At 32.3% G+C, this 137469-nt stretch overlaps 5 protein-coding genes across 5 annotated transcripts; 2 read left to right on the top strand and 3 right to left on the bottom strand.

Moving 5' to 3' along the window:
• Nucleotides 1–7484: 7484 nt before the first annotated feature.
• LOC132747260 (vesicle transport protein SFT2B-like) lies at nt 7485–21320 on the bottom strand. Its single transcript, XM_060736587.1, has 7 exons — nt 21142–21320; nt 17111–17197; nt 16579–16664; nt 15989–16070; nt 14534–14569; nt 12831–12919; nt 7485–8077 (listed from the first exon to the last, which is right to left on the bottom strand). The coding sequence occupies exons 1-7, from the start codon at nt 21202–21204 to the stop codon at nt 8038–8040; spliced, it is 483 nt and encodes a 160-aa protein (XP_060592570.1). The 5' UTR covers nt 21205–21320; the 3' UTR covers nt 7485–8037.
• A 4203-nt stretch (nt 21321–25523) lies between these two features.
• On the top strand, nt 25524–72168 carry LOC132747261 (adenylate kinase 9-like). Its single transcript, XM_060736588.1, is given in 42 exon segments — nt 25524–25648; nt 27392–27607; nt 28002–28122; nt 28695–28844; nt 29657–29769; nt 30864–30971; nt 32701–32769; nt 33307–33435; nt 33958–34032; nt 34543–34784; nt 35223–35403; nt 36581–36743; nt 37154–37198; nt 38216–38323; nt 40065–40220; nt 44227–44449; nt 44820–45050; nt 46428–46537; nt 47464–47520; nt 48835–49020; nt 52859–52915; nt 53426–53472; nt 53793–53970; nt 54397–54518; nt 54879–55091; nt 55487–55680; nt 56275–56386; nt 56598–56725; nt 57190–57334; nt 57336–57410; nt 58772–58957; nt 60727–60843; nt 61542–61760; nt 62223–62436; nt 63177–63378; nt 63715–63861; nt 66725–66942; nt 67464–67622; nt 68214–68415; nt 69242–69340; nt 70015–70232; nt 70828–72168. Coding segments are annotated over 42 exon segments (6168 nt in total). The 5' UTR covers nt 25524–25627; the 3' UTR covers nt 71040–72168.
• A 2692-nt stretch (nt 72169–74860) lies between these two features.
• Nucleotides 74861–84333, top strand: LOC132747262 (copine-3-like). Its single transcript, XM_060736589.1, has 11 exons — nt 74861–74954; nt 75316–75345; nt 77541–77826; nt 79322–79401; nt 79645–79757; nt 80832–80956; nt 81642–81736; nt 82026–82109; nt 82406–82474; nt 83210–83314; nt 84204–84333. The coding sequence occupies exons 3-11, from the start codon at nt 77641–77643 to the stop codon at nt 84316–84318; spliced, it is 972 nt and encodes a 323-aa protein (XP_060592572.1). The 5' UTR covers nt 74861–74954; nt 75316–75345; nt 77541–77640; the 3' UTR covers nt 84319–84333.
• A 7701-nt stretch (nt 84334–92034) lies between these two features.
• Nucleotides 92035–93864, bottom strand: LOC132747248 (sodium-coupled monocarboxylate transporter 2-like). Its single transcript, XM_060736574.1, has one exon. The coding sequence runs from the start codon at nt 93862–93864 to the stop codon at nt 92035–92037; it is 1830 nt and encodes a 609-aa protein (XP_060592557.1).
• A 13085-nt stretch (nt 93865–106949) lies between these two features.
• Nucleotides 106950–108776, bottom strand: LOC132747249 (sodium-coupled monocarboxylate transporter 2-like). Its single transcript, XM_060736575.1, has one exon. It carries the CDS (start codon nt 108774–108776, stop codon nt 106950–106952), a length of 1827 nt encoding a protein of 608 aa, XP_060592558.1.
• Nucleotides 108777–137469: the final 28693 nt, after the last annotated feature.

Below are 137469 nucleotides of genomic sequence, written 5' to 3' on the forward strand. Positions count from 1 at the left end.
AGTAGTTATGGAGATACCAGCTTACATACAAAAACTTAACCAAGAATTTCTAAGTCGAAAAAGGGGCATAATTATGAAAAAAAGCAAACCAGAGTTATGGGACTTGTGCCAATCATCTTAGATAATCACAGAGAACAAGTGTGTGAAGTTTCAATCCATTCCCTTCAGTAGTTATGGAGATACCAGCTTACATACAAAAACTTAACCAAGTTTCTAAGTCGAAAAAGGGGCGTAATTATGAAAAAAAGCAAATCAGAGTTATGGGACTTGTGCCAATCACCTTAGATAATCACAGAGAACAAGTGTGTGAAGTTTCAATCCATTCCCTTCAGTAGTTATGGAGATACCAGCTTACATACAAAAACTTAACCAAGAATTTCTAAGTTGAAAAAGGGGCATAATTATGAAAAAAAGCAAACCAGAGTTATGGGAATTGTGCCAATCATCTTAGATAATCACAGAGAACAAGTGTGTGAAGTTTCAATCCATTCCCTTCAGTAGTTATGGAGATACCAGCTTACATACAAAAACTTAACCAAGAATTTCTAAGTCGAAAAAGGGGCATAATTATGAAAAAAAGCAAATCAGAGTTATGGGACTTGTGCCAATCATCTTAGATAATCACAGAGAACAAGTGTGTGAAGTTTCAATCCATTCCCTTCAGTAGTTATGGAGATACCAGCTTACATACAAAAACTTAACCAAGAATTTCTAAGTCGAAAAGGGGCATAATTATGAGAAAAAGCAAACCAGAGTTATGGGACTTGTGCCAATCATCTTAGATAATCACAGAGAACAAGTGTGTGAAGTTTCAATCCATTCCCTTAAGTAGTTATGGAGATACCAGCTTACATACAAAAACTTAACCAAGAATTTCTAAGTCGAAAAAGGGGCATAATTATGAAAAAAAGCAAATCAGAGTTATGGGACTTGTGCCAATCACCTTAGATAATCACAGAGAACAAGTGTGTGAAGTTTCAATCCATTCCCTTCAGTAGTTATTGAGATACCAGCTTACATACAAAAACTTAACCACAGGGACGCCGACGCCGACAAATGGGTGACTGCATTAGCTCGATTATTCTGCGAATAGTCGAGCTAAAAATCAATTAACTTTTAATATTGTAAAAGGCACTTGAACAAATATTTTGAAAAAAAGTCAAGATTTCATGACTGACATTTCAAGAATGTGTGCACTCAATGAAAAAAATTCTCAAAATGAAAAACACACTAGCCAAGCATAAATTTAACCCAAATTAGACTGTTTTTGTTTTTTGGTTGGGTTTTACATTGTACTAACACAGTATAGGTCTTATGGTGACTATCCTGCTTTACTGGTGGAGGAAGACCTCAGGTACCCCTTTGTGAACTATTTCAGGTACAAACGGGCACCTGAGTAGAACCACCCATGTTCCATAAGCTATATAGCTGTTGATTTGAAACATATTTAAAAGAATACCTAACAAAAATCAGTAACATAATTCATAATAAGAAATATCAACACAACTAACAAGACCTTACATACCATTTTCTATATACAAGTACATTTTTTATCACATGACAAATTGTATGTTTTGTCTACTTTTTTATTGATTACTGTAATCACTAAAATATTAAGTGTTTATTCTGGGACTAATAATCCCAGATTTCATATGAAAAATAGTACCGTAATTTTCTTAAAGGGGACAATATGGCCTCGTCATTTAAGAACGGCTGGTCAACCAAAGGATTGCTGGTTAAGGTTATTCTAGTGTCAATATCATATTTCAAACACAAATGTCTAAGTTTAGACTAAAAACCAGAAATCAGTTTTACTATTGGTCCATTTCAAATCTGTGTTCTTAATCTCAACCAATCAGGTGTTGCAATACAGAAATTATCCAGTGCATCAGGCCCAAATTTTTTTTATATAAAATAAAGCATTACATTAATTTTGCCAATGTAAAATAAGATTTTTGACATACCCCTGCTATATATATTTAAATTCGAACCCCAGTAACTGAATTTAAGGATCAGTAACAAATCAGTTTCATACATAATTGTTATAGTGTTTAAAATAATCAAATGAATATGTGGATTTTACATGAACGTGCATTTATTTTACAAGTAAATATAATGGATAATAATGGAGAGCACAGCATTGTGACACAGTTGTTCCCCCTGCTTTCTTCAACAAATAAAATAAAGGTACCGTACTTTGTATATACAAAGAACAATGGCTTTTTCAGGCAAAATTACATATATGTTTTTTATAATTTTGTACAGAAAACTTTGGCAAACAAAAACAATAACATTTACAGAAAAAAAAATGCTTCTTTCCAGTTTCCAAGATTATGATACATTGTATTTAGATATTTCTATCTATGTGTAATAGAAAACATTAGAAGTTGTGTATGTTCAAGGTATGTGCACATACATTTAACAACTGCAGTATGTTTCCTTTTCAAAACAATCATATATCAAACTTTTAGCACAAATATAGCTTATCTTATTTTTGAATTTTCCTTTTTTTTTATAATCATTTCAAAATTTTATTACATGTACATGCAATACAAAATACAAATGTACAATAAAAGTGAAAAGTGGTAAAAAGCAAATGACATAGTTTTACAACATCTGAATGAGTTACCATAACAACTGTGCATAAACACATCCTCTAAATTTGTGGACTAGACTTGTTTTAAATTTGGAGGCATCTACTGTTATGCTGAGAGCTTTTAATCAGACTAAGTTTGAATTGAACAACCCCCTGTATAAAATCTAGCCAGATTCCATACAGATTCCATAAAAACCACACAAAATTAATGCAATTCTATCATAACAATAGTATGCTATTAATATATAAGAAGGGTATACCAAAATCTGGAAAAAAGTGATCCAAATTGGAAGCATTAACAAGAGGGCCATGATGGCCCTGAGGTCGCTCACCTGTATATAGGCCCCCCGACCCCCAACATTGCAGGGCCAATTTTAACCCAAGGGCTTTTATTTGCACAAACTTGGTAGACACCCATAAGAAGACGTTTCATGCTAAACATCTAAGCTCTAGCTCATTGGGCTTTTTAAAAGAAGATTTTTTTTAAAGTTTTTACTATACACATATAGTTAAAAACAATGACACCCCTGGGGCCGGGCCAGTTTTGACCCCAGGGCTTTTATTTGAACAAACTTTGTATACACTCACTAAAAGATGTTTCATGCTTAATATCTTAACTTTAGCTATTTGGGTTTTTTTCAAAGAAGATTTTTTAAGTTTTTGCTATACACATATAAGGAAAATCAATGACCCCCGGGGCGGTGCAAATTTTGACCCCAGTGCTTTTATTTGAACAAACTAGGTAGACACCTATTAGAACATGTGTGATGCTAAATATCTTAGCCATAGCTCTTTGAGTTCTTTAAAAGAAGATTTTTTAAGTTTTTACTATATGCATATAGGGAAAATCAATGACCCCCCGGGGCAGGGCCAATTTTGACCCCAGGGCTTTTATTTGAACAAACTTGGTAGAAACTTATTAGAACATGTTTCATGCTAAATATCTTAGCTCTAACTCTTTGTGTTCTTTAAAAGAAGATTTTTTAAGTTTTTACTATATGCATATAGGGAAAATCAATGACCCCCTGGGGCGGGGCCAATTTTGACCCCAGGGCTTTTATTTGAACAAACTTGGTAGACACCTATTAGAACATGTTTGATGCTCAATATCTTAGCCATAGCTCTTTGAGTTCTTTAAAAGAAGATTTTCTAAGTTTTTACTATATGCATATAAGGAAAATCAATGACCCCCGGGGCGGGGCCAATTTTGACCCCAGGGCTTTTATTTGAACAAACTTGGTAGACACCCATTAGAACATGTTTCATGCTAAATATCTTAGCTCTAGCTCTTTGGGTTCTTTAAAAGAAGATTTTTTAAGTTTTTACAATATGCATATAGGAAAAATCAATGACCCCTGGGGCGGGGCCAATTTTGACGCCAGGGCTTTTATTTGAACAAACTTGGTAGACACTCACTAGAAGATGTTTCATGCCAAATATCTAAGCTCTAGCTCTTATGGATTTTTAAAAGAAGATATTTAAAGTTTTTTCTTTCGGTTGCCATGGCAACCAGAGTTCTGCATGGAATTAAATTCTTTGAACAATTTTTAAAGGTGACCACCAAAGGAACATTCCTGTGAAGTTTGGATGAAATTGGCTTAGTGGTTTATGAGGAGATGTCATTTAAAGTTTACCGACGGACGGACGGACGAACGCCGGACGAAAAGCGATCACAAAAGCTCACCCTGTCACTTTGTGACAGATGAGCTAAAAACAGCAAAATTACATCAAAATTGCAGTCTTGCCTTGATTGAGTCTGCACATAATTTAATAAACAACAATCTATTTTCATTGTTATTTTTTTATTTTTACAATATATTTGTATAATGAGAAAACTAAGATGACATGCTCTATGAAGAATATTGTATTATATAGAAGACAAACTGGGATAAAAATAGAATTTCTCTATGCAAAGGAATATGCTATAAAAATAGATTTTTTTTTCAGTACAATAAATTGCCAAAGCAAAATACACAATAGAGAGCACCTGTGAGAATATGAAAATTATAAGTCACAATATTATCACATACTTTATTCATGTTCATATTTTAAGGCCACTAAAAAGCTATATATTTTTCAATAACAAAAAGAAATGCACCAAAAATTGGCATAAACCCAATATTTTTTCTCTCAAACTTTTTTACATAAATATATTTTATTAGATTTCTAACTGAAAAAAACAGAACATGCTTTCTTAATCATTAACTGTTACCATTTGGAATCGCTATGTAATAAACAAATATATACTTTTAGGATGGCCTACTATAATATAATATCACATCAAATCTTAAATTAGCACAATTTGTAACCAACTGTCAATGGCAGAGGAAAAAAGATCATTACTGGAGATTTTCATCATAAAAAATGACCCCTAGCATTCTGACATAGACAGTTACCGTGATATTTGAAGACTTTTCAGAAAATTTGTATCATTATTGTGAAAGCAAATTAAAAAAATCTCTTATGTAACAACTATGTGGAGCACATATCAAGGTCATCTTTTACCTTTAGCCACGAAAACCAATCAAGATAGCCAAAAATTCTGATCAACCAGCTGATTAACATGTAAAAAACAGCTATTTGTCCTTTATTTTAAATGTAACACAGTCATTTGTTTCACCTTTTACATAAAATCAAATTAGAATGGATGACAAGATTGACCAACCGACCAATAAACTTACTATTAACAGCTATTTGTCTTTTTGCATAATGACCTTGACATTCGGTAATTGTACAATGTTACATAATTAAATCAAAACAGCAACTGAAATAACAACAGAAACAAAAGACATCACAAAGTATCAATACACAGCAAGAAATTAACAATATCAAAAACATGTATTACTAAATGGATTTTAACTCGTGAAAAGTATTGTAAAATAGTCTAATTTTTTTCAATTCAGATACATTTGGATACCGTAATAAAAATTATTAAGAATATTTCAATTTTCAATTTTGTTATAGTACCATTCAATACATAACATAGATCATAATAACATAATTATAAAAACAAGAATTATTTCAATCAAACACACCTGTATTTAATTAAAAAAAAATTTTTGCTGCTAATTGACACATCATGATACTTTGCTATACATGTCTCATTTATATTACTGAGTGTCTACAATCATGTAGAACTATTGAATCAATAAAAGCAAAATAATTTGTTCCCTGGCAGCGTTATATCAATATACAGCAGGAGCACACTGTTGTGTCATGTTTCATGTTCGTGGTACAGTTATTTCTTGTTGAATGATACAATAACTTATTTATTGGCATTATATAGATACAATAACTTATTTATTGGCATTATATAGATTCAATAACTTATTTATTGGCATTATATAGATACAATAACTTATTTATTGGCATTATATAGATACAATAACTTATTTATTGGCATTATATAGATTAATTTAGCCAATTTAACCAAGATAATTAGCCAATTTATTTTATTAAACAGCATGATAATATTGTCTGTAACTTATATTTAACTGATAAACTATGTAAATTGTAATATCTAATATGAAATATTTATGTTCTTATTTCATTAATCATTTCACAATTGTGTCATTAAAGGCCCATTATGCCCAAGAAATAATAGGTTTTTTTTATTTTTCAAAACCCATTTTATTTTTGGTGTTGTGTTAAAGTTTTAGAAACGTTTCTAATTGGCCAATTACCTGAACTATCTTTTGCACCTGTTGCTTCTCCACAATTTATACATTTATAATGATTTGGAATTTTGTATAGAAGTCAAAATACTACTTTGTTTACATTTTGCTTCTTTTATGACATTTTTAAAGGCACAATGACAAAAAGCAGAGTATCACTATAACTGTAAGTTTTTAGACTTTATTCCACACAATTTTGCTATGAATTATGCCACTTTTCCTTTACCAAACCTGTCTCATTTTAAAACTTGGTACAAGCACAAGTAAGCAACTTCGAGACATATCAGTGTGCTCCTACTGTATATTGTGACTGTTATTTTTACACTAACAATAAAATACAAGAGCACTTACAACAGTAGATATATATGGCAGACATTATAAAGCAAGTAAAAGGCAATATTTGTGTCAATGTTGAAACTATATTGTGACTTAGATAATGACACACAACTATGCACTACCTATAGTTACAATATTGGTAACTGAGATGTCCAAACTAACATATCAAATCATACCATTTTTTTTAATGAACTATTTCATTGTAACAAATTCTGACATATTATATTAATGTATTAATGCTTTTAAAATCAGTTAATGTTTAATACAAATACTTTTAGTATAAAATTCTATTCAAAGTGTTTCTTAAAATTTGAGAAAAAAGGTCATTTTCTAAGAAATGATCAAGTTATGTTAACAACAAACCCAAGAATTAAAATAAAAACACACTGATACCTTTTAAGTATATATAGTGCAAAAAAAAAAGATTAAATGTTCCTTGTGATTAAAATATGTCACAAATTCATAGTTAAAATTCTATAATATGCAGAGTTTATGTTGTTGATTTCAAAAAAAGTCACTTATAATAATTATAATGATGATGATGATAATATAAATAATAATATAAGCAATAAAATAATAAAGGAAATTTATTACATTATGAGTGATATAGCTGTTTTTAGTACCGGAAACAAGTAGATAAGCCTAAAATCTTAAAAATGATTTGGGTGACTGAAAATATTGATAAAATAATGAAAATTCTGCACAATTTGTATACACATATTACCAAAAATTTGATTTTCTGTATTGATATTGACATGGTCTGTAGCAGGAAGTTCATTTAAAATCATTTACACTATAAAATATGGTAATCTTAAATGGAGTGATAAAGAAATGAGAGATAAAGAAATGAGGTGAAACACATCCATGTACAAAAGTATACAACTTTTTTTTACTTTATTTTGAGGGGGAAAAAATATGAAAATAATTTTGATGAAACAAATATATTTAATAGAATATTTAAATTATAATTGTTCAAATAAGAGAAACATAACCTTCTGTACATATATATGATATAGTTTCTGCTATTTATTTCAAAGTAGTTTTATATACATATAAGGGAAAAATATCTGGAAATATGATCAAAACTTAAATAATAGATGTATTCGGAACTCAGAAAATGTGGGTTTTTTTCCAGCCCATCTGTAGGTACAAATTTTTACCGTTATAGCTTCACAGTGCAATACCTGTCACAATAGATTAGTCAACCTGTTGCGCTCATTTTCCAAGCTGTAACTGTAGAAGTTTGTTTGTACCTAAGGATTAGCTGGGAAAAAATCCAAATATTCTTAATTCCGGAGTTAGTCTATTAACAAAATATTAATGCTATATTTAACTTATAAATGAGGAACGTAATGTTCTGTACATATCATTATTTCTGCTATAAACTTATGCCATATAAATACTGCTGCCAAGCTGTGTTACCCGACATTCTCACGAGATACAACCCTCGAAACATTTCTTCACTGCATCTCTGTAATACAAAATATAACTTCTTTTAAAGTGTCATTATACTTGGGTTTTTTGCTGTCGAGTTGAGCTTTATTAGTAATATTTCAAAACATTGACTTTTGTAATGGTAATTGACCAATAATTGATAATTGAAAATGTTAAGGATAAATATAAAAACTACTTTAATTATAAAAAGACTTCCCCACATCTTTTTAAAAATTTGAACACCACCGGTACATTCCGAATGATATTTCTAGACACTTTGGTGGGTCATGTGGATTATTGATTATTTTTTGCATAGAAAAAATGGAATTGAACATTATGGCAAAATTTCAAGTTTTTTTTTACTTTCACCTGTGCACATAATGTCACTTTAACTGTTTCAATCATTTAACTTTTTCTTATTATAATCTAACTAAAACATAAAAACTGCCAATCGAGATACAACTGGCAAACTTAAGTAAGGTTAATCATTTAACGAGGAAATTTATCAAGAACATTGTGGTTAAAAAAAAAAAATTCTGCATAATTTTATCAACTGCCTTTAGAAATACAACTGGCAAAATTGACTAAGGAAATTAATCATAAATTACTATCTCATGCAAAAATTGACATTATTATGCACCTGTAAAGTTTGAAGGTAAAGTTGTTGAGATATTGATCGGAAACCAGTTTAATGTATAAGGTCAATGTGAATTTGACCTCTGACCCATTGACCCCAAAAATCTATTGAGGTCATTACCTGACCAAAAGCAATGCATTTGTGAAGTTTGAAGGTCAAGGGTCCATGGATTGTAGAGTTATTGATTGTACATTGTTTTGACATACAAAGTCAAATGTGACCATAACCTTTGAACCATTGACGCCAAAATCAATGAGGGTCATCTCCTTGCCAAGACCAATTCACCTATGCAGTTTCAGGGCCAAGGGCTCATGGGTTGTCAAGTTATTGATCAGAAACCATTTTTACCTACAAGGTCAATATGACCTTGACCTTTGACCCCTTCACCCAAAAACCAATAGTGGTCATATACTTGCCAAGGCCAATGCTCCCTTGAAGTTTGAAGGTCAAAGTACCATGAGTTGTTGAGATATTAATTGGAAACCATTTTGACATTCAAGGTCAATTTGGCCTTGTCCTTTGACTTGAAGACACCAAAAAACTATAGGGGTCATCTTCTAGTCATTAACTATTCCCATACCAAGTTAAAAGTTCCTTGGCCTAAGCATTCTTTAGTTTTTGATCGGAAACCATTCGTCTATGGACCGACGGACTGACTGACAGACAAATGCACAGAAATATGCCCCCACTACTTTAAATGGGGGGGGGGGATAATTAAAATAGGCATACATTATTTGACTGTTGGATTTTTGAAAATCTGGGAAATTCCATCCCACAGCATGACATCAGGAGATAATGCTGAAAATTGGGAGATTTTATCCCCAGCAAGGGATATGGCATGTATGCATAATCTAGCAGCCTTAAACTGACTTTATACATAATATTCCAGATGACTTGTATCTAAATATAGAAAAAACTGAAGTTATTGTAATAACAGTGTGTAATTTTATACACATACTGGATAAATATTTCATGTATTGGTTGCTGTTATAAATATTGTACTTATAATTTTACAGTGCAAAATGTACACTTTCAGTTAACAACTGATATGTGGTAAAAGGAAAACAAAAACTGTAGTTTTGTGTTATATTATACCTCATATTAATTTTAGCTTTTAAGTTGATATTACACAGATTATTCTGTTATACTGTATTATGATACTTTCAGTTCATTTTAAAACTTTTTTGGGAGTTTTCATACAGGCATATAGGCAAAATTAATTTCTTTAAGCTTTGCATGTTGATAGAATTACTTAAAAGTGAGAACGGTGAGACTCAATTTTATTTTCGCTTAAAATATTTTTGTCATCATATTCTAACAACATGCCAAGTTTAAAGAAATTCTATTGAACAGTTTTAAATCTGCCCATATGTCTATATGAAAATGTCCTTAAAAGTTGATTTGTACCACAACAAAACAGAAACTATAACATATAGTTATAGACCCAAGTAAAAAGGTAACCAAGGTTAATAAAAAAATTTCAAGTCTTGAAAGTGGCATAACTAAGCAAATATCAATTTTAGGATTATCAGCCCCTTTGAAATGGTGTAACAGTTTAACAGTGAGCATGTATACAAAGTTTAAAGTAAAAAGCTGTCATAGTTTCTAAGAAAAGGACTGTAACAAAAAGTTAACAATCAGTGAAACTATTGCCAATGAAAAGGTCATAACAATAGGTTCACCTTTTTATCTTCAAAGTGACAAGCTTAAAATCTTTCTTCAAAGTTTTTGAAGTAAAAATGTCAAGCTAAAAATCTTTTTCAAAAGTTTTGAAGGAAAAATGTGGAGCTAAACTCATTTAAGTTTAGCCTAATCTTGTGTATTACTTTTACAAATGTTGTTTGGTTTTTGGGGAGGGGTTTGTTGTTTAGTTTTTTTTTATTTATTTATGTTTTTTTTTTTTAACTTTTAAGAAAAACAAGATATGTTTGTAAAACATGTATGCCCCCTATCAGCAGCCAATTAGTCATGTGATAAGGTTATTATGCATGACTTCTGACCCAGTGATCAAACAATTAATAAGGGTTATCAAGTATCTACTGGTCATGACCTTAACCTTTGACCCCTTGACCCAAAACTCAATAGGGGTCATCTGCTGGTCACGACCAATCATCATACAAAGTTTGAAGTTCCTAGGCCTAAGCGTTTTTAGTTAATTGATCAGAAACCGTTTTTACCTACAAGGTCAATGTGACCTTGACCTTTGACCACTTGACCCCAAAATCAATAGGTCATCTGCTGGTCATGACCAATCACTATACCAAGTTTGAAGTTCCTAGGCCTAAGGGTTCTTTAGTTATTGATCGGAAACCATTTTAACATACATGGTCAATGTGACCTTGACCTTTGACCCTAAAATCAATAGGGGTCATCTGCTGCTCATGACCAATCACCATACCAAGTTTGAAGTTCCTAGGCCGAAGCGTTCTTTAATTATTGATCAGAAACCGTTTTTACTTACAATGTCAATGTGACCTTGACCTTTGACCCCTTGATCCCAAAATCAATAGGGGTAATCTGCTGGTCATGACAAATCACCATGCCAAGTTTGAAGTTCCTAGGCCTAAGTGTTCTTAAGTTATTGATCAGAAACCGTTTTTACTTACAAGGTCAATGTGACCTTGACCTTTGACCCCTTGACCCAAAACTCAATAGGGGTCATCTGCTGGTCACGAACAATCATCATACAAAGTTTGAAGTTCCTAGGCCTAAGAGTTTTTAGTTAATTGATCGGAAACCGTTTTTACCTACAAGGTCAATGTGACCTTGACCTTTGACCCCAAAATCAAAAGGTCATCTGCTGGTCATGACCAATCACCATACCAAGTTTGAAGTTCCTAGGCCTAAGGGTTCTTAAGTTATTGATTGGAAAGCATTTTTACCTATAAGGTCAATGTGACCTTGCCCTTTGACCCCTTAACCCCAATATCAATAGGGGTCATCTGCTGATCATGACCAATCACCATACCAAGTTTGAAGTTCCTAGGCCTAAGGGTTCTTTAGTTATTGATCGGAAACCGTTTTTACCTAAGAGGTCAATGTGACCTTGAACTTTGACCCCTTGACCCCAAAATCAATAGGGGTCATCTACTGATCATGACCTATCACCATATCAAGTTTGAAGTCCCTAGGCCTAAGGGTTCTTTTGTTATTGATCGGAAACCGTTTTTACCCAAGAGGTCAATGTGACCTTGACCTTTGACCCCTTAACCCCAAAATCAATAGGGGTCATCTGCTGGTCATAACCAATCACCATACCAACTTTGAAGTTCCTAGGCCTAAAAGTTTCTTTAGTTATTGATCGGAAACCGTTTTTGCTTACAAGGTCAATGTGACCTTGACCTTTGACCCCTTGACCCCAAAATCAATAGGGGTCATCTACTGATCATGACCAATCACCATACCAAGTTTGAAGTTCCTAGGCCTTAAAGTTCTTTAGTTATTGATCGGAAACCGTTTTTCCTTACAAGGTCAATGTGACCTTGACCTTTGACCCCTTGACCCCAAATCATTAGGGTCATCTACTGATCATGACCAATCACCATACCAAGTTTGAAGTTCCTAGGCCTAAAGGTTCTTTAGTTATTGATCGGAAACCGTTTTTGCTTACAAGGTCAATGTGACCTTGACCTTTGACCCCTTGACCCCAAAATCAATAGGGGTCATCTACTAATCATGACCAATCACCATACCAAGTTTGAAGTTCCTAGGCCTTAAGGTTCTTTAGTTATTGATCGGAAACCGTTTTTCCTTACAAGGTCAATGTGACCTTGACCTTTGACCCCTTGACCCCAAAATCAATAGGGGTCATCTACTGATAATGACCAATCACCATACCAAGTTTTAAGTTCCTAGGCCTTAAGGTTCTTTAGTTATTGATCGGAAACCGTTTTTGCTTACAAGGTCAATGTGACCTTGACCTTTGACCCCTTGACCCCAAAATCAATAGGGGTCATCTACTTGTCATGACCAATCACCATACCAAGTTTGAAGTTCCTAGGCCTAAGGGTTCTTTAGTTATCACTCGGAAACCATTTGGTCTACGGACCGACGGACCGACAAGTGCAAAGCAATATACCTCCTTTTCTTCGAAATGGGGGCATAATAAATAAATATATAGTGGAAGTTATAAACTGAGTACAATATGACTTACCTGGCAAAAGGTATGTATGAGAGAGAGTACCAGGTCAAAGCCAGGAACTGAACAATACAGCACATGAGGGTAAGTATTGGATTTTTCAGCTGAAAATAAATACAACGCTTATTACTACCTTGTCAGATTAAGCCAATCCATACAATAAATCAAGGGCATAGCGAAAAGGTGTTGTTATTAAAGCTGCATGCCTCCAGATGAACCAGTATCACAAGAAAATCAAATTTGAGAAAAAAGATTTAATGAAAGAAAAAAGATTCAAGATAAAAGTAATAATTTCCATGTATTTTGCGACTTATGACCTATTTTTAGTATTTTTCACTATATTCTATTGCGTTACTAATTCAGTAGGGCTATTTTTGCATATTTTGATCTCTTTCTGGTAATTAAAATGAGTTGTAAGCAGTGTTTGTTATGTGAAAATTAATTTTTTTATTAACTTTACAATACTTCACATTTTAAAACAATAACAAAATTTTCATGAAAATTAGCATGAATTTGGAGGCATGCTGCTTTAAATTTGAGTTACAACTGGCATCAAGTTCTAAAGATGATGAAGATCTTAGAGCCTCCTGAATACAGTTTTACCATTCCATGTATTTACAACATTCAAATGTTAGTCAACAGACCTTGCAAAGATGTACATGTACTACTGTAACAATGTTTGTAATGGACCTTTCCAGTGTTTAAAGTTTAATGTAAATTGGCTAACTTGTTATCCAATTGCTACACTGAGATAATACATAAGTCACTGCTTGACCTGGTTTGCACAAAAGAACACATGGTTATGTTTGTGATACTGTTTGTGAGCAGTTGACCTCGTATAAAGAATGGAAAAGGTGTGGCTAAATGTTCTGCTATGAAAAACGGGAAAGGTCCATTCTAAATGCCGCAAACTTTCATTTCAGATACAAGATATAAGTTCATTAACCAAAACCTCTCTGTTTTTGGAAGTGCCTTGTGGCTGTGCCCAGTATTTTTTTTTAAATTTTCATTTCTCAAATACTTCTTATTTTCAGCGACCTTTACTTTTTCCAAAACGTTACTCACTAGCCAAATTACCTGAACCACATTTTGCTTTTGTTTCTTTTTTGGCAATTAGTACAGTTGTAATGATTTAGAAATTTGCATGGAAATCAAAATACTACTTTGTTTACATTTTGCGACTTAAATGAAAAATAATTTCACATTAAGACCTATATTTTTCAGGGAAAAGTATCTAACATGTGCTTTAACCATTATTTAAATATTATAAAACTCATGTCTTCCCTTTTAAAGGACAAGTTTATTTGCTTCCGAGGCATAATGTGCCTTTTATCAGGCACAAAAGCAAAATTAACAACTTTATATAAGGAAGCTGAACAGCATTCTCTCATGAAGTAACTCACCTATCTATAATATCATTTTCTGTCAGTATTTGAACTCAATTCAATTTAAAATCAGAAGTGGAAACCAAAGGTATTAATTTATCTTAATTTCCTTGCAGAACATGTGATATTCACAACTTATTTCAATTAAGTTGTCTGCATATTGAAATGTAGTTACACTACATTCCTCAACTATGTTAAGTTCTAAACTTTCAAATCTTAACTTAAATTGATAAAATACATTATTAAATAGATGTATGGAATAATCAAGTAACTCATAATGAAACAATTGAAAATAATGCTAATTAAAATACAAAACAAACAAAATATACTTACCGCTATAGCGCAAACTAATGTTAAAACAAACATGACCTAAAAAAATAAATATAAAACATTAAACAACCACAACATATATAACAACCAAAACAAAAAAACATATATTATGTGTCATTCCTTCAGACATTTAAAACCCACTTTTTTGCCCTATTGGGAAAACAACAAGTAAATTTTTAATCTTTATAAAATTTTAAAATTTTCTAAAATTTAAATTTCCAAAGAAAGTAAAAATTTTGGGAAATTGGGAATATAAAATTTTTAATTTTTTAACCCCCGCTGCCTTTAAAATCGTAAACCCCGGGAAAAAAAATTTAAAATTTAAAATGTATACTTTGGGTTTTTTACTTTTAAAAATAAAAATTTGTTTATTTAAAAACAAAACGTTTAAGGGCCCGGACAGACTTTTATAATTTTTGTGAATCGGGACAACCTTTTAAAAAGGGGATAAAACCCAAAAGTCTCATACCATAACAAAAGGAAAAACTTTTGCCATTTGGGAAGGGTTTAACAAAGAAAAGGGGCCTTTTGAATACAAACCCAATTTGGGGGTAACATTTGATTCAAGAAATTAAAGCTGACAACAATTGTTTTCATTAAATATAACATTTATTAATCTACACGCATGATGCTTAAGTAAATCAAATGCCTATTTATTACATGCTTTTCGGTGATTTATAGAAATATATCAGTGATATAAAACTGGTAATTTCACTGTTTGAAACAGAAATTACCACTTTGATAATTTCAGTTTTGAATTTAAGCCCCTTACGTTGTTTCAGTGAAATACCAGCGTGCACAGTACTGGGTACCAACTTAATGACGTGACGTCGTAAATGACATCACGTTGTATTATTATTTGGCGCGCTTTTCATTCAATATTAGGTTAAATGTCTTTTTAAAACGTTTCTTTGCATATAATAAAAAGAAAATTTGTTTAGTTTAGTGTAAGATTGAAATATATTTCACCTTGTGAACACCAAAAGTTCATATTTCACTCGTGGCTGCGCCACTCGTGAAATATACCTTTTGGTGCTCACTCGGTGAAATATATTCCGATCTTACACTGAACTAAACAAATATCCTCTATATAATCTTAAATTCAACACACTATTGTTTCTGCCATGCCTTCTTGTTTTGAATTTGTATATAAAAGCATTCTTTGAGAAGCTTTATTACATTCTCAATTATTACTCTAAATCATTCTCATCTAAAATTTTATACTCTTATTTGCAAACCGTCTCTATAAATGTGTAAGTTTTTTGTGCATATAAAAACTAATATACATATATATAACAATCTTAAAACTTATTGAAAGGTCAAAAAGAATACTTAATGAAATACATTTATAAAAATATTTCAAATTCTAAATACAACTGAAATCATATGCACACTAAATAAATTAAGTTAATCATATATCAAAGAATTACATTAAAACAAAGAGAAAGTATTACATACAACTACAAGAATAGTTGCAAATATTCTAGTCTGTGCGAACATCTTTTTCAACTGTTTTACTGGACCCATCAGGAAACATGTGCTGAAAAAATAATGTTACATGTGCTAGGACCAAGTTACTAGTAATAATAAAATAAAATAAGTTAGTTGGCAGGTGCTTGAACCAAAATGAAAGCTAAATATGACAAAAAAAATCACAAGCTACACTAAAACAGATTTTGGAAAGAATCTAGAATTACATTCAACATCAAGCAAAGTTTATAGATAAACATATGACAGAGGCATTTCTATAACACATAGTTTTCAACTTTTTTTGCTATTTTTCAAGCCATGATGTGTTTTAACAGCATCTTGATTTATATAGAATTTATTTTAGTTTGATTGTGTAGGAAGCAATCAGTTTATAGACACACTTTCAAATCCATTCCTGGAACCAACCAGTACTGAGCAATGATTGTAAAGTTTCTTGCTCAAGGAAACAATGACTTGCCCCTGACCGGGTTTGAACCCATGCTGCTAGTGATCATTAGATTACTAGTCTGATGCATTATCCACTCAGCAAATCCGCCACAACATCTTAATAATCTTACCTTGCTAATGACATGATGTTTCCAACTGTGTAGAAGCAGGCAAATAGTATCAGCCCATTGTTTGGCACCCATAGTAGGCAAGAACCCTGTAATTGGTGTACAGAAAAGAGAAGTTAAAATAATATAATTACACAGCTTTCTTGCAACATAAAATTAAGGTAAAATAAATTAACTATATTACTCCTATCACATTATTGCTTTGATTTCTTCATATAGTGTAATTTTATTACAGTATAGGCAACCATTCAACATTAATTTGTTGATCCAAAATATAATGCATTTATATCTATAGAATAATGTACTTATCATGAACTGGGTCTCATTATTTAAAACAGCAATGTTGAGACAATAAGATTAATTCTGATTGTTAACTTAGATTCTTCAATTTAAGTATGTCATTAAAAATTTCCCATTCAAAGTATGACCAACATGTTGAGAGTCCCAACATTTTTCATATATTCAAGTCAAAATGGAAACAATCAAATTTATTTTTGAAAATATAAAAGTGCTTAAAAAATTCATGTGAACTTACCAATATTGACAAGGAAATACCAAGTATGAAGCAGATAGCAAATCCCTTAATTCTTGTTTCCCAACTTAATGTAGAAGCCTCATTAATCTGAAAATACAAAAAAATGGTGTAGAAATTCATATAAAATATAGTAATGTATAGTTCTGGCTTCCATAACTTTATATGTCGCTTTTATTTTGACGTTGCGACAGTAAAGGTCTAGCAGTACTATAAAACCTGTTCGATGAAGTATCTTTAGCTAAGTAATGTATTGAGAATGATGATTCTGCTTAGAAGTCATGTAGACCTATCCATCAAAATCAGTATCATGATATCATCTATTTAAAGACCTGATTAATACCAAAAGATTCTGACCTCTTTGTATTTGAAATAGATAATTATAATATTAAAACATTCATTGTGAAGAAAAAAGATACCATTATCTAATTTACCTTACATGATATCTAAAGCAAGTAATCTACCAAGAAATGTTGAATAAATTTTACTAAATTCAACATTATAAATAAATACATTAAAGTCCCAATTTAGATTGATATCCTGAACACGAAACTTGTTAGCACACACATAAATGACGTACATGATTGTACCCTAAGGAAAACAAAAGCCCTGCATGTGTTGTTAAGCTTGTTTGTTAAATATTTAAGTTAGAAAGGAACATAACTCCATAAATATTGCTGTCAAAATTATGCTCTTTGTCGAACAACTGCAACTTGAATTTCAAGTTTCATGTTGATAACTTTTACAATTTTTGAATAATGGGCTACATTATAAATTTTGCATCAAGATCATTAAAACAGACATATTATTGCAAGAGTCATGCTGAGGTTATGAAATCTAAAAATGGTCACTAAAATTAACATGAGCCACCGTTAAGTGGGGGCCATGCTCAAATCTTTCTTATTTCTTAAGTCAAACACATCAGAGGAAGAATATTTTAGTAAAGAATACTCCTAGAAAACATTATTTTCTTGTACAAAATATAACTCAAATTTCATATCTGACAATGACAGTCAAGATCATTCAAAGTTCAAGGTCACATTAAATTAATCACCATGTCATTTTTGTTAAAAGTGTTCTTTTTGTCCAAGAATGTCCATTTTGTCTTATGTGTTCTTTTGTTCATGTAAAAATCAAAGCTGTACTGTAAATAAGTAACAAAGTTTATTATGACAATTCAAGCAAATACCAATGATTTGACCATGATGGTCAAGGTCAATTAAAAGTCAAGGTCATATCAAAATAATTCAACTTTTTAGTTTTGTCATATTGTCTTCTTTTTTCCAAAGTATAAATCAAGTTAGTACATGTATTTGACCTTGATCATGGTCCAGGGCATTTATAATCAAGGTCATATCTGATTTACTTAGCATGTCAGTTTTATTGTAATTGTTCTTTAGTCCAAGTTTAAATCAATTCCACTAATAAATAACAAAGTTATGGCTAATGGTAGCAAATTTCACTAATCAGACCTTAAGTGCATGGTCAAATTGAGATCAAAGACATGTTAAGTTAAATCCTTTTAAATGTACTGTCCAAAGGATTGCTGTGTCCTAGTATGAAAACAATCCATTCATTACATACAAAGTTATAACCCCAATTATAGCAAAAAAACTTGTGAAATTACAATAATTTGGCCATAAAGGTCAAGATCATTTATAAGTCATGGTCAAATTATGTTTGATCTTTCTTCAGACTGTGTCCTTAAGGAACATGTAGTTGTATTAAAGTATGAAGACAATCCATGCATATAACAAAGTTTTAGCAAATTATAGCAAAATCAACAAAAATTCTTTCATTTGACCTTGAAGGTCAAGGTCATTGATGAATGAAGGTCATAGTCAATTTGGACAGCCTAAGGGTTGTTATTTTTAAGTATAACGCCAATCCATTCTTAATAACAAGTTATAGCCAATTATAGCAAAAACCTAGTGAAATTCAAACATTTGACTTTGAATGTCAAGGTCATTTGAGTCAAGGTCAAATTCAGTCTGGTCAACTTGAAGGTCTTATTTAAATGGTTGTTGTGTCCAAGTATGAAGACAATCCATTAGAAAATATAAAAAATAATGGACAATGTTAAATTTTCTGGACAGCAACAGAACAGCATGTAACCAGATTGTAGTAATATAGCTTGAAATTAGGCCTACTTTTGAAAAAGGACAAGCTGAAATGTTTTTTTTTTTCCCATTAAAATATCCTATAACTTTTAATACCAGTCATTTGCTAGTTCTGGCTTCCATAACTTTATATGTCGCTTTTATTTTGACGTTGTGCGACAGTAAAGTTATGGGTCAAGCCTATTTGCAAAGTCTACCAGAATTTTTGCAGTTCATGTGCCCTACTTAAAACCTATTAAAATCACCCTTATTAATCAAATTTGGGTCAAACAAAAATACCATTTAATAAACAAATCAATTTTGAATCAATTCATGTTTTCTTTTTAAATAAAACTTCAATGACATTGTATACCCAACTATTTTGTTAGGGAAATATGTAGAGAATGTTTACCAATATGGAGTCTGCTTTCAAATGAAATCTCGCGGACTTCAAGTTTTGGGAATTCTAGCATCTATTTTTAGTAACGGACCCTACACTATTTTTAGTAAGTGTACAATTTTAAATAAAAACAAACAAATAATTCATGAATCATCACTCAAAACAATATAAATCCAACATGTTTTTGGTACAATGTCTGTTATTGAATAAATACACCGTTATTCATAATTGCAAAAGCCATGTTTTCAATTAAAAATAGCATTTTGGTCACGTGTCACCAAATGCCATGCAAAGGTATCCGAACCTAAATTCTCGCTAGTCACGTGATAATTAGGGCAGCAATGGTGGCGAATTTTATGAAATGTGAACCCACTGATAAACTTTGAGGCATTATTTCATCAATTTAGCGTTCTGTGTTCAAAAATATAGACTGAAGTGTCCCAAATATATCTAGCTACCTGTGTTAATTAAAATAGCTTTTGTCCAGATCACGCAAATTATTGAATTACAGCATGACATAAATATGTCACGGTTCTGGTTGACTTTCGATACGGGATTGGCTTCAGCGAACAGTTCTAGCAGTACTATAAAACCTGTTCGTTGAAGTTTCTTTAGCTAGTCATTTGCATGATATATAACAAATTCTTTTAATCTGTAAATTTATTCATATTAACCTGCAGTTATGAAACTTCCAAAACTTTCATACTTTAAAATTGTGAACAAATGAAAAAAATCTTAAAATTCATGGATATGTTGTAACTTGTAGCTTAAATTACAGATGGTCTGTTTATGACCAAATGGCTATATCCTGGACTAGACCCTGGAGGATATGTCGCAGGCTCATTCCGTATATAGTATATTACTGTATAAAATATAAATGTCCTATGGTTACATAGAACAATGTGTATATTGACCCAGGAGCTACATCTATATACATATGTACATGTACATTCAAGTATCATAAGACACAACACCTTGTACTGTCTTGAGCCTGACAAGAACTCAAATGCTGCACCTTTTGAATACTGTTCCAAAGCTACAATATATAAACACTGATAACTTTGGCATCAGAGTGGCAAATTATTGTCACAGAGTGAGACTAAGGCTATTTGAGATCTATTCCAGTAGATCCCCAATACAGCAAATGAGCAAGACATTCTATAAACAAATAGCAAAAGAAATAACAAAAGCGATTGAATTGAGAATGTTTCTCCACAATTATCATTCTCAAAACTATTTTTTTAAGAATGACCTCATGTCATGTGACAATGATGCATGTTTAAAAGAACATAGTGACAGGAAAAAATCACAAACAATAAATTAAATTCCAATCTTGACATGGTTGAAATTTAAACAAATAAAATGATTTAAACAAGATATCAAATTTGAATATTAAATTTCACGAAAGTTAAAAAATAGAATGAATAGAATCTAACATGACATTAATAAAACCGTTCAATAAAAAATTTCCCCGTTATACGTAAAAGTTTTATCCGAAAATATAGCCACTTCATATTAATAACGCCAAATTTTACCTGTGTCACAATGCCTTGCTCTTCATCATCATCCCCACTGAGTGCTTTCTTTAACTTATCCATTGTCAAGTCTTATTTCTGTCCTAAAATGCTTATATACAAATATATTCCAAAAATATCAATGATTGGGAACTCCTTCCCTGCCGGATGTTGTCAATTTTATATAAGTTGAACGCCACTAAAACTTTCTTTCGTAATAAGAGTCGGTTCAGTTTCAATTTATTTCTATAGTCTGTCCCATTGAAAATGGAAATGAACTTTTGTCTGGAATGAATTAACCGGTAATTTAACAATAATTATAATCAACCAATAGAGTGATAAATTGCAGATACATTTGTAGCTAAATGTAATGGATTGAATAATTAAATGATTATACAGTATTCTTATATCCATTGCATGACAAATAAATATAATTTAGCGATTGTTAATTATTACTTTACAGTAATTATCTGTTATTGTTGATGACATGAGGGAATAAAATAAATGATTGGAATAGTGATGTAACCATGAATCTTTGGAATAGACAGCTCTGATATTATTATATAGTGAACATTCGGAGAAAAATTATATTCATCCTCAAATAACATAAATATTTCTAAGCAATATCTTAATCTCTATCTATTCAAATATGTCTACCTTTTCCTACCATAAGTTTATGACATGAACATCGAAAATTGGAAATAACTCTTCTATACTTATATGCTAAATCTAAACTTAAATATCGTTCAGCATTAAGTAAAAGTCAAAGTATTTGCTGGGATGTACTATAATATATATATATGTATCGTATGTTCCAGGTATTTGTAATGAAAGGCTTTTTGGTGAAAAATCAGCAACATTATGTTTTGTTAATAAAAATCAAATAACCATGCTTATATACATGTACATATTAATGAAATTTGAGTCATCACATAATGAGAGATCTATATGTCACGTGTCGATTTATTTGTTACCTTAAGTGTTCATTTTGCCGTGCACTGTTTGTCATTGGACACGAGAAAATTATGCTTAATGCCCGCGCATGCGTCGATTATCCTTTGTTTCCGTGGCGTCTGATATCGTATGCTATTGTGTTGTACATACTTTTATTAGCGGAAACTCACGGATACGTCCGAGACAATTCAACTATGTTCGAATCTCTTGCAATTTTGTGAACTGCTTTTTCTTTTGTATGTCCAATCGTACGTTGTATGAAAGGGATTTAAGAGAAAGTTTTACATTGGTTTTAACATTTCCTTTCTTCTAAATTCACGCGATCTTTCTCTATCAATATCACGTACTATGTCTTTATTCTCTCACGAGTATAGATATCCAAATGATTCTACTTAATATATGAAATTTATTTGTTTAATCAATATATTTTTTTTATAGGAAGTACATTATCATAAAGTGATTTCCATTCTTAATTGAGACGCTGCGGTATTTTTTTTTCATTTCATTCTTTTACTTGAAATAATTCTTATTTGCATCGCTCAATTGTCGAAATGTTGTATTTTATGTATTTTTTTTATTAACTTGTAATATAATTGTGTTTTTAGGCTTTTTCTTCATATAAATTTCATTAAATTCGACGAATCTACCTGATTATTATTCTACCCTGTGACACATACATGCACGTATCCAAAATAAAATTGAAAAAGTATATGCTGACAGCGTTTGTTTTTCCTCCAGATTCGTGTAGACGTTTTGACATTAAATAACAACAATTTGGGTACCTGTGACCTCCCGTTCGTATCAAGTTTAGTCTGTATTTAACACAATTTGTCATATAGATAGAACAGAGAGTAAAAATGATAACAGAGTTGACGATGGTGACGACGATGACAATGAAAGCAATAATTTTCGTGATGATGTTGTTGACGACAACGACTTTTATGATGATGATGATCATCATTACCATTTTTATCAATGTGGTGGTGATAGTTGTACGTGGCGATAGTGGTACATTTGTACATAACACTGTGATATATAACAATTTTTAATACCTATGATACTATATATAGTAACAAAATCTAGGGTATTTCAGGGCCATTATGGCAAGATCTAGGTCATTTTGCAATTTTGGCCGCCTTGCTACTCGGCATTATTTTTCCATAATGGGCGAGTGAATGAGCGCACGTGCAAAATGACGTAATCAACTCTCAGTGACGTTCAAGATGGCTGCTGACGTTGAATGAACTGCACTGTAGTCACTTTCACACAAAATATTTTTAAAGCTTTTAAAAATGACATAATGTTAATCGCAATCAGCACAGCTTAACATTGATCGAAGATTTATAAACTCAAGACAAATAATGACCAAATGATTTCAGATGGACGGTACTCTCGAAAGATCGGATTGGTGGCGTTTAGACCTAAACATCAGTCTAAGAAACCGTTTTTGAAACCGTTCATGAAAAACTGACACTAGATATAAATGTTATTCTCACAAAAATGTTAAGAGTACTGTATTAATCGATAAAAAACACCAATAAAACAACATTTTTTCATATTTATTTTCTGTTGTTTTGTTTCCTATGTTAATCGGAATGTTAAACTGTATACAAATGATGACAGATATTTGTATACAACTGTCCGTTCTTAGAAAATGCGACAATCAAGATAAGCGACGATGTCTAAACGCTGTATTTCGGACATAGGTATTAAAGACGTTAATAATTGGTTGCTGCTCGCCATTATGCGATAATGGCCCTCGAGTTCATAATGTCCTTCGGGCCTCCGACCCTCAGGCCATTATGCACATCTTCGGGCCATTATCGCATAATGGCGACCGTCAACCAATTATTAACCTCTAAATAATGATATGATGGATGTGGCTGTTGTGGTGACGATGATTATCATCATTATAATTATTCTGAAAATAATGACAAGAGCAAAGCTGAGGATTCTGATTCTGTTGCCGTTACTGTTGATGCTAGTGTTCACATTGTTGGACGTTGCTGTTTCTGCTTATTGTGATAATATTCGTGATTTCTCAGTTGATTTTTTTAAAATTAACCTTAGTTTTGGTCATTTCTCAGAAGTCGGTCCACTGAGATAACCAGTATGTTTATCAGTTTCTCAACAAGTGACTGACTAGTACTACTTATCCCACAGGATTTTTTTAATCAACAGTGAGGGACAATTGATAAGACACATGATGTCTGAGATCTATTTCTGATGATTATCGTCCTAATCATCGTTATTTTGGAATCACTAATCTAGATTACAATACAGTTCTTGTGAGTCGGGTCTCGTGGATTTTGCACTATTTAATTTCAAATATACTGTCGTTATTTTGTTTGTTCATGATTTTTTGTTCATGATTTTTTGTTTGTTTGTTTGTTTGATTGATTATCCCTACACCCCAATTATACTTCAGTGATGTAAGCTATACATGCAGTACATGCACTAAATAAAGGTGCATACTTTTAAACAATGCCCGGTCAATTATTTTTCATGGTTTCTGTGTAATAACTTAAAAAAAGCTTTTAATTCCCAAATATAAGTTATCTTTTTCAAGTTGAGGCAGTTGCAGAAGGTGGTTGCTGTAAATAAAGCAATTAAGTTCTGTTTTTATGGAGGTACTGATGTCTGCGAAATTCATGAACAATCATGTTAAACAACCATACAAAGTCATACAATATATGCATTTAGTTCTCATCTTTAAACTGTTGCACAGCTTTACTATATTAAGGTAACCATAAATCTAATGAGCTAAAACAATAATATTAACGGGATAAAGTCAAGTCAATATTTATTTATTGTCGGGCTGTATATATACAGCTGTTTATCATAAGCTATGAATAGCTTTTGACCGGAAAAATAAAACACATAATTTAAATATCACATTATAGATTTAAAATAGAATAATCCGATAGGATATATAAATAGAATAAATAGCATTTCATATTAACTTGAAAGATAAGGATTTAAAAGACACAAATAAAATAATAAACTCATTCCATATGATCATAAAAAATATCTATTATCGATTAATATATAGAGGATATTGAATGAGTGTAGCTTAATACTAAATTTATTGAACGAGTTGAATAAAATTATATTATGCGAGCCTCTGGCGAGCATAATATTGTTTTATTCCACGAGTTCAATAAATTAAGTATTGAATCTACACGAAATAATATTCTTTTTATCACATATATAAAATAGTAAACTGTTAAAATGAGTAATTTTTCAATGACGCGCCCATAGTGTAACGCTAACATTAGAGCACTTTAACGCTATGTTTCTATATAGCGCAAATGACGTCACGTCAAAGTGTTATTACACTAGTGTTTAAATCGTTTTTATTGAATGGCTTTATTACACTCCTGCGCCGCGGTTTATGTGAAAAAATAATTTATTTGAGGGTATTTTCATTTAGACATTTTCAACCACGGTATTGAAGTAATAGTTTAGCAACAGTATGGTACATGTTTATTGAATCTTCGGATCATATCGGAATTATACGTAAGTTACGAATTACCTTAGCTACCAAACAAATATGGCTGACACAGGCCAAACTGTGAGTGCATTTTTTATTTTTTATTTATTGTTTCATATATATAACTTATATCGCCATGCCATTGTGTAAATTTAATTGAATATTTTTTCTTCTATATGTTATGGTGGAATTTAGATTATTCATTTGCTCATTTCATACCGTTTCTAAGCTAAACTTTAGCTTTGCAATCTTGAAGTTGAAGCTGAAAAACTAGGTATTGAACAGTTTAATGTGTTTAAATTATATATGGCACAAAATCACAATTATTTTTCACCCCCACATGACAAGGGATATAGGGATACAAGGGTTACACAAGGTTACAGTGGGATACAGTGAATTTCCATCATGTTACAGGGGTGAAAAAGAATTGTGTTTTTAGGACATATCTAGTTTAAATGGTCATTAAATTTCTTAATTTTCATGTGTATTATATTCTTACTGTAACAATTGGTTAGTTTTCTAAAACAACAACAAAACAATGCAAAATTGCTCTAGATCCGTTGAATATTATGAAAGAGGTAGTCTAATTGAAAGGATCTATAATAATAAAGACTATATTGATGTCATACCATGGTGTAAAAATGTGCGAAACAGCTTACTTGATTAAATATTGGTTGTTCCCGGATATATAATGCTTAGTGTAATCGATTACGATTTGAAGCAGTATGATGTAGATGTAGATATATTGACTAGGTGTTTGAACTCCAGACTTCTGGATAAGTCAACAGACACTCGACCGTGTTGTTAATTGTTAAGGCTGTTGGAAATATCGCCTATACCTATATTAACCTTTTCGGAAACCTAGTTTAACACCGTTTTCCGGTACGTTATGGATTTAGCTCTTGAGAATTACACCAAATGAAGTACATAACAGTAGTACATGATATTCCTATTAAAAAATTCTATCATTATTTTGCAGTTTAAAGTGAAAAATCGTGATGTGTTTGAAAATTATCAATGTTCCTTTAATATCTATTGCAAATTTTTCAAAAAGATTAATTGTTTATAATGAAAATCAAAAAATTAAAACATTATCATAGTGGCATATTCCATAATAAACAAGAGATATTTTCTGCGTAAACTTGTGTATTTACTTTATTTTTTGTATGGAATTATTCATACAATGATATCTAATTATTTTCTTACAAAGTAATAACTGTTTTATTTCAATTTAGTTTAAAAAAGACCAAAAACATTGAGTTTGTTATTACACTCCATTAGTTGAATTTCTCAGAGCTATGTACAGAAAGTAATGGAAAACAGCATTTAGTTAGGATTTTGAATTCGTGAATAATCAGTGAGTTAATGCATTTTAGAGACTCAACCACTTCAAGACAAGTTTAACACAAAAGCATGGTTGTTGGCTATGGTGTTTTAAATAAATATCAAAAGCTACCTAAATAGAGATTTCCTCTTTCCATTTACTTATACTGTCTCTCAATTTATATTACCTTACAGATATTGTAAATTGCTCATTAAGTACAGATATTCTCTAAATTTAGCGTTTCTTTTTTGACTTACTATCTCTTTATCTTCCACTAATGTCAAAACCCTTGCAGGGACATAGACATAAGAAAAATAAGCAATTGATAAATAAATCTGTTCATTAGTTCTCTTATTTTTTACATTGAATTAAATCTGAAGTGATTGTATACAGTTAAATTAAATGGAAATCTTCTTGTTTTATGTTTCCCATCAATGAGGAAATGATACTGATGGAACATTATTTTGAATTATAGAAAATAACGCCCCATTTTCTTGCAGGACCAAGTTGGTCAAACAGGGGATGCTGACCCTGGTCAGGTAGTACAAAGTTCAGAGGTAACAGCACCTTTAGACCAGAGCCAAGATATGATCCCAGGTAATGTAGAAGGTGCGCCTAGCATGGAGGCAATTAGTGTAACAGACCCCTCACAACAATCTAAAGACATGGAGGCCTTACTGAAGAAAATTGATTATGATCCTTATAATGAAGATGAGGTAGTTATATTTACATAAAATTATGTTTTAAAATGTTAAGATTTTATTACTTTTTAGATGTATTATTTTGAAAAAGAAACAAAACATGATTATGTAATTACACATGTTGAATTTTCGGTAGGTTCTAATGGCTAACAAAAATGTAATGATATTATTTTCTAAATACATATTACTGACTTTTTTATGTATTAGACATCGAGTTTCAGTATTTAATTTCATGCATAATGCTTTTGTGCATATTAATCTAGTAAAGTATAAGAGAAAGAAAAAGTTTTCGTAAATGAATAACTGTCTTTACTGAATTCAATTGTGCAAAAATATTTGTTATTATTAAATCTTCAATTTGTATCATTTTTGAATGAATTTTCAATCTGTATTTTTTGTTGTTGTTTAGACTGAGCTGAGGTTTTTACATTCTAAACCAACATGCTTTGTTGTGATTGGCAAACCTGGAGCAGGAAAGACAACTTTAGCCAAGCGATTAGCCATGGAATGGAAATGTGAACTTATATCTCGTAAGTACAAAAAGTTATACATACAACTGAAGAAGTGTATAGTATATTGAGATTTAGTTTTATTTTAATTGCTTAGATTTGAATGAAAGCTAGGCTTATTGTCTTCATTTCATGAGAGCCTTTATTACTATTATTGTTGTTACACATGTCATACTCTGGTTTGAAGGCAGACACCTAAAACTCAATGCAATTGCCACTTGAAAGTTTGTTCTTCTTAATATTTAAACTAACTGACATTTATTTTTTTCTGTGAATTTTCTTATTATATCATTAACAAACAAACCACACAAACTGTAACATTCAGTAATTATTTATTGCATATGTTTTGGCTAGATGCCTTCATCAGTGCAAACCAAACATAATAAAATTACCTGAAATGGAACAGTCAGTCATATGGTGTTTAGCGGCAATAATATGTTAATATGTAGAAACAAATATTTATGTTATGAATAATGTTGGTACATTAGTAAAGATCAATAGTGATACAGATGTCTATTATATCATAAGAATACATAAAACATAAATTCATAGATATACAAATGTACCACAAGTTTGTTTAATCTATATTTTAGCCACTGATCTGCTACAGCAGAATGTTGATATGCAGACAGATTTGGGTTTCAAGTGTTTAGAAATTCTCCTGAAGGGTGAGGCAGTGACGGAGGAGATGATGATCAAGATGGTTGAAGATAAAATCAACTCGCCAGAGGTCGCTCACCATGGTAGGTTATATTGTTATCAAAAGACCAGTACACCCCTTTTCATGGAATGTCACTTTCATGTCACATTGAATGTTCCATGATAACCGTTGTATGAACACAATTGTGGATGTTTCTAAATTCAAAATTTCACCATTTTCATGTTTAAATGTTGAATTCTTCTTTAAACGGTGCTTATTGCGCTGTGGATGGTAACATGCACTTTCCAGTACCGTCCATGAACAGGCTCAATCAAACTGAGCCTGGAATATTTTCAATTATGTTGTTTTGTGCAATCTTTAGGGATTCTGTTTTTCTCTAATTTAGTGCAATAACTGGTTTACTCCTATTGAATTTAAAAGGACTTAACCCGTTAATGCACTAAGGTGACAAATTATGTACTTATTATTTTTTAAGATATGAAACAAATTATGTATCATGAGTATGACTGTCCACACTATATGAAATATGAGTTGAAATTAGATATATCAATATTTTATAAATGCATTCCCAAAAAGGTTTCAAAAATGTTTGTCAAATTTCAAAGGTTAAAATACATTTAGTGTTCAAATTACAACACAGACATACATGTAACTTATTATTCAAGTTTTTTTTAAAGTAATTAAGATATTGTGTAGTCTTGTTTTTTTACTTTTACTTTGTGATTATTTGAGAATGAATAAAAATCAATATAGTTCAAAGAAGTTTAAACTTGTCTAAATTTTAGTTAAGTCTAATAATTTGTAATAATTCATTAGTCTGAGCAACATTTTCATAGCTTTTTTTTTTTTGTAAAAATATAAACAATACACATTCTTACATTTTTTTTTCTACAGGGTATGTTTTGGATGATTTCCCAACTCTATCTGAGGCAACATTGACAGCAAAAGATCAGCTAGAATTGATCAGAAACTGGAAACTCAAACCTGACTTTATAATTAATGTGAAGGTAACAAATTGTCTACAGTGAATATTTGTTTTGACTGAAAGTGTTATGTATTCATGACAGTAGAATAATGACAGTTGTGATTCATTTATATAAGACATTGGTTTGTAATAAATTTGAGAGCTGTCATTGATGGAAAATTTTGTATCGATTTATCAAGAGACAAATATTGACGATTATATCAACTTTGACAGTAGATTCAATGAAAAACATTTAAATATGTGTTATAAATTGAGATCATGGTGTCATGCATGCTTGTATTAGATAAAGTGACTTCTCTTATTAAGCAAAATAGAGAGTTATATTCACTAATAGAAATAAATAAATAAATTTTAGCTTGTATCAATATTTTAAAGTGTGTATATTGTATCGGATGATGAATATTGATGATATATAGATATTGCGATATTCAATGACAGCCCTTGGAAACTTTGTATAATGTTAACAACAAAAAATGCAAAGATGAATACTTTAACTTGTTTTGTCACCTAAAACAAGTAATAGAGAGCATCTAAACACAAAACTATCTGATTTGTATGATTAGGATGTTGCCCCCAAGTATAAATCAGATTGCTGAGTATTTTCATGTTTTCTTTCTTTTTTGTATCATAGCCAAAATTAAAAACAGGTTCCCTGTCATCACAATATAAAACCCCAGAAAAAAAGTTACCAAAGTATGAGCATGTGAATATGACTTTTCTATTATTATCCCTTTCCCTATCATCCCAATAAGTAAACCCTAAGAAAATTGAGCCAATCAACAAGCATGCTAAACAACAGACAGTGTGGGAACTGGAGTACGGGTAACTAATACCTTTAGTCTAATTAACACACTGTGCATATATCGGTATAGGATTTAACTCTGAAGCATTTTCAATATTTAAGGTCTCCAAACTATGAAACAAGTAATTTTTTGTATACCCGGTATGTATGATAAATGCTCTAGTAAAAGTGAAGATAATACTTTTGGCACATAAACTGACAATTTCAAAAAGTTGTCTTTAATTCTTAGGCAAAATATGTATAAATGAAGATAACTGATAATTTACATAGGAAAAAAACTGTATTTATCATATTTGCACTGGACATATTTTCAGATGCCCGACAAGGATCTGGAAAGGAGAAGGACTGGACAGAAAGTAGATCCTGTTACTGGAGATATATACACAGAAGATATCTATAACCCTGACAGACCTGTTAAAGAGGTAAATATTTCTGTTTTGTTTCAGTTTTATGGACTTTTTAGTGTTTTAGACATACAGAATAAGAGTATTTTATTGTTGCACATATCAATATTGGAGATTTGCCAGAATCATTGCAGTTTATTTTCTCTTTTATTGCAAAGTTGAATTTGTAAATGGTTGATTGATTTTATCTTGTTTCACATTATTGGTTGAATCACAAGGTCAAAGGTCATCTGAAGACATGGCAATTTTTGCATATACATGTAAATTTGCATCATCAGGATTTCATTTTGCAAATGTGATTTCATGATTAAAAATACATGTAATTTTATTGCTGTATAATATATATACAAATGTATATATATACATGGAATGATTCCTTTACTCATGCATAGCTTATTAGAGAAGGTATAAAGAAGTTTGTGACTCTGAAAATTTTTTTTTACCAAAGTTTGTTGTACTCACACTATCTATTGCTGATTTTGAAATCATTAAATGATTATTTATTCATTCGGAGAAACTATTTATTGAACATTTGGAGAAACTATGAGCGCTAATACAGTCTATCTGTTGGTTTGAATCAATAACTTGTTCCTTGTACAGTGCATGTATATGCATATATATGTAAATGATTGTAATACCTTTCAAAATACATATTTAACTGTAATCTGTCAGATAAAAACTCCACAAGTCACATATATTTTTTGAAATGAGTTTGTACTTATTTGGTTGTCACATAGAAAAAAACTTCATCGGTAAGTCTAAATAGTGTGCTGTGTATATATTATATGTATACATATTTGAAAAATCATTATTATTTGTGTATATAAAATATAATTGATTGTAATTCTTATAATATTGAATTAAGCCTTGTTTTACTATATTTAATTTCTATGTTTGAGTTATACTTGGTCTTTGTGACTTTGACACACTACATGTATTTAATATTATCTCTTGACTATTAAAAATATTCTAAGACAACTTAATAAGAGTTGCCGTAATTCTTTCATAAGGTTTTTGTTGTGATTGTGTAAAACTATAACACCATCTTAAATGTTTCATTCATTTTTGACGTCACTTACTATTCTAGTTATTCTGTAATTATTGTGTGCACAAAATATATGTCAAATATTTATGAGTTAATATGTACGTTTCAACTGTTTAATATTTTTTTCATCAAATACTGCAGTATGTGAAGATAATACATTTTCTTATCATGGTCCAACATTGTTAAAGATAACAGGTTCTGAATTCTTATGCAGCATATCTTAACATACTGTAATAGAACCCCTTTTGAAATCATTTAATAGTGTGGGTTCTGATGTATGGTAATAACATATTTAATATCTAGACATTTAAATTTCCAATAAATCAAGATTAATTTTAATACTGTTGATACTGTTGTTATTAAATTGGGAAAACAGGCAAAATAATATACAAAATTAGCGGTAACTGCTAATTTTGTATTTTTTTAACCTGTTCATGTTATTATGACTATGATAGCCTTATGATTACTAGTCTTACATGTGGTGAGAATTTTGTCAAATATCCTCAATCGACCGTGCTAAAGTCTAAATACATGCCATTATAATTTGGCATAATGCATTATACATTGTATTAAACTTTGATAACCACATCCTATAGAAATTTTCATACCTTGTCACAACATCATCACTATACCACTACGGAGAGAAAAGTCATTCTCAGAGGTATAAATATGCAATAACCTTGACCTTTGACCTTTAAACAGGAGAAAGATGGAGAAGGTGAAGAAGAGGAAGAAGAAGAAGAGGCTGAAGAAGAAGAATCTCCAAATGAGGTCAGTGCTGAAAATATACATTTTACTTATTTGCTGTAGACCTTTTGAAGAAATCATTTTGACATATAGATTAATGCTTTACAAGCATTTCGCAGGCTTAGTGCAAAAGGGTTGTAACCTATATCATATAAAGATGGAGTTACAACCCTTTCACACCAAGCAGTTGATTTGTTAGAAAATAATATTGCCAAACAGATGATATTGTTGGAAGTAATTTTGAACAACAAAGAGTACAGTATTGTATAGTTACTTGATTAAGAACTGTTTAGGGAATGCAAATGCCAGATGTTAGATTTAAAATTACTGATTTTGTTTTTTTTTGTGCAGTTTATTATGTTTGTTAAGTAATGGTCGCTATGGATATCACATTTATCATTTTATGTATTGAATGGCAATCATCATCTGGAATTTTATTCAATGTTTTATATGTTGATCAAATGCAATAAGTAAAAATAAGAATGAAAATATAGTAAAATCAAACATAAGTCTGTGAATATTGCCACGATAAAGGAATATTTATCTTTATGTGTTTGTTAGGATGAGGACATGATCCCGGAACTGCCAGCAGAGGTTCTGGAGAGGCTTATTGTTCGCCCAGAGGATCTCCCAGAACAAGTGGAGAAAAATATACGCAAATATAAAGTCAATCTACTCAGAATGCTAGAGGTAAGAATGCTGTTAAAATTATACTTAACAAGTTATTTGACCATTCAGATAATACAACTCTAGGGTAATATATATTTTTGTCAATATATCCAGTTAATTTAATAGTGTATATTGTTGATTCCGACAATTTATGAATTATTATTAAAAATGTAATTAGACGAAGAAGTTTCACAGGGTTAAAAAGAGGATGTATTGCTATAAAATATAATACCTGTAAAATGATTTTATATTGCATAATTATCAACATTTTGAATGCTTCTAGTCATAATTACTTACCAAAATAAATGAAGTATATTTATTGACTGTTTAAATAATGCTCACCTATATGGTATTTTTTTATGGTTATTTAAAATACACACACACACAGTGAGTAAAATACATAAAGCAGTCATCAAATTTTCTTTTGTATCAAACATACAAAATATATATCTATGTGTAAAACTGCAGAATTTCAGTTATATGGTTACATAATATTTGAATATTTTTGTGGTTATATTATGTTAATATATTTATCATTAACAGGAGTATATGGCTGATCATGACCAACAGTATTTGATAGAGATGGACGGAAACCAGACTTCATCTACCCTGTTTAAAGTAAATATTTCAAGAATCATTATAAAAAAAATATATATTATATACATCAGTCGTAAAAATTTATATGTTCTTACGATGATAGTAATGTGATTTGAATTGATTTGGAGTTTTAAAAAAACAACACATCATATTATTGGATTGTAATGACTATTATTTATGTTAGGTTGTTGTGATTTTTGGTTAGAAATTGTATTTTAGGAATAATAGAAAACAAATTTTGTTAACTAAGTAATAAAGTGGCATGTATATATAATTAGATACAAGTACTTGTATATTGTTTATAAGGATAATCTTTATCAAATGTGTTACTTTGAAAGGCCTATAAGTGTTGAAAGTTAGGCCTATGAGTGTTGAAAGTTAGGTCTGGTCTATGAGTGTTGATACTTACATATCCTTATGTATGGTTGGATTTATTATAAAGGGGAAAAGGAAAAAAAACTAAAGTTTTGAATAAATTAAGTCACTTTGTGATGGATAAATAATAATTGCCGTAATCTGTTTTCCTTTCAGCAATTACAACAGCGTCTCAATTGTTTCGTGCTGAGACCAGCAGCAGTACCCATGCGTCTGCACGATCCAGAAGAGGAAGAAATCCCAGAGGAGATTGACACAGACGAGCTAATGAGAAGCTTGGCTCCGAAACAGATGGTTGCCCCAAGGTTCCGGTGGCGACGCAGTAGATGGTTGAGAAACTGTCCGGTTGCTCTGCATGAGGGAAACATCATTCCAGGAAAACCGGACCTTGCTGTCAGGTAAGTGACGTTATTTAGATCTGGCATGAAATTGTTATATTTGTTTAAGTTCAGGATTAAAAAGAAATGAACTCTTTTTGAGATGTCTATAGGGATTTATAAATTTATAAAAGATTAATTTCTACCGAGTAATCACATTCAATCAAGTACATCAGGCTTTTTGAAACATTTATCCATACAGATTTGCACTGCTTGATAATAAACTAAAATATATTCCATATGAACCCTGTTTTCCTTTCTGAGAAATCATTTTATCTTTTAGCCCAGGTCAACTTTGATAAAAATATTTGTTTGCATCGAATAAGCTTATTGTAAGGATGATGTGAGTTGGCATTAAAAAGAACAAAACTTTGAAATAAAAATAGCAGCATCAAAATATTAGCATTGTTTCAAATCATTTTTATTTAAACATTCTGATTTTGTTTTTCCATTTTACAGTTTCTTGGACAAGATGTATGTATTATCAAGTGGCGAGGCCATGGAAAAATTCCTGAAGAATCCACGGCCTTACCTTTTGCCAGACCAGCCACGACCTCCTTGTAAGATATCTGTGTTAGGTGCTCCTTTTGCTGGAAAAACAACTTTCTCGCATCTATTAGCACAGAAATATGGTGCGAGGGTAAGTAATCTTTGTAAAATTTAGCCTTACAGACAAAATTTTTTTATTTTTTTGTATTATATAGTATTATATTATGTTGTTCAAAATTGCCATAATTTATCTGCCAAATTCTGAGTGATTAATTACAAAGCATTTGAATGAAAAACGTGCATTATTATACAATAATGCACGAAGAATTAATATCTATTTCCATTCTAATACGTCAAGAAAAAATATAATTATTATTATAAAGTTGGACTTTATGTTTGGTGGTTAAATTTGTTTTCGCCTGAGAGTTTCCCATAGAAACGTTCTTTAAAGGCTGTTCCAGTGGATTGGAAAAAAACTGTCGTTAAGTCTACCGTGTGTAGGAACATTTTGAGAATAACGAATTTTGAAAACGTTGGTAAAACTTTGTTTATTTTATTTCACTCTAAAAATTTTCAAGCGAAATACAAATTATTAAAAGTGAAATAAATGTTAAACTTAACTCGTTTGCGACATTAAAATAGCGTACTTGATTTGATTGTTTTGCACGTGCTGTTTGGCGCTTCATTGTGACGTCACGTAAACAACACTTTAAACGTCTGTACAGCGTTAACGACTGAATTAAAGATATTGGTGTTCGGATTCATTTTCTTAGTTAGACCATTTTCTTTCATTCTAGACAGCTTTCACAACAAAATTCGACAAAAAATGTTTTTATTTATCAGATTTTTCAAACAAAATGTGAAAATACATAGGGATGTAATAAGAACGGCGAGTGCATTGTTGTAGAATAATGCACGCTTCGGACCTTCTTTGTTTATATAGAAAAATTTCCGATAGTGTTAGAATCATTTTTTTTGTATTATATAGTATTATATTATGTTGTTCAAAATTGCCATAATTTATCTGCCAAATTCTGAGGTATGTCAAAATAAAAATGGCAGGTTTTCAATGCCATGAATTGTTTTACACTTGCATAAAAGTAGGTTACAGTATTTGGTTCTGGTGGCATCGCTGTAGATGATTTAGGATTTGTCCATTTGCTCTGCATGTGCTTGCTCTGTATTAGAAAGTATTTGGCAAATGTAGATAAAAAATTTTAGTCAATTTTTTTAAACAACTGCATAATATAACAATTGTAAAGCCACTGTCATTTGCAATTTAAAAAAAAAAACCTGATATATAATTGAGTCTGTTTTTATGTCTACAGGTATTAGACATGGAGAAGTTGATTCAGCCAAGGATGGAGTTAGAGAAGAAAAAGACGATCGAGAATGTCAGAAAAGAAACCACGGAGACGGCCATTAATCAGGTACGCACCAAAATCAAGGAGCAGATGGAGGCAGAACAAGCTGCAAAAGAGGCTGCTGAAGGTGATTATTATGTTATTTTTGTCCTACGTTTTCTTGTTACATTGTGAAATGTTAAAATTGGGTTTTCAACCAGGTTATGCATGTCTTGTGACTTTCCGCATCTGCATTTAAAATAATAAATTTATATGCATGTATTATCTTACGGCACCCAATTTTAACAGTTTTGTTGTTATTAAATGTTCTCATATTTTCACTGTTTGTTTCTTTGTCTCTGTGTTTAACATCAGATGTAAAATGTACTATCTATGGCTTAAAAATTTGTCAGATTTTTTTTGTATGTTTGTCATAATACACAATATAATTTACATTAATGTATATAATTATGTACTTTTAACATTGATATATGGTACATAATCAGAATTAACTTGTGTATTTAGTATATTATATTAATATATAAATTCAACCAACAGCCGCTGAGAGAGAAAGACTGGAGAAAGAAGCTGAGGAAAGAGAAGGTAGTCAACATTTGTTTCACCCTGTAGATGCACACTCTAGAAACCTACACCATACCTTTCTTCCATTTCTTTTTTATTTTAAGATCAGACTGAATGTTATTTTCATTTATCTGAATTCCTGGTAATGTTTTGACAATGATTGAAATATGAACTGTAAATCTAGAAAAGTTGATGATTATAAGTTAGTTCCAATCCTATTTTTTTTAATGGGATGACACCCATTAATTTCTGTCTTATTTTGATTTTATGTTAAAGTTAAGTTACATTCTTGAGGAATCCACAATTTTTTTAGATAATGTACTGTTAATCTAGAAGAAATACTTATGATAGTAAATAGCTCTTTCCCAATAGTGTACACCAATCAGCCTTCTGAGGCTTAAGTTTTGGGATACTGAGCTTGCAAACTTTTTACAATAATTTACAATGTACATATTTTTCTAGATGTACAGTTCTTTTTCATACCAGTGTGATTTAAAAGGTTAAGCGATAGGGTAGATTGTGATTTAAATCAGAGATTTGAGATCAGTCTCAACAAGTAACTTATATATTGTTACCCATATTTTCTTCACTTAATTACTAGTGAATATAATTAATTGTACGGCCTTGATGTAAATTGAACTGATAATTCAAATAAATTGTTTAATTTATGAATAATTAAGATTTGAGACTGATCATCAAAGCAAGTGTAAATTTTATTGTCAGCTGCACTTCACACAGTTTTTAAAGTCACATTTCTATTGTCTTTGCTGTGTTTGAACTTTTGATTCCTGGAATCCTGGTTTAGTTTATCAAAGTAGTGGTACAATTTTTTTTTAATCTGGAAAGATTAAATATAGAAATTTTGAATAAAAATGCTTAAGTTCTTAATTGCACAGGTAATACTTTTCAGTTGTTGACTTAGATTTGAATTATCAATTAAAATTAAAACAGGTCTTGACATAATTTGAGAATAAGCCTGTTCATATTTGCAGTAGTGTACCTTTTGTTATCATGGAAATTTATTGATAAATTATATAGCACAAAAAGAGGATGAGGAGGAAGAAGAAGGTGAGGGTGACGGAGAAGAGGCCTCTGAAAAAGAGGCTGTGGCTGAGACCACTACAGAGGCTGAGTCCAAACCTGAAGGTGAGGGAGACAACTCCCATAGAAACCTGCTACAGTTACTTCCCTCTGTTACTATATTTAGCTCTTCTCCCATATTGATATTGTAACATGTCATCTATTTATATCTATATTTCAGCATAACAGCTCTTTAACTTCTATATTTTTAATTTTAGTTTAATAGGCTAACTTTGTTCTTTATTTTAACCTTTTTATTGCTTTTAGGTAGCAGACGACAGCTAGAGTTGCTGCCCTTTATTTCTTTCTTTTTATTACTCATTCTTTCTTATTTATGAAGGGAGATTACTCTCTCTGTTTTTGACTGATGGCTTACTTTTTTTCTTAATTTACTGATAGAAAACCTATTTATTTTGTAAAATGTTTCACACTTTATTTTGACAGTTCATAACAGATAGAGTTGTCTCTCTTTATTACAGTTTAATTCACATTATGATAATTTAAGCACCTTCTTTTCTTCTTTTAGAATAGGCATGTTATACATGAAGCATATTTCTTTAGCTATTTCTATTGCTAGAAGGTTTCTTGAATGTAATTATAGAAATTTTGAGAGCTCATTTTTTATCGAGCTTTCATTTTAATAGGCCAGGTTTTAGCATGATGATAATTTACATTATTACGGTACTATTATTACTACAATGTAACATTCCCCCTTTAAATCCTATTATATGTACATGTATCTATTAATCTGTTGATATCTGGATATCCTAAATAATTATAATGCAATTTAGAATAAAATTCTAGGTCCTGTTTTTTTTTTTGTTATCTTAACCAAATTGTCAGTCAAGAAGCAAATTAAAGTTAAATATTTGCATAAAAAAGTTTTACATTTTTGGTTGCTGAAAATTAAAAACAGTCATTTTTTGTGCCCAGTTTTAATAACTATTTATTGTCTTAACCTGCATTAGAAATTGTTAAGATTAGTTTTGGTCTCGGAAATATTTTAAGACAGGCATTTGTGCATTGTGTAGATATTTCGGTGATTCTTATGAGATGTACGGTGGAGAATTTAACTCATTCAGCTCCAAAACCTGTTATTTAATATAATACATATAATACTTATAAGCAATACCTTTATCAATTTAAAGAGGTTTTGACTCTATTTACTTTTTTTTCTTTACTTTTTTTTTCATGCAAATTTTATAACTTTATATTATTGCAAATAAAACTAATAATCTATTAAAAAATAAAAAAGCCATTTAAACTGCTTAAACTTTAAGCTAAAAATAGATGGTAGATGGGTAGGAATTTTGTTGTATTTCTAAAAAAAACAACAGAACTTTTCATGTGTGGTAAAAATAGCAAAAAAAAACACAATATTTTTATATTTTAATAAGATAATCTTAGCTCTAAGGTTATGTAACTTTGTGCAGAAAAGTTGAAAAGTTAAAGGGAATGCATTCTGAACAAGTGTTTGATTGTTTATGTTTAATTAGAATAGTGATTTTATTTATTTATAGTAAAATGCTTTATAGAATCTATAGAAACTTTCAGTCTTTCATTTATTTTCTTTTTTCAGTTTCTTTATGTTATAAAGTTTTGTTGTGTTTTTTTTACTATTATTTGGAAAAGGATCAGTGTTTGTTTTTATGTAATTGGTAACGGTTGAAGATATTATTGTAGATAATTAAAAAAAGTTGTTTTTATACAATAGAGGATGTAGTGTTTATTGGTGAATGTTTAGAAGCTTAATCAAAGGTGACTGTGTTATTAAATTGAAAATAATTTGCTGATCTAACACATTTAGATTCCCCGACAAAGTCTGAAACATCTAAAGTCGAGGAGGAAGGTGAGACTAAAAAGGAGGACGGAGAGGAGACAGCGCCCTCGGACCAGGCAGCGCCCTCTGGTGGTGAGAGCTCACAGAGTGAGAGAGCTGATGAATCCGCCACGTCCACCCAAGGTGGTTGGCTAACATCTAATTGTCTTACACCACTAACAACATTGTTAACTAAAATAAAACACTAACTTGACTTACTAACGCCTATGAGTGTATGTCCCAAAGACTTCTTACTAACAGTGATTTATATTCCACCTAAAATCCATTCCTTAGCACATATACATCAATATCTTCTACTGTGAATTGAAAGTCTTGGCATAAATAATATGTGATACAAGTATGTGCTATTAACTTAATTTACTTGTACATGTTATTTCTTTAAAACAACTTATAGATATCTTTTTATTAACCCTTTTCATTCTGAAAACAAAGAACTGCAAAATTTATATCCGTAATATAATTTAGTTTAGGGCTACAATCAAAACAAAATATAATTATATTTTGTCATCATATTGATGGTTACAATAGAAACTCGTGATTTAAACATTTGAACAATCAATAATTAAAGCATCCCACTCTCCTCCCTGCAGACCAGACGATTTTCACAAGTCCAATTTCAGCCACTGGATTTTTTATTTGTGATTAGTCCATTTAGCTAGGTCATCAGTAACCCAGGTTCAAGATACATATTTCATGAAAAAAAAAGAAAAATTTTGAAAGAAAAGATTCTACGACACTGCTGACTGGCTATCTTTATGTTAACGTAGAAGTTTTTTTATTTTATTTTATTTACATATTCTAAGGGTTTTTTTTGGTCATAGTTTAATATAACTGTATTTCAGGATTTAAAAAAAGAAATCAAGATCTCTTAGTAGACTTTAGAATGCTTCTCTAGTTTTCACCACCAATTTTCTGTTTTTACTCTTTGCATGATTGCACAACTTCTTCATTTCTTTTTGCATGTTTTGAATTTATTTTTTTCTTTTGATTTGTCTTGGGGTATTAGTTCTTTCTTTGAAAGTACTGGCCGTATTCTTTTATACCACTTGTGATTGGATCCGGAAGGTTATTTGAGCCGTGTCATGACAAAACCAACATAATGGGTTTGCGACCAGCATGGATCCAGACCAGCCTGCGCATCCCCGCAGTCTGATCAGGATCCATGCTGTTCGCTATCAGTTTCTCTACTTGTAATAGGGTTTGTAAGCGAACAGCATGGATCCTGATGCAGGCTGGTCTGGATCCATGCTGGTCGCAAACCCATTATGTTGGTTTTGTCATGACACGGCTCATTTATTTTAAAATGATGATTTTGATTAAATACCTAACAAAGTTTTATATGAAATTGAATAATTGAAAGTTTTATTGAATGATTTAGATCATTATTCTTAATAATAGTGAAAATTTAATTCTTAAACTGTCTTCAGTTTTTTTTTCAATTTTTGAAGGTAGATTTTAATAACAGAAAAATAATCAAATAACCGTTGTTTTGTGATTTGTTATTTAACCTTAATGTTTAGAAAAATATTATAAATTTATAAGGTAATGGGAAAAAATCACATTTTAGATTTAATTCTAGATTATTTATATTTAATAAATTTGAATTTTTTAACAGTAGCTTAAACTGTATCTAAGAAACTAACATGGGTTTTTAGCTCACCTGACCACGGTGAGGTATAGTGATGGGGCTATGTCCGGCGTCCCTCGTCGTGCGTCGTCAACAATTGGGTTGTTAACAGTCTAGCAGTCACAGTTTTGATTGGATCATCATCAAACTTTGTCAGAATGTTTGTCTCAATGAAATACAGATCGAGTTCGAAGATGGGTTATCTCGGGTCAAAAACTAGGTCACAGGAGCTAAAAATAGAAAAAGCTTGTTAACACTCTAGAGGCTGCAGTTTTCATCCAAATATTCTGGAAATTTGTCAGGAAGGTTGTTTTAATGATATCTAGGTCAAGTTCGAAGATGGGTCATCTCCGGTCAAAAACTAGGTCACAGGAGCTAAAAATAGAAAAAGCTTGTTAACACTCTTAACAATTGGGTTGTTAACAGTCTAGCAGTCACAGTTTTGATTGGATCATCATCAAACTTTGTCAGAATGTTTGTCTCAATGAAATACAGATCGAGTTCGAAGATGGGTTATCTCGGGTCAAAAACTAGGTCACAGGAGCTAAAAATAGAAAAAGCTTGTTAACACTCTAGAGGCTGCAGTTTTTATCCAAATATTCTGGAAATTTGTCAGGAAGGTTGTTTTAATGATATCTAGGTCAAGTTCAAAGATGGGTCATCTCCGGTCAAAAACTAGGTCACAGGAGCTAAAAATAGAAAAAGCTTGTTAACACTCTAGTGGCTGCAGTTTTCATCCAAATATTCTGGAAATTTATCAGGAAGGTTGTTTTGATGATATCTAGGTCAAGTTTGAAGATTGGTCATCTCCGGTCAAAAACTAGGTCACAGGAGCTAAAAATAGAAAAAGCTTGTTAACACTCTAGTGGCTGCAGTTTTCATCCAAATATTCTGGAAATTTGTCAGGAAGGTTGTTTTGATGATATCTAGGTCAACTTCAAAGATGGGTCATCTCCAGTCAAAAACTAGGTCACAGGAGCTAAAAATAGAAAAAGCTTGTTAACACTCTAGAGGCTGCAGTTTTCATCTAAATATTCTGGAAATTTGTCAGGAAGGTTGTTTTGATGATATCTAGGTCAAGTTTGAAGATGGGTCATGTCCGGTCAAAAACTAGGTCACAGGAGCTAAAAATAGAAAAAGCTTGTTAACACTCTAGTGGCTGTAGTTTTCATCTAAATGTTCTTGAAATTTGTCAAGAATGTTGTTTTGATGATATCTAAGTCAAGTTTGAAGATGGGTCATGTCCGGTCAAAAACTAGGTCACAGGAGCTAAAAATAGAAAAAGCTTGTTAACACTCTAGGGGCTGCAGTTTTCATCCAAATATTTTGGAAATTTGTCAGGAAGGTTGTTTTGATGATTTCTAGGTCAAGTTCGAAGATGGGATATCTCCGGTCAAAAACTAGGTCACAGGAGCTAAAAATAGAAAAAGCTTGTTAACACTCTAGTGGCTGCAGTTTTGATTCAAATATTCTGGAAATTTGTCAGGAAGGTTGTTTTGATGATTTCTAGGTCAAGTTCGAAGATGGGTCATGTCTGGTCAAAAACTAGGTCACAGGAGCTAAAAATAGAAAAAGCTTGTTAACACTCTAATGGTTGCAGTTTTCATCCAAACATTCTGGAAATTTTTCAGGAAGGTTGTTTTGATGATTTCTAGGTCAAGTTCAAAGATGGGTCATCTCAACTAGGTCACAGGAGCTAAAAAGAAAAAAGCTTGTTAACACTCTAGAGGCTGCAGTTTTCATCTAAATATTTTGGAAATTTGTCAAGAAAGTTGTTTTGATGATATCTAAGTCAAGTTTGAAGATTGGTCATCTTCAGTCAAAAACTAGGTCACAGGGGCTAAAAATAGAAAAAGCTTGTTAACACTCTAGGGGCTGCAGTATTGATTCAAATATTCTGGAAATTTGTCAGGAAGGTTGTTTTGATGATTTCTGGGTCAAGTTCGAAGATGGGTCATCTCATGTCAAAAACTAGGTCACAGGAGCTAAAAATAGAAAAAGTTTGTTTACACTATAGTGGCTGCAGTTTTGATTCAAATATTCTGGAAATTTGTCAGGAAGGTTGTTTTGATGATTTCTGGGTCAAGTGCTAAGATTGGTCATGTCCGGTTAAAAACTAGGTCACAGGAGCTAAAAATAGAAAAATCTTTTTAACACTCTTGTGGCTGCAGTTTTGATCCAAATTTCTTGGAAATTGGTCAGGAAGGTTGTTTTGATGATTTCTAGGTCAAGTTTTAATATGGGTCGTGTCAGGTCAAAAATTAGGTCACATTGCCCAAATATGAAAAAAATTTTATAACATACAAGAGGTCACATGTTTGACTCAGTTGTCATCAAACTTGGCCATGATGCTTGTTTAAGACATTGCTTGGATGCGGTTGTGTCAGGTGAGCGATCCAGGGCCATCATGGCCCTCTTGTTTTATACATACAGGTAATATTTTATGATTAGTGTTATATACAAATTTTTGAATGATGTATGATTTTTTTAACACAAACACAGGTCAAGAATCCACAGTATCAGGGGATCAAGGAAAGGAGGGTGGTGCAGGCATCCCTGATGTTGATGCCACCCACCCAGATGTCATTGCCCTGGTGGAACAGGCTGTAAAAGATGCAGAGAAGACCCCTGTCACCTTGACACCAGAGATTTACCTGGAGATTCTTGAGGAAGGAATAAGGATTGCAGAAAAAATGATGAGGGAGGCCAAACCAGACGGTCCCCTGTAAGATTTTAATAATGATATTTGAAAATGTTTCAGATGTTTGTATGTTAATTAAAGGTCAGAGAGGGGGGTGTTGGAGGCAGGGGGAGGGGGGTTGTTGTTTATGGTCAGAGATTGACTTATTTGAAGCTGGAAAGTGAAGAAGGCTGTAAAGATGTAAAAGATGCAAAAGTGCTATAAAATTCAATGCAGCCCCATATCAACAAAAAATCATGTTTTCCTCTATAATTGCACTTTATATGTAAAATATAGCTTTATAGATTATAATGATATTCATTTTAGTTCAGTGAACCATGCCATTTATATTCAATGCTTCTGTGGCTATTGAAAAATATAATAACATGTAAAAATTGTATGGCTTGTTTTATAGGCATGGTGGCTGGATTTTGGACAACTTCCCCAACACGCGCGACCAGTGGAACTTGTGTATTGAGAAGAACTTCCTCCCAGACGATGTCATCGTTTTAAAGGATAGTGGGGACGGCTCCAAGTTCCTAATGAAGAGATGGTACAATATGCACAAAGATGAAATTGATGAAAAAATTAGGCAGAGAATAAAAGAAGAGGAAGAGAGAAAAATCAGGCTAGAGGCTGAAAGAAAGTAAGCTAATTTCTGATTGGTTTATTCAAATAAAAACTTGCTTCTCATTGGTTAATCATGATCTTTCAAATTTAGATGTAAAGCTTATTTTGATTGGTAAATTCTTTTGAAATGCAGTTGATACAAAAAGCAAAAAAAGAGTACTTTGTACATAAAGACAATTTTGGTGAATTTTAACTTTATATATCTTTCATAAGAAATTTTTTTTTGTTTTGATCAGAATTGGATTGAATTAATTGTTTACCTATACTAATAAGAAACACTCTTGATCTCTTCAGCATAAAAATATAACTATAGTTTTATTAATACAACACTTAGATCTTTTGTAACATTTGAATATCATTGTGTGGATAATTTTCCACACTATTTTAGTTCTTTCAAAGAGACAATAAAGTCAGAATTGAACTCAACTATAGGACAATAAGCAAAGAGTATTTAATAGATTTAAAACTTGTGTTATCATGATTTATTTCCAGCATTGAACCTGGGTAGGCATATATTGTGTTCAAAAAATATTTGATATTTGTTTTTACTTAGGGTTGGTTGTTGGTTATTTAGTGAAAATATTTGTCTGTTTTGTTAGAATTTCACGTTGGTTTATATTGTATATTGAATAACATACAGATAGTTGTTTGCAGATATTTTATGTAATAAACATTTGTTTTATTGAGCTTTTGACAGCTTTATTGGTATTGAAACTGGTAGAATTCTGCTTAAACCCTTAACCTTCTGGAACCAAAAATGATTTGCCTTTGCCACCAGTATAGAACCAGGCCAGCCTGCATATCCATACAGTCTGACTTGGGTTCCATACTGTTGGTAGCTCAGATTTTTGTATTTTGATATTCTGAAATCCAATAAACTTTGTATGGACTATTCTATAATCAAATAAGGGTAAATCCATTAACAAATTCAGCTTGTTAAGGGTTAGTTATAGTATGCTGATGTGTTTAACATTTTGTGTTTACAACCCCGTCTTATGAGTGGTTTGTCTCAAATGCCAATGTAAAATATGCTACATTGTGTATTACATGTATTATGTGATTACAGAGAAATCTTTGTTAATACAGCTGAAATTTGAAGCACTATGTTCTTGCATGTGATTTGAGCCATCATTTTTTTTATAGTCCATGGTTGGTGTTACATATGTCGTTACAGACCAGTTTATTGCTTAGACAATAAGAATAAAGCAAATAAAAACTAGATAAATAGAAATGAAAAAAAAAGTTATTTCATGTAGATCCTTCAATATTACGTAAGTGAATATAATAATAATATGCTTCTTTAACAACCTTTAGGCCAATTTTGGAAATATTTGGCATAAAAAGTTTCCTACGCTCTTGAAAGTGCTTAGTTTATTATGTGTGATTTTTGTAGGAGACAAGAGGAGGAAGAGAGGAAGCGTGCTGAGGCTGAGGCTAAACAGAAAGCTGAGGAGGAGAGGCTGAGGAAAGAGGAGGAGGGCGAGGGCGATGAGGAAGAAGATGGTGAGTTACATTCCTTAAAAAAATCCTGTCACTGGTCACCATGGGAAACTGTTGTTGTTGTTACTGTTTTTATTTATGAATATGTTTTTTTTTATGTTGATGTGTTATAGAGGTTGAGGATAGGTTTTAAAAAGTGGTGAAGGATGTGAAATACTGCCTTATATGGGGGGGTCAAATGAATTCTAATTCTTATTCAAAGAAATAATCAACTTAGTTCAGTAAATGGTTAACTCCTTATAATAGGAGTTCAACAGTTACTGCACTTAGGTAACGTCATACACAATATTTCAGACCATATACACTGCAGATAATTTTTGTAAAATACACAGAAAAAGTTGTTGTTTCTTTCTTCAAAATTTGGCAAAGCTATATTGTACAACTTTTACCCTTGTCTGGTGAATTGATAATACATTAGCTCCTGTGTCAGTTTATTTGCTTAATTAAAAAATTGTATTCTTATTGTTTAAGTTCGGGTTATGTTAAATAGATTTCATGATTTATTTTGAAATTTTTATGTTGATATTTAGATTGTAGTAGAATTTGAAAGTGTGGGTATTAAAAAGGAGGAGGGGAGCAGGGGAGAATACATGCATTGTAAATGTCATGGTAAATGTGGCCAGCTTTGAAGATTATACTAAATAAAGAATGCTGCAATTTATGTACTTCGTACTATGTTTAATGTAATTTAATGACCTAATAGCTCCGTGCAATTCTATACATTTAAGAACAACCTTTTATTTTACTGAAATTTCAATCTTTTTCTTTTTAAAAATTATTTTGATTAAATATTGTAAAAACTCAAAAAGCATTTTGCCATGACATTTACCGTTGTGAGACATTGCAAGACCAAGGAAGATGGTAAGACCAAAAAAGTCACCAAATAAAAGTAAATAGTTATTGTATGTCATTATTTATACCCCAAACAGAGGAAACAAAGGGGGAGGATACCAGTCAGGATAAGGAGGAGCCAGAGGGCGAGGAAGGTTGGCATAAATTTGAATATTTTACCCAGAATGCATGACTGCCAGACATAAAACACCCCCTAAAATTCCATCCTTTTTTGTTGTTGTGTTTTGAATGACTAACTATGATATATTTTCCCTTCAGCATGTTACAGTTCCAGTAATGTTGAATGGTTTTAATCATTTTGTTTTGGTGTTTTTGATTTTAACTTTTGTTTGTTTTTTGTTGTTTTTTTTTATTAAAATGATCACAATATGCAGACAAAGCTTTGAATATGAAAAAGGTGTTTTATGGGTTCATACAGGACTGCTTTACATATAATTCATCAGTCTATTGTAACCCTGGCCTAAGAGCTGTTTGTGGGATAGTAAAGGGGAAACAAGCTGAGCAGGGTTTTCTTTATTTCTAGTTGCTCTCTAAGTGCCATCAATTTTTGTTTTGGCACTAATTTTTTGTTTTGAAGATCCACAACTAGCAAGCAGTGCAAGGGAATTTATCAAGGATTTTACTGTTTGAATGTCCTAAAAGAGAAAGCGTTTTCCAGGGATTTGAAGGTCAAAAGGTCAAAGAACCCACAATTCCTTAGGGACCAGGAGATACAATTGACTTTTGTATAAATGATGCATGCTTGTATGCAAATAAGTTTTAAGCAATTACAGAAATAGAACAGAATATGCATGGCATGATGATGTTTAATAATGCACTAAAGAAAACATTGTAATGCAATCTAGAAAGCTTTGACTGCATGCTATTTTTAAAAGCCACATGTACAATATCTAACATGTATAAAATGTATGTTCATAGCATTGTTTTTAACAGTTATGTTGAGTATTTACTTATGCATGTGCTTTTTAAAACACCTTGGTCAATGTAGACTGGATATAATTCATATATGTTATTAGGTATTTACAAGCATAAAAATGTATATGAGGACAACAGCAAAAAATCATGAAATACTAAAAGAAATAGTTTTACATAAAATGTCAACAACTAAGAATTCATCAATTAACAATTGGGTTTACTGATATTTAGAAATTAAAAAAGATGTTGTAGACATCCAAAGGATTATCATTCATAATATTTAATACTTTTGATTCGCATTCGTCCCTTGTATAAATCAGAACGCCTCGTGTTTCGATGCTCTTTCTATTACTAGTTTTGGAAAGAAACTCAAAAAAGAATAAATAAATAAAAATTAAAGCATTTGTGAATAATACCCAGTCTATATTTCAAATATACAGTTGGCTTAGTATTAGTGTTAACAATCAAGTTAATTGCTTTGAAAATAAAAAAAATCTGCAATACATCGCAACACAATCTCCCATTAACTACAGCAGAAGGTGAAGGGGAAGGTAAGGGTGGAGATAGTCAGGAGACCCTGGTCGAGCAGAAAGAGGATGGACAAAAGGCAGAGGATGAAGAGGTAGAAAAAGAAGATGAAACAAAAGATGAAGGTGAGAGAGATGAGGAGGTTAAAGAAGAAGTTGAAGAGGAACAAACGGAAGAAGTATCGAAGCGAGGTACAATCCTGCCTGCTGTAGCTACCTGCAGACAGATGTAGAAGCTTTGCTAGACTATAAAACGCCACTAATACCCGAAGCTAACAAAGTTCCTAGCTTATAGCCCTTAGCCTGCTGAATTGTAAAATCGACTTGCGGAGCTTTCGAAATTTGTCCGTCGCAGATTTTAGGGGATATCAAGATGAAAATTTGAAGTTATTGGTCAGTCAACAGTGTAGAGCTTGGTCAGGCCACACTGAGTGAAGGGCAGGTTGGTCTGGCTCTATACTGGAGGTGGGGGCTAATATCATTCTCAGTTTCCGCAGGCTAAGGGTTCAGTGACCAAATCATCACATTTATCATTATTATCCCCCGCCGAAAAATTTCGGCGGAGGATATAGAAATAGTCTCCGTCCGTCCGACCGTCCGTCCGTCCTTCCGTCCGCCCGTGCGTCCTTCCGTCCGACATTTTTGTCCGGAGCATATCTCTAAAAGTATTTGAGTTATCAACTTGAAACTTCATAGGTGGATAGACCTCATTGAGGAGGAGTGCAGTGCACAAGAATGATAACTCTACCTTGCATGATTTATGAGTTATTGCCCTTTGTTATTTTTCAAAATTGATTTTTATCCAGAGCATAACTCCAAAAGCCTATGAGATATTAACATGAAACTTCATAGGTGCATAGATCTCACTCAGGAGGTGTGCAGTGCACAAGAATGATAACTCTACCTTTCATAATTTTTGAGTTATTGCCCTTTGTTATTTTTCATACCTAATTTTTCACCTGAGTGGAGCATAACTCAAAAAGTGTTTGAGATATCAACATGAAATGTCATAGTTGGATAGATCTTATTGAGGAGGAATGTTGTGAGCAAGAATGATAACTCTTCCCTATACAATTTTTGAGTTATTGCCCTTTTTTTTTCATGCTATTTTGTCCAGAGCTTATCTCAAAAAGTATTTGAGGTATCAACTTGAAACTTCAAAGGTGGATGGATCTCATTGAGGAGGAGTGCAGTGCTTAAGAATGATAACTCTACCCTGCATTATTTTTGAGTTATTGCCCTTTGTTATTTTTCAAAATTAATTTTTGTCCAGAGCATAACTCAAAAAGCCTTTGAGATATCAAAATGAAACTTCATAGGTGCATAGATCTCACTCAGGAGGTGTGCACTGCACAAGAATGATAACTCTACCTTTTATAATTTTTGAGTTATTGCCCTTTGTTCTTTTTCATACTTAATTTTTCAATTCAATTTTTTTCTCAAAAAGTATTTGAGGTATCAACTTGAAACTTCATAGGTGGATAGATTTTACTGAGGAGGGATGCAGCACACAAGAATGATAACCTACCCTGCATTATTTTTCAGTAATTGCCCTTTGTTATTTTCAGCCATCAGTATTCACATAGGTTTCAAATCTGTAATCACTATAGCCATCAGTGTTCATTACCAAAAGACCTCTTAAAATGGAATTATTCCGCTCTACTACATATACATTCTTCCAATGAGCAAACACATTCGGCGGGGGATGGCCATGTTGACATGGCTCTTGTTCATTCATTTTTCATATATACTTGAAATGTATACAAATCTCTTTTTCATATTAATGGTATACCTCTATTTTGTCAAACTTGTTACAATTTACCTTGAAATTTTCTACATTTTATATAGTCATGCACAAAAAAGGAAAACCAGGTTGCACATCTTTTCAATGTGTCATTGTAGCTTATTATTATTCTGCTTTGATATGCCTCTCATGAATTCTTATTGTTTGATCGATTGTCTGTATCTATCTGTTAACTTATTTCTAAATTCAGATTCAATATTTTGATTTTTCATACTTATCTGAAAAGTAGATTTCATGTTAGATCTTCATTGTAATAAAATCTTATTTTTTTTTAGTTATTCTCAGTGTAACATGTTTTACATCTTTTATTCATAAATTTGATCAGTATCCTTTGGTATCTGTTAACTTTTTGTAAATGATAGATCTAGGCCATCCGATTCAATTTGATCATTTTCATACAGATAACATCTAGTAACTATATTTTAGAAACTTTTAAGTTCTTTAGATTATTTTCAGTGCTGGAAGTGTTACAAACTTAGTTTTCATTTGCTATTTTTCTTCATCTTCTAAGCTCTCTTAACTGTTTACTGTAAAGTCTCTATAGTGAAGAAACCAATAATAACTGTGTTTCTTATTTTTCCTTATTGCTCTTTCTTTTTATTACTGAAATATCCAAATTTTGTTATATTTTTTAGTTCTTCAACATCTGTTACTGTTTCAAGTATAGGATTTTTTTTCTAAACTCTTCTTTGTTTGTTTTATGGCTGCTTTTATGTTTTTTAATGTGAAATTGATTTTTATAAGAAAAAAATTTAGATAGTATTTTCAGATATTTAAAAATAGATGAATATTAAATGTTACATTCTAGGAGTCCAGGTTGACAAAAATCTTAAATGGAAAACACAAATTCAAAATATTATTAAAAAATGCAAATCACAGCTCTATTTGCTTCTTAGAATCAAACAGTACCTTGATCTCCACTCCAGAAAACTCTTTTTTAATGCTTATATTTTGCCACATATTGACTACTGTTGCACTATTTTGGGAAACTGCAGTAGTGAATTACTTTCGCAAATTGTCAACTTTCAAAAAAGAGCTGCAAGAATTATTTTAGACAAAAGTTTTGATACCCCATCAAATATTCTATTTAAAGAATTAAATTGGATGTCCTTTGATCAAAGAATTATGTACAAAAGTGGCAATCCTCATGTATAAATCTATAAATGAACCATCCTTTCCTATTTATATGAAAAATAAATTCCAAACAATAAATGACAAACATGACTTTAACTTAAGATCTATACAAAATGAAAAACTAACTGTACCCAAACCAAAAACAGAATTTTTTAGAAAATCATTTAATTACTCTGGTCCTGTGGTATGGAACAGCATACCAATCCATATTCGAAATTCTGATACCCTGAGGAAATTTCAATCCTCCTATATCCAGTGGCAATTTTCTAACTAATTGTTTATACATATTGTTTCAAAAACATATACTTTCCATGCTGAAGTTATAAAAATGTCACTTCTCTATGTAAGAAGAAAAAATTGTTTACTTATTTATTGTATTGATATGATGTTTAATGTACATATTTATGTTGTCTAAATGTTGATTGTGATTGTATTTTATGTTGTTTTGTATATTGAGGCCCGCATGGAAGATCGGGAAACTGAATGTGTTAGCCTCATAAAATAAAGTCGTTACTTACTTACTTACTTACTTACTTACTATTCTATTATCATTATCAATTTTTGCACTTTCTTGAAATATAAATTACATGTAATTGAAATTTCCAATCTTTCCATTTCTTATAAGATATTTTGCTAATGTGATATTTAAATACAGGTTTTATTCTTTGTTGAATGAAAAATAATATTGATATGATTGTACATAATAATGACAAATGCAGGTATTTCATTGATTTTCACTTAAAACTTAATTCATGACTCTAATAAAGAATCTGAGTACTGGTACATTATGTAGATGAAATTCATGACTTTATTCATGAGCTTTAATTATAAATTTCTTTATTAAAATTTAGATAAAAAATTGAAGTTTACATGTAAATCTAGATAAAATTTAGTTGAATATTTAAATATAATGTATAATAAATTATCAATACTTTAAATACAGTTTTATAAATTTTATAGTAAAATGTTTGTACATGATTTGCTTTAATTTTGCTGCAACAGTTAAGTATTCATTATTATGGCAATACAAGCACCTTTCAATTATTATTTATTAGAAAAAGCTAATTATTATTTCAATATTTGAATTAATAGAGGAAGATGATGCCACTGAAACTGACCTGACAAAAACTGAAATAACAACAGAGGCAGGTGAGTGGGCATGTCATCAATAATTTTATTGTAATGATTATGTTATTCTTTATTTCCTTTATTTCACACTTTTTAAAATGTAACCAATAAACTTTCCTTTTTTGCAACACAAGATGTTACAAGAGAAATTATTATGGATCCAATCTTAACATTATACTAAGTCCCAATTTTATTTCCCAAGTGTAAACAATCCATATCAAATCCATATTGTACTCTATCTTGTTTCATTTTCATTTTCTGAGTCCAAAAAAATCCATATCAAATCCATATTGTTCTCCATCTTGCTTCATTTTTTTTTTGCTGAGTCCAAAAAATTCATATCAAATTTATATAGTACCAGAAGTAACAAATTCCTATCAAACTGCAAAAAATTAGTGGTGTACATGATTATAAGATAAAGAAGTTATTTCATATTGTTGAATAAAATACAGATTCTTTAACTTCTTTTGACATGTATGATATTTATTTTTTCTACATGGTCATGATTAAACAATTTTACTTTTCTAACAGGTGATGGCTCAGAAGAAAACAGAGTTGAGTTTAAGGATGAAGAAGAGGTAGATAAACATTACTTAATAGATAGTCTTTGCCTTATCAGTACATACATCAGAACACTGCAAATATTATTAAAAAAAATGGAAAGTTTTAAGAATTTTTTAATAAAATACATGTAGTACAAAAATGGAATTTTTTAAAGAAAATTTTGAAAAGGTGTGCTTTTTTCTGAATTTAATCCAAATTTTTTTATTATTACTTCCCTTTTACAGATATAAGTAGAAAATCTCATTTTTTGTAAGGAAAATGTCATTAAACTTTAAACCTGACCAATCTGTTTTTGTATCCTTGAAAATGATGGAATTATTATTTCGTATTCTAGAAAATACCTGATGGTCCAGAGATGGATGAGTATAAGGAAAGACGTAAAGCTTTCGATCAGGATTTCCCCAACATTCTCGCAACCATCAGTGGTGGTTCGAACATTGATGTAGTACAACTAGAAATTGAATCATCTAAAGTGGAAGAACTTCTTGATGAAGCTGTTACCAATATTGAACGTAAGAGTCCTTTATTTTATGTTAACTTCGAAGCAATTTGATTCTTTTTTAATTTGATGACATGACATTTTAGAACTTTAGCTAAAATGGGAATTTTTTATTTGAAAATTATAAACAGTTTCAGTAAAAATCTCTAGCACAATCTGAAAATTTTTATTTTAGCGGTTTTGATTTTAGCATTTAAAGTTAATAAAAGTATTAAGGGATATCATGTTAATATAAGAGGGGGTGGGGGATAAATTGATTTCTTATAAAACCATCTTCTTTCTTTACACAATTTTCAAGTTTATTCAGCTGGTTTATTTTACACACCGTCACCTTAGTGCAGTAACGGGTTAAGTCTTTCTTAATTCTATAGGAGTTAACCAGTTATTGCACTAATGTGATGATACACTGTGTATATAACGTTATTACTTCCTATGATAGGTCCCTACAAGTATCAGGGCTGGGAGTATCAAGGTATGGATGTAGATGAAGAAGAAGAAGACCTCGAGGCTGATGCAGCTGCTGCCCAGGACGAGGAGGAGGAGCAAGAGGCCGAGGGAGAGGTAAGTGACTCATTTATTATAGTTGAAAAATTAGAAATGGACTTGTCCATCTTTCATTGATTGAACTGTCTATTATGAATATTGGGGATAATTAAGGTGAAAATTTTAAAGTAACTCAGTTAATAGTATAGAGACTAGCCAGACTGCACAGATGTGAACAATCATAATTATTTGTATCATTTTGGATATATTTTTCTTTGTAATTTTTCATGTTTCTTTTTTTGTCATGTATAACTTACAGTAAAATATATAAATATGAAGCTTTATAATACCCTGCTAAATAAACTTGCTTGCCAGGACTGAGGCTTGAGTTCTAGTCTTAATTAATATAACATCAATGTTATTTAACAAAATTTACAGGAAGAAGATCCGAACCGTAGTAAGAAGAAACCTTTGGGAGACACTAACCACTACTGTCCAGTGGCCTTGACGGAGAACAATGTGCTGTTCCCAGGTAACCCTGAGATTGCTTCCAAATACAGAGAAAAAGTTTACTACTTCTCTACATCAGAAGCCAGGGAGAAATTTTTGGCTTCACCGGAAGAATTCTTACCAAAAACTCACCCTCAAAAGGTATTTTTCATACATTAACTGTTTTTTTTAAACTAGAGCAAAACTTATTTATCAGAACAAGTGATAATAATGGCTTAAAAATTTGCAAAATTGATTGGGTTTTTTTAGTTAAAAAAATGTTCTTTTTTTTCCCAGTAAAACTGGTTCTCATATTTGTTATTATAACACAACTACTCAATTAAAAGAAAAACTTGCTTGTTTTTTTTTTGTTTTTTTGTATCAAGCCTTGAAGTATACCTACCAAGGCTTTATACATAATTTTTATTTGTTATATTATAACATGTAAATAAAATAGGTAACTATGACTCCTTTTATCCACTTAAAATAAGATTGTATAAAACTATTTCATGACATTGTCAATTCTTATATAATATACCATAATATATGTATTGCAGACTCCACCAATCAGATTGCTGATGTTAGGACCTAAGGGTGCAGGTAAAACGTTACATGGCAGACAACTAGCCAAGAAGCTTGGTCTCTTCCACATCTCATTCAAGGACCGCCTACAGGAGCTGATTATGCATAAGACAAAGAAGAAGATTGGACCTGAACATGAGGAAGACAACGAGGAGGAACCACCTGAAGAGTATGTTTCAATCACAGCATTTATTAAAGTCTAAAAATCGATTACAAAAATAATTTATTACATTAATAAAAAAACAACTGATTTTAAAGGTATGAGGTTTGTTAATTTGTGTTCTCTCAGTACATTTAATTAATCAAAGGAGAAGAAAGATTTTGTTTGATTTATTTCTTTAAATTTTAAGTAAAGTGTGGCAATTCTACATGTATATGATTATTTGGAATAAGGTTATTATATGGTTGATAACATTGGTACACTTCATAACCTTATGCTCCTATAGATGTTAGCCAGAACTTGGCAAAGTTGGGTTTTTTCAATCTATTCCTAAATTTCAATTTATTTTTTATTACCATTATGACTTACTGGTGCATTATTGTCCGCAAGAGCGTGGTGAAGGGGTTGCACTTATTATCATTATTTTTACCATGTTGTAACTGTTTGTTTCACAGAATTAGATAGGAAAACCCCATTTTCCAAGTTTTGGAATCTGCTGATGGATTGATGTTTCTATTTATAACTTCATGTTACTATTAATAACTTCATTTTACTATTTATAACTTCATGTTTCTATTTATAACTTCATGTTACTATTTATAGAGAAGATGAGGATGAGGAAGCAGGTATTATTGATCCTGAAGGCAAACCAGTCAAAGAGAAGACTGAAGATACTTCCAAGGTTTCAGACCAGTCTGAAAGTAAAGAAAATCAGGTATGTAAACCAGTCAAATGAAATAAACCAGTCTAGAAAATCAAAATAAGAAAAACATATCCTGTTTATTTCAAAAGATGAATATGTTAAATAGGAAATTCTGAATATTTTTTTCATTTTTTTAGTCAGGCAGTCTAACACAGTAATCAGTTGACCCTTATTTGACCTTCATTTCACCTTTGCTTTATTTGACCCCATCTTTATATTATAGGAAGGAGAAGAAGTAGAGTACACTGAGGAAGAAGAATCTATCAAGAACAATCTAGAATCTGATGAACCACTATCTAATGAAGTCTTGGAGAGTATTCTACCAAACTTTTGGCATAAAGAACCATTCAAGTAAGAGCTCATTTGTCTTGCCTTATTATAAAGTGTACTACAGTAGAACTTTGTGTCAAACTTTGTTAAGTTTATTTCTCAATGTATTAAAGTAAAAATAAAGTCCCAAAGCCGCTATATATACTTTATTAAAATTAGGCAAATTTTTATGTGTTGATTTTTTTGATGTGCCGAAGCTTTTACCTAGTCTATAATGGATTATTCAAGAACATTTCACTATGAATAAGTTGAAATCAATCAATTTATTTTACACTTTCAAACCCAGATATTTTTCACATTTTTTCTGACCGTAAAGATTATTGTCTTCTTTTCCCTTTTGTTCACCTTTAAGTGCAGTTCTTCACCTGAGTGCAGTAACGGGTAAAATCCTATTAAATTTAATAGGAGTTAAACTATGACTGCATTAAGTAGACAGTATCTTTTGTTACTATTTTAACAAATAACAGAAACATTTTTCTCTAAAGGTCTACAGGTTTTATCCTGGAAGGATTTCCACGTACACCAGAAGAGTGTCGGTTCATGGCTGAAGCTGGTTTGTTTCCGGATGCCGGTGTTATTCTGACTGTAGAGGACACTGATGTTATTGCCCGTCTGCTGCCTCCCAGGCTTCGATAAATGGAAAGTAAAGAGAGACAAACGGTTAGAGCGTAAACGCAAGAAGAAGGAAAAGGCGCAAAAGAAAAGGGTAGGCAAAACATTTATTTCTGTGCTATTTGAGTATAATGCCTGTTTCTTTTACTTTATTTGCTTTTAGTCAGGGGAGTGTTTAAGTTAAAATTCATTTAGATTTATGGGTTTGATATCTGCTGCTATCAATGACAAATTTTCAAAAAATTCAAATGAATTTTAACAAAAAGTGCATATTGAGAATTGAGATAATTGGATGCTTATATTTGTCCTTCAAGTACTTTTTAGGTCAGTAAAATATTTTTTCTATATCTGGAAAGCTGTTAGATATGAAGGTTAAAGTTCTAATGTAAATGCTTTAATGAATATTTTGCAATGACAACAGGTAGAATACACAGCAAAGTACAATGTCCCTTCGGTAATGTCATTTATTTTGAAGTTCATATTACAACAATGTATACAAAATGCTAAACTATTCATACTGTATTATATATAAATTTATCATGTATAAATGTTTGTTTCGGTGTTATTTTGCATTATGTTGAACCTGTTTCACTAAAACAACATGGTGCTTTATAATCAATTACTATGAATATTACAGTGTGCAACATTTCGTCAAAAGACATGTTGTTGAATTATTATACAACAGTTTGTCGAATATGGACATTTGGTCAAATATGTCAGTTTGTCAACACTGAGATTACGACACCTGATTGAAAATATGTTTTACCATTACAACAATTGATCGAAATTAATCAGAGACAAAGCTTCTGAGAGTCAAGAAGCCTATTTATAACAGCATCTACCACATCATTCATGTGTTAAGGTTAAGAGGACCTGAACGAGATTTATTTTTTGACAAAATTTACACATTTTCAACAACTTTCAATGTAAAGAAAAGACCACTTGTCACATTGTGCAAGTTGTCCAATTCTATCAAATGTCAGATTCGACTGACTGTCATATTCGATGAGATGTCTTTCGACAAAATGTCATGAAAGCGAACTTTTAACTGTTGGAAAAAAATGTGTATATTAGCTTTGCATTCTTTATAGCATGCTCATATGGCTCAAATATCTTCATCTCTTTCCTATTTTGTCAGTGTCTGCAAACTTATGTAAAACTTTCTTAAACTATGTATTTATTTATTTAACTTCAGCATGTTACCCTGAACAATGTTTCTTTTTAGATAATAATTTTCTTATAAATCAGCAATCAATATATCAAATTTTTTAGTGAAGCGAAGAAATTAATATATGTTTTCTAATGCTTATAAGTACGCAAATAATTTCATATGTTATTGACCTGAAACATCAAGCATAGAATACCTTTCAAACAGCTCCTATGAAGCAAACAAAGTTTTTATCCTTTATTTTTGTATTTAGAAAAGAATGTTATGTTTTCATTTTTGTTTAACAGGATGCTGCAATGCAAAAGCGTCGTGCAGAATTAACAAAAGAGTTAGAAGAAAAGAAACTTGAACGAGCTGCCCAGAGAGCTGCTGAGAAAGCAGAGAGGGATGAAGATGAAGAGGAGGAAGAAGAAGAAGAAGAAGAGGAGGAAGAAGATGAAGATATTGAAGCTGTCCTTGCTGAAGAGTTTGAGGTCTGCAGACATTAATCAAAATAACATGTCAATTTTATTAGTCCCCTACCGGTTTACCGGAGGGGACTTTAGGTTTACCCTCCGTCCGTCTGTCCGTCCGTCTGTCCGTCCGTCAGTCCGTCCGTCCACAAAACTGGATCCCGCGATAACTCAAAAAGTACTGAAAATATTTTAATGAAACTTGATATATGGATAGATGGCAGTATGGAGATTATGCACGTCTTTTTCTTTTCTTCCTATGTTGAAAATTCTGGTTGCTATGGCAACAAATAGACTGAAAATATGGCAAATTTTACACATAACCTGGATCCCGCGATAACGCAAAAAGTACTGAAAATATTTTTATGAAACTTGATATATGGATAGATGGCAGTATGGAAATTATGCACGTCTTTTTCTTTTCTTCCTATGTTGAAAATTCTGGTTGCTATGGCAACAAATTGACTGAAAATATGGCAAATTTTACACATAACCTGGATCCAGTGATAACACAAAAAATACTGAAAATATGTTTATGAAACTTGACATACCCGGTATGGGTAGATGGCAGTATGGAAATTATGCACATCCTTTTTTATCTTCCTATGTTGAAAATTCTGGTTGCTGTGGCAACAAATAGACTGAATTTCAAGATTTCTGATTCTAGTTTTTAAGTTTTTTCACTATAAGTTCTTTATTTCTTAAGGTATTTTCTTCAAACTTTAAATATAAGTTGCTTGTCATCAACCACATCATATGTGACAAGGTTTCGACTCTAGCACAAAATGTATCAGAATTACCTCCCTTGAACTTAAGATGTTCATGAAAAAAACATTGTTTTTTTTTTAATAACTTCTTTTTCTGAATGTATCTACTTCAAACTTCATATAAATGTTTCTTATTGTCACTCAACATTTGTGAGTGTTCAATACTCTAGCAAGACTATTTCCAGAATTATGCCCCTTTTGAACTTAGACTTTTTTTTGAGAAATTGGTAATTTTTACTCCAATTTCTTCAATCATGATAGGATTTTAAAAATGTTATACATGTATTTTGATAACAGGGATGTTTAAAAAATAACTTTAGAGTGTCCTTCAGTCTGTCTGTCTGTACATAAAAACTGTTTCCTGTGATCACTTTTAAAGAACTTTTTCAACAAATTTACTTAAAATAGGAACCTAAGTGAATGGCCAATGGCCCTTCAGAATGTTGCTTGGGCTCTTACCGGTAGGGGACTTATGGATTGCTTGCAATACTATGATAATTGCTTGTTTTAGGGAAGTTTTTTTTTTTGCTTGTGAGCTCTTGATGATAATTACTGGTTTTGTGATAATGGCAAACTTGGTGATAATGACCAGCTTGGTGATAATTCCAAACTCGGTAATATTGGACAACTTGGTGGTATCTGGTGAAAATATCCAGTTTGGTGATAATGGCCAACTTCATGATAATATCTGGTATAAAGAAAATAAATTCATTATCTTGACCTGATAATATTGATTGACCTTAACCTTATAATATATATATTTGACCTTGACCTGATAATATTGATGTACCTTAACCTGATAATATTGATATTTGACCTTGATCTGATAATATTGATTGACCTTGACCTGATGATATTGATGTACCTTGACCTGATAATATTGATATTTGACCTTGATATGATAATATTGATTGACCTTGACCTTATAATATGATTGACCTTGACCGGATACTATTGATTGACCTTGACATGATAATATTGATATTTGACCTTGATATGAAATATTGATTTCTGACCTTTAAGGAAGAAGAAGAAGAAGAAGAGGAAGAAGAAGAATTGGAGGAAGATGCAACAGACAGAATTAGAAATGAGCTGAATGATGTGTTTGATGATAACACTAATAAGCTAGCAGCTGTAACAGTAAGTTTACCTGATAATGACACAGATGTGAAACACTTACTTGAATTAAATCAAAGAGAATTTGTTACATAATTCTGTAAATACAGAATATTATGCATATAAGATGTAAAACTACTTTCCCCTTGATTTTCAAAGATGTCTTGAAATTGATTTATAGTAAATATATTGCCAAATAATTTTAATTTTGAATGATATGTAGATAAAATGCATAAAACCTATATCATACAATAGTAATGTTGTACTGTTTTAATCTTGTTGAGACAGTTGACTGATTTTTGAATTGAGATTGACAGATTTTTTTCTATATACATATATGTATACGTTAAAGCTTAATTTAAAAAAAATGAAACAAATTAAGAAGTTACTCCACTGAGGACCACAAAAGCCTAAAAATTTGAATTTCTTACATAGATTACCTGAGACACTTAAAACATAAAGAAATGCAAAAGATACTTAGAAATATATTTTGTCACTATTTGAATAATAATTCTAGAAAAACAGAGCAAGGGAACCTCTTTCTAATGGATTATTAATCTCTAAAAAATATTTCCATTCCTGTCTTGTCAAAAAACCTCAATGGAGTCCCTTCATGAATCAGTGGAAACAGTGTTAATATGAGCACAACATCGGTCTATTTTACTGTATTATTTATTGTAAGCAAAATGATTTTATTAAGACCTGTTTTAATACTTTTACAGGACACATTTGAAGAGTTACTGATACCAAAAATAGATGTTGACAGCACCAGGAAGCCACACATAGTACGCTACATCCTCAACAAGAAGTTGAAGCCTGTTGTGGATGCCCGTCAGAGCGTCTTTGAGCGTGTGTACCCCATCAATGAGAAACTGGCATTAAAGATGTTAGCTGTGGGTTATAAACAGCCCAGTAGGTTTGGTAGATGGTGTCCTGTCAAAGTAAGTAACTCGAGAGAAATTGTTTCTTAATTTGTAAGGTGTGAACAACATCTCTGTTTGTGTAGTTAATTTTAAGACAATGCCACATTAATTCATTCATACAATTATTTTGCTAGATTGAAATATTGGAATAGTTATACCAGACAGACATTATCTTTTTCTCTTTGGATATTTTAGAATTTAGAAAATGTTATCTGTGAGTTATGTCTTTTATGAAAATAACCTATTATCAAAAATCATGTTTTTTCCCAGTATTCTTGGTAAATAACTCTTACCCTTTAAATTGGGAAGTTTTGTCAGAAAATTTGAGAAAAAAGATAACTTTTTCCAATTTGGAAATGCTTTGAAATTTGCCATAAAAAAACTGTAAATAGTTCCAAATTCCTATTATTTAATAAAATTTACCTGTAATTTTATATACCTATAATTAAGGTATATAATCATGCAACTATTATATTCCAGGTAAAGGAAGGAGACTGTATACAGACAATGAGTGGTCCAGGTTACACCACCTATCCATGTATATACAGATCTCACATCTACTTCCTATCATCTATACAAGCTAGAGAGGAATTTGTGAACGACCCCGTGAAGTTTGTTAGTCAGCCTACACCTAAACCTGTTGTACCTATCAAAATTGCTGTGGTAGGACCACCCAAATCAGGAAAAACTACATGTAAGTTATAGATTGTCATAGCTGTATACATGTACATGTACAAGTGTGTTACACATGTATACTGTTACAAGTGTGTTACACATTAGTATACTGTAACCTTCAGGGGACTGGACTGATGGCCTAGTGGTTTAGGTGTTTGCCTCTCAACACATCAATTATGGGTTTGAGCCCTACTGAGGTCAGGACCATGTTGCCCTATACAACATCAGTACTGGTTAGTTCCAGGAAGCGGCTTCCAAATATGTTTAGATATATTTCAACCATAAACAAGCTAAAATAGATCTGTTTAAAGTTTAAACTGACATCCAGGGACCAGAGAATAGAAAGATTTACTATCATTGCCTAGTTGAATGACTTCTTTTGCTTTACACCCCGCCTCCCCATTTATCTTGAAGTGTTCACTTAGTGTTCTATCATTCATATCAGCTTTGTAATGATTAAACATCATATATTCAGCCTTTGGGCTATCTAATTTCAATGAAGATGTTAATTTTTCTTGGGAAAATTAATATAAATTTTATTCATTTATTGTGTTAAAATAAGATTAAATGTCTTTGATAAAAAATATTAATTGTGTAAATATTCCACTTTATACCTTTTATTTTAAACAATATTTAAACAAAATACGGTATATAAAATAAATTTTACGGATTGAGTAGGGACCTTAAAAAGCTTCTTTGAAAACTTTCTCCATAAAACTTAATGCCTTTTCTGTAAATTTGTACATTATATGTTCACAGTGGCTAACAGATTTGCTGAGGAGTATGGATTATTGAGGTTATCTGTTGGTGAGGCCATGAGAATGGTCATGGCATCACAACCTAAATCCAACTTGACCAAGGAGATGCAGCGCCACCTGGTGAAGGGCCTCACTGTACCTGATGAACTGGCTGTACAAGCTATAGAAACATGCCTCATTGACATGAAATGTCAAACTAGAGGGTGAGTTTTTATTATTTAGTTACAGCAAAATGTATAACATAAGTATATATATATGATTTATTAATATATTACTTTTAAAAAGTCTTATTGCTTCATGTATGTAAATAAGTGTATGTATGTATGTATGTAATGAGGAACTATAAATGTTTAAGTTAGACAAATCAATTTCCTGTTCTGTTATTTTGAAAGTGATACCTGGAACCCATAAAAAAACAAAAAAGACAGATAACCTTTTGAAAGCATGTTTTACATTTTAAGGATTTATGGTAATAATTTGAACCATGCCATGTATTAGTAACTTAATGGGAAAATAAACATGAACTATATGATTTTCAGGTATGTTTTGGATGGTTACCCACAAACCAAGCATCAAATAGACTTATTAACAGAGAGATGTTTAATACCTGTCCGTGTATTTGAACTTGATGTGAAAAGCAAGGAAATAATGGTGAGGGGCACCAGGGATAGAATTGCTGCATCAAGGTAACCTTAAGATAAAACAACACAAAACATTCACACATTATGAAACTGTATTTTTCAAATTTACCTGATCAAAATTTTGTGGTGATTCATTAACATTTTGTCTGATTTAAAAATTTACCCCCCTTTTTTATGCCCCCACAATGTGGGAGCATATAGCGTTGCACTTGTCCGTCCGTCCGTCCGTCATTCCGTCTGTCCGTCCGTCCGTACGTCCCGAAATCTTGTGAACGCAACTCCTCTTAAACCGGATGGCAGATTTTGCTTAAACTTACAGGGATGAACAACCTTAATGTGTAGATGGTAGTAAAGGAAGGAATTTTTGCTGCGACCAAATTTAACAGAATTATGGCCCTTTGTTGATTTTTTCACTAGATACTATGTAGAAATTTTGTGAATGCAACTCCTCTTAAACCGGATGGCAGATTTTGCTTAAACTTACAGGGATGAACAACCTTAAGGTGTAGATGGTAGTAAAGGAAGGAATTTTTGCTGCGACCAAATTTAACAGAATTATGGCCCTTTGTTGATTTTTTCACTATATACTATGTAGAAATTTTGTGAACGCAACTCCTCTTAAACCGGATAACAGATTTTGCTTAAACTTACAGGGATGAACAACCTTAATGTGTACATGATAGTAAAGGAAGGAATTTTTTGCTGCGACCAAATTTAACAGAATTATGGCCCTTTGTTGATTTTTTCACTATATACTATGTAGAAATTTTGTGAATGCAACTCCTCTTAAATCAGATGGCAGATTTTGCTTAAACTTCAAGGGATGAACAACCTTAATGTGTAGATGGTAGTAAAGGAAGGAATTTTTGCTGCGACCAAATTTAACAGAATTATGGCCCTTTGTTGATTTTTTCACTCTATACTATGTAGAAATTTTGTGAACGCAACTCCTCTTAAACTGGATGGCAGATTTTGCTTAAACTTACAGGGATGAACAACCTTAAGGTGTAGATGGTAGTAAAGGAAGGAATTTTTGCTGCGACCAAAATTTACAGAATTATGGCCCTTTGTTGTTTTTTTCACTATATACTATGTAGAAATTTTGTGAATGCAACTCCTCTTAAACCGGATGGCAGATTTTTCTTAAACTTCCAGGGATGAACAACCTTAATGTGTAGATGGTAGTAAAGGAAGGAATTTTTGCTGCAACCAAATTTAACAGAATTATGGCACTTTGTTGATTTTTTCGTTATATACTATATAGAAATTTTGTGAACGCAACTCCTCTTAAACCGGATGGCAGATTTTGCTTAAACTTCCAGGGATTAACAACCTTAATGTGTAGATCGTAGTAAAGGAAGGATTTTTGCTGCGACCAAATTTAACAGAATTATGGCCCTTTGTTGATTTTTAGTTTTCAACTTGTGGCACATGTAGTTCAAAAAAATATTTGACCTAGAGTCATAAGATTGACAGAACAGTGGCGTGTGGGGGCATCAGTGTCCTATGGACACATTTCTAGTTTAGTTATGAAATTCTTGACTACTGCATTTTATGGATTTGTATCCTACTACAGAGGTTTATGGATTTTTATTTTTATTTTACTACTAGTTAGTAACGCAGTAGAAATATGGTGATAAAATAAATACTTCTAGATCAATTAATAATCAGTAAATAATGCCACAAATCATGTAGATCATTATATTGTATCTTGAATCTTTTTACTTTTTTTAAAATTGTATTACACTTTTCTCAAGTTTCAATTTCTTTAAAAAATTTGGCTTATCTGGAGGCATGCAGCTTCAAACCAGAAAGGTCTATGTATTCCTTTGACCTCTTTATTTTTTTGAATTTCAATTAAATAATTATAGACATTTACAGAATATTATAAATATTTTTGAAGGGAATGGCTTCTGCTATTTCATTATATAGGGTGAGACAACCAAAGTTTTTAACTTTAATTATTACTGTTATTATTGTTGTTGTTATGTTTGTTATTGGTCAAGTTTACTTTTGAATTCATTTACTGGTTTCTTCTTATTATCATTTGCGTTAAATAAAGTTCATTGGAATGAAAAATTCTGTATGAGAAACATGTTTAAAATACATTGAAAAATAACCTTCATGGCGAATGATTGATGTACAAATTCATTGCTGAACGTTTAAAATCCTTCTTCTTAAATAACAGCATAATATCTAGTTCCAGAATATTTGAGCCATGTCACGACAAAACCAACATAATGGGTTTGCGACCAGCATGGATCCAGACCAGCCTGCGCATCCGCGCAGTCTGATCAGGATCCATGCTGTTCGCTTACCAACTCTATTACAAGTGGAGAAACTGACAGCGAACAGCATGGATCCTGATCAGACTGCACGGATGCGCAGGCTGGTCTGGATCCATGCTGGTCGCAAACCCATTATGTTGGTTTTGTCGTGACACGGCTCATTTGTTTTGAGAATCAATCATAAGATTATTGAAACAACATAATTTTACTTTTTCATAAACGTAATTAAAAAAATCTTTATATAGAGTTTTATACCCTATTTGAAATATCCTACTTTTTAAAAAAATATATGACTGGTTTTCTGAATGCAAAATCATCTGATATAAGCATCGAATTGTCCATTCCAGAGATGTTAATGTTTTAATTACGTTTCTTTTTTATTGTCGATGAAATTAGAAATAGATAAAATCTTGATACTTCATATCATTCCATCCTCAGAACAATCTTCATCTATAATATGTTTTAAGAACTTTTAAGATTGTTGGGTTCTTTTAATCTTAAATAGTACTATATCAGTTCAAAGCTGTTGATCTGTCATAATTGATCTCGGTTCTTACAGAAAAATGTTGTTTTACAACAGAAAATTTACAATGTTTTGTGTTTTGTTATTGATTATGTAGGACAATGCCATTGCACGACAGCGCTCAGATTCTGGCAATGAAGTTAGCTGCGTACAATAAAAATATTAACGAGGTACGAAACTGGTACCAGTCAGAACACATGAACTTTAAGACAGTTGACGGTGAGAGGTCCAAGTGGTGGGTGTGGAATACGACACTCGAGTTCTCACGTGAGAGTGTTCGACAGATACAAACATACCTGCAGAGAATTTCTGATGGTAAGTAAGAGTTTTCATTTTTATCTGAGGCAACATATGTGTCAATGAAACAATTTCAACAGCAAGCTGAAAATACAACCAGTTTCAACTACATTGCAACCAATGATATGGGTTGCAAATTTGTTAATAATGAAAACCCTGCAAAGTTTAAGTAATTTAAATTTTAGTAATTTAGTAATTTTTTGTTATAACAGGTGTGTATGAATTTGTTTTAATAAGATAATGTTGTACTAATTAATTATTCTGTTGTTAACAGTAATTTAAACTTTGTGCACTTTCTTATACTTCATGTTCCTGTTATTTAGCACATGTACAGTGTAATCAACATGCTTTGAATAGAAAAGCACTCTCGAATTAAGCCAATAACTTATTTTTTTGTATGTCCATGTGTGAATTTCATCATTGATTATTTTTTCTATCAGTTTCAAACTGGAGTTTGGCATTGAATGTTAAGTGTAACTGAGATATGAACATGTTGTTGATCACCTTACATTTCATTAGCTTGACACTATATTTTACAGGCAAGGCATCCCCTATTGCTGACTTGTGTATCACACCTACAGAGTTCTTACAGAGGGTAGGAGACTTTGACCAGTACTGTCCAGTTAGTCTGGCACTGAGAGGAGAACTTGTGGACTGCTCTACCAACCACACCCTTGACTTTGCTGTTGAATTTAGAGGTAATTCTAGAAGCAAACATAAAGTAATATCATTTTGGATATACCTTACTGTTTGATTTTGTCCCAAGAGATGTATTTGTTTTATGTTACACATGATCTTTATAGACAAAAAAACTTTATGTATATAATTTCATATATGCTTTGAATGTTCTTGAGTCATTTATGGCTGCAAGGTAAAAATTAGGCTGACTTTGTAGCACTGATGTGTCTCTGCTTTTGGTCTTATATAGTTGTATTCTTTTCCCAAAACTTATTATGTACATTGCTCATTCAATTATTAAGCAGGACATTAAGTTTGGTTATAGTTAAAATGCAACATAAAAAGGATGTGACTTGCACTAAGTATGTTGGAGTTTTTATGTAAGTAACTGCAAACAAAATCAATTCCAAATCATATTTATGTCATTTATATGACATGCTGTGTCTAATTTTGGTAATTCCGGCAAATTATTCCATCTGTGTGTAAATATCCATAATATAATTGAATCACTTACTCTCTAGCTCATTATTACAATTAGTTACCTTTTAGGTCATTATTACAATCATGATGACTTGCCTTTTAGATAATTATTACAATTATTTACCTTTTAGGTCACTATTACAAGTGTGCTGGTAAGACAGAACTTGATCAGTTCCTGGAGGAACCAGAAAAATATGTACCGCCTCTAGCACCACACAAGTTACCTCCTCCTAGTAGGTTACCACGACGACGAAAACCAACTGAGGTTAAGGCATCAGCTAAGATAGAACTGAACTCCTACTGTCCAGTCACGTACTTGGATGGTAAATGCAGGTATGTGTGCAAAACATTATTTGTATAAAATTTATTTGTCATCAACATTTCTAATAATTATACAATTTAAAGTGAAAATCTACAAGAGCTAAAGCTTAGATATTTGGCATGAATATATTGTCCACCTCTACTAAGTTTATTATAGCCCTGAGGCTAAATTGGCTCCACCCATAAAGCAGGGGGTGGGGTGTCATGGATTTTTCTTATATGTATATCAACCAGTGACTACCATTGCAATCATTGACTTTCCATACTAACCATTGATTTCCAAAACAATCATTGCTATTCCATAGTAACCAGTGGCTTAATATCAGTCAGTGGCTTTCATAGCAACCAGTTACATCCATAGCAACCATTAGCTGTCCATAGCAACTGATGACTTCCATAGCAAACAATGACATTCCCTATCAAAAAGTGACAGCATAACAACCAGGGACATCCATTGCAACCATTGACTTTCCAAAGCATTTAGTTATTTTCATGACCATTGATTTTCCAAAAACCATTGACTTTCCATTGAGCAACCAGTTACTATAAAAGCAACAGATGATTTTTCATAGAAACCAGTGACTTTCCATAGCAAGCATTGACAACCATTTACATCCATAGCAACCAGGAAATTTCCATAGCAACTATTGACTTTTCACAGCAACCATTGACTTTCATAGCAACTATTGACTTTCATAGCAAACATTGACTTTCCTAAGAAACCACTGACTTCCCGTAGCAACTAGTGATTTCCATTGCAGTCATTAACTATTTTCAAAGGGAAAATTTGTATCAGAAAGTACAGATATGTTAATTTTGAAAAAAAATCTTATTTCAGATATGAAGCAATTGTTCCAGGCAAAGCAGAGTTTATTGGAGAATATATGGAGAAATACTGGTATTGCGAATCAGAAGAAAAACTTATGAAATTTTTGAAGTAAGATTTTCATTATAAATCTGCTAAATGTTAATTGCTGTAAATTTTCTTAATTTTGTTGACATAAAATGTCATGGTTTTGTCAAAAAGGACATTTTCTTAAGGTTTTAATTTGTCCATTGTCTATTTTTGTAAAAAAGTAAAATTTTAAAGCAGACAAAATAAAATTTTGTTGTGTCTTAGACTTATGGATTAGGGTAAGGGTTATCTTGTCAATAAGATAATGAATCTTTAGTATAATTATTGTCTCCTTTTAAGAGAATGATTAAGGTAATTAATTTTTAATTTAATTAATTGTATGCATAATGGTAATATAAAAAGTTTACAAAAAAATATTTCATTTGTTTGAAGTTTCAAAATTATTATTTATTGTTTTTAATGAATGCTTTTACTTCCATGATATTCATATCCCCTTGTGGCAAAGGGGTTGCCTTTTAGAGTTGAGGCATGATCTTAAAAGAGGACTAAACGGGTTGGAATAACTGGAGTCTGTGCATCTCTTAGCTCCAACAGGTGAGGTGGTTTTGACCCCTGGTGTTGCTTTTAGTTTGTAACACAGAGGTTAGCCAAAATCATCTTTCTTGATTCTGCACCATATGACCTAAATTGTGTTGGTGCACCCTAAAACCAACCAAACAAACCATGATATTATATACAATATATCCTATTTTCAGGTTACCAGAGAAATACTCGAGCCTGGAACTGCCACACAAACTTCCTCCAACCAAGGACAACCTGTCAATGACACAACTGCCCATGCTTGGTTACATGGAACAGAGCGTTGCTACGGCACTCATCAAGGCCATGACAACAGCTGGAAACGCGAAACCCAAGTACCCATTCCTCAGTGCTAGCAGATCAGCCCTTTTCTTCATTGCCTATCATCTTAAAGGTATATATCTTAATATTGTTATGTTTTCTTACATTTTTAATAAGGTCACCGACTTCAATTCTCATACCACTTATCAGTGTGGTTTGGAAATCACTTTAGGGGTTTTGGAGTTTTTCATGTGAGAAGGCTATCAAGCTAGCTTCAGGAAGGTCAGTGTTTCGTAACTCGGGGTACCTGCGTATGCCTACACAAAGATGCATTTGAGAAATAGAAATCTTAACTTTTAGACAAGATTATACAAAATAAAACATTATATACTTTACAAGATAAATGTTGGTGGTTCTACTCGGGTGCTAGTTTGTGCCTGAAATAATGCACGGAAGGGCACCTGAGGTCTTCCTCCACCAATAAAGCTGGAAAGTTGCCATATGACCTATACTGTGTCAGTTTGATGTAAAACCCTATCAAACAAACAAACTAGCTAAATATAAAACATTTAATATATTACTACCTAAATGTAAAACATTTGTTATATTGCTAGCTAAATGTAAAACATTTGATATATGATACTAACTAAATGTATTTTATATAGTTTAAGACTTATTCAAATGTTTTAAATGACACTTATTTAATTTTCCGTAAATTTATGTTTCAGCTTTCAACCCTAAAAGTTCAGATTATGTTCGTAAAAAGTACAAGAAGAAATTAGACCGTTTCCAGGAAACTTGTGATTTGATAAAATACCTTGGAAACAACATGACTGTCAGATATAAAGAACCAGAGGAGAGGCCTAACGACTTTGATAACAAATTACAAACTTTCTTTGCTCTCCGGGGCATTGAGCCAACACCCACATGGATTTCATAGAAAAATTTTATATATATTTTTTAAAGACTACTATTGAAGCATTTAAATTGTGAACTGGACTTTTAAATCACTTGGAATTGTATATTTTTGTCTGAAGTATTTGGTTTTCAAAGAGGAAGAAAAAAATTGAGACATTACAAAAATAACATATGTCTTGTTAAAATATTTACTAGAAAGATGATATTTTAAAATTAAATAGCTTCCATAAGATATATTAAACGTTTTATTGTCAATGCATGGACAGAAGAAGTTTTTGCTTATTATTATAATAAATGAATATTTGTTTTAATGGTTACCTGTTATTTACAAACTTTGTCCAGTATGTAATAGGTTGAATGATAAGAATTGGAAATAACATGTTTATTTAAGCTATATATTTAAGACGTTATATGGGCATGAGAATATGTATGTAAGTTAATCTGGAATAATATGTTTATTTAAGCCATATATGTAAGATGTTATATGGGCGTGAGAATATGTTAGGTAAAAGCATTATATAAACGAATTGTTACACAAACACACAATAAAACGTCCATTAATACACCAGTCCGTCCATACCAAGTTTATGTAGTATTATAAAAAATTATTTTCAAAATTTATGATTTTTGTTTTTATATGAATTTGTCTGTGATAATTTTGTTCAAAGCATGTACGGATTGTATGTCCTTTTTAAAGGAACAATTCGTTATATAAATGTGACACAATGGTCCAAAAGCAACCTGCTTTTGTACTATTGTAAGATTTAGATGTAGTTTAAAACATGAAAATTGTTGGAACATAATACTTTGATTTTTTAATATCCTTTAAAAATAGCAGTACGAAACATATGTTACATTTTCAATGACATTGAAAATGTTATATTTGTTTTGTAATGACATTAAAAATTAGTGTATTAAACTTTGGTCTTTTACTGTGTCACATGCATGTTTATTTGATCATTTCTTGTACATGTAACAAAATCACACTGAGAAACATGTATTGTTTATATTTTGTTTATTTAAACTATTTTGTTTTGTTGTTCACATAAATTATCATATAATGTATTAAACTCTGTGATGATATTTGTAAATTACATTCTGTAAATTGTACAAAATACTTCTTGAGCTATTGAATAAAATATAAAACTAAATATGCCTTGTTTTGATGCTTTTTATGTGTTAAGTAGTTCAGAATGACCTTGATCATATAATGACCTTGACTGTCAAGGTCAAATTGTTGAATTTTGCTTGGATTGTGGTAACTTTCTGTGTTTTTATTATTATTTTTATAAATTTGACTTATTCTTGTTGGACTAGACAACATAAGGACATAACTGATACGTTTTTTAATTGAAATATGACCTTGACCTAAAATGGCATTGACCATCAGGGTCAAATTATTGAATCTTGCTTTACATTGATTCTTATGAATTTTATTCATACTTGGACAAAACAACACTTATTGCGATACCTTAGTGACATTGACCGTCATGGTCAATTTATTGAATTTTGCTAAAATTGCCATTACTTTATTTATGGACGATATGATTCATATTTTGAATGAAAAAAAAACACAAATTACAAAATCGACATGTTGAGTATTCAATGATTTGTAAATGACCTCAATTGTCTACTGGTTAAATTTGAAAATTCAGTTTAATTCTACTAATAAGTATATTATGCATTTAAAGGGGTTTTATATGGATTCTTTCATATTCTTTCATAGCAATGGCTAAGATTAGGCCTGTACATGTGAACAATCTCTCAAAAGTTAAGGCTGCATGTGAGTAGAAAGTTCACGAATTGTGTAAATCTCACAATTTCTATTGTATTATTCGAGTAGTTGATTGTATAATTCGAACAGTTGTATATTACGAACAAATGTATAATTCGAGCAGTTGTACAATTCAACAATTACTTTTATTTATATCAAATTACAGGCATGTAATAGCATGATTTATTTTGTTTTCTATTGAAATATGGGTAAATAGATGGCGACAGATTTATACATAGTTAATAAGTAAGTAACATGTCTATCAATTTAACACAATATTTAAAACTGTAGATCTTGTATAATTTGAAAAAATGTATTATTTGAGCAGTTGTATAATTCGAAAAGTTGCTTCATACTAACACGGATTTTATATAAATCCGTGAAGTAATAATGGTTGGTATTCAGTAAAATTACGTTGTTTTCTTTTCTTTTTTAGATATATATCTTATAGAATATATCTTATCGCAATTGAATAAAATTCTGTTTTAGATACAAACAATTAGTTAAAATTAGCTTAGATACAAACATATACCTTATCACAATTAGATAAAAAAATCACCATATCTTGAATCATCCTGTACAAAATAACGCGATATTTTCAAGGTTAAGATATTTCAAACTGCTCTGTCGAAGATGTCCCTTGATAAAAGACCGGGTATTTTCTATAGTGTCATTAAATTTGCTTTTAACATTAAATAATGGTCCTTTATAATCAATAATCGTATCGTTACATCTTTGAGTCAGTGAATTAAGTTTATCTGAAACTAAATTGTCATATTTAATGGCAAATGAACTTGAAAAATGGATGCACATGTGTGCCAATAGATTGATGAATTTGTAGACGAATGTGTAACCTATACAATTTTAGTCATGCCCGTTAAATATTAATTGAAGTTAATGAATGGTCGCATTGCTATACTGATCCATAGCAGACTTTAATATTGGTTGGAATGATTTCTGAAGAAAAAAAAATGACGAGATATTGGATGAGTAAATTTTGTACGTATTTATTTATTTATTTTTCATTTAGTTATTTATTTGTTATGACACATTTATGGTCGATATGCAACAACTTTTTAGCAGTAATGACATCAGTTGCCCGTCCGTGCATTTTATTTCTAGCACGAGTGGGTACCGGGATAAGATTATCGACCTTCTCTAAGTAAGCTAGATACTTCCTCACATGAAGGTTTCTCACCACAAACGGCGAAAAGCACGTGAGGCCGGCGATTTCAGTCATCACTCGAACTCCAGTCACCACTCGAAAAAAATCTTCAGTAACCACTCGAACTTCAGAAACTACTCGAAGTGTAGTTACTATGCTGTAGTTATTAACAGAATAACAGAAGTGTGTTATTATATTCTAACAGTATATGGAAATTACCAGGATAATACTAATTTGTTACGCATTATTTGAGCCGCGTCACGACAAAACCAACATAGTGCGTTTGCGACCAGCATGGATCCAGACCAGTCTGCGCATCAGCGCAGTCTGATCAGGATCCATGCTGTTCGCTGTCAGTTTATCCACTTGTAATAGAGTTGGTAAGCGAACAGCATGGATCTTGATCAGACTGCGCGGATGCGCAGGCTGATCTGGATCCATGCTGGTCGCAAACCCATTATGTTGGTTTTGTCGTGACACGGCTCATTTGGGTTTTATTTTGTTATAACGCTCGATATTTATCTCATTCGTGGGATAAGTAATCACAATGTCAGACTGTATCACATTTTTATTCATTATTTGTTCTTTTTTTTTAATTTAGAAACTAAAATATTCAAAAGAATTAGGTTGAAATGAATTATGATAAACGGCAAATATAGCAAGTATAAAAAAAGTTAATTTATCGAATAACAGCGCATGTTACCAAAGAAATTATTTTTTGCACACTACAAAAAGATCAATTTCCTTCCATTTTTCATTGGTGTTACTTACTTAAACATTTATGACAGTATCTCGGGTTCATTTTTTTCCCAATATTTACATTAATTATTTCCTCAAGACACTTTTGTTAAAACCCTAGCTATTGTGACTGTCATAGAAATTTCAACAAAACAGTCGTAAATACCCGATCATTATTTACAGTGTTATCATTACCCAAGTATTCCGGGTAATCGGTAAACATAGACAAACATAAGATTTTTTTCACAAATCAGAAACGGGTAAAAACATGTCGTAGACTTGATCTTTAGATATTTTAATTCGTCTTTTGATATTACTTATTTAAATAAACGTTTTAAAAGCACCTTTGTGACCCGGATTATAATTAAATACACATGCTTTTGCAATAGAATGATCATAAAATTAAGTTTAAAATAACATATATCTGAAAAAGGCAAAACATTGCTAATGTGTTTTATATACGTGTAGTTAAATTGTGTGTTTATTTTCTTTCTTGATTTTGTCAGTTTAAAAAAGTGTACATGTGTAAATAAAAAGAGGGGATTATCTAATAGTATATGAATTTTTGACATACTTTGTAACCTAACTGGATGTTTATTTTTTGTTTTGATCTATATACAGTACGTAGATAAGGAAAACAAATTAATAAAGGTAAGTGATCTATAATATTTATTTCATTTTATTTCTCCAGTCGCATTTGTTAATTATTTTCAATAATATTGTATACATATAAAGTGTTGTTTTTATATGCTAGGTAATTTGCTTAATTAACAGAGTAAATGTCTGTTTCAATCCTTTAAACTTTTTATATTCTATCCTTTTTTAAAAACGCATTCAACCTTTTTTTCTCCATTTTTTCATGAACATTTTAATCATGAAATACTTGTATGTACATTCTAGTCCTGGCGCGCACCTCCCGTGTCATATAATATACATAGTTAGACAGAGGTACGAATCTATTTCATTCATTCATTTTCTTTCAAACGATAATCTGACGAGGTGATATATTGAACAAGATTTTATCTAAATATCGCTTTTCTAATTCAGATATTTTTTTTGTTGGGTTTTACTTCGCACAAACCCAGTATAGTTCATATCACAACTTTCCAGCTTTACTGGCGGAGAAAGACCTCTGGCTCCCATTCGTCCATTATTTCAAGCACGAACTCGCACCTTAGTAGAACTACCGACTAGTAACAAGCCGTATGCCACTTGGAATTATTCAAAGTCCCTATCGGGATTCGAACCTACAGCAGTGTTAAATGGGAACTGTAAAAATAAAGTCATGACTTGTGTTTACAGTCCAATTTAGGGATCAAACTTAGTTAACTTATTATTATTTTACTGGACGCTCTTTTCCTCCTCCCTTTCATGTATACACCATTTTTCTTGTTCAGTCTGTATATCATATTTTATTTTTTGTAACCACAACAAACAGACACGAACAGGACTTTAAATTTAACCGAATAATTATCTAAAGATCGATAAAAGAAGCTCATATAATCTTATATCTGTTAATGTCATGATATCTGATATAATATATTTTCCGTGTTTATCATCTCTCTATAGGTCTTTAAGTACAGGTAATAAATTGCCATTTAGATAAGAATATATATTTAACACCTAAAATAAACTGTCAGATCTTCAAATACCTCTGAATGTTTTATCGGGTTTGCGAAATCTTTTTCAAGGTACTTTAGTACATGTCGTGTTTTGGTGAACAATTGACTTTTCACACCGCATTATTAAAATGTAAACATTTAACAAAAAGTCAAATCTATCTACCTTTTAGCTCACCTGAGCAAGCTCTGGGTGACCTTTAAGGATCGTTGAATGTCCGTCGTCCGTCCACATTTGGTCGTTAACACTCTAGCGGTCACATTTTTGCCTCAATCATCATCAAACTTTGTCAGGATGCTTGTCTAGGTATTTTTCGGATGAGTTCGATCATGGGTCATCTTGGATGAAAAGCTAGGTCACAGCAGCTAAAAATAGAAAAACCTTGTTAGTACTCTAGTGGTCACATTTTTAACTCAATTGTCATAAAACTTGGTCAGGATGCTTGTCTATGTAATTGCTCGGATGAGTTCGATGGGTCAGGTGAGCGATCTAGGGCCATATTGGCCCTCTTGTTTATTTCCTTATTTGCATATTATTATTATATGTATTGCCAATCTTAAAGCAATGAAATTTGTCATAAATGTTTTATTTAGTTATCATCGTAACCGGGTAAAAAAGCAAAGTAGATTTTATTTATTCTCAAGTTCCTGAATTTCAAGTTTTATCTTTCAATTATTAATTATATTCAAAGCAGAGTCTCGCATTAGTAATCTAGAGACCGTTGGTTCGATCCTCGAGCAAGTTGTGATTTCTCCGTGACAATTGATCCCGGACATTTGGTCGTTTGAGCCGCGTCACGACAAAACCAACATAATGCGTTTGCGACCAGCATGGATCCAGACCAGCCTGCGCATCCGCGCAGTCTGATCAGGATCCATTCTGTTCGCTTACAAGCCCTATGACAAGTAGAGAAACTGATAGCGAACAGCATGGATCCTGATCAGACTGCGCGAATGCGCAGGCTGGTCTGGATCCATGCTGGTCGCAAACGCATTATGTTGGTTTTGTCATGACGCGGCTCAATTGTCTCTCTCATCGTTGATGCAGATATTATGTGGGATAAATAGCTGGTTATTGCAGTGAAATTTATCATTACTGGTTAGTTATCCAGGGAAACCGGTTAACTGGATTGACTGCCGCCGAGCTATGACCGAAATCATGTGATAAATCGGCGTAAAAAATCCAGAAATAAAACTACAAACAAACAAAACTGTTTATCATTTCAGGGGCATGGATGTTTGTTGTTGTTTTTGCATGTTAGGTAACGGGTCAGATCTTGCTTAGAGGCTGTGTAGGTGCCTTCATTGAGTTCAGTAAACTTTAGCAATGAGCACCTCACCACTGAGCGATCTCACCGGAAGTACCATTGAGTTACTTATTAGCTGTACCGGTCTGGTAGATTTAGATCATTTTACTAAGACGGACCCGATGTGTGTCCTCTTCCTAAAACAATTTGGACAATGGAAAGAACTCGGACGCACGGAGGCAATCAGGGACACATTGAATCCAAAGGTATTAATCTTTTTAAAATATTTTTGCGTATACACGTATATAACAATTGGTTTGCAAAATAACATAGTCTTATATTACACAAATGTTCTCCTTTGCTATCACTTATTAAGACAGTGTAAATGATCTATTGTTTATATTCAATGTGCAATTCAAAGACTCTGTACGATTTTGCCATATACACGTGAAACACTATGAAATAGCAAAAGTAGCCCTGCAGGGACTCATACCCGGGACAGCCTGCAGGGACTCATACCCGGGACTAAGTGAAATAGTCCCGGCTACCATCACATTTCTGTTCAACATGGACAACGATGTTTGTACTATAACTACTTGTGCTAAAAGACGATAATTTAGTACATGTATTTAAGTGAACTATTTATGAATATCTTCTTTTTAACAATTTAGGTTTGGGAAATTTGGAAAAGAATTTCATGTACAGTACATGTAAATTAATTAAAGGATTGCGAAGCATAAGCAAGATTATTTTAGTAAAAGCGTTTATTTTTTTCTCATGAATTTTATTATCCACGCATCAACCGAAGTACACGCATTGTTTATTTTATAAAGAAACACTTAACATCAAAGCAAGCAATTTCAGATTATAAGAAAATACATAATGAAAATTAATGTATACGACTTATATGGGATAATATTTGATCTTTATCTGAATTCTCTATCTTTAAATTCATCATCGCATTATTAAGAAATAGAAAGAGCACCGAAACACGAGGCTATCCGATTTGTACGAGGGGGCGTAGCCCTCGAGTATAAATCAGATTGCCGAGTGTTTTGGTGTTCTTTCTCTGTTGTATCATAGTCAAACATAATTTAAACACGTTCCCTGTCACCACAACGTGATACCCCACAAAAAAGTAACCAATGGACGAGCATCTGAATATGATATTTCCATCGCTATCCCTTTCTCTGTCGTCACAAAATGTAAACCCCGGACAAAATGAACCAATCAATTGGCATGCTCTGGAGTGCGGGTAACTAATACCTGCACTCCAGTTAACGCACTGTGCATGCATACGATTTAACTCTGTCACATTTTCAACAGAAAGGTCCCCAAACTCGTATATATAAACATTTCTGTGGTGACAATCCGTATTAATAAACAGTATAAATCAATTTTGGCGTGAGAACAGCTCACGGTTTGCATTATTTTACAAAAATAAATTGCATAGCGTGCGCACAATAACCTAAAAGGTATACAGTTTTATTTATTACAAAGCGCATGATGTTGTCCGTGTCAATATATGTCCGCTTACTTTGATTCTTTTCGTTTGTGTGGATGTACAGTTTACCATTTTATGGTTTTATACACTGGTACAATTCTCTAACTCCTACATGAAATTCAGATGCAGGCAGGCATCTGAATTGGTGCATTCCGTTATTGTTTTACATAGTATTGCTTAGACAATAAGCATTATGCGTAGCACAAATCAAATAGATTAATGCAAGATATATTCATCTATGATATTCCTCATTTCAGTTTGTTGAATCATTCATGATAGTATTCGACCCAGCAATACAGCAAACCTTGATGTTCGGCGTGTATGATATTGACAGCAGGTAATCAGAATTTAAAATTTAAAGTTTTCTATTTTAATTTCCACATTTTTTGTCTCCAGCTTACTAGACCTACCATTTTTTTTATCTAAAAGTATTTTTGAAATAAAAAGGCAGAATTTCCAATGAGTTTTGTATACGATGTTTTAGCAAACAATGCTCAACGCAGTGATCGCCCCATCATTCTTGATCAAGGGAAGTAACCGCTGCGAGGAGTTTGGCTATCAGTACCAATTATTTTTTCAGGACGACAGATTTGAAACATCATGATTATGTTGGGTCAGTAGAGACGACACTGTCAGATCTTCTAGATCCTTCTAAAAGCGTGTGTACTTCCTGTAGAACCCTTCGTGTTGCAGGTATATTTTTTTGTATTGAATTTAATAAATACATAGTATTATACATGAATACTATTGCATTCAGTGTTGTTATATTTTTCTGGTCCTTCGGGATCATTGATACCAGCACTATTAAGTGTCGAGAATTGAGTACCGCTCAAGCCGGTGCTAGGGGGCGTGAGGGATGTTGCACTTATTCAGTATTCCTCATGTACAGACTCAATCAAACCGAGTCTGCAATTCTTATGTAATTTTGTTGTGATTAATGCTTCCGAGGGATCACTTTCTTTCCAGATTTTTATACTTCACAACAGCAGGTGTCAAGTGCCGTGTGGCAGCTGTAAAAAGTTGCCCCGTACTTCACTTCAGTGTTGTTATATTTTTCTGGTCCTTCGGGATCATTGATACCAGCACTATTAAGTGTTGAGAATTGAGTACCGCTCAAGCCGGTGCTAGGGGCGTGAGGGATGTTGCACAATTTTTCAGTATTCCTCATGTACAGACTCAATCAAACCGAGTCTGCAATTCTTATGTAATTTTGTTAGGATTATTGCTTCCGAGGGATCACTTTCTTTCCAGATTTCGATATGATCTAACACAAAAGCGACGACTCCATGGACTCTATTCGTTTTGCTCCTGTAATACTGCTTTTTCTTAAAGGGACTCAACTGAGGTTATTTTGACATGACAGGAATGGAAACAATTTTTCAAACTTTTTACTTAAAGTACTCAAGCTTTACGAGATTCAAATGTTATGTTTTTAAGCTTTTGGACCTCAGTAGAGTTCCTTTAACAAAATATTCTTCAGAAACAAAATAATCATCCACACCGTTGTTTATGTTTAGCGCAATAATTACAGTATATGCTGATGGCAGCTTTTCAACAAAAGTTCTTAGTACATTATGTAATTAGATTTTCGTCGGTCTGTCTGTATTTGTCTGCTGTCACACCATGTACATGTATACAATAATGTAAATAAACTGCTAGATCACAGGGTTACATTTTCTTGTAGTATTTTGAGAATTTGTGTGACAAAAACATAATAGGGGGCCTATGTATATAAATGCTAAGCTTAACTGATTTTTTTACATCTAGGTGATCCGAGAGCACGGGGTATTATAAGTATTACCTCCGAGATTGTACGAGAGTCTCGTAACAAAGTCTCATTACATGTAGGAGGACAAAATCTTGGTAAAATAGGACGAATATTAACAACCAAGGTTCGTAAAATGACAGCTTCTTATTCTAATTAATGTAAATCTTTCACGTAGTACTATCTTGATTATGCATCATACAAGGATGAATATTTGGCATCATGCTGGTCTTTGAAGAACATTTCAACAGATTTAGAATAAAAACTAAAGACAATTTGTTGTTGTTTTTTGAAAAATAATCTCATTTCTATAACCATCTGCTATAAGATATTAGAAAAGAGACAACGGTTTACATGTAATTATATAAGCTGACTTTCACTCATGTCCCCCTCACGCCTGAATTAATGCCCGAAAGTGCATAATAATAGCCATTTGAGGCCTTCCTCATCGAATAAATTTGGATTTTCGCCGTATCACCCTTATAGTTTCGGGATGGCTTTAAAAGATGAAAGCTTACTTGCTTATGTGCAAGTGTGTATATGCTTGTGTTTGCATTACGTTAGTGTTAAGAACGTCAAACATTGTAGCGTCAATGAAGTCATAATACGAAAACGAAATATTACGCAAACTTATACGTTAATATCAGATCATGTTGTCTTTTTATCTGTTATAATGGTTAAGTGAAACTGAATTCACATACATGCACGTTGGAATTGGTTCATTTTTTTTTTCACGAGACCGACACCTGTTTAACAGCGGGCTTTTCAGCAAACTGACATTCTGCAATGTTGAAATATGTTATTACTTTCAGCCCGATGTATTTCTAGAGATCTCAAGAAGTATTGACAACATTGCCTATCAACCAGTATTCCGAACAGAAACATTACGTAAAACAGTAAAACCAAGGTAAGTCAGTGATCCCAAGAGGCACTTTTGGTTACCTGCCTTGACGTTAGATGATTATCTCCCTTGACAATAGGGGAGTAGTAGCCTATTGGTTCAGGTGTCTGCCTCTCAACCCTGGGATCATGGGTTCGAGCCCTACATGGGTCACGACCATGTTTCTACATATGGCACTAGTGCTGGTTGGTACTCGAAAGTGATTAATATAAGTTTCAAGAACTAGTTTCGCAATCGAGCTTAAATAAATATGTTTAAACTAAATGCATAAAATTATAGTTTGTCTGTATTCCAGATGGCGGCCATTCGATATTGGGTTTCAGCGACTATGTAACGGGGACTGGGACAGATTGCTCGAGTTCTCGGTGTGGCGACATAGGTAAATTACAGCTTAGCAAGTCTATAAGATATCTATATAGCTTAATCATAATCATAAGACAATTTCACAACAGTAGGAAAAACACACAAAATTTCATGTTACAGTATAGAAAAAACATACTAGGATATATTGTACATGGAAATGAACACCATTTATTTCACTGGAAAGTGGATATTTTTTATGCAAGTGAAAAACAGATAATATTATATAGATAGACAATTACTATGTTCTGATAAAAGTTGTCTCATTTTCTTTGTTCGCATGCATCTTAATAATTGTTGTACGTATATTTTCAGCGGTAGAGGAGATTACAAAATGCTAGGTCGCAAAGTAACCACTTTGAGAGAACTAAAGTTTCTTAAAACGTATGTATTTTGACATTATTTAGGTAGAAGACCAATAAGCTTTCTTTATTCATTTTTTATTTTTCTCGAAAAAAGTGTACTGTTATAGTTTCTAAAAAGTAACTCATTGACCAAATACATGAACTTGAACCATCTTTTGCTTCTGTGTTCTTTAGTAAGCCATAATATATAATAGGATAGAGTCAGATGTCTTTTACAACAACAACAACAATTTATTTGCATAAAGTTACAACATATGTAGTTATAAACATGAAATAATGTATCCAGTGGTACAGTTTCAAAAAAAAAAGAAAAAGAAAAATATGCCTTTTTGTTGCCATTGATAAAGGTTTTTTTAGCTGATTTCTTTTAGACATTGTGATTTCTCTCAAGGCAGAGAAATTAAAATATGTTTATAGTAATGAAGATAAGCCTTTACAACTACGGTTGAAAAATAAATGAGCCATGCCATGACAAAACCAACATAATGGGTTTGCGACCGGCATGGATCCAGACCAGCCTGCGCATCCGCGCAGTCTGATCAGGATCCATGCTATTCGCTGACAAACCGTATAACAAGTAGAGAAACTGATAGCGAACAGCATGGATCCTGATCAGACTGCGCGGATGCGCAGGCTGGTCTGGATCCATGCTGGTCGCAAACCCATTATGTTGGTTTTGTCATGACGCGGCTCAAATTTGTTATAAGAAAACCCTCAAGCTTTAACTTGAAAATATTTTATTCTCTGTTTACAGGAGTGGAAACTATCAAGAAGTAAGCCTCGCTCCTAGAAAGAAAGATAAGCACAAAAACAGTGTAAAAATATCAGTTTGCGGATATCTACGATTTTACAGTATTAGGTAATGGGATAAAAAATAATAAATGAGACACAATTTTGTTGTCGTTATTTTTCTTCAATATCATTATTTCGTCATAAATCAATTTCCTTGCCGATCTTTGCCATAATGTAATTATTAAAGAATAGCTTCAAAGGAGAGCTTTCATAATATACTAGTAATTATTCTATTACATACATTATGTGAAGGTATGAAAACTTTTTTCGATTTTTTTTAAAAAAGAAAATTAGATTTATTTCCACAAAGGGCTTGCGGGCCACATTGGCAAGCAATTATGGTTTATTCGGTTGAAATCATTTTGGGGGTTTTTAATATATCTCATGAACTTTTATTTTGATTAAAAGATAATTTGCGTTTGAGGATTTTTTTTTGCAATTATCCAAAACATTTTAAAGCGCAATATTCAAACAATTTATTTTAAATTTTCCTTGACCATCTGAAGTTATATGATATACAACGTCTTGATATTGATTAAGGAAATTTTCCATTATTTAGAAAACAGGGAAGTCAATAAAATTTTAGGCAAACAACACCAGACAACGGCCTAAATAGACTGCTCTGAGACATTCCGTGTGTCGAATGTTTTGTTATTTCCCCCAATTTGATTTTTAATTAAAAAAGAATATTTTTTTTATTTGTTTGTCATGGTGATTTTCAATGACTGTTTTGGGTAAAGGAAACAAAAAAAAAAAAAAAAAAAAAAAACAGAAACTACCTTAACTAACGGCAAAAGTTTCTCTAAATTCACATAAAAGTGTATTATTGAACAAAGAAAAGAACTAGCATGAAATTTTACGAAATTGCAATATTGACCATTCTGGGGCTCAGACTTCAAAAGCATTCCCACTTATTATCGAACTCCATGATGTTTTTTTCTGTTTTTGGCTACTAGGATAGACTGTCAGTATTCATTGATGGATTATGTTCGTGGAGGCATGAACCTCAACTTAATCATAGGAATAGACTTTACTGTAAGTATCATACCGCAACATGGTCCGACATCCTAGCTGAATTGGTGTTAGGTTCGAGACCTAGTGATCTTGGGTAAAAAGGCCCTTGGCTTATAAATTCATGTTTGAAAGCAAACATCATTTCATGCTTTCATTTGCTCAAGGAACTATAGGAAATGTAATTTTGTGTTATTCACTGTGCGTGAAAGTTGAAAAAATTTTTTAAATTGATTTCCCAAAAACTTAAATGGGACCTGGAAAAATTTTAAATGCATATATTTTTTTTTAAAAATAAAAACTTTTTTGGGTAAAACAAGTAATGGAAATAAAATTTTTTAAAGTTTTTTACTAAATAAAAACAGCCGGTTAAAAAAATGCCCCGCTTACCATGGGGGGGGGTAATTTTTAAGGCCCGTTTTTTTGTTGAAAAAATTTTTTGGGATAAATTTTATTCTTATTTTTTTAAATTTTTATACCGATACTGGGATTTCAAAGGGAAAAGGGAATTTACAATTCAATTAACATTTTTGTTTTTTATTTTATTTCTTTTCAGTCCTTTTAATGGGTTTAAAATGAGTGAGGGGAAAATTTTCCTTGCCGAATTTTCATCAGAAAAAGTATGTTTATTTTTTTTCCCAACCTTTTTTTTGGGGCCCCTTCCGTTTTGTCTTTTGGAAATTTGATAATAGCCGGGAAACCGAAACCAAAGGAAACTCCTCGGGTTTTATCTTTTAAAAAAATAAATATAGGTTTAAATTTCTTTACCAATTTTTTGGGGGGCCAATTTAAACCAAAAAAAAAGTAATTTAAAAAAATGTTAGTATTTTCCATAAAAAGCTTTTTGGAATTTTTTAAAAAATTGAAAAATTTTCCGGACAAACAATTTGGAATTTAAAAATTTTTCCCCCGAAAAGTTTTTTTTCTTTAAAAAAACCCCTTTCAAAAATTTTTTTAAAATTTTTGGGTTTTTAAAGTAAAAAAAATTATTAATAATTTTGGACCTTTTTTTTAATTCCTTTTTTTTTGGATTTTACTAATTAATATTGTTAAAAAAAGTCAAAAACAACTTTTTTTTTATATTTTGTTCAAAATTTTTAAAAAATTTTTACCTTAGGTTAGATCCGCTTTTCTTATTTAAAACATTATAAAAATTTCCAAGGTCCTTTCCCTTAAAAAAAGAACCATTTTTTTAAAGCATTACTGGCCCTTTAAAAAAATTTTCCATTTTAGAAAAAATATTTTTGAAACAATAATTAAAAATTGTTTCCCGGGGAATGGGGTTAAAATAGACGTAATAAAGTCTTGGGAAAATTGATTTTCAAATTGTAACCCGGGGCAAAAAATTTTTCTTTTTTTGGTTCGGCCCCCAAGGGTTGACAACCCCGAAGAAAAATGTCAAATTGTTTTCCCCTTTGGGCGAAACTGGGACAAATTCCCCGTGAAAAGGAAAAAAATCTTTTTTAAATTTTTACTTTTTTTTTTAAAAAAAATTTTTCCTTTATTCCTTTTTTGTAAAAAATTTTTAATTTTTAAAAGTGAAATTAATTCAAATATTTCCCTTTATTTTATTTATAGATAAGCCAAAAAGGAAAATAAAAACCATTATTTTAATCCCTTTAAAGTTAAAGTAAAGGGGGTTTAAATTAAATTTTTGTTTTTAAAAAGGTACTGCTTTTTTTTGGGGGTTTGAAAAAACGCCGGGCCTTTCCTTTTGAAAACTTTTTTAATTTTATTAAAAATTTTAAGGTAAAAAAAATTTTTATTGAAAAAATATTTACCGCCGGAAACTTAGGAAAAATTAAAAAAATGAAAAAAGTTAACTTTTACCTTAAATTTAAGGGAAAGTTTTTTTTAAAAATTTTTAAAATAAAGTTTTGGGAACCAAAAAATTTTTTAAAAAGAAAAATTTCCGGGCGGAAAAAAAAATTAATCAAAAAAAAGGAAAAAAGGCCCTGTTTTCCCTTTTAAAAACATATTCTTTAAATTGCAAGGTAATTTTTAAGTTTAATTGGGTTGGTTTTTTTTGGGTTTTAAATTCCCAAAAAAAAATTTAAAAAAACTAAATTTTGAAAATAAATTTTTTTCAATTTTTGTGGAAAAAAATCTTTATTAAAACTTCAGTAAGGAAAAATTTTTTTTTTTTGCCCGGTTTTCCCTAAGTTAAACCCCCTGGGTGGCTTGGCTTGGGTCCCTGGCCTGTTTTAAAAGAAAACCGGGCCCAAAAACAATTAAGGGGGGTTTTCCTCCTTTAAAAATTTTTAAGGGGGAAAAGGCAAAAAAATTTAATTAAAATGCATTTGGGTAATTGTTTTTTAACCCGGAAACCCTAAAAGTTTATTTTTAAATTAGTTTTGGGGCCCGGCAATAAAGGTTTTTTTAAAATCAAGAAAAAAATTCCCCAAAATTTAAAAAAAAAATGGGTACTAAGAAATTTTAAAAAGGGGAAAAGGGAAATTAAACCAAAAAAAAAATTTAAAATTTGTTTATTTGCCCCTAAAAAACCTGGGTTTTCCCTCTTTAAAAACCCCAATTATTTTACTAACTGCTTTTTTTTAAAAATTTGGAAAAAAAATTTATTTTGGGAAATTTTTTCATGAAATTGGCCAAATTTTTGGGGGGTTTTTTTAAAGGGGAAAATTTGTAATTACCCCCTTTTAAAAATTTGGTTAATTAATTATTTGGGTTTCAAATTTTTGGGGTTTTTTCAAGGAAATTTTTGAAAAAAAGGGGTTTTTCGTTTATTCTGGGTTTTGGTTTTACAGGGGGGTTTTAAAAATTTTTCCGGTAGAATTTTTTCCTTTTTTCGTAAATTTTTTTTAAAAAAAATTTTTTAAAAAATTGAAAATTTTTAAAAAAACCAAAATTTTTTCGTTCAATTACAATTTTGGGGAAAAAAGAATTTTTTTTAAAAATTAAAAAACTCCCCCTTTTTAAATCATTTTAAAAAAACATTGTTTTTAAAATTTTTTCTGGGGGCTGGTCTGGATCCATGCTGGTCACAAACCCATTATGTTGGTTTTGTCATGACACGGCTCAATTATCTCCGTTTTCAGGATGGCATTATCAATGATTTTGATGCGTTTTTGGAGCGTCTCGTATCCATTAGCCATCTCCCTCTTTCAGTCATTTTCGTCGGGCCCTCGGCCCCGGGGGATTTTTTCCTTAAAGGTAAGTCAGCAATTTTTTAAGGGCAAATTTAAAAATTTGGGAACAAATTTTAAAATTTGAAAGGGTTTAAGAAAATTTTTATTTGGGAAAGTTTTTTAGGTTAATTTTAAAGGGAAAACCTTTTTAAAAAAATTTGAACTTAAAAAGGCTTGGAAATAAAAACCCCTTTTAAAAACATTTTTCCTTTAAACAGTTCATAAATTTCCCTTTAAATTTTTTTTACAATAAAATTTAAGTTTTTTCAATAATTTTAAAAGGGAAAATTTTAGGAAAAAAAAACACCGGGAAAATCAAGTATTTAACTTTAAAAGCATAAAATTTTTTTAATTTTAAAACATTTTATGAAATTTTCACTAAAGTTCCCCTTTTAACCCAAAATATCGTTTTAAATTTTTTTTCAAATAAATATTGGTTCACTTTGTATAAAATGGAACCCCATTAATATTTTATTTTTTAAGGGAAAGTTTTGGGATACAATGTGGAAAAATATCTCCCAAAAAAATCAAAACTTTTTCAAAAAAAAAAAACATACACATTTTGTATCTTTTCAAACGTGTATTAGAACAGTCCGTCGGCCCCTGACGTGCAGGTATTTCATTATTTTTTAGTAAATTAATCGTTTTTTAAACGATGGGTTTTTATTGGGGCACCATACTTATTCATTATTTTTAGAATATTCAGATCTTTAAGAACATGTTATTTTATATTGCAAAAAGAGTGACATCCTTTTCATGTGATGAAAATAAAGATATATACATTAATCCATCGATCCAGGGGTACATGTTGAGTGAACAGTTGAAAATCAAAATAAATTTACATCTTGTCATAATACCCTTATATATATCATAATTTACGTCTTTCGATTGATAAAAAACTCACATAACCCAAGGAAATTTTCGGTAAATATAAATCAGAATTTACCTATAATCTTAAACATTTTCCAGTGTTAACTGTTGGCCAGTTACCATTATAACAGTCAATATTTCAAAATATATACTCAAGACAATGGCAAATTGATCATAATGTCATTTTAAAAACAACAACAATAAACAAGTTCTTGGCCAAATATTCGAATGTTAAAGTCTTCAAATATGTGAAAGAGCGTTTTATAGTGTTAAAATGCATTCCTATTCAAACTTGCTTTCCATGTGAATTTGCTGTCCTTAGAAAACCTGAAAATGTGATATAGTTTATTTGAAGTACCCCAGTATTACAAATTGTTCATATAAAAAACTGTTATGGGTTTACGATTTCATCACTCCAAAACGATCAGGTTTACTGTCCTTTTTTCTCATTTCCAGGCGCGTGATGCCTTCGCTGTGATTTCCACGCAAGCTACGGAATATATGAAATATAAAAACATTACTCCAAATAAGCCAACTGCACCATTCAAAGAAACTCGCAAATCACGTGACAGTTTAAATGAATATCTGGAGATGAATAATACCCTTACAAACTGTTCGTCACGCTCTGACAGGCATACTATCACCAGGGTCGGTAGCTACGGAAGTTTATCCTCGCAAAGGATGTCGGGAATCTCGGGGCCAAAGTGTCCGACCTGCGGGTCAACGCTCGAACCCGGAGTCTCGATATTTTCAGAAATCAACGATTGAATGTCAGAAATTTATACCGGTTAATCAAGACAATTGTGATCCAAAATTGTATCTAATTATACTCTCAAAATATTGAATTACAAATTTAGTAGATGATGATCAATCAATGTAAATGTGAAAATTTAAATGAAATGCGGAACTAGTTTCTTGGAATAAACGAGATGTAAGCAGTTGACATACGAGTACTTTGTACAAAAACATGTTTGAAAACCATATGTGAAAAATATCATGAATGGATGTGGGTATTAAAGTTATATACCTAGTAACTAACGAATAAACAGCTGAAATTACTGTTGGTACTTAATGATATGTCCAGCCATAGCGTAGGTAAAATCAGTGTACATATCAAATTTATGACGATTGTTCAAAACTTAGCTGCGTATGTGAATTATTTAAAAAAAAGGACCATATGCCAATACGCATAAATGAGGCAAACATAAATGAGACAAGCACGTATGCGAGGCAAATAATCTTCTGAACTTGCATGTATATGTGAATAATTAAGTTTCTAGTACATGTATATGACAGTCCAATATGAAACTTAAAGAATTTAATTATGTTAAAGTTAGAAATACTTATGTGAATGTGTAACCTACAGTTTACTGTAGGTTAAACATTGACGCCAATATATTTGTAAAACTAAATGTGAAAGTACAAGTTATAGACTACTTGCCTGTGAATTATAATTTTAATTAATTCATAATTTGTTATATACTGTAGTATATGGTGAGGTGTAATTTTTTGTCAGTCTTCTTTTACGATGCAGGCGTCGTATTTTAAAAATAATATGAACATTGAATAATGATATATAAAACTTTTTATGAACAAAAATTACTTGCGTTGTTGAATATTTCATGTTTTTTCCTCTCTTTGGTTAAAAACTGCACGTTTATTTAGCTATATTTTTAGCCCATTTTAAATTACGGGTTCATCACAAGTGAACAAACTGGACTGGGTATGTTTATCATACCTGACACGCATTTCGGAGAAATGAGCCGCGTCATGACAAAACCAACATAATGGGTTTGCGACCAGCATGGATCCAGACCAGCCTGCGCATCCGCGCAGTCTGCTCAGCATCCATGCTGTTCGTCTTACCAATACCAACTCTATTACAAGTTGAAAAACTGATAGCGAACAGCATGGATCCTGATAGACTGCGCGGTTGCGCAGGCTGGTCTGGATCCATGCTGGTTGCTAACCCATTATTTTGGTTTTGTCGTGATGCGGCTCAAATACAGCTATACTCATGACTGAAAGCTCATAAAGTATGTTTTGATATTACTCCGGATTTGAGATAGGCAACTATGAAAAATCTAAGTCATGTGAACTTTATTTGGCTGACAGGAAACAAGAGCGGGGCGGAGTCACGTGATATCCAGGTCGAAACCATTACTACGATTCTCAAATACTCAGATTCAAAGTTCGGGTGATGCTTAATTTAGATCTTTTGAGGGGGATTTACAGACTATAGCTCCTATTGAAGTGTTGGCGCAGTGGCCGCGTGGTTAACGCGTAAGACGAGTATTTTAAAGATTGCTGGCCACGCGGGTTCAAACCCCGTCAGGGGCAAACCGTTGTTACCGTGAGCAAGAAACTTTACACTCATTGCTTAGTACGAACAAATTATAGAGCGTTTCAATAAGCGCACAGCTTCAAACACAATCAAAATAAAACATTTTAGTTTAAACCAAAATATATTAGTGTTTTTGCAATTCAGAATTAGCAGTTTTTAAATATCCTCACAGTATCATATGCGTGCAAAACACTTTTTTAAACAAATCTTATGACAGGTTTGTTAAATCGAAAGCTTGCCTTTAATCTTTCTGGGCGATAATGTAGCTTCTTTTAAGTGTGAATTTGTATGATAAATGTTTTAATATTTTGTACTTTTATATAATAAGGCGATTACTGAAAATAAGAAGCCTTTGACAGTTAATTTTCATTAACTTTTTGACGACACATTTATTTTAATTTGCCAACGGGTGTAACTTCAAATGCATCATACTCACTTTGATTGAAACACAAAGAATTAAAGGCACATCTGATAGTTTCTACATTAATTTTAAGCTCCGCACTTGTGATTAAAGCTAGTTCAATGGAAATCATACCAGACATTGTAAAGTTTCGGTGCACAGCTGTCTCAATCTCAATGCGCACAAAGAATGAGTGCGATCATAGACTCAGATATCACTACTCGCGGCAAGCTTCTGCTAGATATAGTACCTGAAGAAATAGTTAGATGGAATCGATTTCTTCTTTGTTTTAGTAAAATAAAGCCTGCCAGATATGTTATTAGTTTATAAATGATATGCTCGAAAGAGATATATTAAAATTTAACAGATTAAACGTAAAAAAAAATATTTGCCGACTTTTAACCGAGACTTTTAACAGAAAAAGAGAAATTTATTATATTCATAATTTTGAAAATCATCTTAAAGAACAAAACACTCGCGTTCAGTGGCATATAACTCATAATATTTAGATGTTGTCCTTTATTTTCTCCATATACTTAAAATTTTCATTGGTTATACAAAGTTCAAGAACATTTTGTCCGCTTATTCATATTGACTATCTTTACTTATGTAAAATGTAGAAAAAGCTAGAGGACTTTTAACTTGGTTTTCAATTATCGTGATTGAATAACCCAGTCATCTGTAAAAAAACATATGATATCATCTCTTTTTTAAATACAAAGATTTCTATCTACAGTGTGTTTTACACGGTTCGAGCGTTTGTTTTCTTTTTATTTACACTGACCAAAGTTGTATTTTGGAAATAGTACTGAAATTGTTGACTATCTTTCAAAGTCACAATACCAGAGAATTTTCAATCCAATCAGTCCGGTAGTAAAGAATTTATTCGTATTTATTACATTTGACACATATTTTCTGAAACGAAAAATCGTTGTTTTCTGGATGTTGTGATGTTTTTGTTGTTGTTCTCCATAAGAAAAGTGCTAGAAAAGGTTTTATGAAGGATGACAGAATTCTCATTCCATGAACTTTGTATCCTCCTCTAAGCCCGTGTCTTCGTTTAATTCTGCCTTTTTACAACAATTATTCTCTAATATATGTTTCCTGAACGAGAATAAACACCTTTCGTCAATAGACTTAGGAGGACGGGTGCACAAACTGACAGTAGCACTTATAACAAGAGTCGTTACCATGCCAACAAGGGAGAGTACCTGATAAGAAATGCTGTAAATCTTTTCTAGTATGGATGAGCTACCGGTATCTTTTGGTATTGAGTATGACATGATTGAGGTTGTTGTTGTTGATGATGATGCTTCTGTTGACGTCATAGAAGTCAATGATTGAGTAAAAGAGGTCGGAGTCATGTTGAGTGATAATGGATGGATGAAAGAGTCTGAAATATTTTGGTACCCGGGTTTTAAATATGCGTCACATTGGTCAGTTGGGCCCGGTGGTAGATATGGATATGGCGGCACACCTGAAAAGCGATTGCCTATATTTATCCAAAACACGATAACAGATCCACATATTGCTCCGGTAATCACTCCTTTGGCTGTGGCTCTTCTAAACATAATAGATAACAAAAATGTTGCAACTAATGGACCATCAAAACAACCCATAAAACTAACAAATATGGAGACGACGGAACCCGGAATGGCTGACACACCGAACGCAAGTCCTAATGCTATTAGACCATACATTAGTACAATCATTTTGGACAACTGAGTTGCACGGAATGCCGGCATATTTGGAAACTTTACTTTGATGATATCCTCATACGTCACGGCTGAAAGACTGCTTAAACAAGATGACATCGTAGAGAGAGCAGCACTAGATAACGAAGCGGTGAATAATCCAGCTAAACCCGGGATGTTTTGGAATAAGTCTAGAACTGCAAAAGGCAGAATTGCATTAATGTTATCTATAATCCCTGCCTCTAGAATATCACAGCGTTTTCCCACAAAATATCCAAATATTGTTATACCTTCAAATGATGCCATTAGTTGAAAAGCACAGAAAAACGGTGTTGAGATAAAATACAGATTACGAGCACTCTGCACGGTTGGTGTTGAGTAAACTCGTTGCATTGCCGGTTGCATCAATGTGAAATATAAATACGCACTGAATAATCCGAACGTTGAATTCCACATTTGGTAGCGAACGGTCGGGTCAAATACAAAACTTGTCGAGCCAATTCTATCTTTAGCATTTTTAAACACACTTTCTACCCCGCCGGCTCCTTCGGTTGATTTCACAAGAACGGCAATCATTCCGGTTACCATAACAATCAGCTGGAAAACGTCCGTCCAGATCACGGCTTTAATTCCACCTACCGCCGTGTAAATAGTTGTCACAATTGTATAGATGAGTATAGTTCCCCAAAAAGGAATCCCTAGGACGACTTCGAGTGCAACACATGTGCCGACCATTACTATTGCCATGTAGAATAAACTAAAAAGTATTCCTGCAATTAAAGTCATATACCTGACAGAATTGTTTCCATACCGAAGCTTGAAGTATTCATTAACACTTGTTAACTTTAATGGATGAAATACCGGAACGATAAAGAAAGCGCTGAATATAAAGGCGATACTGGTTCCCAGAACGTTATATGCTATTCCGATGCCATATGCGTATCCTTCCGCCGGATATCCAAGAACCATTAGAGATGACTGAAACGTGACAATAAAAGATAGTGCCACTGGCCACGTCTTCGAATTCCTGCCCGCGAGAAAGTAGTTCACTGGCGTATTTTTCTTTCTTTCCCATATTGCAAAGAAAATCCCAATACCGAATGATACACCGATTGTACAGAAGAAAACGAAATAATCCGTTATCCCGAACATCGCTTAAACCGGGTAAACAAGTCATTTACTTAAGCCGAACTAAAGATATAATTATCTTTGTAAATACTTATTCTGTTCTTTATAGAGTCACGTGTATACTACTGATAATTAATATAAGAATAAATGTGTCATTAGCCATAACTTTGTATTGAAGAAATAAACATACATGGCTGTGTGAGATTGTTATATCGTATTCAAGCGAATGAATCAGCTTACGGTAAATGAATACCACTGGAGCGTGTCGTGCATTATATATAATTCATACAGATACAGTGAGATTGCAGTTGTACATCAATGATCTATCAATGAAAATGTTTCATGTTGAACAAATATTTACTCTACTCACTGCTATCTCTCTCACTTGCCATCACTGATAAACCGTAAAAATATAAGCATAGAATAATAACAATTGCAAGCCTACATGCCTACATCATTGAATAATAATTTCTCTTAAATCTTTTTCTTTTAAAGAAGTGTTATGCGTTGAACAATGTTATCTTATATCGATTTATTTAGTAAAACTCAAGTAAAAGTCTGAAGATTGGCTTAAAACTTCGGAAGATAATGTGCTAGTTTTAATTATTTGACAATAAAATTTTTTCTAAGAAACAGTATCCTTGCTATAGTCAAAAATAGTGCGCAAAGTTTGAACTTTAACCATATCTTTTTTTATGTCCTTATTTTTAATAATTTTTTTTTTTTTAGTATGTAAAATTATTTGTTAAATTAATACAACTAGAGTTTAACCTACATAATAATTTAATGGCTTTCAAATATCAATAAAAGAAAAGAAATCATTTGGATATTTTTATATATTGTTAACATATTATTAATGATATTACATTTTATTTTGGACCAATTCACTTTAATCAAAATTTGTTGGTGCATAAAAAAGTATTCTGTATGTTTTGAACAACATTTCGTATGCCAATTTCGCTTCCAATTTAAAAAGGGCCCGACATATGTTACGGGGAAGTAATTTCACTAAAACACACAGATAAGCTAGCGAATTAAGTCAATACATCATACAATACAACTGAATTCATAACTCATGAAGATGCAAAAGACCAGCTTCAAACTAAATTTGCTTTAAAATAGATTTTCAAATGCAAATCCAAGCAACTATTATTAATGAATCTATCAACAGAAATACGCAATTCATGAGAGTTTAACCATGATGGAAAGTTGAGGGAACATGTAATATAAAGAAGCCCGGCACGCTATAGCTACAAACGTGGCCGACCATCGTGCCAAACTTGTCAGATTAAATAAATCACATCGAAAATGATTGGCTTGATGATATTTTGCCAATATCTAATTCTAGATATAGAGTCTTTAACTCAGCAATAATTTTGCCTTAAAAAGTTTCAATGGCATGATTTGCATATTATATATATTGTAGTAATAGCAAGTTATTTTTGTTAGTAATCTTTTTTTTAAGCAGGCTTGAAACTAAACAACGGTAAAATGTACATGTTTGTATACTAGTACTTGTTTTGGGGGTTGACTGTTTTTGATGTTATCCTAGTAGCAACTCATCCGATTTCGCCGTTATCATTGAATTGCTACCGACTTTATCGTTTATCAAGTGAATATATGCCAATTTTGCCTCCCTTTATCTCTGTAAGAAATCAAATTGACATCGATGGGAAATATCAAAATTATTATAACTGTTTTGTAAAATGGACAAATCACCCTTTTGATAAAATATGGGTCATATTAATTACAAAATTGTGGTAACAATTTATCAGTTGGAATCGTTTTAGGCAGGCTTAAAAATCTTACAGCTGATGTATCAAAAATATAAAGGACATAAAAAACACTAAACTTTAATAGCTACCGTGCCTAGAATACATGTACTACTAGTAGAATGTGTTTTGGTCACCGACTTCAACTGCTGTCCCTTTTTGCTCAAATGAACCATGTGTTAGACACTTTTCACGCATGCCATACAATCTTTATAGATATTTTCCCTTTTTATGTGTACTATTAACCAGAATGGCGACAAACTCATTTAAACGAAATTAATACTGATGTCATTAAATGACAATATATTTTCTCATAAAAAAAGAGAACATCATCATCATCATAATCATCAACATCATCACCAACATCATCATCATCATCATCATCATAAACAAGAACAACATCATCAACTTCTGCTTTAACTTCCTCATCATGATTTTATTATAATTATAAGTAGTAATAGCAGTACCATTTTCATCATCATCATCAGCAGCAGCAGCAGTAGCAGCAACAACAACTTTAGCAACAACAACAACAGCAGAATTATAATCATAAAAAGCATTACAACTTCAGTCATGAACATGATCATCTTTAACGCCGTTGGTCATCACCGTCATTATCATCTTCATCACTACCATCATCAAACCATCAACGATTTAATCTGCATAGTTATTGCTAAAATCATTATAATCATCGTCATTATTATTGATGACTATTTCTATAGAATAGTCTCTGTTATTTGGGGAACAACTTATACCCTGCCCTGGTTATGACGTAGGTACTGTATCTACGTCATATCCTTTTAACGCTGGCGTCGAATATTGTAACAAGGAAGAAGAAATGAGTTGTTGAAAAAAATGGAAAAAATCGCTGATCAAAACAGCAATCGATAGTAATATCTTCTAGATATGAATCGATAAGACGTCGGTGATTTTCTGTGTGCCCTAAAAGCAGCAATTTGTTGATATTTTCCACGATTGAAGCGGATTTGTTCTTGATGTCTTTGGTGGGAACATGGAACACTGAATCAAGCAGGATATTATATGGACAGAGAAGTTTTCTTATTCAATTTCAGATTTAGATCTTCAACAGATTGTTGTCGAGAACAGTTTAAATTTAAATTATTTATATTCATTGTTTTGTGAATTGTACTTTGTCTAGCTTTATGCTGACTGCTGTCGTAAATTGACAATTTTATTATGACGATCCATGGATCTACTCTCACCACGGCTATTCATTTAGCTATGATTGTATTTCGCTATAATGTTAAATCATTCGCTGTGTATTAGTTACTGATGGTAACGATGATGATTGTAATGAAAACCTTTAAAAAAAAATATGATAGATTTACATAAATAATACGATGATCTAGCTAGGTCAGTAGCCAAGTAGGTGCACTTTGCTATTTTCAATGGCGTTAAGAATGGTGGAAGCAAGAAATATTTGTTAACTTGTGCTAATTGTCCTGAATTAGGAAAAAATGTGTCTATTAATCTAACAGGTTCATAATAAATCAGTTATTATTAGCTAATCAGTTTTAAAATATATTTTATTTGCTTTTAAATCTTCAAAATAGATCTATAATTTACATACTGTTTAATACTGTTAACATTCTATTAGTGTCAATTAAATGTACAAATATTTTTATAATTTTGTAATAAATTATTATGCACTTCAGAGTCCATCTAAGCTCTTGGTATTTATATAATTTTTGTTCTTAAAATGATTGCCTTTTTATCTTCATGGTAATAAACTTTGTTGATTTCTGTCTGGATTATTTTATTAACAATAAACATAATAAGGCACATAAAAAACACTAACTTTACAATGTTTAAATAAAATGATGCAAATACTTTGGCAATGTTCTAAGGTTTCACTTTGTTCAAAACTTAAATTACCATATTATTAGGCTATTATTGTTTTTTCAGCAGCTACTTAATTTTTTGATAATCAAAAATGTCTTGGCTGAAAATCAGCAAATGCTTTTCTGTATTGCAGATAGATTAATGAATGTGGCTTTCAATTAAAATAAAATGTAAAATACATGTGTATTATTATAATCAATGTTTATTAAAGTCTATTAATTGGTTGAATTGACTAATAACCAATACAGAATCAAACAACTTTTAACTGACAGTATAGCTGGATGCTGCAAACTGACCAGTGAAAGAATATTTTGTGTAATTGCTGATAACACTGGCAGTAGAATTTATGTCCAACAAAAAGCTTAAACCATTATTCTTGGAGTTTGGGAATTTAGTATGTTTTTGGCCAATAAAGATATTTTATTAGTAAATATTCCATGAAATCTATTAATTGTTTCAAATCTTTTTACAGCTCAGTTAAGTATATTAGTATAAGTACCTATTTTAAATAAGCGCTTCACACAGTTGTAAGAAAGACAGTCCAGGACTGACCAGGATGGGTGGTGTGAAATGCTGCAAATTGAAAAATATAGCTCGAACCTATGTTCAATTGTGGCAACCTATGTACAATTGTGGGGTAATAAATTATGACAATTTCTAACACGTTAATATTGCATGCTATTCTAATGACAATAGGTGCTAAGCATACTAAAATGTAATACAAGTGTTCTGCCTTGTCGACAATATGATGCATTAAATTGTTGCTAGTTTTCTTTACCGCATGGAGTGTAAGTGTTTACATCATGCGATTTAAAAACAAATGGAAACCTGATTAATGTAACATTATTAAACATGTTGGTTGAATTGGAAGGATTCGAACCCATGGAATGCAATTGGAAATATCTGCTCTCAGAGTCATGCAGGTCTCACGATCTTGATGGTCACTATTGTATTGGGCATATGTTTTCGGCGCGTTGGTTGGTGGCTGCCCCCGGGGGACCCTCGCCCACTTTGCGGCCCTCCAACCCTTCAGAACCATAATATTGAAAATTGGTGAAAAAACGTTGGGATTATGGAGTTCAATTATTATTAAGATGAGTGCTGAAAAATGTGCAGCGAGTTGCATACCTTTACTAAATATGTATATATATAAATCAATTTTTTATTTTTTGTGGGAAATGAAGGTAATTGAATTAAAAGCATATACCAAATATATAAACATGTTTCAAATGAAAAATACTGCAGTTTAAATGGTTTTTGGGGGTGGGAGGGTTGTGGGGTGGGTGGCTGATCAGCGCGCCGAACACCTATGGCATAGCGTGGTTCAGGAAAGGTATATTTTGAAAAGTTGATGTGTTGATGCATAATTTATAGTTCAGTTGATTGAATGCACTTATTGTATACATGTATCTAGCACATATTTGAAGCAGTTTGAACGTTATTGCTAAATTGATATCTCGAAAACATGCACTGTCAAATGTATATACATTTAGCTAGCACATATTTGGAGCACTTTGAATGCTTTTGCTTAATTCATGTCAAGAGAAATGGCACTGAACTCGAGATCTTGATGGTTACTACCCAAATTATTGTGTTTCAGATAGTGTCATATTTGATTTATGAGCGCTAGTATATGCATATTTGTTGGAATGCTGCTTTATTTGCTAAGTTGAATTACCTACATGACAGTGTTGTATTATAAATCATAGAATGGCTGGGCACGACTAATTTTTTTTAAGTATTCAATTCGCCGGAGCCAATAATAGTATGATATTGGCGAAGCCAATATTGTATGTTATTGGCGGAGCCTTCGACTGGAAAACGGGAAATCTCCCGTTCACCATCCGAAGTCTAGTGGCGGCCGGCGAATAGACATTTTGTGATACTGGCGATACTGGTTTCTGCTTCCCAGAACCAATTTCGCGCAACAGTGTCAATGTTTAGTTGTTGCTCATGTACATTTGTGAAAATTGACTATTTAGTGAACGAAGAATTAAAAGACTGGTATTGTTTGGAGAGCTTTGATCACTGATTTTTTAAAACATCCTGTTGCAAAAATTTATACAGTTTATATCATTTGCTTGTTTTGAATTTGTGTTATAGGGATGCCCTTACAGGATTTTGTATGCCAGGTATCCAAACCTTTTGGCTTTTATTAATGAAGTCGTGCCCATAAAATGCCAAAGATAAACTAAGACATTACTCAGTGAAATAAATTACATATGCCACTATGTATAACTATAAAATAAAATTAGTTAAAGTATGATATTGTTTTGTTGTTGTCCCTAATAATGATGACTATTTCTATAGAATAGTCTCTGTTATTTGGGGAACAACTTATACCCTGCCCTGGTTATGACGTAGGTACTGTATCTACGTCATATCCTTTTAACGCTGGCGTCGAATATTGTAACAAGGAAGAAGAAATTCATGAGTTGTTGAAAAAACCCACCCGCCCTCCTCGTCAATTATGAGTGTGAAGTGTCAAAGATTTGAGCTTAAATTTAATACTAGTGTCATGCTTGTTTTGTTGTTTCTGTCCTCTTTTGATATGTTTTCAGATTAGCCAACATAAGCGACGTGTTTCAAGACCATGAAGACAGCTAGCCCTACTAAATACCACGGAAGAGGTATCTTTTAGGAAAACTGCTTGGACCAAAACAGGGTTCGAATTTAGGCACGCAAACACGCTAATAGCTTGTAGAAATTCTGAATAGCGAGTAACAATAAAAGTCAGTCGCATATATTAGCGAGTGAATAAAAAACAGACTCAAATATTTTCAATAAATGTTTGTGTAAAATTTGAAACAAAACTTATAACGCCGCAAAATAAAGATAGTCTCGCGCATTTTCGCTGCGGAAATCCAATTTGTTTGGGGGTTGCCTATTTTTTGAGCAAGTGCGTGAAAAAATGACGTCAATCGGTACCCGCGACTACGATTGGTAGATAATTTTGTAACCGTCTCTGATTGGTCTTTATAAATAGACATGTTCTGGAAAATCCGATTCCCGTTATGCTCGACTTTTTTTGCACCTGAGGCTAAGGTTTTTATATTTAATTACATTTTACTAGAATGGAAAGGTCATATGTAGTTATAAATATGGTCTTGCCCCTTTCACTCTGTCCATTCTGTTTGTCTTGTAATGTCCAATCTTTTATATGGTCTTGTGGTTGGTGGGGTGCAATAAAAACTGGCTAGGGAGGGGTATTGCTAATTTTTTTTTTTTGGGGTTGTAGAAACTGCCTAGGCCCATATTTATTTAAGAAGGCTATCGCCAGCATTTACATTCTATTTCAAAATTACATGATCCATGGCATTATTCTCTATTAATGAGGTCAGTTTTTTTTTATCCTACATGGTCAGGAGATGGTGGCTCAATGGTCAGAGAAAGAAGAGGCCAACTACCACTCCATATGGCCTAACAACTTGATATGATTTGTACATCATAAATTATGTTAATAAATTTGCGTTCTCAATTTCTGCTAGTCACTTTTCATTTTAGCTAGTAAGCATAAAATTCACAAGCTAATTTTAGCTAGTAGTAAATATTGCTAAATTCGAACCCTGCAAAACCACCAGCAGAGAGAATTCGACAACGGTGCGACTCCAGAGATGTGTTCTATGAACTTTCAAATACTAGATTTCACATGTTGTGTCTGCTAAATTTGCATTTTGCGGCCGGCGAATAGACATTTTGTGATACTGGCGATACTGGTTTCTGCTTCCCAGAACCAATTTCGCGCAACAGTGTCAATGCTGTGTTGTTGCTCATATACATTTGTGAAAATTGACTATTTTGTGAATGAAGAATTGAAAGACTAGTATTGCTTTGATCAATTATTTTCTAGAACATACTGTTCCAAAAAGCTATACAGTTTGTTCCATTTGCTTGTTTTGATTTTGTGTCATTTGTTTGCTTTGCTATGGATGCCCTAACAGGGTTTTGTATGCCCGGTATCCAAACCTTTTGGCTTTTATTAATGGAGTCGTGCCCATAAAATGCCAAAGATAAACTAAGACATTACTCAGTGAGATAAATTACATATGCCACTATGTATGACTATAAAATAAAATTAGTTAAAGTATGATATTGTTTTGTTGTTGTCCCTAATAACACCACCACCATCCATTGATCCACCGACACCACCTCAACAATCATCATCATGGTACGTTTCTTTCATCATATTTCTTTCATTTTGTGTAATATAGCTGTAATACGATGTCCTTAAATAGAATCAAAGGCTTCTGAGCTTTATTTTCTATAATGTAGCTCGAATAATTAATTACTCTTTTCAAAGAGAAATGAAAAGCAAAACTCTACCCTTACTTAGAAGGCTTAACGACAACTGGTACAAACGTATTTCCTAACATGCCTCTATAAATCAACAATATTAAATATTATACAGTGCACATTTGAAAATATATTAGTTAAAAGAATGCAACAACTTGGACAGCTCCGTAACTTGGTCACGTGACTGATTTTCACATACTGTTATTGTCAGTTTGTAAAATGATAAAAAAATTAAGACCATCCTTACATATAAATTATAGAATGAATGATGTGCAATTTTAAAATCTCATGTATAAATGTTTTACTTGATTTGGCTTATGTATACTCTAAGGACCATGAATTATGTTATTATAGAAATGTAAGTAAAGTATATTAAAGTTACTAGTTAACGATACACCCTTACACTTTCATGTATAAGATATTTTCTCTTTCCGTGGTACCTCAACTCCGAGCTTTAAGTTCATTTAAAACATTTTCATTTGAATGCGATAAAGATAGTTCACCTTATACTTGAAAAATATCTGGAAAGGGTTTCTATTGCTGCCATGACCACTGACGGTAACATACAGCGCTGTTTTTGTAGATAATGTCTCTGTTACATTGGCTAGCTGTTGTAGCGTCTACGGAATTTAATCTTTAAATGTGCAAATACAACATCAATTAAAAACCGCGCATGACCGTAAAAGAAAATTTAAATTATTTTGAAATATGAAAAAGCTCTACCAGCTACGATTAAAAAAAGAAAATTGTATACATGTGTTTTTTAACAATCTACAGTGTTAAAGACACATATTTTGTCATTGGGAAAATCAGATAAGTTTAGATTGCCGAGTACATAGAAGTAAGTATTGAAAGTTTCCTGCTAGCTGGTACTTTCATGTGATACTCGATCTTTTCATTCTGTCCTGTCATGAAGTGCCACAAAAATCGTAACAATTTTTATTTTAAATATAAGATACAGTATAATTAATTCTATGTTAGTTATCCACTATGCCATAATTATCGGTCAATAATTTTATGCAATGTATTTTTTTATAATTTGAAGAAAATAGTGAGAACAAGTTAAGTAATTGACATTTTTAATGGTACACAGACATGCATTACTGGTACTGCAAATTTATTTTGCAAGTACTGTATTGGTTTACATGTACTGTCACTTAATTACTCGCATAAGAAATGTGCTGCTATTTGTACTGGTACTGAATTGTGTCACTGTTACTGCATTAATAAGGGACAACTTTGGTTTTCATAAAAGATTGAAAGAGTAAATTTGGGGGGTTTAGCCATAATAGGTACGATTGCAAACCGTTCGTCCATTATATCATTGTTAACAGTTTGCATATCGAGTGTATCGACAAGGCAGGAGTCTGATTAACTCGATTCTGCAACGTCCAGTCTACCATCGACAGCACAGCGTCAGGTCCGTTTGCCCCTTTACCATTTGGACCTATAGTTTGACCTTCGTCTATTTAGAAAGTTGAGTTGTTGTACGATGCTTTCCAGTCTTACTCCGAGTATCTGGATTTTACGCAGTGTTAAAAAGTATGTGAGATTAAAGAGGCAAACTAATGTTCTGACTGAAGGGACAAACTTTTCTTCAATGTCACGTGTGGCAACACAACGCCGTTTACCCTCATTACCTAGTATGAAATAACAAAAAAAAGAGATCCATAAGTGGACAAAAATTAAAGTAATCAAATATAAATGTTGGAAGTAAAGGTCTAAGTCGAAACAACTTGAAATTTTTCCATAATAGGTTTCAATTTTTAATTATAGATAATAGTCCATGTGAATAATCACTTACCCACACGAATCACAATAAATTCTCTCTATATATATATCCTTCGGAATATGTCGTTTATGCTCCGTTTATAAAAAGAGTTGGACATGCCTTTTATATTTCAGGCAATTTATCATATTTTATCCTTGGCAATTTTCATAATCATCTATTGTTCAATGGCCATTACAATAGTCAATCTTTTTTAATATATAGTCAAATGAACTCAACCAGACAGATTGAGCGTAATGTACCTTGAAGATAATAGGTAAAAACAGCGTATTTGAAACTTATGAAAGCAACGATCTTTATAATAACGGTAGAAAATCATGATATCACTTGAAAAGGTAACATGTGGTACTAGTTAATGCTTTTTAGGTCTTTAGTGTAGGGAGACACAGGCAAAATATTCATTTCTACGATTTTTTCTCTTAATAAAAAATAAAATAGTGGTTTTCCAACTCGACCCACGTTGGTCAGGTGTTATAGCATTTAAAATAGCAATTATAGAGAACTATGAAAACGTTAAAGTATATCAAATAAATGACTAATACTTACTTCAAACAAACAATATCTAGAATTTCTGTGATTAAAGTTGTAATTTCCAGTGGGTTTTCCAGGTATACGATTTGTTTTAAAACTACTCGGTGACTCTGTCAGCGTCTTAATTTCGTTCAATATATGAAAATATTATTACGCTTCAAACCCAAAATATATAGTATTTATACAGAAATCCATGCTAGGAGTTTAAAGAATGTCATTTTTAAATAGCATGAATTAAATAAATAACAACAATTTACTATTTTTGTCTTAAGTTTGACTAAGTATCCCTTTAATTAATTCTATAAAACTATACTTTATAGATACCTATACATACTTACTTCAAACTCCTCCTCCATCTTATAAACTTTCCTCCAAATTCCGACGTAGGTAAACTTTAAAAACTTCAATAACACACGATAAAAAGCATTTCCGTGTTAACATGTGTTTACGCAAGAAAAGTGATGTCATTTTAATCGCTGTAGTGCACTTTTATTGGCGGGTCATTTAGCGTCGTGCGTGATATAAAATATTGTTGACTTGCGGCAGCAACAAGCCATTTGTTTTGGAAAACTTGTTCCGGTTAGGTGGTTTCCTGCTTGCATTTGTTAGTGCATGTTGGAACGGGAAACCAGTCTAGGTTTCCGCTGCAACCATGACAATTCTGGCGATTCCGTCATACTGCGGAATCAGACGAAGTAATATTACGAAAATCTAAGCTGTTTTAGTCACTTCGGTAATCCCAGTTTGTTGTTAAAAATAGGATTTATATTTTTACTTGATTTATCGGTTTCAAGCGTACGTAGAAGGAAGAAATAAATTATAAACGAAAATGTTCCGTTTCAATTTGATTTCAACACGCAAAAGTTAGTTTCTTTTATTATTGAATTTTGTCTTTCTAAAAATAGCCCATGCATACACGTGCTAATCTACAGATAGCGCATCCTGTGTTGTCGGTATATCTGTGACATGGTTATTTTAGGTGTAACATAGTTAATACATGAATAATTATTGGTACCTTTTAGTGCATTTACTTGTCTATAAAGCTGCTATTTAAATGAATTTAGCAACTGCCAAAACGAATCACTCTTTCTTCAAATAAAAGTGAAAAATGAAATGTGCACACTTGTTTCCCTTCAGTATAATAGATAGATACTTTTATTTCCTCCATGTGGGAGAGCCAATGTTAGTATTTTTACGATTGATTATTTTCTTTATTAGTTTTATTAGTTTGATACAATAGAGAATAGATTTTTAACCGTTTTTGACAAACAAAAAAACAAATTTTACACAGAAAATATAACTGTTATCGTCAGCATATTTCAGTTCAGCTATAATCAGTGGATTTCTGGTCCTTCTTTTGTCCAAATTTGGATGCATTACACTGGTGGCACAAATGGGCACAGGTGCTCGTCCAGCCTTGGGGTTACCCTACCTACACCTTTCAAAGTGAAACTTTTTTTTTTCGAAAACAAAAATCCTAAATAAACCCTTTATGATACAAATAATATACAAATAATTAAAAAAAAGAATAGTGGTAACAAATATACCCTCTATACCTGTAAAACATAGATATCTTGTTTTTTACTGGTATTTATTAGGTTCTTTTTCTTCCAGTCTATGTTTAATGAGGGTCCATCCGCCCTTTCGGGCACAAAATGCAGCTTGCGCTGTCGAGTACGGACCCCGGACATGTCACCAGTCATGTCCTTAAAGAGTTAATTTTGAAGCACAAAATGGTGATAATTTACCTCCAGCCAAAGATATGAATTTTGAGCCGAAAAGTAGGTCACTGTACGGCGGTCAATGAGAACCTAAATGCACAGTAACCTGTGACAATAGGAAAGGTGTTTAGCCCTGAAAAGGGCTGTTGGTGCCAGCTATAGGCCTGCCTTACAAGCCGTCTATCTGTACTAGGGGCTCACGCACCCTAGTACACCATCCTCGTCGTCTCAGCCTACTTTATGGGGCCACTCCCCTCGGCATTAGTCAGGACACCGGCAGCTAACTTAACGAAACTGCCGCCTTAAACGATTATAACTCGAATCTTCCATCATCTGCCGGTGCCCTGTGCCTTCTCAGCGACGTGCACGCTCCGAGGGGAAGTGAGAAGTATATATTAGGTCAATTTATTATTATTTTTTATAATTATTTCTTTATCATAAAGAGTTGATTTAGGAGATTTTTCAAAAAAAAAATCATTTTTAAAGGGATAGGATGATGGCACAACTGGGCAAGCCTTTCCTTTTAAAAGGTAACTTTATTTTATAAATATGCTCGAAAAATCTAACAGATTAAACGTAAAAACAATATTTACCGACAGCCATTTTGATTGTGTGTAGACAAAAAAAAAAACAAATTTATAATATTCATAATTGCGAATATCATCTTAAATTTTGTCCGCTTATTCATATTGCCCTTCTTTACCTATGTAAAAATATAGAACAAGAGCACTTTAAACTTGGTTTTCAATTATCATAATTGAATGTCCCAGTCATCTGTAAAAGAACATATGATATTATCGCTTGTTTAAATACGCAGATTTCTATCTACAGAATATGGTTAAAGTGTTTCTCACGGTCCGTGCGTTTTGTTTTTCTATTTTCTTTCTTCTTTTTTTAATAAATTTACACTGACCAAGGTTGGGAATAGTACTGAAATTGTCGACTATCTTTCGGAGTCACAATAATAGAGAATTTTTAATCCAATCTTCCCGGTAGTAAAGAATTTACACTTATTCATTTCATTTGACACATACTTTCTGAAATGAAAAACGTTGTTTTCTGGATGTTGTTGTTGTTGTTTTCCATAAGAAAAGTGCTAGATAGGTTTTATGAAGGATGACGCTCTATATCTAAGAATTCTCATTCCATGAACTTTGTGGCCTCCTCTAATTCTGTGTCTTCCTTTACAATTGCCTTTTTACAACAATTATTCTCTAATATATGTTTCCTGAACGAGAATAAACACCTTTCGTCAATAGATTTAGGAGGACGGGTACACAAACTGACAGTAACACTTAAAACAAGAGTCGTTACCATGCCAACAAGGGAGAGAACCTGATAAGAAATACTGTAAATCTTTTCCAGTATGGATAAGCTACTGGTATCTTTTGGTGTTGAATACGACATGGTTGAGGTTGTTATTGTTGTTGATGCTTCTGCTGACGTCATAGAAGTCAATGATTGAGTAAAAGAGACCGGAGTCATGTTGTGCGATAATGGATGGATGAAAGAGTCTGAAATATTTTGGTAGCCGGGTTTTAAATATGCGTCACATTGGTCAGTTGGGCCCGGAAGTAGATATGGGTATGGCGGCACACCTGAGAAGCGGTTACCTATATTTATCCAAAACACGACAACAGATCCACATATTGCTCCGGTTATCACTCCTCTGGCGGTGGCTCTTCTAAACATAATGGATAACAAAAATGTTGCAACTAATGGACCATCAAAACAACCCATAAAACTTACAAATATGGAGACGACGGAACCCGGAATGGCTGACACACCGAACGCAAGTCCTAATGCTATTAGACCATACATTAGTACAATCATTTTGGATAGCTGAGTTGCACGGAATGCCTGCATATTTGGGAACTTTACTTTGATAATATCCTCATACGTCACGGCTGAAAGACTGCTTAAACACGATGACATCGTAGAGAGAGCTGCACTAGATAACGAAGCGGTGAATAATCCAGCTAAACCCGGGATGTTTTGGAATAAGTCTAAAACTGCAAAAGGAAGAATTGCATTGATGTTATCTATAATCCCTGCCTCTAGAATATCACAGCGTTTTTCCACAAAATATCCAAATATTGTTATACCTTCAAATGATGCCATTAGTTGAAAAGCACAGAAAAACGGTGTTGAGATAAAATATAGATTACGAGCACTCTGCACGGTTGGTGTTGAGTAAACTCGTTGCATTGCCGGTTGCATCAATGTGAAATATAAATACGCACTAAATAATCCGAACGTTGAATTCCACATTTGGTAGCGAACGGTCGGGTCAAATACAAAACTTGTCGAGCCAATTCTATTTTTAGCATTTTTAAACACACTTTCTACTCCACCGGCACCTTCAGTTGATTTCACAAGAACGGCTATCATTCCGGTTACCATGACGATCAGCTGGAAAACGTCCGTCCAAATTACGGCTTTTATTCCACCTACCGCCGTGTAAATAGTTGTCACAAATGTATAGATGAGTATAGTTCCCCAAAAAGGAATCCCTAGGACGACTTCGAGTGCAACACATGTGCCGACCATTACGATTGCCATGTAGAATAAACTAAAAAGTATTCCTGCAATTAAAGTCATATACCTGACAGAATTGTTTCCATACCGAAGCTTGAAGTATTCATTAACACTTGTTAACTTTAATGGATGAAATACCGGAACGATAAAGAAAGCGCTGAATATAAAGGCGATACTGGTTCCAAGAACGTTATATGCTATTCCAATGCCATATGCGTATCCTTCCGCCGGATATCCAAGAACCATAAGAGATGACTGAAACGTGACAATAAAAGATAGTGCCACTGGCCACGTCTTTGAATTCCTGCCCGCGAGAAAATAGTTCACTGGCGTATTTTTCTTTCTTTCCCATATTGCAAAGAAAATCCCAATTCCGAATGATACACCGATTGTACAGAAGAAAACGAAATAATCCGTTATCCCGAACATCGCTTAAACCGGGTAAACAAGTCATTTACTTAAGCCGAACTAAAGATATAATTATCTTTGAAATGACTTATATACCTGTTCTTTATAGAGTCACGTGTATATTACTGAGTTCAAACTCCTTTAATTTATATAAGAATAAATGTGTCATTAGCCATAACTTTGTATTGAAGAAATAAACATACATGGCTGTGTTAGATTGTTATATCGTATTCATGCGACTGAATCAGCTTACGGTAAATGAATACCACTGGAGCGTGTCGTGCATTATATATAATTCATATAGATACAATGAGATTGCAGTTGTACATCAATGATCTATCAATGAAAGTGTTTCATGTTGAACAAATATTTACTATATTAACATACTTAGAAATGTTCTCATTGCTATGGAATCCAGACCGAGCCATTATCATTTCTCTCTTCGCGTCACTAACCGTCACTAATAAACCGTAAAAAATATCTACATAGAAATTAAACAACTGCACGGCTAAACGCCTACAACATTGAATAATCAGGCATTACACTCAAATCTATTTCTTTAAAAGAAGGGCTACGCTTTGAATAAGGCTGTCTTATATCAATTTATATATTGAAAATAAAGTAAAAGTCTGAAGATTGGCTTAAAACTTCGGAAGATCATGTGCTAGTTTTAATTCTTTGACAACGAAAATTTTCTTAAAACCCGAATCCTTGCCATAGTCAAAGAAAGTGTGCAAAGTTTGATAATTTGACAATTTAACATGGTGTTTGCATAAGTCATTACGATACTTTGAGAAGTTAACATGCTTGTGCACATGTCATCACGATATTTCGACAAGTTAACATGCCGTTTGCGCATGTCATCATGAAATGTTGACAAGTTAGCATGTCTTTTACACATGTCATCCAATATTTTGACAAGTCAGCAAGTGGTTTGCACAAGTCATCATTATATTTTGACAAGTTAACATGTCATTTGCACAAGTCATTATATATTTGGCAAGTTAATATGTTATTAGCACAATTCATCACGATATTTCGACAAGTTAACATGCCGTTTGCGCATGTCATCATGAAATTTTGACAAGTTAACATGTCTTTTGCACATGTCATCCAATATTTTGAAAAGTCAGCAAGTCGTTTGCACAAGTCATCATTATAATTTGAGAAGTAAACATGTCATTTGCACAAGTCATTATATATTTTGACAAGTTAATATGTTATTTGCACAAGTCAGCATGACAAAATAGTATCATCGTTTCACAAGAAAGCAAAAACATTGATCACATAAGACAGTCACGGCGTTTCATATAACTGAGTCATTAAACGCGAAATGTTTATCTCCGTGCACACACTATATACCCTTGGATGGGCATAATGCCACTTAAATTTTTAAATATCAGCTGCCTGAACGGCCAAAGATAAACAATATAAAAATAAGACACTTTTCACGCATGCTATACAGTGCAATCTTTATATAATATATTATATTTTTCCTTTTTATTGTGTACTATTAACCAGTATGGCGACAAACTCTTTTAAACGAAATTAATACTGATGTCATTTTATAACAAGATTTTCTTATTAAAATATGAACCTCATCATCACAATCATCATCATCATCATCATCATCATTTTTATTATTATTATCAGCAGCAGCATCAGCAGCATATAAAAATCATCATCATTATTATAACTACCTCCATTACCCTTTGGTAGTTTAGCGCGGAGGAAGGTAGTCTAGTACTAGAGTAACTCTCCAGGAACGATTGTTAGGAAACTATGGAACAGAATTAATGCATTTATTCTATCTTGCTTGATGACATTGGAACTTGCATTATGCTTAATTCCATCTTGCTTGATGACATTGGAACTTGCATTATGCTTGATTCCATCTTGCTTGATGACATTGGAACTTGCATTATGCTTAATTCTATCTTGCTACATGACATTAGAACTTGCATTATGCTTGATTCCATCTTGCTTTATGATATTTAAACTTTGCATTATGCTGGATTCCATTTTTCGTTATTTCATTCAAACATTTCGTAGTCCCCAATTCTTTCATTGAGTGATAACTATTAAACTGGAACAAGCCATTTGGAATACTAAAATGTTAACGTCATATACCTTTATGCATAAGCTACCTTTCTTCATGCTCTATACAAACCATTTACGGTTTAGTTTTTTTGTATTACTTTTATGTATAAGTCATTTAAAATTGACTATTTTTTGTTCCCTGATGGATTTTGTTAAAATGTAACTTATTTGATTTATAGTTCGCATGGCGTGATTACTATTAACTTTCGCTTATATCCATTATGCAGTGTTTATGCTTAATAAAGCTCGGTGTCTGAGGCTTTGTGGATTATGTTTGATCATCTTACATCATGATAAACAATTAAAACTGTGCCTAGCGATTTGTGAACTGTTAAGGGACGAGAACTCTGTTATCGATATCAACGGAATTTTTCCACGATTCGCCTATCATCGGAATTTTCCGTATAGATACTGCGTACATGTATATATCAAAGTGCTGCAGCACTGAATGCGACGGACATGCAACCGGAGAGACATTAAGGCTTTTTTTAGAAAAAAAAACAAAACACAAAAGATATAACAGAGAAAATTTGTTCCATTCAAGTTCGAGATTTGTAGAGCAATATATTTTATGTGTCCCAATCTGATATAATACAGATTTTCTACTTATACAGAATGAATTGTATGCCTAAAAACTCTGGTCAAACTTGTAAATCAGTGTCCTTATCGATTTAAATTATTCCAAGGAATGATATGTAAATAGAAAAAAAACTGTCAACGAAATATTTCTAAAATAAAACCATGCAAATTAACTTCAAGCATAATACATTATACATGTGATAATGTTATTTAGAATTGCTTCGTGTTATATCATAGTGGGCATATAGGAAATAAAATATAAGTCATTTGTATTTTTATTTCTCTTGGATATGTCTCATTAAAAATATTTTTGGTTAAAATCATCAGCAATTAAAAGTGTATTTTTTAGATTTTTTTATTTACAAGGTAAATATGTAGAGGCCAGAGCACATCGTTTTTATTTTAATTTAAATGTCACATAAGCTGTCCTTTTCAATTTCACACTAAATTCCATTTTCAACTTGTTTGCTTCTTACAATTGTAAGTATTGCATGTAAGCAAAGTAAGTATCCGCTGGTTTATTACATGTATAATGTGTACTCCCTAATCGCCTGCAGGTGAAGCAGAATCTATTTTTATAATAGCGAATGTTAACTCATATCTTGACCTAGAAAAATATGTAATCAAACCACAAGAATCGGAAGTAGAACTGATATTATAACTTCCTTCAATAAAGATTACCATGAAAGACTACATGGTAGTGAAGTGTTGAAAAAAACTCTCTTGTTACATGTATTTTCAAAAATAGATAATTATACTAACCATTATACTGTATCTATAGCTTTCGCAGAAGCGGTGGGTCTACCGGTGCGGCGATGGAGAATTCGTCGCAGAAGCGGTGGAAAAACATGGCTGTCGCATAGTTTTTTGCTGGTGTCGGTAAGTTTATAACTGATTTTTATGTTGTATTTTTATGTTCAACTGATAACACCTAGTGAGACTGGAGCCCACATATGTACTCTTCCAACGTATTACACGCATGGGGTGCAAATCATGACCAGTTATGCAAACACTTCTGTACAGTTTGACGAGGGGACGCCACTTTTGTCTTATTTTGTTTATAACACTACAAATGTACTCAAAACTACCCCTAGATACACTGGCATCGCATCGTATGTATTATATTTACACAAAACAACCGTATTTTGGAACTTTTGGAAATTGATATTACCATTTTCATAAAAGAATTGATAAAAATTGATTACAACGCAGACGGCGGTGGATTCGATTGCAACGCAGTGCGGTGGGCCCGATATCAATTATGTCTTTTTTTTTAACGTAAAAGTCGCAGACACCTAGGAATTGATCTAATTTATTAATAACTGCTGAATATTCAGCTAAACACGCGGTATGAGTCACGAAAATAGTTCTTCTTTTATTAATGTGCGAGTTATTCTAGAGTCACGAAAAACTTTTGATTTGTTAATAATAATGTTTTGTATAATGTAGAAATATTTATTTCCTACTAATAATTTCTTGGAACTCAGAACTTAGACCTTTATTATAGTATAATTTGCTGTCCTACTTTTTCGACAGCTGTAAATCGTTTCGGCAGTAATTTGCATATTGCGCAATAATACTACGGGACTACAACGTTTGTATCAATCAAATACGTTCATATTTTTACTAGGATAACTTAATTTGAAATTGAAAAGGCTAAATATGGAAGATTTTAAGATATCTCGACAAAGTATGTGAGTTTTAAAGATCAAATTCATGTACTATTTCATGGGCTGTTATTCGGTTGAGGACACTGCGCGATTGTAGCAGACGAAATCCCATGTGTAGATGACTTAGCTCTGAACGCGCCTGAGGGCGCGTCCGTCGCAATAAATACGTACTAAGCGCTTAATACATACATTGCAGTTGAAAGAATATAAATACAAGTAGTAAAGGATTATGCAATATAATTTTATATATGTATACAGTCTAATAGAAAAAAATATGCTCGTAAACAGTGATTCAATGGGGCAGTTACACGTACAGTCAGTGGCGGATTCAGGCCCTGGCTTAAGGGCTGCACCTACCCCCAAATATACGTTCGTGATCTTGGATGGAATATATACGTGTCAGTTTCATGCAATAGTCTTCTTAGTGTACTCCCTTACCAAAACATATTATGCTGTCATCCAGTTGTTAAGCACCTGCCTAGGTACTGCGAAGGTCTTATCTAATGACTTGGACATTAAAAAGCAAAAATTATTGGCCTTTTAACTTAATAAATGTCTCAGAGTCACTAATAGTGGCGAATAGGTATGTAACACATTAAAATATACATGTATAATAAGGAAAGAAGGAAGTTGTTTATTTTTGTAACATGTGCATAATCAATTACAAATGAGCCGCGTCACGACAAAACCAACATAATGGGTTTGCGACCAGCATGGATTCAGACCAGCCTGCGCGTCCGCGCAGTCTGATCAGGATCCAGGCTGTTCGCTACCAGTTTCTCTACTTGTAAAAGAGTTGGAAAGCGAACAGCATGGATCCTGATCAGACTGTGCGGACGCGCAGGCTGGTCTGGATCCATGTTGGTCGCAAACCCATTATGTTGGTTTTGTCGTGACGCGGCTCAAATGTTGGGCATATGTGTGTCTGATTATAGATCAGACATCCCGCACACACCACCACATTCACATACATTTGTGCTTAATGATATACTATGCACATCTTTCAGTAACATATTTTTATCACAGAAATTTATTGAAATCTATAAAATTCTTACTAAATATGTTTTATTTAAATAAAAACACATACACATAATGTATAGGAATCTGCTTTCCTTATTACAGGTCAAGTAAAGTTGTGTCTGTCTTTAAAAGAAACTTCCATATATTTTTTTGTAATAACACTATACATGTATATTCATACTGCACACTTACAGTGTAAAGGATTTAAAGCACAATATTTGTGTGAAGCCAAATTATATTTATTTTATTTTACAGAAAAAAAAATCAAGTTTGTACTGTACTAAGTCGTGGCCACGAGTTACTAAGTCGTTTAAGTCGTGGGAACGAGATAACTATGTCGTGCAGACGAAATAATTAAATCAGATTACACCATGATTTTCTAAACTTAGAAAATTTCTGTTTAAAGATTTACATGCAACATTAATTTTTTGAAAATACTGAAGTGTTCACTTTGAACTTGATACATGTCTTTAGGATCATAAGGGCCATAAATCATACATTAATTTTGACTAAGTTATAGCCCTTTGTTGGGACAATTCTATGATAGAATTGGTCATTTTGTACGTACAACGGCCTGTTAACATTGTTTATACCATAACTTGAGAGGGGCTTAGTCCTGGTTTATTTTATTGGGTAGGGACATTGCCCATGGACAGTAGATATCCTATAAGGATGTTTGAGGTCACGGGTCAGACGAACATGACACTTCATGTAAAATCATTGTCTGATGAATGATTTAGAAAAAATAAGCCGTAGTTTATATAACCTAAAAAGATCAGTAGATGACATCTAATAATTTTTAGGCAATTTGGTCAGAAATCAGGGTCACAATGACGCTAAATCTTTGACCTATCAATAACTTGTATAAATGGCACTTTTACGGACAGGAGAAGTAGGGGCATCCTTGTTAGGAAAATTCATATAAATAGTGTAATTTGATTGGTTATTTATCTCGTTCGCACGACTTAACTTTCTCGTGACCACCACTAAACTTGCTCGTGGCCACGACATAGTAACTTGTTATAACGACTTATTCATCTCGTGGCAACGACTTAGTCATCTCGTTCCCACTACTAAGTAACTCGTTGCCACAATATAGTATCTCGTTCCCACGACTTAACTATCTCGTGGCCACGACTTAGTAACCCGTGGCCACGACACAGTATCTCGTGCGCCAGGATAAATAATCAAAGCACAGAAGGCGCTGAATTTGTTTGGGTCTCAGAATGTTAGAAAGGTGCAGGTTGTGAGATTATACAGTGTGTTAGCCAATAGCGGATCATAGCCAATAACGGATCAGTCAGTAATTTAACGAAATATTCTTCTAACAGTTTTGAGCTTAAAATGTTTTTACCTAACAGGCATGTGCATTAGGATGTTAGCTACTTGACAGCGGAAAAAATGTAAACATCCGTGTAATTCATATCAGATTCACTCAGATGCTTAACCAAGCGTTTCCGTTTCTCGTGAAATTCAGCGCCGTTGACAACGCATATTTGAAATTGTTGCCTTATTTATCATAAAAACTCGAAAGATATTGGATCAAAGCTGGTAGATATTTGATGTCCAATATGTTAACTACCTGCAACACCAACCGTTTAAAAAATACTTGAGGAATTATTTTGATAGCGCAATTCAAATGAATTGCACCGAGTTGTCCAAAAGCGGGTCATGCAATTTTATAGGAAGGGACCGCCTCAAAGTTATACAACCTGTTATAAAAAATATTTTTTAGAAAATTTTAGTTTGTAGACCAAATAAATAAATAAATAATATAGAGTTTAAATGATTTATGTTAATATTACAACTGAAGTATGCAGTCCATGCCAAAAAAAAAAATTATGCAGTATAAACAGCTGCAACAGTTAAATACTGTTACAGGCTACATGTACGTAGGTATCCAGTTTTTTTCCAGACTATATATATCATCATAAATCATTGTTATTAAAAAAATCATATACAAAGAACATATTTTTTCATATTCATACTGACCACATAGAACATGAAAATTTCTAGAAACTGCACTTTTAGTTTTTGTTTCACAGCAGCAACAACAACAACAACACATTAAAGTTACAGTTACTTTACTCAAGTTTTACATAGAAGGTGTTTTCATGAGCTGCTTTGTCCCCTGTAATCATAAAAAAATAAATATGCATTTAATGTCAACCATTTGTCTTGTGGCTGTTGCCTACACAAATTATTGAGTTCACCATTATTACAATTATAACATTACTATGTTAACCACAATCATTCAGTTGCCTCTTGAATTCTTTAGTTAGTGGTACCCTTTACACTGTGATATTCAGGGGTGACATATATTTGTGCAATATTTTCTTTGTTTAGGACGAATTTGACAGAAAATACGTGTTTTGAGACAATCCCCTATTCGTATGTCACGTGATCCGCTAATGGCTGATTTGACCCGTTATTGGCATGTTTACTAGATGTTTGAAAAGGGTAAATGCACCATGATGCATTCAAAATACAAATTCACAAAAAGTATACAGTAAAAGAGGAATAAAAATACTTCAAATCTACATACATTTATTTAAGAATTTAAAAATCATTCGTTCATAAACACTAAAAGTTTCACTAGTGATCCGTCATTGGCCAACTCACTGTATGTATAGTGCCACCAATGCTTTCCAGCGTTTTAATTGTAGTAAATTGGCTATAAGACTTATTGCAACACCGATATGCAATCCAATGTTTATTTGACTTAAACAATTTAAAAAAAAATGAGTTACCCTTACTGGGATTTGAACTCAAGACCTCTCGCTTCGTAGGCGAGAGCGAAAACCCTTCAGCCACGGTGAATTTATATGTGAACGGCCTGAAGAAAACCACATTATTCTAAATTAGGCTTGTAACGACTTTAATTGTTGTTTAACACAGATGTAAATAATCCTGGAGCTTACTATAAGCATGTATACGGAATCAAAGGGATGCAAGTTCTGTGGTATTTTCTGATCTTTGCAATCTTAATCGTACTGTATATCTGTATGCATTTTCCTGTATAAGTTTATTTTTACGTATTCATTTTGCAAGGCACCAGAGTTTGATACATACGGAATTCTGCATAACTAGAGATGCATCAAAAAATCATTTATGTTCATTTTTTTACGACAGTCACACTTTATCCTTGCATATCATGGCTACTTCCTTAACAAAGACACTTAAAAAAGAATTAAAAAAAACGTTTCCTCGACTTGGATTTGAACTCCAGACCTCTCACTTCTGAAGCGAGCGCGTTACCCCTGCACCACGGAGAGATTTACAAATAATGTCTGAATAACATCAAGTCATTCTAGATTTAGAACTTCCATTGCATTTCGGATTTGTTATCCTTATTAATTTCGAGGTATATTGTTCAGGATAAACCTGTTGTTTAAAATTGAAGTAAATAATTTAGCGAAAATCTTCTCGCCCAAACAGTCCGACATGTAGAATCTATATATTCCACTACTCTCGGTAATCGATATCGCTAAAAATAGTATTTTCATTGATAAAATCATATTCATCCGCGTAATTTGTGATTGTGCATTTATTGACAATTCTTTTAGCCAACGCTATTTTCAAACTTTGAATGCGTTGTTATTTGTTGGATACTTGTAACAAAATAAAAAAATATTTCTTTCTTTTAAATCGCTAGTTTTAAGCTGTTTTGAGAACTACTTGTTGTTAGGTTTGTTGTGAACTTCTGTGTCAGAGATTAAATGTCCGCTTTGTATTTACATAATTTCGATCAGAAAATACAATAAAACAATATTAGAAATCTTCGACCATTCGGGAATTATTTTGCTTGAAAATTAATTCGCCAGTCTTTGACCATTTTTACGCAGTGATCTCCCCTGAATTTTTCGGCGTTAGTGTACATATAAAGGGAAGTAACCGCTTCAAAAAAGTGGACTACTTTCGGCGTTTGCAATTAACAACATTAGACTCTGAAATTTCGCTACCATTATTTGTTTGGTCTGACGACCCAAACAAATAAAAACCACACACATGTCACCTTTGTGCCACCGTAAGTTTGAGCATAGTATATCTTAAAATTCAATTTCACTATTGCTCATACGACTATCACACACGCTCAAAAAGAAGTGTAAACAATTGTATAAGAGGTGAGTTGCCACTTGTAGGGTGAGTTATTAGAGAAATCTATAACATTTTTTTCCACATGCTGGCGGAATCTTCAAAAACACACACTTTTCGTCTGTCGCATCGAGTTCCCTTGTTTTCCAGTAAATTTTCCCTTTCCAGTAAATTTTCCCTTTACATGTCAGTCTCCAACTAACACTGTTCTGTATACGCCCCTGTATAAAGGGGACGTAACTTTGTTTACTCCACGTGCCAAAATACGGGATCATCCGGAAAATAACGGGATGTACCGATAAAGCGACACCTGCTGTCATAATATGAACACAAATTATTGCAACTCGCATTATGCTTACTGCCAACTGCTTAGTGCGTACTGTCACATGCGACTATAATATCGCTATCGTTGTCATCTTCGTTGTCGATGCGCAGTGATCATGTATTGCATTATATTTGTAATCAGTGAATATATTGAAGCATATGAATGCTAAGACTCATCAAATTCGCCAATTATTGATCAAAATTAATATTTTACTGTGACATAATGTCGACAATATAAGTGGCAGATTTATAGCAAATTAAAGGTACTGACAGAAACTAACCATGTGACATATAGTTATATCAAGAACAAGCAAAGAATGTTATCTTAAACACCAAACATAATACGTTGTCCTTTATAAAAGATGTAATTAAACATATAGCATATTAAAATATGTGAGTTTGATGGTTTAGTAGGGAACACATAAGGTTGCAATTACATGAAAGTGCATTCAGTAATCATAAGGCATGATTGAATTCAGCAAAAGCAGGTTTTCATTGTCATAATGAAGTATAGAAGCAAGCATAATGTAAGTCCCGATATCATAAAGCAAGATGGAATAAATGCACTAATTCTGTTTCATAGGAAACTACCCGCCTTTATGACTAAAATACTGTTGGGAAAAGGCGTAAAGTGAAACAAACATACAAACAAACAAACAAAACCTCCACCACCACTAACATCATCATAATCACGGTATGTTTCTTTAATTATATTTCATTGTGTGTAAGAAAGCTGTTTTACACTATCATTTAATAAAATCAATGGCTTCTGAGCTCTATTTTATCTATAATGTAGCTCGAATAATTTCTCTTTTCAAAAAAAAATTTAGCAAAACTCTAACCTTACTTAGAAATCGCCATATGACTTCATCCTAATTGGATTTTCTTTGAAAATATGATCAGTAAATTTTCCCTTTTCACAAAATTTGTTCAGTTACTTCCCAATGCTTTCCCATTTTTTCAAGGTTATCTAAAAGATTAAACCTTCAGGAAACTTATTCAAACTTTAACTTGTTTTTTTAGTCTGTTTCTAGATAATCTTTCTTAACCTGCGTTCCTGTGATTTATAACAACACTGAAAATAAATATGTTATATATTTATATTTGATAATTAACCTATTTACAATAAAGGCACATTATGCCTCAGGAGCGAATTTTTTCCTTCTTTAGAAAGGGCAAACATGATAATTATAACGTTTTCATGATGGTTTTAAAGCTAGATGCTTTTCACCTGACCAAATAAGATAATGAGTTATGAAAGTAGAAAAATGTAAACAAAATAGTATTTTGACTTCTATACAAAATACTAAATTACTGTAATTGTACTAATTGCCATGAAGCAACAGAAGCAAATGATGGTTCAGGTAATTGGTAAATGACCATTTTTTTTGAAACTTTAACAGGACATCAAAAATAAAATAAAAAACTTTTGAGAAATAAAAATAAAAGCATTTCTGAAGCATAATAGGCAATGTTTTTATACATTTTTTTTTTAATTTGTGTCATTTCTATCCAACAGTTTAGTATTGAGAATTAAATACTGATTAAGTTTGCCAGTCTGGACTGGTGTGTAAAGGGAGTGGGGTTGAAATTAATTAAACTGTATATTATGTGCACACTTAGTCATTTTACTCTCATGAAAAGTTACGTGAATTACTTCTTCGAATAATATTTTTTCTTAAAGGCCCATCATGCCCTATAAAAAAACATTTATTTTTTTTTATTTTTGAAAAGCTTCGTGGTCGAGGGGTTAGAGTCGATGACTTCTAATCAAGTTACCTCTCTGGCGTGTGTTCGATCCCCGGGAGATGCTTTGGTAGTTTAGCGCGGAGGAAGGTAGTCTAGTACTGGTGTAACTCTCCAGGAACGATGGTTAGGAAACTACCCGCCTATATGACTGAAATACTGTTGGAAAAAGGAGTAAAATGAAACAAACAAACTAACAAATAAAAGCTTGTTATTTTTGCTGTCCTATTATAGCTGCCAAAAGGCTGCTTACTGTCCAATAACCGGAACCATATTTTGGTTTTGATGCTTTTTGACAATTAGTACAATTATAGATTTAGTGATTTAGTATTTTGTATGATAGCTTACTTACAACTTTGTTTATATTTTGCTATTTTTATGAAAAACAATTCCTGATTAAACACTATCTTTAAAGGTAACATATGAAATGCTCTTAACCCTTTACATGTATTTAAATGTTACAAAATGTTTATTGCTATTTCTAAAGAAGGGAAAAAATTAAATTGCTTCCGAGACATAAACTCGTGTTTTGCTTTCCCTTTCTAAAGAACGGGTAAACAATTGTTTCTGAGACTTTATGTGAGATTTATCAACTTTTTTACACGTGTGTATGTCTTTCTTTGACAAGAACAGATCCTCGTTCTTATTAAGATAGATCCACAACTGAAATCTTCCAAACCAATATCAGAATGAAAGTCAATACAAATATAAACTTTATGATAAAAACATATCATGTACATGATTTTACGAGAAGGATCCTCACCAGCAAGTGGGTCTCATAAATAAACTCTTCTGACAGTGTATAATCGTGACACTCAACTATTAATAAAATACACATGGGTTGATATACCGCTACAGGATGATCATGTTTGGTTTAAATAGTACATAGATTACCAGGCTGAAATCAGTACTTAAGTCTGAGATTCACGTTGTCACAATTATTCATCAGCACAATATGTGTTTTTTACTTATCACGACTTATAGACAAACTAACCGTTGCATATCACGATGACAGTAAATTAACTCTTTGTTTACTATATACATGAATAAACGGAGTACGTTTTTCGACATCTAATATAAAGGCAGAATTATAAGAAAAAGCCTTAGAAGCGAACAGTTTGGACCAGAATTAGACTGTACAATCCGTCCATGGAAGTCAATACTATTATATAGTTGTCCGAATATACACTGATCATTCTAAAATTTATAACTTTTTTAAACAAGCAAATATACATGTGAATTTTACCCTGTGCACAAACAGTTATTAATACTTGTCACTATAATTATTAAAGATCAACAAATATAAGCCATGGTTTCACTTGATTATAAGTTTCACGTGAGCAATTATGAAAAGACATAATCAAAACCGGGCCCGAAAAGACATTATCAAAGTCGACCCGCTGTGCATAAGCACGTGCAAAATGTGACCGTTTCTGTAGATTTCGCAAAGAGGGTACCAATATGGATACGCACCGTGACGTTAGTGGAGTAAATGCAAACCTATGCATGTCTTTGTGCAGAACTGTCTAACTTGATAACTCCTAAACCCTTAGTCTGCTGGCGGCAAATAAAACTACCCATGCCACCAGCGCTGACCAAGGTCAGACGGCATACCCATACCGTCTGTGATGGTCTTCATGTCCTGTTCACTAGTAGTCAATATCAAAATATGAAAATCTCCCTTGAAAGGACGAATGGCTGTTTCCAGATTGAAAAATTGACACGTTCATTTGAAGTTATAGGAATGGTTAGGGAACTATTTTTGTTCCTTCTCTATTCAATAATCGCGTATTGACACTCTTTGGTTAACATGGCTCTAATACGTACCAATACATATATTCTTTGGTATTTAGAGAAGTGTTTTTGGATAGAGAATAGTTTATCAATATACCTATTAACTTAGTTATTCATCTTTTTAATTATTTATAAATTTACATTCTTACATAATTCATCTATATTCTTACATGTATTTTTGCTTTGATGAAACTGTTTGAATAAAGTATCATTTTTTTTAACTTAATTAAATTACAGTATTTTATCTTAACAAGTTCAACATTTGGTAAATAAAATTTATAATTTATATATCTTTTTCTTGCACGCGTTTAAATTACTTTGGTAAGACGAATTATCAGCCCACATGCTCGTTTGTGTAACATATGTTTGCTAGCAATATGATTTAGTTCAGATAATACTTTAAACTTCCGAGTATTCGTCTTCGTACTTTCACACATTCACGTTTCAGATTACTTCAGGTGGCCATTACAGAACTTCGTATAAATTTCTACGCTTGTCGTATACGACAATCTTTTTTTACATAGGTATAAATTGAATATATTTGGTTGATCTTGAATGAATGTAATAATTATATAATTTATTTGTGTGCAGTTTCTCAGTATTCATCCGAGTTTATTTCCTTTTAATTATTGTGTTTTTGTACATACATTATGTCAATGACAAAAATCTGTGAGAACTAAATATAAATAAATTTTATCGGAAAGACGATCCGACCATTAGCTTTAAATTAATTTTGCGAGTTTTTGTAAACATTACTGGTGTCTCATAGCTAGTTTAAGGTGAAAGTGAAATTACAAAATTATCAAAAATAGAATATGAAATATGCAGTCAGGAAATTCATATAAAATATGATATAAGAAATACACAAATGGTTTTTCACGGTAATTCGTTACATATCGCGGGCAGTCGAAAAAGGAACAACGCGGTAAAAATGGAGGGTTATTTACGTTTACTTTTTATCAGAATCATTTTCGTAAAACGACACTTATCTACTACAAGTCATTAAACAAATATTGAATTGGTCCACGGTTATATGACTTTTACGTGTCCAATTGTAGCAGTTTTCCTGGGAATTTAAGAAATTCTTACTTAATATGTCTAATTTGAATAAGTAACAAGAACGAATTTATTGCACGAGTTGAATAAAATTATATTATGCGAGCCTCTGGCGAGCATAATATTATTTTATTTAACGAGTGAAATAAATTCAGTATGGAACTTACACGAATTTAATATTCTATTTATCACATACCAATAAATAAAGACCGTTTAAAGTGAAATAAGAGCCATGCCTATAGTATAACGCTGACATTTAGCGCTCTTTACTATAAGAATCTTACACCGGCTGCCGGTACAGACCGGAATATCTAGCTCGAGGGTAACTGTTTACAGCGGTAACGAGGCTCTGCCGAGTTTCTGCTAAACAGTTACCCGAGAGCTAGATATTCCCGTCTGTACCGACAGCCGGTGTTTGATTCTTTTTCTTGCATATTACATGTCAATTATTTTCGGAACAGAAATTATGAAAACTGATATTCTCATTACGCACTTTTTTCTTATAGTAGCGTATGAACATACAACTTCATTCATAACGGAAAAATGACGTCATCTTAAGAACGCGATTCATTCATAAAAGGCGCGCATCAATGACGTCATTTAAAGCACGCGACTTGTCTTACATGGGGTGTGTAAGACAGAGTTTTCTAGCACCGGTGTAAACGGTAGATAATCCTGTCTGAGATGCAAGAAACTATGTTTGTATAACGCTAATGACGTCACGTCAAAATATATACACGGCCGTGCAATACCATATTTACGGAGTCGCAAAATCGGCATGGGTGTGTGATAAATAGAGGATATTGAATGAGTGTAAATTCAGTATTGAACTTACACGAATTTAATATTCTATTTATCACATACCCAAAATAAAGACTGTTTCAAGTGAAATAAGAGTCATTTTTCATTTACGCGCCTATAGTATAACGCTAACGTATAACGCTAATGACGTCACGTCAAAATATATGCACGGCCGTGCAATAACATATATACGGAGTCGCAAAATCGGCACGGGTGTGTGATAAATAGAGGATATTGAATGAGTGTAAGTTCAATACTGAATTTATAGCACGAGTTGAATAAATTCAGTATTGAACTTACACTCATTCAACATCCTCTATTTATTTTATATTAAAAAAGAAACTCTTTATATAATTAGCAATTACATGTGTCAGTATATTCAAGCATCTATTTTGGGCATAATATAATCGTATATATATTTAATATAACAATCCTCGTCCTCTTGTTAAATTATACTATGCCTATCTTGATGTAGACTTTGAAAATATCTTCCTATTTTTCATTTTCAGTAAAGATGAATTTGTGCTTCTCCGTCGCTTTTGTTGCAAGCGTCTGCAAATCAAACTCTCACTACTGAAGAACTACAAATGAGCCGCGACACGAAAAAACCAACAAAATGGGTTTGCGACCAGCATGGATCCAGACTAGCCTGCGCATCCGCTCAGTCTGATCAGGATCCAGACTGTTCGATATCAGTTTCTCTCCTTGTAATAGAGTTGGTAAGCGACCAGCATGGATCCTGATCAGACTGCGCGGATGCGCAGGCTGGTCTTGATCCATGCTGGTCGCAAACCCATTATGTTGGTTTTGTCGTGACGCGGCTCAAATGATGAGAGATAATAATTACACAATAATTACTGATGTAAGAGACAACACTGTTATATTTGAACATATTGGAGTGCCTGACCATACATCTGAAAGAGGAAGGGGAAATTATCACGAGGCGGAAATTGTTAATCACAAATACACCCTTCATTTCAAACCAACTGTCGCTGTCATCAAAAAAAGGATGTGCAGGGGGACTCGGCGTTGTTGGTCTTGCAGTAACCGGTGCGTCGTTTTATAACCCGTTTACTTTATATGGATGGGACGCCGTTAATGGAGAATGTGCCGAGGAGCTTGATAATTGCAACGGACATCCAAGTCCTGACGGAACATATCACTACCAAAGTGTCCCAGAATGCCTTTATACTAGATATATTGCAGACAAATTTCTAGGCGTAGCTCTGGACGGTTATCCAATCTTCGGACCAATGGACAGTACTGGTAAAAACTGGACCTCTGCTGAGTTAGACCAATGTCATGGACATACCTATAATGGAAGGTACATGTATAGAGCAACTTTTGACTTTCCCTATCTCATCAGTTGTTTCCATGGAGACAGTGTGAAAGTCCAACAGTCAGGACCACCTATCAACAATGGTGGCAATGAAACACGGGAACCGCCAATGGACGACAGACCGTCTACAAATGAAACCATTGGCAATGCTCCTGAAGTCGGTAAAACGATTTCACAGAAATGTCGGATGGCCAAGTACCCAAACTGGAACTCTGAGATTTGTTACATTGTTTGTAGGAATCCTGGAAATTAACTCGACAATTGTTCAGATAATGATTTTGGCGGTAGCATGTCAGTTTTTAATTCCTTATCCGTTATCTATATCGTCATCGCTTCTTTCGTTTTTTACACTTTCCTTAACTGAGCATAAGGCCAAGTTGAAATGTGTGATATGCTTAAGCCTTAAACCATCCTTGTTATTTAAAACTTATATAATTTGAATCTTATTGAATCATCTGAATGAAATCACAGTTGGGGAATAAAACTTTTGGCAATAGAACATGAACAAAGCGTTAAACAGTTATTTTATGTTGCGTAAATGTGCAGTAAAGTTCTATGAATAAGTGTTTCAATTCAATGTGGTATTAAATGTATGTGCAAAGATTATTTCGTATGTATACTCACTACCTTAAGTTTATTACATCTGGATTTCATTGAAAATGCATAATGAATTGTGTGAGTATGTAAACTGCAAACAAAATTTAAGCCGCGTCATGACAAAACCAACATAGTGGGTTTGCGACCAGCATGGATCCAGACCAGCCTGCGCATCCGCGCAGTCTGATCAGAATCCATGCTGTTCGATATCAGTTTCTCTACTTGCTATAGGGTTTGTAAGCGAACAGCATGGATCCTGATCAGACTGCGCCGATGCGCAGGCTTGTCTGGATCCATGCTGGTCGCAAACGCACTATGTTGTTTTGTCATGGCACGGCTCATTTAAAAGATTAAACCTTCAGGAAACTTATTCAAACTTTAACTTGTTTTATGAGTTTTGTCGTGACGCGGCTCATTTTATTCTTGCAGTCCATCAATTTATCTTTTCTATTTCAAGTCGAGTATAGAAAGCGAAATAAGATATTTAATGCGCAAAAATGTCTCCAGGATAATAATTGCAAATAAATTGTGAAATATATCTCCCACATTGAATGTATGTAAAACGTTTTTTGAAACGTTCATGTTTTATTATGTTAAAATTAAATAATTCTATGATATATATACATAAAATGAAAAATAGAAAAAAACGTTAACTCACGATTTGGCAAAAAAATTATATATGACCTTTTCAAAATTTCAAAGCGAATTAAAAACAGCGAAAACTGATTACGTTTTAAGTTTGCGTAACTATACATGTATCTATACCAATTAGACATATTTGTAAAAATAAGCCACCTTATAAATAACAATAAGGAAATGGCATATCTAAAACGCCTGCCCTTTGATAAACAGGCGGACAGCTCTTTGTCCCTTTCTCTTATTGTGCATGTGACCGCACGGTCATTTTCCTTCCAACATGTCCTCGATGCGTGTATGTGGTCGCACGGTCGAAAATATTTAACAAAATAAAGTTTTCAGACGTGTTTTTGTTTCGAAGTGTCCTGGTGCCAAATATTATTTTCATTATTGCATTATAAATAATGTTTTTAAAACATCAATTGTGATAGGAAGCTTTTTTAATATTAGGACTTTACACGAAATACAAACAAAAACCTAATTAGAACTTTGTTAAACCCAAATACAAATTGTAGGAACCTAAACATTTTATTTCTCCTAATAAATTTTAAAATTTTCTAATAAGGACATACAAAATTCTAATTAGGTTTTTCCTCCTAATTAGAAGTCAAAAAGCCTAACTAGTCTATAACTTGACCTTAAACGCCTTTTTAACATATGACTGAGAACTTTTATTTTTTTTGATTTGTATATAGTACATCATCATATACATCATAAAATTATAATTTCAGAAAAACAAATTCATTTCAGTGCGAGCAATGAATGCAATAATATAAAAGAAAAAAAATAATGCTACTATTCAAACATAATATGTTGTTAAACATATCAACACATATTTTGTATTATCATTGAGCATAATTTATTATTGAATTTCTAATAGTCATAACTTTTTTTATAATAAATTGCTAATTTGCATAGCTCATTCCTATTTTTAGCTCACCTGTCACAAAGTGACAGGGTGAGCTTTTGTGATCGCTTTTCGTCCGGCGTCCGTCCGTCCGTCGTCCGTCGTCCGTCCGTCAACTTTTACTTTAAATGACATCTCCTCATAAACCACTAAGCCAATTTCATCCAAACTTCACAGGAATGTTCCTTTGGTGGTCACCTTTAAAAATTGTTCAAAGAATTTAATTCCATGCAGAACTCTGGTTGCCATGGCAACCGAAAGAAAAAACTTTAAATATCTTCTTTTAAAAAACCATAAGAGCTAGAGCTTAGATATTTGGCATGAAACATCTTCTAGTGAGTGTCTACCAAGTTTGTTCAAATAAAAGCCCTGGGGTCAAAATTGGCCCCGCCCCAGGGGGTCATTGATTTTCCCTATATGCATATAGTAAAAACTAAAAAAATCTTCTTTTAAAGAACCCAAAGAGCTAGAGCTAAGATATTTAGCATGAAACATGTTCTAATGGGTGTCTACCAAGTTTGTTCAAATAAAAGCCCTGGGGTAAAAATTGGCCCCGCCCCGGGGGGTCATTGATTTTCCCTATATGCATATAGTAAAAACTTAAAAAATCTTCTTTTAAAGAACTCAAAGAGCTATTGCTAAGATATTGAGCATCAAACATGTTCTAATAGGTGTCTACCAAGTTTGTTCAAATAAAAGCCCTGGGGTCAAAATTGGCCCCGCCCCAGGGGTCATTGATTTTCCCTATATGCATATAGTAAAAACTTAAAAAATCTTCTTTTAAAGAACCCAAAGAGTTAGAGCAAAGATATTTAGCATGAAACATGTTCTAATAAGTGTCTACCAAGTTTGTTCAAATAAAAGCCCTGGGGTCAAAATTGGCCCCACCCCAGGGGGTCATTGATTTTCCCTATATGCATATAGTAAAAACTTAAAAAGTCTTCTTTTAAAAAACCCAAAGAGCTAGAGCTAAGATATTTAGCATGAAACATGTTCTAATGGGTGTCTACCAAGTTTGTTCAAATAAAAGCCCTGAGTCAAAATTGGCCCCGCCCCGGGGGGTCATTGATTTTCCCTATATGCATATAGTAAAAACTTAAAAAGTCTTCTTTTAAAGTACCCAAAGAGCTAGAGCTAAGATATTTAGCATGAAACATGTTCTAATGGGTGTCTACCAAGTTTTGTTCAAATAAAAGCCCTGGGGTCAAAATTGGCCCCGCCCCAGGGGTGTTATTGTTTTTAACTATATGTGTATAGTAAAAACTTAAAAAAAATCTTCTTTTAAAAAGCCCAATGAGCTAGAGCTTAGATGTTTAGCATGAAACATCTTCTTATGGGTGTCTACCAAGTTTGTGCAAATAAAAGCCCTTGGGTTAAAATTGGCCCTGCAACGTTGTGGGGGGGGGTGGGGGCCTATATACAGGTGAGCGACCTCAGGGCCATCATGGCCCTCTTGTTACTTTGTAACAGCGCTATAAATTTTTACAGACTTGGATTTATAAAATAGTATTTTTTTATATAAATGCTACGATTACTTGAATTACATGAAGTCAGGACATATGAGAATAAAATGAAATTCATCGTCCAGGTCTCTTACAGAACAGCATTGACAATAACGTTTATTTCTTTGTATTCTACTTCTAGCACATCTTCCTATGGAAAGCCATGGCTGTCTGATATTGTTCTTTTTCAATTTATGTAACCATTTGGATAACATATGAGTTCACTTCGACTATATATGAATTGAAAACACCTTCTTATTTAACCGGAATCCATTGTATTAATCCACAGTTACAATATATGAAGCCATACCGTCAGTGTATGAAACCGAGTTAGCAATATATTAGTTGATTTTCTCAATATATGATTCCAATTCTTCAATATATGGTACCAAAGTAGCCATGTATGGAACCAGATGTCCTTATATGAAACCGAATTATCAATATATTAATTCATTTTTCAATATATGAAACCAATGTATCAATTTATGAAACCAAAGTAGAAATATATAAGTTGGTTAATACATTATATGATACCAATTCTTCAATATATGGTACCAAAGTAGCCATATATGGAACCAGATGTCCTGATATGAAACCGAATTATCAATATATTAATTCAATTTTATAATATATGAAACCAATTTATCAATGTATGGAACCAAAGTAGCAATATATGAGTTGGTTATTACATTATATGATACCAATTCTTCAATATGTGGTACCAAAAAAGCCATATATGGAACCAGATGTCCTTACATGAAACCGAATTATCAATATATTAATTCATTTTTACAATATATGAAACCATTTTATTAATGTATGGAACCAAAGTAGCAGTATATAAGTTGATGTTACATTCTATGATAGCAATTTACATTATATGGAACCAAAATAGCCTATTTTCAAGTCAACAATTTAAAGGCCGAGGTCACTGGGTTCTGTTATTACAATGCATACACTTTTTCATGAAATCAATTATTATTTGACTGATTATTTTTAAACTTTGTGAGTAGATTAACCTTAATGTGTCCTACTGGCCATGCCCATTTTTTATCAAAGGTAAAGGTCGAGATGAACTTATTTTTTAAATATGTTTTTGTTAATATTATAGTCAGTACCACTCAATAGCTTAAAGTATGACATACAACTCGTACATATATAACGATAAGTTTTGCCTGCCCAGATATGCCCAGCCCATTTTAAGTGAATGTGACGTTAAATTCAAATATCCTTATTCAGAAAATGTGCAGTATGCAGTCAGTGAAGCACGCTGTTCTTTAAACAAGGAATATTGGCGCGAAACTGTAATACCGGTGCAAGGATAGAATACAGCCTTTAAAAAAAGTCCCGTCAATATAATGACATTTTGGTTCAATATATTGCTACTTTGGTATCATATATTGAAGAACTGGTATCATATAATGTGAAAATCAACTTATATATTGCTACTTCGGTTACATACATTGATAAACTGGTTTCATATATTGTAAAATTGATTTAATATATTGATAATTCGGTTTCATATAAGGGCATCTGGTTCCATACATGACTTACTTGGATCCATATATTGAAGATCTGGTATCATATAATGTGATAATCAACTTATATATTGATACTTCGGCTCCATACATTGATAAAATGGTTTCATATATTGTAAAAATGAATTAATATATTGATAATTCGGTTTCATATAAGGACATCTGGTTCCATACATTGCTACTTTGGTACCATATATTGAAGACCTGGTATCATATAATGTGATAATCAACTTATATATTGATACTTTGGTTCAATACATGGATGAAATGGTTTCATATATTGTAAAAATGAATTAATATATTGATAATTTGGTTTCATATAAGGACACCTGGTTCCATACATTGTTACTTTGGTTCCATATATTGAATAATTGGTATCATATATTGTAATAACCAACTCATATATTGCTACTTTGGTTCCATACATTGATAAAATGGTTTCATATATTGTAAAAATGAATTAATATATTGATAATTTGGTTTCATATAAGGACACCTGGTTCCATACATTGTTACTTTGGTTCCATATATTGAATAATTGGTATCATATATTGTAATAACCAACTCATATATTGCTACTTTGGTTCCATACATTGATAAAATGGTTTCATATATTGTAAAAATGAATTAATATATTGATAATTTGGTTTCATATAAGGACACCTGGTTCCATACATTGCTACTTTGGTTCCATATATTGAATAATTGGTATAACCAACTCATATATTGCTACTTTGGTTCCATACATTGATAAAATGGTTTCATATATTGTAAAAATGAATTAATATATTGATAATTCGGTTTCATATAAGGACATCTGGTTCCATACATGGCTACTTTGGTAACATATATTGAAGAATTGGAATCATATATTGAGAAAATCAACTTATATATTGCTTACTCGGTTTCATACACTGACGGTATGGCTTCATATATTGTAACTGTGGATTAATATTATGGATTCCGGTTAAATAAGATGGTGTTTTCAATTCATATATAGTCGAAGTGAACTCATATATTATCCAAATGGTTACATAAATTGAAAAAGAACAATATCAGACAGCCATGGCTTTCCATATCTTCCAGTTTGTATTCTTAGGTTATATGCAGAAGTTCTTAATCTAGTAATAAATCGTCTCAAGTGAGTAGGCATCAAATCAAGATATTCTGCGTAATAAAAGTTTAGCTGACACACAATATATAAATCTAGTACAGAGCTTGATTCTTTCTATACATGCCATCCTTGTATAAAACAATCAATAATTCGTTGTCTTAATACCGGAATAAAGTTGTTTTTTTTTAAATCAATAATATATGGGTTATTCCAAACATCTGTAAAACCATAGTCACGCAAAAGCTTGTTAACATATGTTACCCAGTTACATAATCCTTTATAACAATCAGTTAACTGAGCGTAAAATAAAATTGTCTGTATACAGCAACTTAAAAACCAATACTTAATAATGCGTATATAACGGGAGATGAACAAAGGATACCTTCCTAACTCTCCATATACTAAGAGTAACAAAGTTCTAATTAGGCTTTTAATTTTTTTCTTATTAGAAATAACACAGTTAATTGTTTCATAGAGCAATCTATATAGTTTATAAACTTTTTTTTGAAAACTCCTTAATATGACTAGGAAACTCAAAAATCGTTGGGTTTTACCTAATAAGGTTTTCAAACTCTCAAGTTTTAAGTCGAAGTCGGGAGTTACTTCCTTCTTTTATGACATTTAAAACTTGTTTAGAAAGATTTAATACACATGTACATTTTGTAACTTTATTATAAGACGGGTTGTAAAATTTCAATGTGATAGTTTAAAGGGAATTAACTATTAAGTGTTTCTGTCATATTTGGTACAAATTGATTTCCCTTTTACCTGTTCAACTTATTGGAATGATGATGGTGTTTCTGATGATAAAGATTACAATAATGATGACGATTATTTTTCTTGTGATGCTGCTGCTGCTGCTGCTGCTGCTGCTGATGATGCGTTTACTTGGGATTAGAATGCGGAGGAAGTGGACAACGACGAAGGTCATATTGATTATGATAATGTGGTGGTTGTTGATGATAATATAATGATGATGATGTTGATGATGATGATAATGATGATATTGTTGTTGTTGTTGTTATTGATTATGTGATGATGATGATGATGATGGCCTTGGTAGGTTATGTACATGATTCATTACAGACGACGTTGGGATTAAATTAACGTTTGAAGAGCAGCCTTGTTGTCTTTAGTATTTGACACTTTTCTTAATGATTTTTTTTTATAAAAGAGGTGAATTAACAATCTTACTAGTATAATAATATTTCATTTTAAAAGGTAAGTTGGCGGACTGACTAATTATGTGGCTTAATATTGAAATTGAAAAAAACAACATTTACATTAAGTTGTATGTGATGTTGAGTCACAAGCGTGAAGCGTGTCGCGTTTTTTTATATTGTGGTTACACTTGACAATTTAGTCAGAGCTGAAATTTAAACTTTAAACTTGAATATAAATCAAAAGATAAACATTACGTGGTTAATGGTACATTTTATTTGTATCCAAACTCATGCTTTGATTTTAATAAATGTAATATAATGTAGCATAGTTTTCTAACCCCAAAATGATCGCCGTGTTATAATATTAAATTAATTTATCCCAAAAATTAAATTAGTTTTAATTCTTAATACAAAACACCAAATTCATTTTTCAAAGGACAACGGTAGCTTGATGTTTCAAATGTGATATTTATGACTAGTATTTAATGGTAATTGATCACTTATATTATTCATCATATAAAGTACACAATTCAACAGTCAACTATGACTTTAAACACTTCAAAAGTCATACCGACACTGTTGCCATGCTACGTTTTGTGGTATGAAATCTGAGGTGTCCCTCAATACATACATTTACGCACGAATAGAACCATTGATCAGTTTTAATGTAGCTGGATAGCTTCCTCACATGACAGTATAAAACCCATACCGGTGAGGGTTTAATGAGTTTCGAAGTCAGGGGCCTTAATTACTGGGCTTCGGATGCGCCACTTGTCAGTGTTAAGGAATGCATACAGAAGATTTGGTTAAATGTTAAACAGGCCGAATCAGGAAAACACGTTTCTGGCACGTGTCTGGTGTACATAAAATCTACTACAAGAAACTGAATTTCAAGATAACAAGAATACCACTTAAGGGGACACAAGTCTTAGCCTAGTCATAGAAATTCTGGTTACTTTACCTGACGCAGCGTTCATATATGACATCGAATGTTTAAATATAATTTTTTGTGGAATATAAAATCATAATTATACCAAATTAAAACATCAGTTTAAACTATTGTTATGCCCTTTATATTAATAATGTCTGTATTTTTATATTAAGAGCGACAATGGTATAATTGCAAACTAAGACCAGCATGTACATCCGGGCAGTCTGACTAGACCCTATGATCAAGATTAGGACCAAAATATATATTTTCAAACACTCTCCATCGTTTTTCCAATTGCCTGAATGTTCTCTATAAAAATGGACTTTAAATAAAATAAGTTATGAAATTTTAGAACATTTTCATAATTATTTTAAAAGATATGCATATTTAAACGTTGATACAAACATTGATCTTGATCTTAAATTTTATTCCCTTTTTTCTGATCTAGCGATTTTTGTAATTTGAACTGTTATTCCGACTTATTATCACAAAATAAGTTTGTTTCTTTGCAAACCAGTATTCGTTTATAATTATGTACATAAAACAAGTACAACTGTATATGTATCAAATCATATTAGCCTAATATGAACAATATAAGCTTCATACTTTAATAAAAATAAAAATACGATCATTTGGTCCTCATTCTGGACCCTTTTTTCTGTTAAGATGGGACCAGACTTTACAAATGACTACTCTGCTTTAATATTTTGATAGTACATGCTTTATTATTGATTAATGGATCGTTTCACATTTAAAGTTTATTGAGCCTATATTTCACATTTCAGCACGGCCGTGAATGACGTGCTAAAAATCTCCAAATAGACTGTTGCACAAATGTTTGAATGCACGTTACAATTACTAAGGCAGTTTGACGGTGAAAATGTTTCCTTTTTCTCCTATAAAAAGCTATTGTTTACAGACCGACGCATTTTACATAATAAACAAGAAATTTAGTTTACATTTTATGGGCGCATAATAGGTTTCAATTAAATATCTTCAAATACTTTCGAAATGCTTTATTGTAACATTACTCCATTTAAAGTGATTTCTTGTAAAAGAATGACTCACCAGCCATAACAATTAGATTTAATTTATTTCCTTCTCTTAAGCCATTTTACGACAACAAGTCACAAGTTATGATTATGCTGGCGCCACCTAACGGCATAGCCATGGTCTGAAAATAGCATTTTATTTTCATATTGATAGTGTCAAGAATTTTGAGCATTGGTTAGGAAAAATCTTAGGCGAGGTACTTGTTGGTTTTTTTTTCTTTGGAAATTTGACGGTCGACATAATTTTTTGGATCGACTTGTCTTCAATCGCTGTTTGCACATGTGGAAAAGTTGGAAGTAACTTGCGGTTTGAAACGAAATCTAGGAACACCGTAACGCCGAATAAAGTTCCCTCATCAAATATATCTCCCGTAGTGCTTAAAATCCGTCATGAGCTCCTTTGGAGCTATATTTGATCAGTTTAACGAATAAAAAGCTTCAGCGAACTAGTTATGTCTTCAATATGAATTGTCATGTAACATCATTTGACAGTTTAAATATTTTACATGAACGTCGGTCACCTAGGAAATTTTAGTTGACAACTTCAAACAGTAAAATTGTTAAATGTAGCCGCCTTTTAAATTACTGACCATTAGTTAACATATTATTCATTCAAGGAACTCCACTGAGTTTATTTGACATTACAGGTCTGGAAATTTTTTTTGGGATTAATGTTTATGTAGATGTAGACTAATATCTTAAGTGAAAAATTTCAAGTCATTCGCTCACTCCGTCTTTCCAGAATAATTATTCTAAATGTGAAAAATGATCGAAAACTGAAAAGCGTTGCAACGCTTTTCACTCATATTGGGTTAATACAACACAAAAAATACGATTTTCAATTTATTCTGAGTATATTTCTTACATGTCTTTTGCATATCTTTCTATTTTAAATGCCCTAGTTGATCTATGTAAGAAATTCCACTTTTATGTGTTTGGCTTTTGGACCTCATCGAAGTTCCTTTAATCAATCGGGCCCTATTCCCATTCAAAAGCAGATTACTTTGATTAGGAAACATAATGCTTTGTGCTAACGTTAGATGCCTTGCTGAAAACATTTTAGTTTATATGTCGAACTTCCGGCAAATATTTTCCTATTTTCAGAACATGGCAAAACAGGACATTGAAAAATCACTTTTGTCTTTTAATATTTTTAATTATCATTTCTAACTCAATGTATAAATATTTCTAAAATCCAAAACTTATATCACTCATTGTTTTTTTGTTTTCCTAATCCAACCCCGCCTATAATTTGTTGCGATATAAATTAATGTTTATTCATGCTTGACTTAATATAACTATACACCCCATCCGGATATGAAACAGCAAATAAATTGCAAATTATGTTTTAAAGGTACATTCAGCCTCAGAAATGAAAATACTTGCAGATTTAGAACTTGTGAGGTGCTTATCAGAAAGTAGCATTGATTGTGAAATTAATTTATGGAAAATGGAGCTAAATGTAGATAAAGTGGTAATTTGACTTCCATACAAAATTCTAAATCACTTTAAGTGTACTAATTGCCAAAACCTGAAAGAAGCAAAAGATGGTTCAGATATAAGGCTAATGAGTAATTTTGGGGAAAACCTGTAACAGGACACAAAAATAAACAACTGCTGAAAAATAAAAATAATTCCGCTTTTCAGGCTTATTGGGCCTTTAAAAAGAATTTTTTGCAGTCTTAAAGTTGTAATCAGAAATATTCAAACAAATATACCCTCTAGCGGGAAATATTTCTTATGCATAAGGCAAACATTTTCCAGGGTTTTTTTTTATATTTATGATATAGATCTAGATGCATATGAAACTACGCGTGTTTTATGAAACTACGCGCGTTGGAATAAGTTCCCCTTTATGACCGCGCCTTTGTGAAACCCGTGTTTCATAAATGAAAAGACAGGGACATTTTTGGTATCTTTACACTTCCATGATATAATACATATTCACAACTTTATACTGCAAGGTCCCTCATACATGAATATCTAATAGAATCGTTGTATCACAAAAAATTGTGGCGCATAATCTTCCTAATATACATTCATGATTTGCATGTTGAAATTGTGGCATTAAAGTGAATTAAAATATAAGAAAAAATATGCAGGGAATGAATGACATCGACATGTAGGCAGTATAGCCAAATACAGAAAACACGTTGTGGAGAATTTGAGTTATTTACCTAAGTGATTTACATATTGAATTCTTGAGACAATAGTCGGTAACGGGAATGAAGCCTAGATAAAATTACTCTGATTAAAAACGTTAAGCATAAGGATCTGACGAGCACCAATAGGGGGGGGGGGGCGTCTTCTTGTGACCTGTCAAACAGCCAATCATCTGCGATCTTTTACAATTTGAAAGCGATGCGTCACATAATTTCAGCAAACTTTGCCCCACGACAGAGACTGAAATAACAAACTAGTTGAACTTTGTCTTTTGTAAAAAAATGTTGTTTTTTTTGTAGGCTTCGTAAAAATTTGATAAGCAAGTGACTGAAACATTATCAAATGAAAAAGGTATGAAATTTTCATACAATATGCAAATATATTGACATAAATGATTTATTATTTTTCTTCATTTACTGTTTTACATACAATAAAAAGATGTAGGAGACCAATAAGAGAAGTTTTGTTCAATTGTAACATAACTTTTACCATCCCCCCACCCAAAAAAACAAAAAACAAAAACGGAATAAACGGAAAAAACTAAAGCCATACTCATATACTCATATACTCATATGACTTTCATGATG

Source organism: Ruditapes philippinarum, unplaced genomic scaffold, assembly GCF_026571515.1.
Source record: "Ruditapes philippinarum isolate M1 unplaced genomic scaffold, ASM2657151v2 ctg7_1_1_1_1, whole genome shotgun sequence".
Taxonomy (NCBI): Eukaryota; Metazoa; Mollusca; class Bivalvia; order Venerida; family Veneridae; genus Ruditapes; species Ruditapes philippinarum.

What these genes read in the sequence shown, in the direction of transcription:
- LOC132747249 (XM_060736575.1), bottom strand. Translation starts at nt 108,776, where the DNA reads ATGTTCGGGATAACGGATTATTTCGTTTTCTTCTGTACAATCGGTGTA.
- LOC132747262 (XM_060736589.1), top strand. Translation starts at nt 77,641, where the DNA reads ATGAGCACCTCACCACTGAGCGATCTCACCGGAAGTACCATTGAGTTA. An exon ending in TAGAACCCTTCGTGTTGCAG is followed by an intron (nt 79,758 to 80,831) that starts GTATATTTTTTT and finishes TTTTACATCTAG; the next exon opens with GTGATCCGAGAGCACGGGGT. An exon ending in TTCTCGGTGTGGCGACATAG is followed by an intron (nt 82,110 to 82,405) that starts GTAAATTACAGC and finishes GTATATTTTCAG; the next exon opens with CGGTAGAGGAGATTACAAAA.
- LOC132747260 (XM_060736587.1), bottom strand. Translation starts at nt 21,204, where the DNA reads ATGGATAAGTTAAAGAAAGCACTCAGTGGGGATGATGATGAAGAGCAA. An exon ending in AGCAAGGCATTGTGACACAG is followed by an intron (nt 17,198 to 21,141) that starts GTAAAATTTGGC and finishes TTGTATTTTCAG; the next exon opens with ATTAATGAGGCTTCTACATT. An exon ending in CATTAGTTTGCGCTATAGCG is followed by an intron (nt 12,920 to 14,533) that starts GTAAGTATATTT and finishes ATTTATTTTCAG; the next exon opens with CTGAAAAATCCAATACTTAC.
- LOC132747248 (XM_060736574.1), bottom strand. Translation starts at nt 93,864, where the DNA reads ATGTTCGGGATAACGGATTATTTCGTTTTCTTCTGTACAATCGGTGTA.